The 144179-nt window shown below is 40.0% G+C and overlaps 3 protein-coding genes and 1 long non-coding RNA gene across 9 annotated transcripts in view; all 4 read left to right on the top strand.

Moving 5' to 3' along the window:
• Positions 1-1476, top strand: part of LOC112988113 (uncharacterized) — a 13858-nt gene extending 12382 nt beyond the window's left edge. For both annotated transcript variants that reach the window (XR_003260452.2, XR_003260453.2), the window contains one exon: positions 1-1476. This exon is cut by the window's left edge and continues 22 nt beyond it. This is a non-coding gene — a long non-coding RNA (uncharacterized LOC112988113).
• Positions 1477-7796: 6320 nt separating this feature from the next.
• LCP1 (lymphocyte cytosolic protein 1) lies at positions 7797-39888 on the top strand. The gene is made up of 16 exons (XM_026108487.2): positions 7797-8033; positions 18583-18672; positions 20782-20933; positions 22036-22165; positions 23723-23855; positions 24556-24637; positions 26557-26722; positions 29790-29932; positions 32300-32395; positions 32938-33133; positions 34395-34473; positions 34673-34787; positions 35651-35784; positions 36806-36929; positions 37257-37381; positions 38397-39888. The coding sequence occupies exons 2-16, from the start codon at positions 18606-18608 to the stop codon at positions 38527-38529; spliced, it is 1875 nt and encodes a 624-aa protein (XP_025964272.1). The 5' UTR covers positions 7797-8033; positions 18583-18605; the 3' UTR covers positions 38530-39888.
• Positions 39889-51076: 11188 nt separating this feature from the next.
• Positions 51077-70158, top strand: CPB2 (carboxypeptidase B2). 2 transcript variants are annotated; one of them, XM_026108495.2, is made up of 12 exons: positions 51077-51211; positions 55684-55759; positions 58323-58447; positions 58543-58651; positions 59199-59300; positions 59867-59971; positions 64676-64792; positions 65782-65872; positions 68329-68531; positions 69276-69360; positions 69491-69719; positions 69851-70157. In XM_026108495.2, exons 1-11 carry the CDS (start codon positions 51141-51143, stop codon positions 69673-69675), a joined length of 1269 nt encoding a protein of 422 aa, XP_025964280.1. In that variant the 5' UTR covers positions 51077-51140; the 3' UTR covers positions 69676-69719; positions 69851-70157. The 2 variants fall into 2 exon arrangements, with proteins under 2 accessions (XP_025964280.1, XP_064360915.1); XM_064504845.1 differs by having other exon boundaries at positions 69491-70158.
• Positions 70159-70405: 247 nt separating this feature from the next.
• On the top strand, positions 70406-119756 carry ZC3H13 (zinc finger CCCH-type containing 13). Of its 4 annotated transcripts, none has more exons than XM_064504842.1 (20): positions 70406-70682; positions 76742-76864; positions 77305-77414; positions 83093-83204; positions 89912-90020; positions 93046-93185; positions 94294-94454; positions 95819-96016; positions 97377-97550; positions 100955-101265; positions 102357-102821; positions 103944-104126; positions 107066-107603; positions 108566-108669; positions 109087-110112; positions 111210-111716; positions 113813-113968; positions 114926-115126; positions 118494-118657; positions 119259-119756. In XM_064504842.1, exons 2-20 carry the CDS (start codon positions 76748-76750, stop codon positions 119427-119429), a joined length of 4947 nt encoding a protein of 1648 aa, XP_064360912.1. In that variant the 5' UTR covers positions 70406-70682; positions 76742-76747; the 3' UTR covers positions 119430-119756. The 4 variants fall into 4 exon arrangements, with proteins under 4 accessions (XP_064360912.1, XP_064360913.1, XP_064360911.1 ...); XM_064504843.1 differs by having other exon boundaries at positions 76739-76864; positions 113813-113962; XM_064504841.1 differs by having other exon boundaries at positions 76739-76864.
• Positions 119757-144179: the final 24423 nt, after the last annotated feature.

Genomic DNA, 144179 nt, shown 5'->3' with positions numbered 1-144179 from the left:
TCCTTCTGAGCAAAGGGCTGTCAAACAGCACGGCACGCAGTCAGCCTAGTCTTGGTTTTCATCCTTCATCTGCAGAAGGATGATGAGTCCCCCTGACACAGAACTAGAAGCAGAACGTGCTCTGAAAACAACTGTGGCAAGCTTGGAAATGAAACTCTGCAGTCTGGGCATTTGCTATCCAGATTCTGTACTGAGATTTTTTTTTATGCACTGTAGAAAGACAGCAAGTTCCTCCTGGGGGAGGCAAACTTCCTCTCCTGACAGGGAACTAATAACTGCTCTTACAGGCTTCTGAGCTGCAATGTGTTGCAGTTTCTGCTTAGAATTTTGGGCCAGTAACCCTGGGCTTGGAAAATACAGGCGAGATGCAGCAAACAGCAGTGGAGCAAGAGCTGAATGAATACCTTTATAAATGTTACAACGAACACTGGCAAATGAACACTGAGTGAGTGACAACAAGCAAACAGAATCTGTTAGAATATGTCAGCAGGAGTGAGGAAATGGAAGTGGGCAGAGAGGGAGAATGGAAAAATATGGAGATATGTGAAGGGAAAACAAGAAAGAATACAGAAAAACATGCAAAAAAAAAGGAAGAGATACAGAAATGTATCTTTTAAAGAAGCTGAGTAAAGAAAATGAAAAAGCTAAGAGCAAACCAAACAGCCTATGAAGTTAAAATTTCCAACATTTAAAAACATTTAAAATCAAAATATAATAATAGTGTATACAGGAGGTATGTATAAGAGTGTGCCTGTGTGCACACAACATTTTGTTCAGTTATACAGGTCTTTTTTTGCAGATCTCCTTCTGGAAGCAAAGCAAATTAAATTGTCCTTTTCTAAGACACTTGGCAAAAAGCCATCTTGGGAGAACTTATTTTGAAGAGTAGCTTCATTTATAATTGCTTTTCCTTCCTGTTTGCAGCAGAAGACAGATACTTGAAATTCTGGTCGTGGAGTTGCGGGGCCTCTGTTCCCAGCACAAGTGCTTTATCTTTATTGTGACAGCTTCCCTGTGCACACTGCAGAGTCGTATCACCTATGTAATGAAAAGAGGGTGTTCAGGGAAGCCCATTTTGCTGCAGTGCCAAAGCCACCTACAGTTGAAGAATGAGATGGAGAGACTATAAATGTAACAAATTAATGACAAAGTCAGTTAACTATGAGACAGCTTTTGCCACATCCAGATTCTCAAAAATCATGACTTTATTCCCTCTCAGCTTTGCCCGAAGCAACCATCCTACAAATTTTAATTAAAAATAAACATTTTTCCCTCTGCTTCTCCACCCTTTTTACTCCTGTAAGCCTCTAATCAGCTGAGTCTCTGAAGTCATGTTTTTACACTTTTCCTTCAATCACAGAATAAAATACTTACTGGAAGAAAAAAAGAAAAGCTAGAAAACAGATGGTCAGTTGAGTCATTGTCTAACTGAAACTCCAGAGTTTGTAAGAGTGAAAATAAAATCATGAGAGCCGATATTATTATGAGTGTTTGAGAATCACCCCTCTTGCTCATACCCTTCTGGAAATGGGTCTGTCAGCTTGTAGAATCACTGTAAGTCTCTATTTGAGGCGTGAGAATCCAGTGTTTTTTCATGAGGGCCAGAGGAGCATTTCTTTCTCCCACTTAATTCAGATCTGCTGGCAAGCTGCATGTCATGACTGCTGTTTCAGTTAATAATGGCCAGAGACTTTTCTAACCTGTTCTTCCTTTCCCGCAGCCCAAAACCTAAGATTAGCTTAGGCATTGTTATTAATATTTCAGTAGTACTCCCTATTGCAACAAATGGAGAGTTCTGCTTAATAATTCATGGCTGGGCATGGATTATTAAATTTGTATTGGGGTATACACTTCCATATTATTTATTTATCATTGCTTTCATTTTACTGTTTTTTCTTTTTTACTATTTCATTTTTCACTTGCATAAATGCTTCTTCAAAGTTCAGACTGTTTGCAGGAAATTAATCCTCCTCCTTCTGCTTTTTAAGTAAGACTAAGCTCTTACCACAATTCCCTCGGACTTTGCTGTAAGTAAAACTTTCAGAAACACCCAGCGACTTCAGTGTAGAAGATCTCTTTGAAGCAAATGACTTTGGCACTTTGGTACCAAGTCTGACAACCCAGAGTTCATCCATGGAGTCAGAGCTGTCTGATTTTTGTTACGTAGAGGGATTTATCTATTTCTGCTAAGGGAACAACCTGTTCCAAGATCAGCGATTGATAACTGCCCAGTCTGTTCCTCTGTCAACGGGCAGTGTTCTCTTCTAGGCTCCCTTTCTTATGTTTTGGGGAATTTAAATCTTTCTGGGCTGTTTAGGAGTGACCTTTTGCTTTGCGGAGGCAATCTCCTCTTAGCTTATTTGATCTTTGTGGTTTATCTTGATTCCAAATAAGACAGCCTTTCAGTGCCAGCCTTCAGGCAGCCTTCAGAGATTAAGATTTCCCAGAAGATTCAAGATTAGAAACCAAAAGTTGCACAAGCATATAAAAGCGTAAAACTGTCTTCCATCCTTGATATAGCAGCACATTACCCTCTTCCTGGGCCCAGCTCCAGGGCAAAGGGTGAAATTTGGCAAACTGCTGCTTCTTGGAATGACCTCGCCAAAAACACTCTTTTCAATATGAGATAACTTCTTTTTACATGTCTCTGTGTCCACCTGGTCCAATATATATTCCTCTCTGCCAAAGTAAAAATATATTTTTGCTGCTTCGTATGTGAGGTTAACAACTCTGTTCTGTGGCAGATGTTTCTCTTCATTTTCTAGCACTGGTGTAGCTGGGAGCCATTGCCCTCCAGGCTGATCTCTCTCTTCTGCCCTAGCCCTGCATGTGCACAGCAGCCTTGCTCAGTGCACCCTCTCTGCACTCTCTTGACTTCTCTTTCCCTGCTGCAGCACTTCTCCCTTGCAGAGCCTCGGGGCAGCGCTGCCAGTAGAAGAGGTCCATGGGCTTGGTGGGTCCTGGCATGGATGGAGGTGGTTATGTGGGAGTATCCCACGGGGTGAGGAAGGGAGAGAGCATGGTGGCAGACCCCAGCTTGAGGTGAAGTCCTTCAGCAGTAGATCTGCCTCCATCCTTTCCTGCATGAACGGATTGAGACGAAGAGCGAGACTTCTTGTTGCACCTACAGATATTTGGTGGTATCGTGATATCCCCCTCCCCACTTTTTTTAGCATATCCAACGCATGGCAAATACAACACAAAAGATATCATTTTCACATGCATTCTGCAAAGCCCACAGTCTCTAGTATGATCTCTCTTGCAGGTATCACATATGGAACTTTAGGATAGGTTGCTAACATAGACAGCCCCAGTGGCAGGGTAGCCTGCTCAGAGAAGTTTTGCAGGTCGAATTAGCTCCCACCTGAGTGCTTGCCATCGGAGTAATGACTCCTGATTCTCAAAGTCTCTTTTACCTTTCAGTAGCACTTAGGTTCATAGGTTCCATTTTCAGAAATGAGGCAGGCATTTCAGTGCCTAAATCATCAGTGGCTACAGGAAGTGTTACTGACTATAATGTGAGCAAGAACAGGGTCACACTGAATAAAACTGTGATTCAGATTGCATCAAACTGTAGCAGGAATTAGATCAGGTCCTCTGTACTTATATAAGAGCAAGATAATATTTCTCTAAATGAGATTACTTGTTAAACAATTTCCATTAATTTAGATTTGCCCTAGTGTTTCATGGACAAAGAGGTTCCCCTCAAAGGGCTTATTTAAAATTGTACTGTCAGTAAAATGAAGATGCTTTGTGAGGTCCACAGGAAGCTTCCACTGTTGTTTTGGAAGATCTATGCTTCTATCCCTGCTCTGCTCCCCGCCACACCCTTCCTCTCTATCTTTAATGTATTTTGGGGGGCAAAGGACATGTACGCAACCCACAACTCTATCATCAGAGGCAAGGAAGGTGTTGCATTTTAAGAACATGTGATTTTTCAAAATATGGCTTTTGGAGAAACTCATTCCACGAAGCAGAAGCAGCCTGGAGAAGGGCAAAGGTCTTGGAAGACTACAGCAGGTCATTACAACAGCAGGATCCAAGAAGCAGTCCTTCCAGAAAAGGCCACCACTGAGATCTCCTTACTTAGTTCTCATGGGGAAACTTCACCTACAGCAGACCCATACTGATACTCCCTCCTTTGATGGGGAACCCTGCAGGTCCCCTCCATGCTACCAGAATGAAATGGTGCCAAGTAAGATTGAGCTGCTGTACCTCTCCTTAATCTCCTGCAGCTTTATTGGGCTGCTGCTTACTCACCTTGCTAAGAAATTTCCAACTTGATGCCATGACAATTCTGCTGATGGCAAACTGCCTCTGTCTGCCATATCACTGGTGCCATTGTTATGAGAGAAAGTGGGCAGTCACTGCCCTTCCTCAGGAGCCTCAAGACATTTGGGGGTGAAGGAGGAGAAGTTGACAGCATGTTCACAGGAGAGGAGGAGGGATTGAAGGCACCCTGATGTTCAGAGCTGCTTGGCTGATGCAGAGGTAGATGGATTGCTGAGGCTGCAGGAGCCTGTGAAGGGTGGAGGAGAAACCCAGTGGAAGGTTTTCCAGACTGTGGTGACATGGTCTGGTTGACCTGCAGTGAAGCATAACTTGGTTTTGCACAGGCAGCAGGATGATAGTGTGAGCATTACAAAAGGTGCGTGGAAAGAAAGGTCCTTTATCCATAGAGATGATAATGGGCAAGGCTTTTGAAGTGCTTTATCTGTGACAACAAAGAGGGAAGGATTGTTTTCAGCTTCTTCTGCAGTAGCTCAGTACCATGGTCTGTTTATAATTAGATGTCTTCTCTCTGAGTGAATAGAGACAATGCATATTAATTTATGCAGACACTTCTGTAGATAATCTTAGCTGTCTCCTAATGCCTGACTGGAACTGGAAGAATGTCCCTCTCTAACTCTTCTGCCTTTCATGCAAGCAAATTTCAAACTAGCTTCATCTGGAGTTTGGCCCTAACACTGTAGCTGCAGTTCAAGTATATTATTTTTTTATGGTTGGACAGTAATGGACATTATCTCAGTGTCACAATGCATCCTATTGTGATACCAGTTAGTCTGTTGCTAACTGTAAACATACCTTATTGCAAAGTACAAGCTCCCTTATTGAGCAGTTATGGTTCAAAGCAGTACTAGGAAATAGATACTATAGTGATTATCTGCAGCATTCTGACCCGTGTAAGAAATAATATTAAAAAGATCATTGTCATACATTGTCATACAATCATACATTGTCAGCAATACCACAAATGAACATCAGACAAGTAGGATATGGCACCAGTTGAATGTAACTCAATTCTGCCCAATAAATTAGTTGTGTGATGCTTCACATTTACACAGTGCAGAATTTAAATGGTGTACTATCATGAAAGGGCTATAGCTTGGCTTAAGTGTAAGGAATACTTTAGCTTAATAACTTTTGATGAGACAACATTTTAGGTATACCCAGAGAGATCTCCACGGGCCTTGAAATAAGGCAAAAAGACTGAAAGGGGTCCGTGATCCATATGGCAAATACATTAAAATGTTGTGTTCATGCTTGGCCTGTAAAGCCATCGTTCTTTAAATCCCACCCATATATTTGCACTTCTAAGCTAGTCAGAGCATTGTTTTAGCACAGCTGGTGCATAATGGTGTGTATTGGTATGAGTCAGTGCTGTGTACTGATCACACAGTATTGAGTTCAGTATAAATAGATGAATATAAAGTGATATATATTAGAGTGGAAAATCTGAGCCCCTCAGCCCTCTGATGTGCTGTGCAGATGGCATAAGTACACATGCACCCCTAGGTCTCCTCTACAACAAGATGTTAGATTTAAGGCATGCAGTATAATACAAAATAATAGCACAGAATAATCCATTTGGTGGATTATCATCCCTATTTTAGGAAAGAATATTGCATGGAGGGCAACAGAAATAATAAAAAAATACTTTAAGAAAAAAGTTGGAACAAACCTTTGTCAGGCTGGTGCTGTATCTCCTAGGAAGCAAAAAAGAGGAGCTTTGGTACAGTCAATAAAATAATGAAATACCATAGAGAAGGTAGAGTAGGACCATCTAGTCTCTTTGTCTAATAAGAAAAAACAAGGAGACTTTATATTAAATTCAAGGCCAGTTTAAAACGCTGTGTCTGCCCTGCATAGTTAGATCTTTGAAGTTCTTCCCATAGTGTTAAGAAGTCAACTGGATAAAAAAATGTTTCATCGCGTACTTCATCATACAAATTGTAATTCCAGTTCTAACAAAAATGTTTAAAGGGTTTCAATATTATGCCTGAGGGCTCCGACCGATCACTAGATACAAAAAAATAGAATAAAAGCTCACTGGGGTATTGTTCATTCAAGAGTTCATATGGCATATACATTTAACATTTAGCGTGGGAATGCTGTAGCTTTTGCTAAGCCCATTCCTTACCTTAGGTAACTATAGGTTGGAAATCAGGAGTTTTTAACCATCAGAGCAACAAAGTTTAGGAGGAGTCTTCAATAAGGAGTAGCAGGAACAAGACACCCAGCTGCTTTTTGGGTACGCAGGATACCAGGGGAATTATCCATCTTCTGTGTTTTTGTACATTTTGGCTATGGGTATCAGGAAGGGCATTCCAACCCTTTTAGCATTTTGTACCTTTCAGTTAATCTCAAACTCTTTGCCCCATTTTCCCTGGAACACGGTGCTCAGAGTGGTCAAATTCATGGGATCTTAACTGTGAGGTCTTATTTATGAAAAGGTTTTCCTTGAAGTTCTCTGTATCAGCATGTAGGTGATAGTTCAGCTGATTTGGTGAATGATGTGTCACAGGTTTTTCATGAAAGCTACTTTTTTCAGCTGTATATTTTCAGAGGTAAGAGTCATAAGAAAAGTTATTTAAAAAGCTAAAGGATGATTCCTCTCCCCATGGAAATTGGTGAAAATTTTGCTCTTAAGGCAGGACATTACTTAAAATCCCCACAGAGATGATGAATCACTTTCGTAAATTGATGCTGTGTTTTCAGTTCTGTTAAGTCTAATGTTTGCATCCATTTTAATGACTTTACACTTTAGCCTCAGTATTCCTGGGAAGGATATCCTTGACATTTTTGGCATGTGTGAGGCTGCATGAGTAGTTGTGTTCTGTTGGAGGCTCCCCAATGGAAGGAAGACATTGGCAAACTGTAGAGAGCCAGCAGGATGGTCAGAGGGCTGGAGCACACGATTTGAGAGGAGAGGTGGAGAGACCTGGGCTTGTTTAGCCTGGAGGAGAGAGAGCTGATGGGGATCTTATTGTCTAAAACTGCATAATGGGAGCTTGTAGAGAAGATGGAGCCAGACTTTCTTCAGAGGTGCACACTGAAAGGATGAGAATGAATGGTGACAAGTTGCAGCAAGGGAAATTCCAATTAGATATAAGGATAAAAGTTTTCACAGCGAGGACAGCCAAACATTGGCACAGGTTGCCCAGAGGTGCTGAGCAACTTCCATCCCTGGAGACACCACCCTGAGCAGCCTGACCTAACTTTGCAGCTGGCCCTGCTTTAAGCAGGGGGCTGGAATAAGACCTTGATTATTCTGTGATTCTAAAATGTAACTGGTTTTATTGTGAAAGATAAGCATAATACAGCATAAAAGTATGTGAGTGTGTGCACACATGTATTTAGTGAGAGAGAAAGGAACTAGAGGAGTAAAAGAAAGAAAGAGGAAGTGGTGCATGTCAGTGGACCTGTTCTATGAGTAACGAGGTGATGAGGGAGGGAGACCAGAGAATGCTAAATTTCCTTATAAAGACAAAACCTATTTCACTATGACGTTTTGTCACTAGTCACTTCCCTCACTGGGCTCAGTCTTGGGCTTACAGTCCTGGGCTTGACTAGCTGCTCTTCAGAAAAGGAACATTTTCCTACGCACGCAGCGACCTGTTTCAACATACTGCTTTTGTAGTTTCCCAACCTACAATAAGTTTTATTTTTTTTTAAGTTCCCTCCTTTCCATTGGAGTTGCAACTGACACACAGTTGCTTTGACCGTTTGGACCCACAGTTTGAGACCACAAGGTAAGTTCAGAGCACCTGCTGTTTTTCAGCAAACCACCTTCACTGAGCTTATGAGTAGTTTAACTGCACAGGAAATTGTGGTCGACATGAAAAAGAAGTGCAGGCTCTGTATTAGCATGAAATATTTTGCAATTGTTCTGTGCGTAGTATTTCTACAGACCTTCAGGAAAGCATTTGTCAGATTTAACTGGTTAAAGTGGTATTTGACTGAGTAGAGTGGTAGCCTTTAAATTTCAATTTGCTGGCATTTGGTTACCTTGGCAGGGTGTGAAAAAGTATTGAGCAGTTATTTGGATTGCAGAGTGGATGCTTGTGATAGGATAATTCTAATTCCAGTGATGAAAAGACTGATTTTTAAAGCTAATGTATTTCAGCCCATATTGTTTACAATATACTGTGCTGCCTGTTAGGACATTGCATATTAGACTTTTATAAATGTAATATCACTTTTCAGACAATCAAACTGATCCATAGGTTTGGAGCCAAATGTCACTGATTGTAATTTTTGACCACACTGATTGTAGTAGAGGCTTTTGCTTAAAAATCAGTGATATGAGGTGGTCCTAACACTGTATTTGTTTTTTAAGATCTTGACTGTTGAAGCTGGTCAGAGCTGTCCCTTGACTTCTTTGGGACTTTAATTCAAGCTGTAGATGAACTGTGACTTGCAAATGTCATGGTACTCCAGGAGACATTATGTTCTACAGAAATATAGGAGGTAGTATATGAACGTGGACCTTCAGGCTTATCTTTCTGCTCTCTAAGAGCGGTAGACTTTGCTGTTTTTTTAGGTAGTGGTTTCTTCAGTAAGCACATTCAAGTTAAACACTGGCTGTACAATTGACCCTTAAGTCTGTGAGCAACTTTGCTTTTCAAACAAATAGGACCTCAGGTCTTTGTTAGTGTAGCTGAAGCCACAGAAAGCATTAGCCGCTTGACCCGTCACTGTTGCAAATATCAAGTGAAGACAATCCTGTCACCGTTGCAAATACCAAGTAAAGACAATCTCCAAACAAATGGCAAATGAGATGGTTGTGGCATTAGCGTGCAGATGGGTGCTCATGAGATGACTGTTTGAATATCTTGATAAAAGCAGATCACACCCTTAAATCTGTCATGTGGAGACTCTAACATGTAAATGTCTTCCCTGTTTCTTGCTTCTCATGCAAGAGCGGTTCGCTCTCTGGAGCTGGAGAGGGCCTGGAGAGGGGATCGGAGATGGGCCTGAGCCCACAGGGCATGCAGAAACCCCTCTCCTTGCTGGGAAACTCCATCAAAGAGGGTTGTTAAGAATCAGGAGGGACTGGGAAATACCTGCTTGCATGCTGATAGCGGGAACGGGGATTTCTGCATCAGCTCTGCCCATGATACCCAGATTGATTTAGCACAGAAGCTGAAGAAAGTGCTCACACAATAGGTCAAAAAAGGAGCAAGGGTTGTACTGTTCATGTTTTTGAATATGCTTCCTCAGCTGAAATCTGTTAAGCATTTTGTCTGAAGACTGTTATGGTTATAACAAGTTTGAGATAATGTATAAAAATCATTGTTTTTCAACAAGTCTAGTGGTATTTCTTCTCTCTCCCTGCTCACAAAATCTACCATGCATTTCACAATGTTACGTTATGCTACCAATTTTTTTTAATACTGTTCCCTACTGATTTCAGTCATGAGCAGCCTAAAATTCAGCTGTTAAGCATGAAGCATAGTCATGAGACATTCTGATGGAAATCCTGCAGTAAAAGTTACCACTATATATTCTTTAAAGTATGAAAGAACTTTAGAGAGAAGCTGAGTAAAGGGGAAGGAAGGGGAGATGGATTAAGAAAGTACAGTACATTCAGAAATTTAGCTGATTTTGATCCTGTCATCTCTTTCCTGCAAAACAGTAGAATCCAGTGAAATGCTGACACAAAATGTAAAATTTCTGTCAAAATGAAAAATATTTATCAAAAAAAGCAGTCTGCATTTAGCATACTAAATCCAGTTGTGCTCTAAGATGGAGTATGTGGTTCTACATTAGCCATGGTGTGGTAAAACAGACATTTTTTTCATTTATCAGAGGAAGGCTGTAGGCTGGGAAATAAATTGTTCAAAGAGAAAAGAGGCTGCCAGGGGTTTGCTCTCTGTTAAATTGAGACCATTTTTAAGTTGCTAGCTGCAATGCATTCCCGGCAGTGACATCTTTCTCGTGGTGGTTGGCACGGCTGACCGCCTCCGAAGCTGCCGTTTCCTGTGGCGGGTGCTGGCAGCCTTCCTTGGGGCTGCGGGCCGCCAGCGTGGAGATGATGGCAAATGGCCCTGCAGGAGCCAAAACAGTGAGAACAAGAAGAGGATGTGCCGTGCGCCCCAAGACGAGGGCTTCGGGCATGGGTGGGCGCGCGCGATGGGCGCTGCAGAGGCAGAGTGCCCAGGGAAAGTAGGGCCACCACCTCACCCGCCCTCACTCGCATCCCCACGTGGGTGCGGGTGAGAGAAGATGCTGAATTTTCTGCTGTTTTCTCAGCACGATCTGGGCTGTAATGGCACAGTCTAGGCCAAGCTTTGTGACTGAGCATCTGGTCATCCCAAAGATACCCTCCTACTGCACAGTAGTATTTCAAAGGCTTCAACCTGTGCTGCTTTCTCAGTAAATTTGAACTGAGTCAGTACTTTGCGATCAGCTCTTTTGCTGCCGTGTTGCAGTATGGCGACTACTTGAATAGGAATGAGGAGTGAGGCTTTTATCTGTCTGCCTGAGGGTTTTCTGTCCCTGGTCATGATGTGGCAACTGTGGAGGAGCTCCTCGTACCAGTATCCAGCATGCCTCTGACGAGCGTCCTCTTCCTCGCCTGCCTTAGCCAACGGAGGTGGAACTGGGGGGGGGCTGACCGTTTCGTACCAAATAGGAAATTTGCTGAAGGACTGAAACTGTTTGGAAAACTGGCTTGATTTGAAAACTGGCTTTGGAAAAAAAAAAAAAAAAAAAAAAAAAAAAAAAAAAAAAGGAGAAAAACCATCACTGGAAAGCATTTGAGAATCCAACTGTTCAATTTCAGTTTTCATTCCAGAACATTTTCATTTAAAAGCTACCTGGTGTTTGAAAAGGGAGAGAAAAGGTAAGTGACTCAACAGAAAAAAAAAAAATCTAGAATGTACTGGATCAACAAAAATGCTTTTTTTAAAAAAAATTCAGTAGACCGACCTAGAAAACAATATGCACATATTACTACAGGAAGCATTTTGTAGGCTGTCTTCCTGGTATGGTATATTTGACAGATAAAAGACACATAAGGACTGCATTTAAGAGTTCACAGCTCTGCATCTTTAGTGGCTTAGTTTCCCTGAAGGGTTGGCAGTCCCTACTGCTGAGTATATTGGAAAGAAATCTCCATTCCTCTACAAATTCTGTGGATTTTCCCCTCCTAAGGCCTGTTGACTCATATTTGATTTAGGGCCCAGGCACTGCACTGAAAAATAAGGTCCTTCATAAAAGGGAACATTAAGAAAATAACTCATGGAGCATCACCATGTTGCTTTCTGAACAGTGATAAATGTCCTTTTTCTGTGTGTCTTCTGATTCTGTATGAAATATAATACATGAAGCACAGAAGCTTAACAATTCCAGTGCCTATAGACAAAGTGAGATTTTGCTAGTGCAGGAAGTTGTCTTTTAAAGTGTCTTTATGACAAAGATTGTCATTTATTGTGAGCTAAATTGTGGATCCCTAACATGTACCAGGGAGGAACTATTTGCTGTAACTTCAGAAAGATTCCTCTTTTTTTGTGTGTGCTGATTTAAACAACAAAATCCTAACCAGACTGAAGCCATTGTAATACCCAAGTTGTACATCAGTAGTAGAGCCAAGTACGGTTTTGTCTAGCTTAGGATTTTTTGAGGAAATTAGAAAAAAAGGTTTTCAATGTGTGTGTCTAGCTATTTAAATAGGCAAATATTCATGCCACTGAGTGCATAACTTGAAAAATGAACATTTTTATGCATCATCTCACCTGTTCAAAGATGTTGTAATTCTTTGTGCTTCTTCAGAGATTTTCAAAGTTGTTATATAAGAAGTGCATCTAAATGCATCTAAATTGACATGTGGTTCAAAACTCAATGATGCTTGCTAATGCCATCAGCCAAGGTAAGCAGCTGGCTAGTCGTGTAACTAACCAGCAAGGAAGGAGGAAGAGGAACCATGAGACATGGATTCAGGTTTTTATTTTATGTCATTAGTGGAAAAAAATCCTACTAGGCCCCACAACTAAATGTCCATGCAATCTGACTGTAAGCTCTGACATTGATGGAAATGTTTGTCTGTCTAAGATAACTGAATTCCCTGAAGCCATCACTACAAATTGTCACTACTTCCAAACTGGCAGAAACTCTGGGGAATTTTAAAGTGTTAACGCTACTCTCCTGCTTTGCTGTGAGTCCAGTATGGATTATTTTGCTAGTAGTGTGGTCACAAGCATGTTATCTTGATTAGAATTTAGCAATAACAACAGATAAATATATGTGAGAGATATAAATATGAGAGAGAGAAACCTTTCTCTCTCATAAATATACGAGAGAAAAATATAACAATGGCAAGTACACTAAGAATATGAAGTGTAATTGGGAAGCAGCCTATTTTGGATTACGTGAAAAAATACACTTTGCTGATTGTCTGCAAGATGACTTTGCCTCTGTCATTTACCCTTTTTTAGAATATGAAGTTTAAAGAAATTAAAGTTGTTTTTGCCAATGAGCACAAGATGAAACTTTAAAATTGAGGAACTTTTAGCCTGCAATGTTGTGTTTGTAACACAGATTCTTCTTTCAACACAAGATCCACGGAATAATTTGTCTTTTTCTCTCTCCTTAGCAAGAGCAGAACTGACATTTTTCTCCATAAGGAAAATGTTTGTAAGGGCTGAACCCATAAATTCTTCTCCTTTCTTATCTCCTTCTTAGCCCTTCCATAATATAGAAAATATGCTGTTAGAGATGCACCATTTGAACAGAAAATACAGACAGAAACGGTGGTGGCAGTTTTAGGGGGTATATGGACTTTTCTGTGAGGACATTTACAAGAGAGAGACAGACGGAAATATTTCTGGGAAGGAATATCCTCTCGGGGCATTCTGATGAGTGAGCAGGGATGAGCAGGGTCCCAAGGATGCAAGAAGAATTTATCAAATAAAACCAGAAAAAAGAATACGCAGGAGGTGCTGGCTACTCCCGTTTATTTTCTGATCTGCAAGAACACTTCAGCTTTATCACAAGGGTTTTTACTCAGTTCTGGTGGCATTTCTCTTATTTCTGCTCGCTGGCAGGGCGGTCTGTGTGCCGGGAGAGGACTTCTGGTGATCTCTTTTTGAAATCAGCTGGAAAAGACATACTCATTCAGGAAGGAGCTAGGGAAGCATTCCATAACCCTAACGGAAAGCCAGGCTTTTGGAAAACTGGATTTTGAGGATGAGATAAGAAAGAGAAAAGAAAAGGAACTGGAGCCATGAAGGAAAAGGCAGTTTTGTGCGTAGAGGTGGACACAAAGTCTTGTGTTTCACGATGCAATTCTAACTGCTCTGTTTTGCAAGAGTGAAATGCTGGTGTTTCATCACTTTCAGAAGGAATAAACAAGCTGGAAGGAAAGATGGCAGAAGAAATAGGGAAATGTATGTGACAGGAAACACACACACACAGTCCTTTATCTGATCACTCTGTGACAGCTCGGAGGGGTTACTGTAACATTAACAAAATACTAATGCATTAACAAAAGAAAGCCCTGAAAGCCATTTATTCAAATTTCTCAGCACCAAATTCACTGCTAGGTTGATCCTGACCACATAAATATATGTTTGTGAAGTGTAATGTTGCCTCATGAAATTTGCTTTTTTGCTTTGGAGAGAAGTACAACTTTATGTCTAGCTCTAAAGTGCAGTTTCACATCTTCAGGGTTTTCATTGTCTTGCCTGTAATAAAGCTTAAACACCAGAGAAGTGGAGGAAAATATGAAACAAGATAACCATTTAATACAAGTCATGGAAGCCTTTAGGTTTTTAATGACTTTGCCATTTATTATTTATATTGCATCCTGAGTGTACACTTTGCCAAGTAATACATAACAAGGCAGCTTCTCAGACTATGGCTTCAAAATCAAAAGAGATGAAAGAACATACATATTGCTGTGTTTCAATTTAGTATTAACATTCAGTTTTGAGATTGTTTTAGTGTTTCCATTATATTCCAGACAGAAAATAGTTTTTTATTAGATCTCTTAATACATATAATGTGTTATTTTGCGTATGAGATCAGGAAAGAGAATGCTTCACTTTTTAGCACAAATTTGTTACCATTTGCAGCACCTTGAGTGAGACCATTTTTTACATGAATGTATAAGTCAATATTTGCCTGTTGAGCAAGGAGTGTATTTGCACAACTTTTTTTGTGTGTGTGTGCAGTATCAGGCTTATGCTGTTTGGCAAACAAAACAAGTGTCACATCTATGCAATTTATAATCTGATGCCATTTGAAACTCAGCCTGTCTAAAAGAGTGTTTTATTTTCCTTCTAAATTTTTATTACCTCCCATTTCTTTCTTGTTGGCAGCTCCACTGTCTTTCTTGCTCTGACCCGTGCATCCTGCCTCTGTATCCAAGCACGTGCTGACTTTCATCTCTTTCTCTATAAGGCACTTCAGTTCTTTCACTGATCTTCTATCAAGCCAAGTTCAAGATCCTTCCTCCCAGCTGCTGATGACCTTGAAATCTCATTTGTGCTGATGTAGTTATTATTTGTTCACTCTCAAATTCACCTCCCTCATTCATGCTTCCCTCATTCATGCTTCCCTCTCTGCCCTGCTTCTCTCTCTGCTTCTTGTCCTTGTCCATTGCCTGGCCTTCATCAGCTATTTTTCCCTTTGCTGATAGTGCCTGTGATCTCCACATGCTCGCTTTCGCTGTTGTACTGTCCTCCACATTTGCTTCTCTGTATTTGTGTTGTCTAACTGATTTTGCAGATACTTTGGAGAACCGAATGGTAGTGTATATTTACAATGGCTTGTGGGTTATCAGTGACTGGATAATGCAGCTAGGGTTGTTGGGTGCTTGATGGGATATCCGAGGTATTTTCAGCTTGCATTGAGGATAATGAAGTGCTGGAAGTGTTTGACCTCTAGCAGCAGATGACTCCACTCTTGGCTGATAAAATCAGAAGGAAAATATTGGGCCTGATGTCCCACACTATTATCCAGATGCGTTTTACGTTGCTGTTTGCCTAGACGTCCTTTATTTTTAATAATCTAAGCAAAGCAGGCAGTTTATATACAGAACAGCAGCTTTTTTAAAAGTGGATTTGCTCGTTTTTGCTGTGTGTTGCTAAAGCCCCAGACTTTTACAACTCCTGCTCTCTCTTGATTTTCCTGTCTTTGTTCTACTGCTTAAACAATTTCAGAAGTGACAGTGATTTTTAATTGTGGATTACTCTGAAATCTTTACTCTGAAAATTCTGGGTTTGATTAGCCCAGTGTAAATTTGAGGGTTTTCATGTATACTTAACAGAAGGGATTCTGGCTGCAGGCGAGCCCAGAAGACCTGCAGGGAAGCCTTTCATTTCTTCCCTTGCCTTTATTGCAGTCCATTGCCAAAACTGGGATTAGACATAATCCTGAAACCATGTAGGGGTCATGGTTGTAAGGGGATTTTGTAGCTGATGCAGATTTTACGTGGCAGATGTACTCTGATGGGCAGCAGTGTCAAACCCCCAGGGAGAGGAGAGGCGATTTGACCTGCTGAAAGGGCTGTGATGGAGTTGTGCGGATGGCAGTTTGGGATTTACTGGTGGAACATGCCTGTCTGAATCTTTCCACTGCCTAAGTAGAGAGTAAGTTTTTTTGTCTGCAATACCACATGATGTTAGATGCTGGCACTGACTGGCTGAAATCAGAAGATACCAAGAGACTGAAAATACGGAAAAAAATCCAGCTCAGTAGTGTGGCAGAGCAGACAGTAAAAATGGCTTCATGGTCCAAGTACAACTACTTCTTGAGTGATCTAGGTCCAGTTCTTGCACTGAGATTGTAGTTTCATGTTTTCATGTAATTTCCCTACTGAGTGTGTCTTTACAAAAGAGTAGCTAATATTGACTCCTCAAAAGATGTCAGAAGAGCATGTTACAGCAAAACCTTAGGCCTGTCCATATATGCATTATGTGTATACACACACACACACATACACACTCATATGTAAATATATAATATTAATAGGATTCTCTGTATTTAAGAGATCAGTAAGTTACTGGAATAGAAGGCCACAACCTCTTAAGCAATTAAAAAAGTCCAATTTATGTTGGTGATAAATTTTTCCGGAGGTTATAAAACTCTTCACAAAAGTAGCATTACAGGCAACAATCTGTGGTGTTTCTTATCTGTTATTCTCTAGAAAAGCCTTAATAGTATTAAAGGTTGTGTTGCAAATTACATTGCTTGATAAAATGGGTAGACTGCAATGGAATATGGATTTTCTTGATGATAGCACTGCAATATTTTCATGCTTCCAGGTGCTTTTTGGGTAATCCACATGCTCCAAAAAAATGCACCCATACAACATTAAGAGATAAGTATTGAGGAATCAGAGACAGGAAACATATCAGGTTGAAGGAGGAAGACTATGGGTATCTGTTTGCCTAGACATCCTTTATTTTTAATAACCTAAGCAAAACAGGCAGTTTATATACAGAACAGCAGACTTGGGAAGAAAACAGACTATGGGGTAAACTCTCTCTCATTTTACCCCAAAATACATAACCCACATTGCTAGTGGATCACAGTGATTTTTACAGATAATACTTTAAAGTGTGGTGGTTAGAACCAGTTTTAATATTTGATTGGGATTTCAGTAGCAATCACAAGCTCCCTCATGCTGAAAACTGCACAGGGGCTCTCAGGCAAACGTATTATGTACTATGCTGTTATTCTCCACTTATGAAAGTGGGAATGAGCGAACAGATTTTTCTCTGGAAGCTGTTTTTAGTCCTTACCCCAAAATTGCAGTGATGCGGAGATAAGGCGTGATACTACAGGGAGACAGCAGGCGAAACCACCAACCATGTGACATTGCCTTTGGGCAATTTCAGCTCCATTTTCGTAATGGTTCTCTTTCTATACCAAAGCCCACTGATAGAAGGAATCAATGCGTAAGTTCAGGAGAGCATTACACCTGAAGCTCAGATAAGTTGTGCACAGCTCTGTGTGTTTGTAGAGGGCTATAGCAAATCTGTCATTTTTAAAATCCTCTCTGTATATCTTTATAGAAAGTTTGGAATCTGAGCCTCCATGATGCAATGATGTTTCTAGTCTGAGAATAACATATTTCTGGATTTTTTCTTTTTTTAATTTAAATATTGCAACTACAGCAACTGCATTCCAGGCCTAATTCAGGTTTCTATTCTATTCCATTTAGATAGCTGTGTGGTTAATTAATATGTAAAGAAACACAGGACACTAGAGTCATTCTCACAAATACAGACTAATAGAGTCTTGAAGAGTTTTCGGCATGAATAGATGTAAGGGACACAAGGTGGGGTAAAAAGCAGAGTGGTGTAATGTGCATCTTCTGGTACTGTATTACGTGATGGAAGTAAACCTTCCCTTTCTAGGCACCATTCTTAATAGTCAAAATGTGGGTACGTGTGAGCTAATCCTTTCTCCTGTCTTACGGCTTTGAAGAGAGGAAAGGCTGGAAAATTCTTTCCAGCCCTCCATTGCTGAAGAGCTACCTAGCTTTAGACACTAACTTTGGTACCTTGAGGGGGCTCCTCCCTAAACTCTGTTCACAGTCAGGAAAGTCGGCCTCTGGAGAGCCTAACTTGGTGCTGTGGAACGCTTTTGAAAGGAAGCTGTCCCCCTCCATCAGCTACCTAAGGGGCTCAGGTGACCAGCTCTTCACTTAAATATCCAAAGAAGGGCAGGACAAATATCCCTCAGAGGTTTAATTCCAATCCAGAGCTCAGGAAGCAGACAGAAGAAAGACCTGCCACTTTTCTGCCACTTTATCCTAAACTGAAGAAATATGTTTTGTGAATGGCAAGACAGAAATTGGTTCTGAGAGTATATGCTGCACATTGCGAATGGGGCACCTAAGCGTCTCTCCATGGCAGCAGGTTGTACCTTCACCCATGTTCCCTGAAGAACACCTTCAACTATGCTGGACTGTGTTTGCAATGTGGGAATTACAATGACTAGCACAATTTTGTCTGCCTTTTCCATGAGGAACAAAACTTAGAAGGTGCAGCATTGAACTCCAATTAAATTAGTATAAAAGCCTGTTGGAATTTTGAGTTGGGCCTGGCAAAACAGCAGGACTGACATGGATTTTATGTCTCATATACTCAAAAACTGAGCCCTTCACTAGATCTCTGGATGCAGGCAGGAGCTGGGTTGTCAGCTCTGAAGAACCATCCCAAGATTTTGAGTCTTGCTGTTAATTCCAAATGCCTCTTGAAATGATCGAGACAATGACATTGCCTCTTTTCCATTGTGACTGCAAAAAGCAAAAGGCATCAAATAAAAATGTGTGCTTTCTTTTTGCAGACCTGTCACTTGGAGAAGTAAAAATGGCATCAACAGCACACTTCTCAGAGGAAGAGATGGTAGAGCTGAGAGAGGCTTTCAGCAAAGTTGGTGAGTACAATAAACAGGAAAGATACTGCAGAGTGTGAAGTTTTTTCTATACTGACCAGCTGTGATGAAATGAAGCTTACTTCAGCACCAATCTGCTGTGTCACAGAAACCACTGAAAGTCATTTTCCTACAACTGCAGACCTTCTAAATGAAACCACATTAGCATGCTGTAGAGCAATGGCCTCTTCTCGCTGGAGAGAGATGGTGGAACAATGAGTAACAGCTTTTATGAAATAATTTGGAAACCCGTACAGAAAACCATGTCAGAAATAGAATAAGGTATTTTCCTAGTACTTTTTATTCCTGGCAAATAATTTAGAAGGCAAAAGGTTTTTATTTTAGTGCAACACATTGAATACTCCTTTTGCAGAAGAAGAGTCAGGAGTGGGCAAATGTGCAAATGACTACAAAATTTGCAATCTCTTTACTGTTACCCTTTAATACCTAGATATTTTTAAAATGTGTGTTTTCTTTCTGAGCCTTTAAGGTCTCATCTGATTTGTTTCCCTTAGAGTCATGCTGATCCATCACTGTCTTCCCAATTCTAAGAAAAAGTCCTTGTGTTTCTCACAGCTCACTTATTTTTATTAGCAGATCTGCCAGCCACACGGGATTATATGTTAATCAGCTGTCTGTACTGCTTCAGGTGATGATCTTTTGATTTCTGAGCACACAACAATCCCAGCTGGCAATCTTAAACATCTGGTCATTGTGCATGCCCAGTGTATCCAATGCATTGACAGGTCAAATGCTGGAAGGAAGCCCTCATTCATCTCCCAGGCTTTTCCCTCTCCAAGTCCAGATCCTGTAGCTATGTGATTTCAGAAATGGATAGGATGGTCTTTACAACATATATTCATCTATGCTACTGATGTTGACGAATTAGTATCTAGGTCTTTCTGTAGCATGCAGCAAATGAGTGACTCAGTCTGCAACTTACCACACAGGAAATCGGCACACAGTTCTTTGAGCTCCCCTCTGCCTCTGAGCTGGGGAAAAAAAGACTGCAGAACAAGAGGCAGGACAAGAAACACATTAATATAAATTTTTCATATATTTTTATAGATCAGCAGAAACTCTCCACACAATTCAAATACTCTACTTTTAAAACATAAAGGTTCTCTTTAAGAAAATCAAAACAAACCTAGATATAGTGAACATTTACTTTTAAAAAATCTAGAGTTCTACAGTTTGCTGGAACAAAAATACCAGTACTAAAGACTTACTGGCACAGTCTCTCTCCCCAGATCCGCAGATAAATGAAAGGCAATGAAATATGAGGCACTTCTTGGAAAAATCATGCCCTAGTGTATATTTAGCACCATTTGTTAAAATGCCGTGAAGGATTGCTACCATTGTAAGAGATCAGAGAAAATATGAGTATTCCACTCTAACCACTGTGAGTCTTTCAGTCTGTTTGCATACTTCGTACATTTGTTAGCATTTAGTGTATGTGTGGTTCTAGGGCTTTTCTTTTAGACAGTCCATTTCCTTTTTCATTTGTGGGGATTTTCACAAAGTAATAGAGAAGAAGGAACTATTTAAACCACAGTGGTGATCTTCACTTCAAATTAAAATCCCACCCTGGCACTAATGGATCTTGCAGTGGGCTCAGCAGGACTAGCCATGTTAGCACCATCCCAGAGAAACATACAGCTTTTGACTTCAAGCACAACCATATGCCAACTCAAAACAGCCAAGCACATATTTTCTGATGATATTAGATGCAGATAACAGGCCAAAAATGACAAGTTATATCTATGAATATATGCAGGTATAAGGTATAACTCGGTATCATATCAACTCAATTTTCTTTAGCTCTTCTATAGACAGTATAATCTCTCTATAAATCGCTTACATATTTGTGTATATCTAAACCCTGAAATTTCAGTTTGGCTTTGTTAAGGTAATACTATATGTCTAAAAACATGTAAATTCATTACTGAACTTTTTGTTTGTTTAATGTTGATTCCAATTTTTGGTGTAAATGGCGGTGAATCTTTATACAGAACGTACAATTCCTAAGTTAAAATAAAGACAACAGCTTTTGTGTGCAGAAAATTTCATTAGACTGATACAGAATCTAAATGTTTGTTTTAATCTTTACAGATATTACTGGAAATGGCTTCATCCACACTAATGATTTAACAGATGTGTTGAAAGCAGCCAATCTCCCTCTCCCAGGATACAAAGTCAGAGAACTTATTCAGAATTTGACAACCACAGGAGATGGCCAGATCAGTTTTGATGAATTTATTTCAGTAAGTAAAATGTTGTTTCAGAGAATAGCCTCTAAAAAGAAATACAGAAGGAAAAAAAAGCCTAACTTGTAAATACAGAATAAGTTGGTAATTTTCAATTCAAAACATTGCTTTGACTGAGAATATCATTTCCACAAAAATAACTTTTTCTTTGAGTAAATATTTGGTTTTCCCAACCCCCTTTTCATTATCCATTCAGAAAAGTGAAATCAGAGATTTAATTTTAATTCTGGTTTTGTGTAAATCAAAAGACTGTAGTTTGATGAACTAAGTCATTATCTTATTTTGAGTCAGTTCAGCATTAAAAAGTATCATCCTAAAAGTACTTCTGAGTGCAATTTTGCAGGTGTTCAGGTACTTCATGTGGCTATTCCTTCCTTTAGGCCAGGCTCACTGGCCAGGTGGCACATTGTGGGATATTCACAATGTCATAGGAGTGGCATGATTAGTGTCTCATGGGAACAGCTCAGCCAAGCAGCTCCACTCACTGGAGAAGATGAGAGCATGAGTTAACCAAATTAGAAATCCTGCAGTTAAATGGGACAAATTAGAGGAATGCAGCTGTATACCAAACAGACATAATATGTTTTGGTTTGATTGACACAATGGGATGAAATTTTTCAGTTATAAATTGACAAAATACAATGCTTTGGCTAGATGGTTACATACATATTTCAACAGATCGAAAATGAAAACTTCATGGGACATTCCTTCTATTAAAAAACTTCCTTTTTTGTTCAGAAGTGGGACAGAAGCAATTGATAAAATAGCGGAATTTCCCTTGGGATGGAGAAATAGATTTTTACATGCTTTTTTTTCCAAACTGAAACTTTCGGAGGCCCTCCTCCCACACACAAGGGCTTTGTGGTTTCACACCATGTACATTTCTGTTACTTAGCTGATCTTTTTTCACTGCTTTGAAAATATAAAAACCATGCATGATTCTGTTCTACTACAGCAGATAGATGTGTTGGTCCTTGATTTTGTGCAGAAAAATGTATATATAAAGCAGATAGGAGGGCATATCTCATGGCCAAAGAGCTCACAGTTTTAGCTTGGTTTAATTCTCTGAAATTTTAAAGTTGTCTCATGTGTTTGAAAGATTTTCCAAAGCCTGAAGAGCGATGATGTTGCTAAATCATTCCGAAAACAAATCAATAAAAAGGAGGGGATCTGTGCTATTGGTGGGACTTCGGAGCAGTCCAGTGCTGGCACACAACACTCTTATTCAGGTAGGTACAGCTGTCTTATACTGACATAACTAGGAACAAATATTCTCTTACAGATCATTTATACCTTATCTTGGTGCAAAGCTAGATGCTCGGGCCTTTATGAGCTTCAGTAGCAGTAGAAGTTGCCCAGGCGAGGCTGATTCAAGTCAAAGAGTTGTGAAGATGACAAAATATCAGAGCAGGATCTTTGCCAGAAATAGCGTGTGCCAGTGTATTGGGGTGGACAGAGCTGTGTCTGCAGGAGAAACCTTCAGGCAGCTTAGCTGCTGTCCCCAGAGAAAATTCTCCCAGCACGGCTGCAGAGCAAAGGCTCAGCAAGGCAGAGGCAGCCTCTGGCCCGCAGCTCTCCCTGCTTAAAGGGCAAGGCAAGGATCCTTCACTGTTTCCTACTACAGATTACCAGTTCTCTGGCAGTTTTCCTGTAAACTCCCCTGTAACCAAATGGTTCCTGACCTTTTTGCTAAAGAGAGCATGACACCCCAGAACGTTTCTGTCAGGGTGTGTCTCTGAGCCAAAGGTTTGGAGCAGCCACGGTTTTCCAGCCTCACCGAAGCAGCTCCGTAGTGAGGAGCTCCCAGCCTCCGCTGTCTTCTCCAGTGATGGAGGTGGAGAATTGCCTCTCTCCTGGAAAGGACAGAGCGGAGGACACTGCATCCTCACCTATCAGAAGCATAGAAGACATCTTCTCTGAGTTACTGGGGGTGGTGTGGGCTGCTGCTGGCACAGGATAGCTACATTACAGCCTTGTTGGACTACAGGGAATATCTGCCCTTTGCCCTCTGAATGTTCCTTGTCAGAGTCCAATACACTCTGACCAGGTTCTTTCAGATGTTCCACATGTGGAGGGTTTAATATATAATACAAAATTTACTTATTTGAAGTTACATGGGATTTTGATTTAGCAGACTGATACAGTGATGCATTTAAATAACATTGCAAGTACAAGTTACACTTAGCAGCAATTGCAAGGTACAGTTGAATCACAATGGAAACGTGAATTTCATTCCAGTCTTTATAACATGTTCACCAGCATGGTGCCAGGTGTCCTAAGCCACTGGGAAGGAATATGTGGGTTGAAACCAGCTCAAGCCCATTGCTCTCTTTAAAGTTTTTTTCTGTTTGTTGTTCAGTTTTTATGCTGTATATTGGGCTAAGCCACATATACACCCCCCATGCTGGTCTGGCTCACTCAAGAAGACATATATTTGCATTCTTTTGATTAACTTGGGGAGGAACAGTTACACAGCTGGTTGATCTACTCAGCTGATATAGCCATTTATCTAGAACAAAGGCTACCCTCTGGTTCCCTTTGTGTTGAGATGAAGTTTGGCTCCCTTTGCAACAGCTGAGGTCAGTCACTCCATACAGTCTTCCTTGGGCTTCCTGAGCACATACCCTTTGCCTGTCTCCTCACAGCCTCCTTCCACTGCAGGGGTTCATTGGCTGGTCACAATCCTATTCAGGAGAGTCTTTTCCCCCATGAGTTCTGCCTTTATAAGTAAAACAATGATTGAGATATTGCACAGCAAACTAACAGATGTGATGTTGTGTTCACAGAGGAAGAAAAGTATGCTTTCGTCAACTGGATTAATAAAGCCCTTGAAAAGGACCCTGACTGTAAACATGTGGTCCCAATGAATCCAGAAACAGATGATCTCTTCCAGGCAGTTGGTGATGGCATCGTACTTTGGTAAATAATACCCGTAGTTCTTATAAATGGAGACCATGAGTCTGCAGAAACTCACACCTCTGCCTAAATTGAAGCTGCTGCTTTACAGTTAAACTCATGATGAATCTTTGCAGATTCAGGCCCTTAATAATGCTAGTTTTGTTGCTCCTGTTCTCTGGAAAAATATAAAGCTGCTTTAATTTTAAGTGAGTGTTTTTCTTTGCCTGAGAGCCCTTGCAATGAGATGGAGCCAGTTACTTGTTTTTATTTTTTATATATTTTATATATATATTTATATTAATATTTATATTATATATATATTTATATTATATTTATATTTATATATGTATTTATATTATATATTTTTTTATTTTATATCAAAGCCTTCTTGAGGCTCACACAAAGCAGCACAAGATAGTGAGTGCTTTCATGGGAATTTCTGCAAAATGAACTTCTTATACCACTTCACCTTACTGTATTCTTGGCCTCATGCTTACAATACATTCAGTATATAACCCAAAAGAATTGTTAAAGTATTGCATGGGGGTCTGTGTATATGTAAAAGATAAGAGACTGACTATCTGTAGTTATCTTTGACTTTCTATCCACTGCAGAAACTCTCCAGTTCTTTGATTAACTTGTCCTACAGTGTGGTGACAAAAGCTCTAAGTGCAGGTATAGCAAGAAGTGCATTTCCTGTTGTATTTTCTTTTATTTCCAGTAAGATGATCAACTTTTCAGTGCCAGATACCATTGATGAGAGAACAATCAACAAAAAGAAACTCACCCCATTCACCATACAGGTATTAAAACATAACAAGATTGTTTGCTTTTTCACTTAGGATGCTTTGATGGAACTAGAGCAAGGGCTAGAGGCATCATGGTCCTCCCAACCACAACAAGGCAAAGCTGTCTATTGCAAAGATGTATATTTGTTTTTCTTTTTAAACATGAGTAATCTGCCAAAACAAAGTGTGTTTGTATGTGTGCTTAAAGCAATGTATAAAAGTTGCCAGTTCAAAGCTTCAGATACCTTTGTGATAGATGCCATATGAATGCAAGAACAACTAGAGGATACGGTGACAAATGCTAGTGTGAATAGCTCTGAGAAGATCGAACAATACCCCAGGATCATGCAGGTAATCAGTGGCATGGCCGTAGACTTGAACTCACACCTGCTGTGTTGCAGGAAATGCTGTGGTGGGCAGCTTGTCTGACATGGAACCACAGCTTTTGCCTGTCTTTTACAATTTGTGCTTTGAATACTGAATTCCTTCTTCATTTCTATTATGTGCACATGTATATGATTTAAAAATTGGACCAAAAAGCAAATTTTCACCTATTTAAAGTTTATTCTGTTTCTCATACAGCAATATGTAGAGAGGTTTTTATATGAGCAGTGTCTATGTATCTAGGTATAAAATATAAATAGATACATGGCATGGATGTGAACCTCACCCAGTTTAGCCCTCAGCTACTCTGATTAGATGGAACATTAGCCAGGCTCAAGTAAGCTCAGATGCCATTAAATTGGATTTTTGTGCTGTATACCACATTTTTCAGTTCTAATCCTTTTGGTCAGCAGCATAGTTTAGTGATGCAGCCCAGATCAATCCCTGTCAGATATAGACATGATTTGATCAATACAGCTTTCACTTTAACTTAACCCTTTTACAGCTGTCTGGTAGAGAAAAGGTAATTAATTTGAAATGCTCCAATTTTTCCAACTTATGAGAATTTACACTATGTCTCTCTGCAATTTGTATCTAATCGAATCTTTCTGTCGTGCCAGTGGTGGTGAAATTCACATGAAAAATTGCAGATCTGTGTGATAAATGGCATTTGCCAGGCTCCTTTGCTGGCTTTACTTGTCCTCTATTTACTAAGACGCCTTCTTGAATATTCCAAACATTTCGGCCAGATTTCTTTATACCCTTTGTTTTAAAAGGGAAGGAAGTGGTGAAGGAACATAGCGTTCCTGTAGCATTACTTTCTTTGTGCCCTTCACTATGAATTACAGAATCCCTTTACTTCCATTGAACACTCCAACCCAAGACTGCAAGCTCCAAAGTTGAAAACAGAAAATATCCAGGCCTGTCCAATTCTCACCTTGGCTAAACTGCAAGGTTAAAAATTCAATAGGTTTATTCATGCTGAGTCCTATGACCATGAGCTTTTCGTATACATTGCCAACTAGTAACCTATTTGTACATTAGGCTTTTGCATAGTGCTTAGGGAGAGCCAAGCTTCAAATATCCACTGGGTTGTAGCTCCTTCAGTCCTGCTTGCGTGCAAGCCTGAGTGGAGGAGAGTTTGCCCCATGCTGAAGCCAACGCTGCATTTGAATGTGTGCTTGTGTGTTGGCAATGTGGATATGGGGAAGGCCTGGCTTTGAGAGCACAACTGTGCCAGAGCATCGCTGTGGATATAAACATATGCTCTGAGCTCCAATGCCTTGTGATGTGGTGAGGCCAGGTACCCGAGCCTTTTATCTTACCTAGAGAGGTTGTTTCTGTCTTTGCATTGGGACCCAGAACTTACCTGTAGTCCCAGAAGATTCTGGGCTCCCTCACTCCGAATGCACAAAGCCAGGCAGACCTGTTTGCCATGACATTCACGGTGACGGTGCTCACTGATTTCACTAGCTTTATCTGTGTTCCCTTCCTGCATCCTCTTAGCTCTCTAGTTCTTGCATCATTAAGAAGTTCTCTTTCTTCTCTAGGAAAATCTGAACCTGGCCCTGAACTCTGCTTCAGCCATTGGGTGCCATGTTGTTAACATTGGAGCTGAAGACTTGAAAGAAGGGAAGCCTTACCTAGTTTTGGGTCTTTTATGGCAAGTCATCAAAATTGGACTCTTTGCTGACATAGAAATTAGCAGGAATGAAGGTACGTATGGCACTTGTTTTCAGGACTGTGATGTTATCACTGAACTGTCTTTATAAAGTTTTCTTTTTTTTTAATTCTTAATTCAGTTTTTTATTCAAGTCTTCCTTGCCTGTCTTCTTTACTGCTGTCATTTCACCTGCTTATATGTGCAGGGCCAATTTCATGCACATTAGGTCAAGAATGATGATCGACACCCAGGTATATTAGAGTTTTGGCACCTTGATCAACACCAAATGAATTTTCTCTAAATCTGGGGTCTATGCTGCATTCAGGAAGCTTTGCCCTTTTGCTGCTTTTTGCAAAACCAGTGCCAAGCATCTCCCTTTTCTTTGCGAAATTAAAATGATAAAATCACAGAAAAATTTAGGCAGGAATGGACCTCTGGAGGTCCTGCAGTCCAGGCATCCAACCATCTGCTTACAGCAGGACCAGCCTCAAAGTTAGATGAGGTTGCCGAGGGCCTTGTCCAATGCTCTCTAGACAACCTGTTCCAGTGCTCAACCACTCTCACTGCAAACTTTTTTTTTCTTATATCTAGTTAGAATTTCCCTTCCTGTAACTTGTAACTGTGGCTTCTCGTCCTTTCGCTGAGAAGACTGAGAAGAATATGACTCCATCCCTTCTCATAACTGTTGAAGAAAAAAGTTAGTTCCCTTTCTCAGACTCTTACCCAGGATGAACATGGCCAGTTTTCTCAGCCTCTTCTTATATGTCACATGCTCCAGGCCACCAGCCACGTTGGTGTCCCTCTGCTGAACTCGCTCCAGTTTGTTGATGTTCTTCTTGTACTGGAGAGCCCCAAACTGGACACAGTACTTCAGATGTGATCTCACAAGTGCCAAAATTCTCTATGAACTAGCTTCAGCATGAGGCTGTGGCTGTGTGCGTGCAGTCCACACTGCATCTCATCTTGTTGCTTGGCCTCCTCCTCTGGATAGTCTTCCTGGTCAGCAGTGACATCTCTTTGCCCCAGTTACCATGCAGGTATTACCTGGCTGCTTCATTGCTTCTCGCCTTGCACATTTCTATCCTACTGGTAGCCAGAAGTATCAGTTTCCAGAGTTCCCAGTTCCCATTCCTTCATGGACTTTTCTTCTTTATTTCTCATCTCAGACTTCAGTTTGTCAGGGTAGACAAGCCAAGGTCATTTTGATTTCTTTTAGGTGCCATCTTTCCCTCACAGTCTTAATAGCCCTCCTCTGCAGCTTTTCCAAGTGAAATTCCTCTTTCTTGAATATGGGACATTGCATTTCCAAAGAGCTCTCATGAGCAACTGATACCAAGGCGGTCATACATCCCAGCCTCCATGGGAAATGCCTGGATTGCCCTAATATCATGTTTGTTTTTCCCCTAGACATAGCATATGGTGATTCAGATTCACTCTGAAGTCATCTAATACACTCACATTTTTTTCATCCTCTATTGCTCACAATGAGCAATAGCAATGTGCTAATAGCACATATTCATATTAATTCCCCAGTGAGTGACTTTGTGCTTTGCACTATTCAATTCCACTCCATTTTTATCATTGAGTGTCATCCAGTTCTTCCTATCTGATTTCCTGATTGGCCTCTGTATTGACTGTACCACCTAGTCAATATCATCATCGAATTTCATTAGTATATTTGTAGTATTTGTCCTGAGATAATTAATACAAAAAAGAAATGAAGTTCATCTGAAAATCAAACCATGATCTACTTCACAAAAATCTCTCTTCCAGCCTACGTCTCTCAGTGTTAGCATTGTTCTCTTCATAAAATCTTTTGTCAACTTTAAAATGCTTCTGTTATCTCCTTCCGGTTCAATTTGACCCTATAGCATTGTATCAAATTATTTGCGAAAGTTCAGGTAGATTAGGTCTCTACTGTTTCCATTATGTACGAAATCATTTGTTTCAAGGAATGACAAAAATATCAGAAGAATATCAAGGTAGTGTGGCACAATCTCCTTTTGTGAACCAGTGGTACATTTTTTCTCTTAACTATCAGCTTCTATATCTTTAGTTGTTCTTTTCAGAACATATTCTAAAGCCTTTCATGCACTTTAGATCAGATTAACATCCTGTAGTATCAGTTCTTCCTTCCTGCCTCGTCCTCTTTTTTGAATGTAACTACTGCATTAATTTTTCTGCAGAATTATGGTGTTTTCTCCAATCTGATAGATGTGTTAACCTTACTTGCTAATGAACCTGTGAAATCATGTGTATGTTCTTCAGAATTCCAGTATGGATCCAGTTTCAGTGTGATGGGCATAGAGATTTGTTTCACCTGAGCTGCAGAAAGTCCATGTTCATTCTTTCATCCCCATCTTTGCTCCTGTGTTCAACATAATCATCTTTTCATTAAAATCTGAGGCAAGGAAGTCAGTCAGTTTTTAGACCACATCGACATTATCTTTCATTTCTATGTGATCTACTATTAGATCCACCATTAACGTCCTTGTCCTCTTTTTATTGATGAGAACCGTTTGATGTTTGCTCTCTGCCAGGCGAACTCAGCTTGAATTTTGACAATACTTTCACCATTCACTTATAAAAACTAGGCTAACAAAATGCATAAGAGAGAAAATAGTTGTAAAGCCTCCTTTACAGGTCTCCACAACATCAGTAACACAAGCATCAAATCAGATGGTACTTTTATTTTGCCTCAGCTTCTCTGGCACAGGAGGGCATTGCTGTGACCACCGGCTTCCACAAGGTCAAGCTCATGAGTTAGAACCATAGAATAACTTAGGCTGGAAGGTGCCTCTTGCCTCAGGACTTACCCCAAGTCCTAATCAAAGTAGGGCCAGCTCAGATCACATTGCTCATGGCTGTGTCCAGTTGAGCTTCGACTGTCTCCATGGAGGGAGATTCCACAGCCTCTCTGGGCACTTGTTCCAGTGTTGGCCAACCTTGCAGTAAACATTTTTTCCTAATATAGAATCAGAATTTCCCATGTTGCAACTTGTGCTTGTCACTTCTTGTCCTGTCATTTCTTGAGGAAGAATACAGTGAAAAAGGAAGTACTGCAGTGCATGACATTTATTTATTTATTAATTATTAATTTTTTCTTTTGTCCTTACCTAGCTTTGATTGCTCTCCTGAGAGAAGGAGAGAGTCTGGAGGATCTGATGAAGTTGTCCCCAGAGGAACTGCTGCTGAGGTGGGCAAACTATCATCTGGAAAATGCAGGATGCAACAAGGTCAACAACTTCAGCTCAGACATCAAGGTATGAGATCCACTGACTAGCAGCAGCAGTATAGTAGCTCCACACCTAAATCTCTGTCCTCCAAATGGGGAATATGCACTGAAACAATCCAAGTAACTGAGCTACTCATCCTGAAAACAGTAGCTGGGTACTCAAAAACATTCTGATGGGCTTTACATTTCTACTCAGTACTATTTCTCCTCCTCCAGACCTCCTAGACTTCATTGCCAGCCCAGCATGCCAAATGTTTGCGAAAGGAATGGCTGCTGGCTCTGGAGAGGGCATATGCACTCCACTTCTTTGTTTTCCATTCCCTGTCCCTGTTGCTGTCTTTTCTCCTAAATGTCCCACCTCTGTGCACTTATCCAACTTCTTCCTACTGCCTCTAGACCCAGGTTTAATTTGGAAAAAGCTCTGCTCTACCCAGATATGTAACCTAGGTGCAGGGCAAGCGTATGGGGTCTTCTAATTCCTCCACTTGGTGTTGCCTTCAGTGCAGCACCAGAGGTATGTGCTCCTGTGGCCCCACTTTTGCTATAACCCTGCTTGCATTTAACTGGAAGCTTTAAATCAGTGAGACTATTCATCAGAATATGCCTAGAAGGGCAGATGCTTGCAGGGCTAGGTCTGTGTGGTCCATGCATTTCGTTTCATGTACTTGGAATTCGTGGGCTTGCATATGCAAATTTCAGCACAGCTTTCTCTTTAGACCTTCATCCTTCTCAGATAGAAATATTTGAACCTCAATGGTACACGTTAATGAGTTTCAGACACTAAAGCTTCAGTCTAAGGCCCAGGACTTGACAGGGATCCTTCTCCTGAATTCAGCGAGCTTTGTATTAGAGTCTGTTAATGTAGGTTAGATGTGATCTGGGATGTGAAAGGCTCCATATGAGGCACTGGCAATGGCAGAATCCTTTCATGTCTCCTAGCAAAGATGTGCAGGCGACAGCCTGTATTGGCTGTTTGACCAGGGGATGAGGCAAAAGTGGGGGTCAGACAGCATCTCAGGGCTGTACAGGTTGCATCTGCAGAGAGTGTCCCAGCATGGGCTGCAAGGCAGCCCCTGGCTGGCCGGCATGCTGACCACAATGGCCAGGGCCCAACTTGCCAGCTCTTCTAGCACAGCACAGGAAAAAGATACCACTGCTGTGATGCCTGGATGTAGGCTTCATCAAGGACTGACGCACAGAGAGTCATTTACCATGACTTAACTGACATAGTGAAAAACTGTCAGGGGAAGACAACAGGAGGGTCTGAGAGTCATATTCAACAATACAATTTTTATTGAACTAAATAAAATCTATGCAGTTCACTGCATGAAGATGACTACAGAATATGCATGGAAAGGAAAGGCAATGGAGTCTTCCTCACGTTTGGTATCCATATGCAAGCTGGCTGAAAGGACTATAATGCAACTGATTAAATCCTAACTGTAGTCAAGACATAAGTGGCATTTAATATATTTAAAGCTGGAAAATAAGGTACATGTTTCTCTCCAAGACTTCCGCCTTTACAGTCATTCTCTAATTGGGTTTGTCTCTCCACCTTGCTTGTGTTATAAATACCCATCTTCTAGAATGCATGCAGATAGCTAAAGAATCATTTGGGTAGAAATACAGTGAATAGATGATATTTCTCTTACAAGAAAGGATAAAATTAAGAAATACACATCTGCAGGCTATTACAGTTTTGCAGAGTATTACCCAAGTTACTTAGTTAGGTTCCTAGAGACTAACCTGGAGCTTATCTTCCAGTTCTTCTTTGAGCTATTTCTAAAATGAGATTAGTATTTTTCACACATGGAAGTAACCTTATATTTCACAAAAGTTTAAAGACACAACATGTTAAATACTTGTCTTGCTCCTGCCCTTTTCCCTGAAAAATGCTGATACTATTGTCAGTTTTAACTTTTGTCCTTGAAAACTTTACTTTCTCTTCCATAACTGTTCCAGTGCTTCTTTTAAATCTACTTTCTCCTTCTGCTTTCTCCTTCTGCATTTTCTTTTATTAAATGCTCGGCAGCCTGACTTCTACAGCGTTATAAAGGTACCAGTTTTCTTATCTCTAATTTAATATTTGTATTAAATCAATTCTGCTCTCTCTTTGTGGTTGTTGTGATTCTTATCAATGCAACGCAGCATTGTGTCTTGTGCTTTGAGCGTCCTGTAGCATAAATGTATTGGCTTAGGGAAGAAATAGATCTGGCAAACACAGCATAAAGTAGAAATTGCTAAGTGCTCCAGTTTTATTAATTTAATTATGCTGTCAAACAGTTGATTTAATAAAAACGAAACATGCATGCACATTGTTCAGGGAGAGCACTGGGATGCAAAATCTGGGCTTTAGATGTAATATTTCTCCCCTTAATTTCTCTGTCTGTCACAGGACTCAAGAGCTTATTACCATTTGCTGAACCAAGTTGCCCCCAAGGGAGATGAAGAAGGCATTCCAGCTATTACTATTGACATGTCAGGATTAAGGGTAAGATGAGATAAGTTTAGAGTAAATGTCGATATTTTCTGTCTGTTATTTGCACTGCTGGCCAACACTGAGATGGACTGTGATACCAGTACAAGCAAACCCTGTTTACCATTGCAACTTGATCTTGTATTTCAGAAATTTCTGAAGAATTAAATGATGTGTCTTTCTGTAAGTTAGGTTAATTATTATCACTGAAACTTCAACAGCCAGTGAACCTCACAGATAAACTACTGCCATGTCGCAAGTACACCTAAATACATTTATTGCGAGTTTCTTCAACCTCTCCACTATTATGTGAGATTTAACTTAAAAATAATTGTGGTGAAATGGCTTGATTGCAGGCAAAGCCCATTTGAAAACACTGGCCTGTGGTTTGTAAAAGCAGGAAATAGTTATAAATTTAGCAGGGTCTGCTTTAGCAGGCCCACTCCTAGCACGCAGAGATCTGGTGTGGTCAGTGCGTGTGTGCTGCTGTGGGATGAGGCCAGCACATGTCCATGCTGAGGCTGAGGCAGCTTTTCCCCTCTCTTCTGCCCACCCAGGAGAAGGACGATGTCCAGAGAGCGGAGTGCATGCTGCAGCAGGCAGAGAGGCTGGGCTGCCGGCAGTTTGTCACGGCCACAGACGTAGTCCGCGGGAACCCAAAGCTGAACTTGGCCTTCATCGCCAACTTGTTTAACAAATACCCTGCCCTGCACAAACCAGAGAACCAGGACATTGACTGGAGCTCTATTGAAGGTAAGGAAAATACGAGTAAAGGATATTTCTGTCTGTCTGTCTCACAGCTATCCCCTGCTCTAAGTTCAGGACTTAATCTTACTTCCTTTAGTACTGTTAGCACAGACAGTTTTGATAAAGGGAGGCTGTTCTTTACTTGCATGTGGCTTCAGGTGTTTTGGGTATCCTCTCTGTGGATAGCACATGTTCAAAGATCAAAATGCTTTGTGTCCTGGGACACACTTTTGTGGGATTTCTGAACTAGTATTCACTATTGACTGTGCTTGTTAGTGGTAATTACAGGTTTTTTGACATTCCATTAATTTAAAATATAATTTAAAAATCTGATTTTACCTAAACCTTCTGCCTGCTAGCTCTTGGTTGGGGTCAGGACCGCTGTTGCATGGATCATTTGCTGAGCTTCAGGTCCTTCTTTCTGACTTGAGTGCTAGATCTGGAGTCACTGCAGCCTAGTCTCATGCACAACTTCAGTTCTTGTGCAGGTGGTAATTCCTGATGACTGGCATTCATTCTCACTCATAGAATAACCACTGGAAAATGCATCTCTTCTTTCTCTTGTTCTAAACTTCCTTAAACATCCTGTTGGATGAAAACATTTTACACTAGTAATTTTCAGAGACATGATTCTGTAGAGCTGATGCTGTTAAACAGGGCAACATGAAGAAAAATGTACTTTTCTTTTTTTGCTAACATATAAAGATTTTTTTTGGTGCAGAGCTAACTCACAAACACCTGAACTGAGAGCATTTATCTTGTTTCTTAGCCTGGCTCTCACTGAGCAATAGTTGTGGCATGATTTTAGAAGAAGTCTTCATTAGTGTCCATGAGATCAATGGGATTGGTTATGAGAGTAAAACTGAGCATGTACTTAAATGCTGACACGAATGGAAGTGCCATGTTCAGTCTAGCATTTAATCTGTAGGCTGTGCTTACAAAGAGACACCTGGAGTAAATCCATGTTTTCAATTATTTTTAAGTTTCTTGGAAGCCTCATAATGAAACTGTTCACACTAGGGCAAAGACTAATCTTGTATTCTTGAAGATATTTCAAGGCCAATCTACCTAAGTACTATAATATATAGGGTAGGAAGAAATATTATGTGCTGCACTGTGCTCTCTTATTTCACTTGTCAACCAGTGTCTCATTCTGCTTATGGTTCAGTGCACTGTAAATTCTGAATTATAGTTTCATCACAAGACACTTATTTTACTGGAGTGTTGTGTTTTGCAGGCCTATTGATTGATATATCTGTTGTTTTAGGTGAAACAAGGGAAGAAAGGACATTCAGAAACTGGATGAACTCCCTGGGTGTTAATCCACGTGTAAATCACTTATATAGGTAAGAGGAGGTATTACACTTCCTTCAGATAAAAAATACAGCCAGCACATTGTTCATGGAAAACACAGAAGAATTTCTGTTCCTTATCGGAATAGATGCTATGTTTTCTTTTTTTCAGGAAACTAAGTTTACTTCTACAAATGGTTTAGATTCCTTTCTTTGGTAATCTGGACAATGATACATCTTTTATTGTTTTCAGTGACCTATCAGATGCCTTAGTTATCTTCCAGCTCTATGAAAAGATCAAAGTGCCAGTAGACTGGAACAGAGTGAACAAACCACCATATGCTAAACTGGGTGGCAACATGAAGAAGGTACAGAAAGTTGGAATAGCTCCAATAATATCTTGCCTCAAAAGATGTCTGTATCATTTCAAATAGCAATGTGGGCATTCATGTGTCACTCTCAAGTCCCCAGTAGAGCAAATCAAATGATTTTTTTGTCTATTCAGTGAATAATTTTTCACCCTGTAAAAGAAAAATACATTTGACTTACTAGCTCTGTTGACAGGTGAACAATATTTGTAATGTAAAAAGACTTGACACCTTTCATATCAATATTTCAAAAAATTATTTGCAGACCACTTTTGCTACTGCTTTATTCACGAATTATAATGCATCTTCATCGTGAGTGTTATGGCATCAGATTAATTGCAGCTGTCTGGATCACCGTCTCCACATTGAATGAAGATAGTGATGTTAAACATTCTTGACTAGGTGCCTCATTAACTGGTCACAGAATTGCTGCTAAATACACAGCTTTCTCACAGCTATCTGGATGAATAATACTGTCCAGTTAGGGTAGGGTGAGTGACTGACCTAAAATATTGACTGAGATACTAATATCCTTTGTCTCAGTGCAATGCCATATTGCTGAAGGTAACTATGAGCTGTAGATTCGTGTTTTCCAGGATATTCTGTTTTTCAGATGATAATTATTAAATTTCTTTCTCGGTTGATTCTTATCATAGTATCTTTGGGATGGAACCTGTAGCTGGCTGCTGGTAGTCAAACAGTTGTATTATCATAGAGCCCAAAAGGATAGCTCTATTTGCCCAGGTCTATTTGGAGGATGTGGGCTAAGTGCTCCAAAGAATTTAAAGTCACAGTGGATGTCTTGAAAGGCACTTTTTTTTCCTATAGTTTTGAACTGTACTAACTGACCCTGTCATTAACAGTTGGAAAACTGCAACTATGCAGTGGAACTGGGAAAGAATGAAGCCAAGTTTTCCCTTGTTGGAATTGCTGGACAAGATCTGAATGAAGGAAACCGTACACTCACACTGGCCTTGATCTGGCAGTTGATGAGAAGGTATGGCAATCAAACACAAGCCTATGAGTGTTTTGGTATACTCAGTTTGCATAGTAATAGTTTTCTGATGCTAGTACAGAGAAGGTTCTACAGGCTATGGCTTTCACACTCATCTATTTGTATATATATGCAAAGACAGAGTAACCTTTTGCTCACTCCTAGTTAGAGATGTGATCATGAAGTACACTATCTTGTGGGCAAGGCGATTACATTCAGCTCATACAGAAGATTATTATTGTTGCTATCTGTATAGCATGAATAAATGTTCACTGTGTGGAACAGATAAAAAGAAGATGAAAGGTCTCTGTATCAGGAAATGGGGAGAATGTACTGGAAAAAAGGAACTGATGCAGACATGAGGGGGTTCTGTAATCTGCTCCCTGGAGTGGATGCAACTGAGTAGCTCTTCCTGCTTCAATGTAATTTTCTGTGTGTGTTTATGTGTGTGCACATGTTTTTAAGAGCTTCATAATGAGGTGTAAAGAGACCCAGTGATTAGGAGGTGAATGCAGACTAAATTCTATCTAAAAGCAAGGTATAGGTTTATCAGGGAGATAATTAACCTTAGGATGTGGTGATTAGTTGCCACAAGTATGGGATGTCTTTCCAAGATGTTTGCTGTTATATAAGCAAAATATTCTAGGCTTGTATTTATGCAGAAAGTCCATCTTAGATGAGCATAACAATTCCCTTCTGTCCTTCGAGTTAGTGATTATTTTTTTAAACACTGTGAGAATGAGTCAGTTATACAAAGATCCACTAACTGGGACCTTTTAGGGATTTTGAGTGTCAAAACCTTTTGACACTACCAAAACAATGATTAGAGAACTGGGAATGAATTAGACCTGTTAGATGAAATACCATGTTATAATATAATTTATATATAATGTGTATGTATGGCAGGGGGTATCAGGTAGCAGAGGGCTGTTGGGTTTGTGGAAGTCAAGCCGCACATGTCAGGGTGGTTCTGATGTTGTGGTAGAACTTGAGCAGACACAGATGTCTGGGCTTCCTTGTTAAGGTACACACTGAATATCCTTGAAGATATTGGTGGTGGAGAGAAGGTCAATGATGAAATCATTGTCAGCTGGGTAAATGAAACACTGACTGCAGCTGGGAAGAATTCAACCATCTCCAGTTTCAAGGTATGTTTTTTTATTAGGAGTCTCTGCTTAGGAATCTCGTAATCTATATTTTTGTATGTATGCTATATACAGCGTGTATATGTATATATATTCATACTTACACACTGTATTATATAATTAACTACATAGCAGGATTATTTTTCCTTCCCTTTTAAAAGCATGTCCAGATATATAGATTTTGTTGAAAGGTGCTTATTATGAAAAGATCTCTGTAAACATCTAAATGGTATTCAGCTGAGCTGCCCACTGCTCTTGAGCCTAGCCTTTCCCTTTCTGGGAGATCTGTTTTCCTGTTATTGCATCTAACTGTATTTTTCACCTATGTAGGATGGCAAAATCAGCACCAGCATGCCCGTCCTGGATCTCATTGATGCTATTCAGCCAGGTTCAATCAAATATGACCTCTTGAAAACAGAGGACCTGAATGATGAGGAGAAACTTAATAATGCTAAGTAAGTTCACACCAAGTGGCAATTAGCACAAGCTACCTGCTCAGGTTTGCCTAATTCTGTCTTTGAAAACTGCTCCATTATCGTTCTTGTCTGGCACAACCTCAACTGAGAAGTATCTCAGAAGTATATGTTAGAAGTATATAGGTTAGGAGTTAGGCAGTATAAAAAGCTATCAGTGGAAATGAAGTTTATAATGTTATATTTCCTGCTTTATAATTCTCTTGATGGGCTCAAAACCACTTGGCTTCACAAGCCTCTATTTTCTCTTATTAAATTTAAAATTCTTTCAGAGACAGGGAACAATGCCAACAATAGAAAGCTGCAGAAACCAGTGATTAGAGGTCATGAGCATACTGCTTTGGTCACATACAGGTGAAACAAGTATTTAAGGGAGAAGGGGGAGGAGAGGACTCAGGCCTGAAAAACTGTTTTGATGGATGGAGATACTGTTTTCTTTCTGAGTGCAAACCATTCTCTATCAGAGAGCCAATCCTGGGGGCATATCCCTTTCCTTTCACAGTTATACAGATCACCTCCCTATCTAATCATCAGTTTGCTGTGTGGCAACTGCAAAAGGGAGAAGGATGACAGTAATGCAGTTAGATCTGCCTTCTCCTTTTCATCCTTGTGAATTTGTATATTTATGAAGCTTGAGCAGCAGAGATGGAGAGGGAGCTAGACCAGAATGGCTGATTGTTAGGATAATCTTTCAGGGCATGGGAGACTAAATGTGTTTCGTACTAGACTTTGACTTGCAGTCTCACATACCCCATGTAATTCTCTAACCATCAGGAAACATTTATCATTTATCATGTATCATTTACTAGAAACATAGTTCTTGCTGACCCTGTTTTGTATATTCTCACAATCTTAATTTTGATGAACTGGTAGAAGTGTTCCCAACCTGCTCTGGTAGTGATCATGAAAACTTCTTAACAGAGGTGAAAACTACTTAACAGAGTGCTATTCATTAATTTATTTCTTTGTTCCCCCCGCTCTCCCCCCCGCAATGCAGATATGCCATCTCTATGGCGAGAAAAATTGGAGCAAGAGTCTACGCCCTTCCAGAAGACCTGGTTGAAGTAAAACCCAAAATGGTCATGACTGTGTTTGCTTGCCTTATGGGAAAAGGCATGAAGAAAGTCTAAAGCACAAAAGACTTGTACCAAGGGCTGGTATTCACCCTTTTGATTCCCTCAAACTGGATGCTCTTCTCTGTATCATGGAAATATGCAGGTTACTCATGCTTTTTAGCATGTTAGACAAGGTTCTAGGTCATGCAAAAGTTGACATGTGTATCCAGGAAATGTTTTGTTTTGAACAGTAATATGTGCTTGATTTTTTTGCCATATTTTCCACTTTGCTAGTTGTAACCATTTCATATACCTGAATAAGTTTTCAACAACAAGACCTATACATATCCTTTTATTAATGGACACCAAGGTTATCTGTCAAAGGTTACCTGGAAATCTTCATCTTGGAAGGTACAGGCAGCTTTTAGGATTATGAAATGTTATATACTGCTTCTGCCTGAAAGTGTGTTCATGCTTCTGGCAGTATTTCTGCCATACTTTCCTTCAGTTTTCACCTGGGATTACAAAAGGGGTTTCCCCAAGCCAATGCAAGTATTAGTGACTGTATTTTTGGACTGGTAGAATCCTCTTAGGAAACTCTTGTGGAAATAGAGAAGTGTTTGGGGCCTGCTTTCTGTTGCTGATATGTGACCTGAGCAGTACCTTTCCCTGCAAGTTATGCCTCTGCTGTCAATGGCATTATTCACAAAGTACGTTACTCCTCACTGAAAAAAATATATTGTAACCTGGTCCTCCAAGAACACCCTATCTCTAGAACCTTTGTAAGAAGTGGTCTCCAAAGCATAAATCATTTTTATGTCATTATACACTTAAGCAGACTGCAAAGCATGTTTGAAATGAAAACTATGTTATGGAAAGTAAGGGGATATACTCAGTTAGTAGCAATAATAAAACAGAGATAAGAAGTGAACCAAAGAGATACAGAGTGACATACTTATGTGATGAATAAAAATTACACTCTGTTAACTTTACAGACTTGCACTCAAAGCGCCATGGCCCTGATTCAGCAAAGCATTTAAACATGTGCTTCCTATAATGAAACACATACTTGAATGTTTCACTGAACCTGGGCCGGGATACTGAACAGAGATAAATCAACATAGCTTTACAAGTAATAAGGCTCTGTCAATTTACCTCAGTCAAGAATCTAGCCCCATTTGTGGATAGTTGGTAGGACATATTTGCACTGAATCTCTTCTTTGGCATGAGTCATTTACTGTTCTGGCCATTATGTGGAATCTACTGTGGTGAAATGCAGAAGGAGGGAATTTTGCCTTAATGCAATCCCGTTGACACAGTCTCCATGTCCCTCTTCCCTCCCTCCCCTCCATCTCCTTCAGAATTGCCTTAATGAAGAACCAATATCCAATGATGTGAAAAGCTTCTCCAAATAAAATGTTCTATAAAGCCAAACGTGCAGACTTTGCTTTCAGTAATGGACATGCTAATGGGGAAGCATGTATCATATAGCTGCGATAGGGATGGATTTCAGAACAAACACACTGGGCTTGCTAAGGACCTGTCGTACACATAGTTACTGAAACCATGGAGTGCAGGAAGTGGGAAGGTATTTCTGAGGTTGTTTCTGTACATGCCACTCTGAGCCACTGCTGAAGACGGGTCATCAGGCTGGGTTGACCCAGTACCATTTTCCTCACCTGGCACATTACCCATCATCCTCTTCCGCTGCTCCTCTACCTGCAAACTTTTCTTCTTTACATATTATATAATGAAAATGTGTCACCAGCTTTCTGTACTAGTGGTCAGATCCTATTCCTGATCAGATCAGGCTACCCTATTTCTCTTAGGGGCATGTATATTAAATATAAACTGGGATAGGAATAGGGACCTACAATCCACCCCATGTGGTCACAATACTTCCATAACTGGCAGAGAAGGGGAACATTTGTAAAGGGTGTTAAAAGAAGCAGACATCACCCCAACCTTTTTCTCTTTAAGGGGAAAACATCAGAGGGTTGGCCCCTACACTGCCCCTCCTCCTTCTGGATGTAGGACCTGCTGTTGCCATACAAAAGGGGTGGCACTGAAAATGAGGTATTTATGTTTCCTTATGTTGTCTGACTTGGGAGTCCAGCTGGTGGTAAGCAGGAGAGAAGAATCTGCAAGCAAAAACTATGACCTTAGCATGTCCCTTGGAATTGCTCATATATTTTATGTGTGTGTGCATATGTGCATGTTTGCAGACTGCCAGTGACATTTTAGGCTGAACAGACAAATGTGGATCTGAAGTGGGCAAAGTAATAAGTGGTGGAATGGGATCTGGCTATTCTTTTCTGCTCTTTCCACTTTGGTGTGTGCTTGTTTTTAAAAGATGCTGAGTACTGGTGAAGTAATCATCTTAGTCTTGGCTGTTCATTGGACTCCACTGAAAATCACTTGTAAGACTCACTTTCTTCCAGTGAAATCCAGTAATTAAGGACTTGCACACACTCTTAGCAAGCACAATGTTCAAGCAGAGATGTGTGTCAAGAGCTCTGCCTGAAGACAGCTCTCTTCCAGGAACCTCATCACAGGGAGATGACCTTGACCAAGACCTCAGGAGTAGATGTGAGGGATGAAGTAGGCAACAAACAGGAGGTGGTAGCAGTACAAGGGGGGATGGGGGGGGGCTCCCTTGATCCCAAATGAATGTTGGTGCTTGCGATCCCCAGAGTGAAGAGGGGGTTTCAGACACAGCATTTCCCATTCACAGGCTTTTAGCAACTTTTCTCTCCATGTTGCTTTTGCAGGGCAGCATTTTTAGAGAAGGCTGGGAAAGCAGCCTTTCACACATCATGCATTTCATGTAGGCAAGATTTAGGCCTTTGGGGGTCCTGGAGAGCAAAATCTGGCTCTAGTGAGGGGCTACATAATGTGTGCTGTTACTCAAAATGTGTTTTGCAGAAGGGGCTACTTTCTCCTCCTCCTCACTATTACAGCCCTGGGGCCAGGCACCTTGCCATATGGCCCTCCCCATTGCTACTGCTCTGTCCCCAGGCTGTGTTTTGGGGCACTATCCCTGAATCCCAGCCTGAAGCTCTGTACCATTCGTGACCATCCCCTCACCAGCCCTAGCACCAATGCAACAGGGAGAGCTAACCACAAGATGGCAGTGAAACTATCTTGAGCTTCAGAGGCTGGCATGGGTGAATATAGCCACACAGCTCTTAAAACACTCTCCTCCGGGAAACGGTGAAAAACCGGGATATTTAACCCTGAGCAAAATGCTAGCACCTGTCAGTGTGCAAAAGGGAATAAGCTCTGTTGGCAGGGATAATATAGTAAACATTTTACCATATCTTCATCTCTATCTCTATAATCTCCAGTGAGATATAAAGCTGTCCTGGACCTGAAGATGTGGGAATAGCTGCATTCTGGTAGAGGAATATAAACACTTTTTCTATGGGCTTGAGGTTTTGCTTTCATGGACTGTGGCTACAGGATCCATGACAAATTGATCACAAAAAACAGGGATCTGGAACTTTTTGCTGTCACTTTTCTCCAACATTTCCATCATCCTTAGAGGGGGCAGCTGTCTTTAGGATCACTCTCAAAACACGGGGGCTTTGTAAACACTTTCATTATTGATTTTCATTGCACAATTAATCATAAGTTTCAAAGCTTCAAAAAGGTTTAGATATTTGTACAAATAAGAATAAAGCATCATTGGTTAGACTAGCTAGGAGAAAAGCCATGAGGGCAATCAATCCACAGGCTTCAGGGTAAAATCTGATTGCCAGATGGAGTCAGAAGGAAATATCCCCCATGGTGTAGTAGAGTGTAATTAGGTGCATGATGAGGATTTTACACCTTGCTGTAAATCATCTAACCTGGCTACTCCTAGAAGGAGGACAGCAAATGGCACAGCTGACTGCTCTGCTCTAGTGCAGATACAGCCATGTTTTGACTTCCTCCAGAGATGGAGTTGAAAAAGAATCCCAGCCCCACACCACTACTCCTCCAAACTGCAACCTATTTCTGCTGTGAGCCAGATCAGAAGTTCAGGTCCTGGTTTCTAATGCTGCCTAACCGTGCAGTATCTCAGGTCTGGGCCCTGCTTAGAAAATGGGACCTTATCTCTGGCAGATTGCTGCAAAACCCATCAGAGCAACAGCTACAGCTACATCCAGCTTGGTGGAGCAAACAGCTTCCTCCGGCATCCTGGTGCCATTGATCTTTCAAACCCACATGCTGGGTCATTACTGTGACTTTCCAGGCTTCCTGCCTTCTGCTGCTTCTGGTAGCCTCCTCAGCCATCTGAAAAATGGACTCGTCAAGAATTTGGGAGCCTTTTCCTCCGAGCTGCTTGGTCTCTTTAAGTCAAGTATTTTCAGCCAAGCGGACAAGACCAGAAGCAGAGAGTAGCATCCCTGAATGCATGAGCCTTATTGCCTGCGGCTGAAAAGTCAGAGTTAAAATTTACATATAGTTGTAAATAGCTGCTCATTAAGCAAGCCAGTGAAGAGGGGAGCTCTGCATATTGGTAAGGTGATATCTGTTGAGTGTATGTGTGTGTAAATAGTTTAGTGCAGGCAAACTTAACTCTGAATTAGGACCAATAATTTGGTCAGTTGATCAATTATTTGACAACATTCTCATTTTGTTCTTTTTTTTTTTTTACATAGATCTGTGCTCAGTGGCAGTTCTGTCCTATCATTGGGACAATCATGCCATTCTCATGATGGTTCCTTTGCTGTTCAGTAAGTAACACATAGCTGTAAGTTTTAGTTTTCATTAAATAAAATAACTATTTTTAAAGTGTTGTTTTTAATTGCAGTTTATTCACTGTTCATGAGCTGATCACTTTTTAAAGACAACAATGTCCTCCAGAAAACTTTATTTGCTCCCAAAGTCCAAGCTACTATTGTTTGCAAAGTGTACTACAGATCCACAATAAATTGTCCAAAGCCTACAAAGCCTAGAATATCCATAGGTTACGCGTTCACCAGTGAAGAGATGTCTGAAATTTGTGAAAAAGGCAGAAAACTGCATAACTGATCATGCATATAGGCACTGAACTCCTTCAAGTCTAGGCATTCATTTAGTGCATGTGTTAAGAATTTAAAGGAGTACAGCAATGAATAATCTATAAACACACAAAGCATGGAGAGAAACCCTGCATGGATCCACCCAGGAAATCTCAAAGCAGGTGACTGACATGCGTGGTTTTGCTGTGATGTGCACAGGCAGAAAAGCAATAACCCACTGCCATCAACACCATTACAATGTCCTAGTTCTTCACTCCAGTTAAGCAAACCAGACATCCCAGACCACAGGCTGGTTTGTCACTGAGAGGGTAAACGTCTTCTGACCAGTCCTGTGAGTGTCTTTGCCCCTTGGTAAGATGCTTTTCCTTGCTTTTGCAGCTGTAGAGCAGCACACCCCACATGTGTGGGAGGTGGTGGATAGGTGTTAGCTGCATCAAGCTTTCCATGCCTTCTCCCCAAGAGCTGTGTCTGCTTGGGAGCTAGTGAAATAGTCCTGCATTTAAGTAATATGTCCAGTGAAAGGCTTGATCAGCCACATCAGCAAAAAGTAATCAAACCAAAATTTCTGAGGAGAGATGCGGGCCCTCACCACCAGCCATGGCTCCTTAGGTCGTTGCACTGTCAAATCATGTTTCACATTAGGAAAAATCCGGCCACAGTGCCTGGGCACACTGCAGTCATGATCTTTCCCAGGCTAACACAGGCCAGTGCTCTTGACGTGGTGACCAGACCTTGCAGAACACAGAAAGTGCCTCTTCCTAGGCACTCCCACTTCCTAGGAACTCCCATAATTTGCTGCTGGGGCCAAATATCCTGAACATAGGTTCTACTAATTGTAGAGTCTGTTAACTGACTTGACGAATTGTAGAGTCTGTTAACTGTGCTAACGGACCTTGTGCTATCAGAAACCTCCTGTGGCTTGCCAGGCCTTAACAATGTGTGGGAACAACCTACTAAAAATGAGTTGGGCCTCTGCTAATCCAGCTTTCAACTGTCCTTGCTGACCTAGTGGTATCTGCCCAGAAGCTTCCAGAGACCGTGAGTTTCAGATGGCAGTAGATAAACAAATTCTTGTCAGGTTATGTCCCTCTGCACTTCTTGGACAAGCTTTGGGCAGGGAGGCACCCGCTGTGATAGAAATTCCTGTTAGGCTATAGTGATCTTGTAAAGATTTGGGAATGATACCCCAGACATGGGGTATCTCATGGCTTTCAGAGTGTCGTCCTTGGATGCAGACTGCAGAAGCTTTCAGTATGGATCCCCCCAGCTGCCAGGAGACCAGTCCCACCATGCTGGGGTGGAGTAGCGATACCAAGGCATCGCAGCTTTGCTGTGGGTCCACAACTGCAACACCGAGAGTGCATTGCAGGGAAGTTCTCCTCTCCCCTTCCCCATCTCTGGATGAGTAGGGAAAAAGGTGAGTGCCCATGTGGATGCATTTGTACAAGAGCTACTCCGCTGCGACACTGATGAGTCTCTCTGCAGTGTGGATCTGCTTCTCCTGACAGATGCTCAGCATGTGCCACACAGGAGATGTGCCTTCCAAGGTGGGGACCCTACCAGCCTGGAGGGGTGAATGAAAGGGGGCAGGAACTTTGCTCCGTGGAGCGTCTCTTCGCCATGACTCCAAACAGGTCCCAGCATCCTCCAAAAGCCCAAAGAGAAGGGCCCACGCTTCCAACCTCTGCCAGATGCCAGTCCAAGCAAGGTGGGCATGTATAGTCAGTGCAGAAAAGAGCAGCAAACACTGCCGATGTGCTGTCACAGGCAGCTAGCGGCACTACCCCAGGGATCTTCTATTGATGTATATCTATATGTATATGCATAGAAAGAGGGGGAGAGGTGCATGAATCCCCTCTCTTGCACACTAGCTGAAGTGTGCTCCTTTTGCGTGGTACATGGAGCACCTCTCTGAAGAGCTCAGAAGCTCTGCCTGGAGTGCTCCCGTAGCTCCCCTTTGATATACCTGTTTGTTTAATAAACTTTATTTTGCTTTACAAGTGCTGCTTGTTAAGATACTGGCAAATAAATCAATATCTCCAGGCAATGAGAAAACATAAGTCACTTGGAGAACATATTGTTCAGTGAAAGTTGATAACAGGCCTACAGAAAACAGAACTAAAGAGGAAAGTGTTCAGCCACTACAGACACCACTTCACGTCCTTGAACAAACAAATACCATTTGACCCTGAAACATCGTAAGTCTTCCTCTGTGTCGAGGTGATACCCTATTGAAAAAGCTAATAGTAAAGAAAGTAGATTATAAAATGAATAAATTAGATTTGGGATAACTGATTACTCAAGAACGCAAACTGATCGCGTATTTTCAGCCACTGCTCTCACGCATCAGCCAAGATTTAAGCATACTGCTTGCACAGCACTCACCCCATGATGAGAGATTCATTTTCTGCCAGGTTAACCCATCATTTCCTAGTATAGGCAGAAATTTGATTTTCATCTTAGGGAATGATGCAAGAGAGAAATGCCAGAACCACAGAAATTTAGAGATAGTCTAGAATTTCCTACTCCAATGGTTTCATAGGCTGCAAAATTGCTTCCACAATGAAATGACAGCGGTTGATGACATTGGCCACATATGTAAATGATCACAGTGTCCTACAGAGATTAATTGGTTCATGAATAAAGATGAGGAGCTGAGGTGTGGAGGGAGAAATCATTTATCAATTATATGCCTTGGAAAACTGAAAGATGATGCAGCCGTAACGGCTGAATGGGTTTGAAAGGGAGACTTCTAAATTGAGTTCTAATTCTGTTCTGCTGCATTCATAATAAAAAGCTGTTAAACTAATTGCATCCTTGTGTGGTTCACCAGCGAGGACACTGAGCTGCATTGCATAGCAAGCAACAGAGATCAGAGTTCAGTTAGATTTTAGTAGTCCTTTGCATCATTTAAGAAGGATGCTAGCAGCTTACCTTTGTCCTCATCAATAGTGATAATGCACAAAAGAAGGCAAAAATCTGTAAATATCACTTAGGGGATTCATGTTGCATTTGAATCTGAATTTAAAGAGCCAAGAAGAACAATGCAGACTCATTTGGCCTCCGAATGCCGTTTCAGTCACATGGATCCACTGGTGTGATTGCCAGTCCCTGGAGGGACTCACTGCTGATTAACTGGAAACAACTGGAGGATCAAAACAACAGGAGAACATGCTAATCCCCAACAGGGAGAAGGATCTGAGGGGTGCGGGTGCGTTTGCGATAACAGCTGACCTTTCCTCCCTCCTGCCCTGTCTATGTGCTTGTTAACAGGTTTATTATTATCAACAGACAGCACAGACTTTGCATGGGCCCTGGCACGTGCTGAAATACACAACTCAGATCTGAGAATCAATATAATAATGGCACCAGGAAGCTTTATATATACTGCCAATCCATAGTTCCTGCATCAGTAGTTCTCAGGAAAGAAAGCAAGAGATTATTTTGCTAAAAACTAGGACTTGAGCATCCCCTTTGAAACAAAAGCCAGTGCAGACCCCAAAGCTACTGTAAAAGTTAACAGAAATCAGTGCAGATCAGACTGTCCCCTACTACTGCACAGGGCCTGCCACATCTGTTATGTGAGTAACACTTGCAGGCACCAGTTCAGCACAGTGCATGGTCTATCCTGTGTAGAAATAATAGTTAATCCAGGTGCAGCAAAAACTCTGAGCTGAGCAGGAATTCTTTGACCAAACAGTTCTTCGTCAGGCAATGCTGATTCATCAGAAGCAAAAAGGATTGCTGAAAAGGATTAGCTTTGATGAATTTCCCAATTAGAGAAATATGTATATATGTTCAAAAAAGGAAGCTTTCAAACTGCTGAAGGTCCCCTTGCAACACTTCTGAAATATACAATTAATCTCATTTCCTCTTTTTCTGAAAAAAAAGAAATTGTCTAGAAATGTGATTTAATTTTCAATAAAATGATGAAATGGCTTTGAAATCGAATCAAAATCAAACAACAGTTGGAATGTTTTGATTAATCCAATTGTTTTTACTGTTGCCCCTCACAGTATTTTTTAAAACTGCATTTTCATTTCTAGCTTAACTTAGAAAAACTTTCCAGGTTCTCAGAAATTTTTGAATGGTAAGAAACAATTTACAGTTGCAGGTAGTGCAAGCGTATCTTAATTTATGACTTCTGTAGCCCAGAACACAGCAAATTGCTTCTGACCATAACAAGCATCTCAAAGTGTCTGGGCTGTGGTAGGAAGACAGAAAACGGGCAGATTCAATGGCATTCACTGGAATAAATGCAGGCTCCTACCTCCGAGCAAGTCACCCCGGCTCTGGTTCCTGTGAGTGAATAGCACCAGGCATTCCATTTCCCTCTAATTGAGATGTCTACAGGAGGTCAGATGAATTGCTCCCTAAAAGTGCCTATTTCTCTCCAGCGACGATGAAGGCAGTGCTGGATGACTCACTCAGGTGTAGCGGTCTACACTGGAAACAGCTAACATCGGAGGAAATGAATCTTTCTTCCTTAGTGGATGAGACGAGCGGATAGTGGGAATGTCAACATAAGCCAAAGGACAAGTGATAACCCCTAACAGCTTGGGGAAAGCGGGGGAGTTAATGCTTAAGTTTGGTGTCTAAATACACTCCCATCCCTCTCCATTATGTCAGGGGTTTTTTTTCCACTTATGTCCTGTCTATGCACAGCTAGGGTGCTCCTCAGCAACGCACAAGGGTTTGGCAGTAATCAGTGTATACTTGGTTGCCTGTTACAGCAAACCTCAGCAATATAGTATAAATAGACCATATGAGGCAAGGAAATCTGAGCCACTCTGAGATTGAACTGTCACAGAAATTGTCTTTGTGTGTGAAATGTGTGTCACACAGCATAAATATCCTTGGGAAAGGAGCCTCCATGCTTTTGAAAATCAGCCTGCTGCAGAGATGCCGATTGTCCAGGAACCTCAGTTCAGGCACCCAGATCTGAACAGTTTGGCTGCTGCTATTGGGAGAGGATGGGACAGAGAAAGGGAGTGCAGCAGACATGGAGCTGACATGTAATAACCCTAGGACAGTGATCAGTGATCCTGGTTTTGAAAGCTGTGTTTGACCTTGCTGCTGAGACAGGCTGCATATGTGGAGAAGGGTATTGCCTATCTGTGTTGTTTAAATTCTACAGGAAGGAAAAAGGCAGAAAGACAGATCATCCAGATAAGCAACGTTCAGCCCACACTTGAAAGGCAACAGGTTTCTGTGTTGAGCCTTGAGACCTGTGATGCTTTCAGGCAAGCAGAAGGCATGAGGATATGCCTCTGCCTCCTGGTCAGTCACATCTCCCATTAGCTATTTCTTGGTCTTTCATCCTACATTTACCTTTCTGTTTACCGTGGTTTAACCTGTGTGATGCTTTAACCACCCACACCAAGGCCATTCTGTGCAGGCTCTGGTTTGTCCTTCTCTTGGAATTTCACCCAGTGCTTTCAGTTTCCTCAAACGTCCATTGTGTCTTTCTTGTGAAATACTTCCAGTGCACATCAGAAACCAAGAAGCAAGTAGGCAAACAGTACCTTTCAAACAGGGCGTGAACCTCCTCTGTGCAGATGAGCCAAAGAACACACAGGAAGAGCAATCAAATTATAAAAATGTCTCACACCTGCCATTTGTCCAAAAGTTTCTTTTTATGTAGGTAGGAAGGCGTTCCCTTTTCTCACTTAATTAGCACCTTAAGATCTAGACGTAGATAACCCTTTTCTTTCCTTTATTAGCAGCAACCCCACTTCACACATTTTTCAATTTGCTCTGTTATACCTAACTTACTAGATCGAGTTTTTCTTTAAATTTGGATCTGTGCATCAAACATTTCCAAATGAAAGTATAGCTGGATGAGCAAGTTTTATTTCCTGTATTTTATCATCTGTTAGCAGAATGTTTTTGCCTATGTGAGAGAAGAACATCTGAACCTTCAGTTTAAAAATCAACCACTGTATCAGGACACTGCCTACTTCCCTTACCGGAAATGGCTTGTGTCACTTACTAGAACTTTGTATTTGTTTGAATAAGGTTTAGAAAAGATAAAAAAGGAACTGCAAAAGTCAGGCAGTTTATCAATGGTTTAGCTTCCTGTGAGCCGTTTATTTTCTTTCCTTTTGGTGTCAGTTTGTGCTCAACCCAGTGTTTCTGATTTGAGGATTTTCAGTGTATTTTCACAGAGACTTAACATCAAGCTACTCACTGGGGAGTGTGATTCATCTCTTCTGACTTTAGCCATCTGAAACTTAGCTGTCTGGCTTCTTAGGGCATGTCTGCACTGCTAAATAAAGGAGAGCCAGGACTGAGCTTGAGCTCTGAGGCCCACTTGCTGCCTCAATGGGGCATTGCCTCTGATCTGGACCACTCCAGAGCTGTTCTAGAGGGGATCAGTGGATGCAATCTAGTCCCTGCTACTTAACCTCCACTCCGGGGTTTTTCCCAGGTCCAAGGGAGTTTTCATTCAATTGTATAGCTATAACCTTAAGCTATACCTACACTGTAAAATAATTTATCCCCCTCTCTTCAAGTTCTTGGCTCCCTGATGTCCACATTGCATGTGTGTAAATTCCCTTGTAGGTCCCCTGCTGGAGTGAATTCCCTCTGGAACAAAACCACATTGTGGTTCTGCGGACCATTTGCACTAAGAACCTTTTATATTAGACATTATGGGTGAAGCTGTTTCTTACCCTACACCTATTTGATATGTTTAGCCAGATGCCCAAGGGCTAATACTAGGGTGAATATATTGCCACCCTGGAGATGTAAATAACAGTTCTCTTCCGCATAAGGCTACCACAGTGAGGTTCTCTAACTAGGTCAGGATGGTGGATACTGGTGGGTGGGCTTTGGATTTGGGGGAATTTGACCATTTACCTGTGATTTACAGGCATGTAGCAGATGTAACTGATTGTGCTGTTGGACTTCCACATATTCCTGACAAGCCTTTGCCACAAACAGACCAACTCCACTTAATATTTCCAGTAATTGCTGCATGTTGTTTGCACTCATATGGATGACACTTTCAATGCACATGACAATTACACTGTAAGAAGCCTGCCATGTCCTAGCGAAGCTGGATATACTGTTCAGGCACAGAGCATACATGGAGATCATCTATGCTGGACATGTCAGGTTCTTTCAGCTCTCTGCTATGTCCTGTCTGGACAATCGTGGATAGAAATATGGGAGGAAAATCACTGGAGCATGCAAAAATTAGTAATAATGTTCATGATTTTTCCAGTTGGACTTAATAACCTCATACCCACTTCTCTAACCCAGCTTCACACTTGGCTGTGACTTGTTGTTAGAGTGCTCAATGCAAAGATGTTGTTGCACCTTCGTAAATATTACAAGCTCACACTACCAAAAACTTTGGTGTTGGCATTCTTTCTTATCTCTGTGCTTCCTAGCCACAATGAAACAAAATAAAAGCACAGATGACAAAGTGATCAGTCAGTATGCAAATGTCAAGAATGTACCATACCCTCTCTGGGCCCAGCTACATTAATGCGAACAGAGTCTCCCCCGGGAATTGTCTCATATTGACTCAGCCACCAGGAGCATGGGATCGAGGTGAGAGACAGCATTAAATTTTAACCACTCTTTAAATAACATTTTTGAAATCCACAATGTGGGTCCTGAACCTTTGGCTTTCCAATTGCATTGGGTTTCACTGTGGATGTTGTTAGGATGAAGTTTTTCCTGCTCCTTTTTACTCTATTTATCTGGATTCAGGAGAAGCATGGCTTCACTCTTCCAAGGTAAATATCTGTTGGTGCTACCAGGCTCTCAGTGTGTGGTGAATAGGAAAGGAAAATACTGAGGTAAAATATCTCCAAATTGCATAAGCAAACATTTGGCAAAGGTTGACATTTATTTATTGCTCTTGTAATTGGATATGTTGTTCAATTTAATATATAGATGGTGGAGGAAATGAAATTATTATAAGTCTTCTTTGCATTCATAAATCCTATGTTTTTAATCATATTAAAACTATTCTTTTCAGTCTAAGTGCAAATCAATGCTTTCATTCAGTGCTTTTGAGTGCCAGTAAAGGGCATTTTGAAACTTAATGGGAAAAATAATTTGCTTCATTTGCCTTAAAACAAGACTTTAAATGAATTACTTCTTCAGGTAGAAGGATAAACCATTTCTGAAAGTACTAACAATCTGTTTTCTTTCTAAAGCAGCTTTTATGATTGTTTTTCCAGTCATAAATCATTTTGGAATAACCATTTCATATTTGTACAATGTTTCAGAAGCAGTTTTATTGTTTCCTATCGATAAACTTCAGAAATGCCCTGAAACCAAACACTTTGTTAAAACATGAAAACATATGTCAGAGATGAAGACAGCCAAAGAGCTTTACTTTCTATGTGTGCAGCTGGTTTTAAAAGCTGAAATGTTGTAATAGGTGGAACTAAAAAGATAACCCCCTCATGTGGCGATATTAAGCAAGCTGAACAACCTACAGGAACCACGATTAAACAGTGCCTGCTCTCAGAACTCAAATAGCTACACAAATAATAATGAATTATGTCTCACAACCCTTCTGTGACTTCGCACCACAAGTCAGTGGCAGAACTATGACAGGTGAACACCTCTTGAATTTGTGCCTTAAAAACAGGATCATTCATCTCACCTTGTGCTGCAATCATATTTTGTTGTGGATTACCATGGAATTGTGGGGGGTTAAAGCAAAGGAACAGATAAATAAGCTTTTAGGTGAATTCAGTGGAGCAACATTGCTCTGTTACTTGAAAGTTCATTTATTTAATGTTTAAATAAAACACTGAATATCTGACCCTTACAGAAGAATATGGCACTTCCCACTGAAAGGCATGAGTCTAGCCCTCCCAGGCCAGTTATCAAAATGGCTAAAAATAATGAGATTTTAAAGGTAATATATTTTATTTGACTTTTTACTTTTATTTGATGCTAGTGTTCAAGAATTTAATGGTCTTGTATTAAAGCTTCTCTTTGCAAGGTTATTGCATGATTACTGCATTTGGACCACTAAGAAAAATACCAAATAATGCAAGACTGGTGAAAGAGTGGATAACACTGAAAACACATGTAGCTCACTGAACCGTTACAGAGAAAAGAGAAAGCTGGAGGTTGTCTGAGGGCCAACAGGGCAGGAGAAAAGAGCACCCATAGAGGGACATCTGTTCTCCAGGAAGACTAACAGCTTAAATGGCGTTACAAACTTTGACTGGCATCACAGCACAGATTTTTAGCAAAGAATCTGAAGGAATTCTGTATAGGAAGTTTATAGCTGTATAAGGGGAGAGATGCCCAAACATCAGCAACCGGAAGAGATGCAAGACAAAGACACTTGTTTGAAAATGTCGCACGAAAATGTCCACATGAGTGGAGGCTGACATGGCAGAGTCACCAGAGTTGGGAGCAAATCTTTCATCAGTGAGGGCGAGAAGACAGGGAGAGTGGGATAGGTTCTTGAAAGAGAAAACAAGTAGTATGTGCCTCAAGCTAATTAGATGAGAGACACAGGCAGCAGGCTCCAAGGTCTGAGGGGACAGGAGGTGATCTTTGCAGTATTCCTCTAGTGACATAACCTGCTGAGAGCCTGGGTAGACTTCGAGCTGTAGACAAGTGAGAAGGCCTCTCTCTTGGAGACATTAGTCAGAAAGAACATGCAGAGTTTAAATGAAGGTTCTGGGGACACATACATGTTGATGCTTTGTTTTCATCGGCTGGTGTGATAAGCAATGGTGATGGCCTTCCTAGTGATCGAGAAATGCAATGGAGGGGAGGGGTGAAGAGGCTAAGATGACTATGGAGAACTGGCACTGATTTATATCTATTTGTGAGATGGTGGCCAGGGCCCTTGGATGGGATTCATCTGACTATAGGGGTTTTCTATATAATTCTGCATAAGGACAAGTCCCCTTCACCTCCTGTACAGCCAATGGAGAGAAACATATGTATGTACTAATGTATCGCAATTAATTCCGTTCAGCACACACATCTAAAGCAGGTCAGATTAACGGAACCGTCAAAGTGCCTATTTCTTTATAAAGACAGTAAGTAGCTCAGATGAAGATACCAAAACCATTGAAAATGAACAGTGAGGGAGCCCACTCACTGTGTCACAGGTACAGGATAAGACCTGAGCATTGTAGTGTGGCAATGTCAGCTGAACTTCAATTTACTCAGAAGTAAGAGGCAAAGGAAAAAGAGGAGAGGGCAAGCAATAGAGCCTGGAGGACCCTGACAGAAGGTTAGAGGAGGGGAATGAGAAGGACAAATTCAAAGAACAACTAGGGCAGCAGGGCAAGGGGACAGAATCTGAAAGAGAAGAGGTGAGTTCAAGGTGAACATGTTCACTGTACCCAAGGTAGCACACAAGGCAAGGAAGGTGGGGATGGAGGGTTGGTTCTGAGATTGGTATAGGAGGCAATAATTAGAGCTTTTGACTGGAACAGTTTTTAACAGGAGTAGGGAAGAAGACAGGTGGGAGAGGGCATAATGCTGAATCAAAGCAGAGGAATTGAGAAGCTCAACAACTACAACTTCAGTTGTTAATACTACAGGAGGGGCAGAACTCAGATCAACTTGTTCACTATGTTCAGGTCCTACCAGCATGAGCTATAAAGGACTCACTGCTGGCCACCGGCTAGCTGGCACTCACTACACTCAACTGAAACACATGTTCAACAGATTAGGGGTATAAATATATGCCAGCTTCCTCATTTTTTAGTCTATGCTGCAGCAGGCAATGGCAAGTGTAGGACACAACCACATGCAGCAGCCCTCTTCTGGCCTCCCTTCTGAAAAGATTCCCTGCGGCAAACATCACCATGAGAAGACAAGCTCACTTTTGAAGCAGTCCCAAACGCAAGCTTTGGAGTTCACTCCTCTAAAGAAATAGGCAAACTGCCAGGTCTGCCTAGGCCTGATTGCTATTTGATGCTCTGTCAAATGATGGTGGAAGCAAAAATAAGGCTGGCATATTGTTGGTTCTGCATGAGAAACAACAGTGATTGCTTGGAGCCTGGCTAAAAGTAGAAAAGATAAATCACCTGGTTGCTGGATGCTGTCAAGTCTCTGCTTGATATCAGTCACAACAATGAGTTGTGACAATCATGTTCTGCAGCTTGAAAATACTTGTTTTAAGAGCCCTGCCTGTTTTCTTTTCAGAACAGTCTTTTCAGAAAGGGCTCTTAGGGACTTCTACAGCACGTGTTTTATGCACTGCCATCAGCTTCGCATGATTAGAGGGCTGAGAAGCACCCCACTCCAGAAAGTGGAAATAAGGGTCAGATATTTCCCCCGAGTCTCCTCTCTCTACAACCATGAATTATTTTCAAGCCTATCTAACATGATTGTGAGCTATATGGCTTGGAGGGCTCTGAAGATCAGGACTGGATTTACAATAAAAAGTGATATTTTTCTTAAGGCAGCATTTAGACAATAAAGATCTCTTCAGACAGCTGAATTACTTCTCCCCCTCACTTGCTAAGTATGTCCTCCAGCTACTACTATTCTGTATTTTCACAGGGGTTGAATATTGTCCTTTCATTCTTGCTGAACTGTGTGTGAATTTTACTTCTGTCCTTGATGGTGGGGTCAAGCACAGGAGTAGCTTGGAAGGGCCCTCTCTCTGTACAGCATGTTTGGGCCATGGGTTTCAAGTAGAAGGGGGAATATCAGTTACTGCACAGGGAGGGAGGACAATGGTACAAAGCACTGGAAACCCTGCATAACTTGCAGAGGGAGAGAAATGAGGAGAGCAGTAAAAATGGTTTGGAGTAGGAAGGATGATGGTAGTGCCCTCTGCACAGCCACAAAATGCTATGTTTGCCTTCTGCAGCAGGCTGGGAGGGCTTATGTCACTGCTGAAGGATGAATGAGCTCTAGAAACTTGGGGGACAACAGAAGAGACGTTTTCCCAATCTAGTCTGGTTTTATACCTGCTGCACTCTAGATTAGCCAGGGCTGTGTTGTGTTGGTGCCAGCTCCCAGGAGCTATCTGGGATACAGTAGTGGATAATGGTTACCAAAGCCCTCCACCAGCCTCCTGGCTGTTCCGTATTTTGACAGATTGGCAGAAGTTGAGGCTAGAACTGGGCCCAACATTCTCACTACTGAATCCCCTTTGAGTCCATGGTAGCCAAGCCAGGGAAGACAAGTAAGGCCAAGCCTGTTTTGCATGACCTACAATGGTTTCAGGTACCTGTGGTTTATCTAAATACCTTTGTCTTTCCAGGGATGAAGTTCTATGGGCTCTCCCACAAACAGACAAACAGGTTGAAGCCCTTCAGAATTTACTGAACATCACTGAGGTAAATAGTTCCCTATTTCTCTCTGGCCCTAGGGCAAATTCTTCTACAAAACTCACCAGTACTATTTCCCCCCAGAGGAAGATTTAGCCCTCTGCCTTTCATTCTTTTCTCCTAATACAGCAGCCCAAAAAACACTTTGTTTTCATTGCTCTGGTATCTTTTGATTTACATAAGGAGACCTTTGCAATGTTTTAGTGAATTATATCAGAGCTCAGAATTCTGCAATTGGTTTTGTGCAGTAACACACTACAAAGTTGGTAAAGTGCCAACACACAGTAAGTAATAAACACATTTGTTACGGAATCCCAGCACTTTAGACCAATGCAATTTTGAATCACATGACTTGTAGGGCTTTCAAGATCAGGACTTACCAAAGTGGTAGTTTTCTTAAAGCAGCATTTAGACAATAAAAATCTCTTCCACTATTGCTAAGAAGTCTAGTGGGACTTTTTCACTTCTGCCTGTCATTAGAGAAGAGAGAATTTAATTAAAATAGGAAGGCATCTCTTCCTCTTCGAAAGCATTTTCCCAAACATGACCTCACAGTTAGTCTGAAGCCAACATTCTGCAACAGAAAACATAACCATTCCCTCAACTATCATAATTTTTGACATGACTGAAGATGCGTCTCAGATGACTGAGAGCTTTTAACACTGTCTTTGCCCATACTCCTTTCCTGTCTTTCTTGGCTCCTATTCTATGCCCATCTCAATTCCTATTACACTAACCCTCCTAGCATCATCTTACCCTCCTCTTCAGTTCCCACAAAAACTTTGATACCTTTATTTGCTCTTTTCCACCTCCACATGTCAAGGAAAAGGAAAAGGAAAAGGAAAAGGAGAAAAAGGAGATAAAGATACATACGGTTCCTCAACAAATTTTAAACTCTCCAACATGGCAGCAAGAGTGTTTAGATCATTACACGAAATTCTTGCCTGCAAAATCAACATACTTTTCCCTAAATGGATGAGCTGTTTAAGCTGAAACTTATAAAAAAACCCAAAAACGACAACAACAGCTTGTGGCAAATACTTGACATATAAAAGTTCAGCCCAGTTGGTTACAATCTAGCAAAAAAGAAACAACTGAAAATCAGCATCTTATAAGAAGAATTAGCAGGCTAATTACAGGTGCTACTCTTGCAAAAGACAGAGAAGAAAAATCTAATAAAAGGACACACTTTATCCTTACATTAGCAGTCATTACAAGACCCAGACCCAGAAACACCTCTATCAGTCTTTCCTAGCTGTCCCTGAGGCAATATTGACCATTGCTGATGATGGGCTGATGACCAGTAATCCTGCGCGTTATGAAAGTTTCTCTTTTACCAGCATTCATTGCTCCTCTGCCAACTCAGCTATGTCAATCTAGAGTTCTTTAGATCTCCTTACTCTCAACTTGAAGAATGCCTTCATCAGTGAGAAACCAAATCTGAATGCGTGTGCCTTAGTGCACACAGCAGGCTAGCCAGGGCAACAGGGAAATCAGCGCTGGTGAACTCAGCATCCAGCTTGCTTCTTGGATGGGTTTTCCCAGCAACACTGAGGCATGTGATGCTGCAGCTACCCTGCCAATAATAATGTCTGAGATATCTACACTGAGACTAGTTCAGCTACACGGACAGCACGTCACAGTAATGCACCTAGGGCCCTAATGTTTTACCATTTATCGTTCCAAGGTCTTGATTAAAAGCATGGAAGAGTTCTCTGTATGATGTTGCAAATATGTTGTTGTCTAAGAAATGAGTCAGGTAAATAGCTGACAGCTGGTATGTTCCTTGAAACATGGTGTCCTAAGTTGAATATAATATTCCTGATGTGATTGCACCAGAAAAGAGTAAAAAAACTCCTATTTTTTAGGGACTCCATGCTGTACCTCTTTAAATACGCAGCCAAGAATTATGCTGACCTTTTTCACACTGTAAATTCCTGTCTAATTTTCTGCTCACTGTCACCCTTAGCTCTTTTGGTATTATTGCTTCTAAAGTTTCAGTCTCTTATTGAGAATGTTGGTTTCTGATTATATTATTGTATAAGATTTAATTTTACCAAGAAGAATATCATTTTCTTATTTTCCTCCCACTTCTAATTTCTATATTGCCGCTTCATCTTGACTCAAACTCCTTGTGGCATTTATTTTGTCCCTGATCAAAGTAATCACCGAATACAATAACTACAAAGACTGGTCTGATCTTCATTAATTTCCCAAATACCCTGAGGGAAAATAACTCTCAGCAGACTTGAAAACATGTAACATAATAACCAGCTAAACATATCTATTATACCAGAAATATTGTCTCAGAAAAGGTTGCGTTCCTGTCTTTGTTCTTGATTTATGAATTTATGTGCAGAAGTCATTATAAACATTTCTTAACTACACACTTTTCATTTCCAGCAGTAGCAGGATGCTCTAACAAAGCACACGGAACATTAAACTCTTTGTTATGCATGGTCTCTTAAATTGAAAACATATGCTTTGATTATTTTCAAAATACTTATTAAATGTTAATGCTATATCTTTTCTTTCCCTGATAAAAAATAAAATGTTCTTGGAAACTTTGCAGGTCATTCTCTGGCAGCCTGTTATGGTTGAAAACATAAAGAAGGACAAAGAAGTCCATTTCTACGTCAGTATGTCCATTATAAATAATATAAAGGCTGAGTTAAGGAGACTGACCATCCCACACAAGTATGAATTCTTTATTTCTTGTCATGAATGCTTCAGGAAAAGTTGTTTGGCAACACTCATTTACTAGGAGTTTGTGCTCCTTCTTTCTTATTCAGAGTTTTGATGGGAGATGTTCAAGGACTTATTGAAAAACAGACTATCAATGACACAGTCAATCCACGCAGTTCTTCATCATATTATGAAAACTACCATTCTCTGAGAGAAGTAAGATATTTTTGTTGTAATCCTCTGTAGATTTATTTAAGAGGTTAAATTTGTCTGGTGGTTGAGAATGGAGACCAGGAAAGAAATCACCAACAGGTAAACAATTACCATTGTATTGCCCAGCTAGTGAGAGTTCTAATTACTACAATGCCCTTATAGAGAAGGAATGCAGAAAAAGAAAAAATCTTTTACACATATATTACTTCAAACCACCACTCCAATACAGCCAACTCAGAAGGGAAATGCAGCAGCAAAACACCACATAAATCTTTAAGGTATAAAAAGAATACTATTTTAACCAAATGAAACTAGCAAGGAATTTCAGGGTAATACTTAGACAGTGCTGTGACTATATCTCATCGTTTCTTTTAAAAGAAATCAGTCTGGCAAGGGGTAAGTGGTGTGAATTGCTAGTTTCTCTTTCCAGTCAGCTAAGGAAGCAGCACTTTGGGAAGCAGAATGCATCCAGGTCCAGACCACTTTCAGGGATGAGGAGAAACAACATAGAAAAGATTCATACACTAATTGATCCACTTCATCTTTGTAGATATATTTTTGGATGGAAGAAATGGTGAAAATCCATTCTGACCTCCTCCAGAAAATATATATTGGATCCTCATATGAGAAACGACCACTTTATGTTTTGAAGGTAGCGCTTGACTTACTGTGAAATATTTCCAGGTAGTAATGTAAGCAAGTGAAGGGTTTTGGCCAAAACACTTTCTTAAATCTATATTTATATGTATATTTTAGCAATCTGTAGTTATTTGCCTTTTTAGAAGTTTCCTACATTCTTCCAATAAGGTGCCATTATCTTTGACCAGTTCAGCTTCCTTGTTGGGTCACTGCAAGCCAGAGAAGTGACCACATGTGGGCCACCAGCCAAATGCATGAAATATTGGCATGGTGGATACCCTCCTCTCTTGACTATAAAGGCATTGTAGCTCCATCCCCTGAATACTTGGTGATCTGCTCTCCTGACCTCAGTTACTGCTGTGGTCTTGATGCCCGTGTTAGGAGCCTGCTGCAGGCACTCAGAATATGGCCCTCTTACCATATGCTAATGTAAACGAAAGCAGTAACCAGCCCAGGATCAGTCTAAGCACTCCCTATAAGAAAGATGCTCCTTCTTCCATCTTGGTTACCCTTTTCACTTCCACTTTTATGTAGAATACTTTAAAGAGTGGCATTTTAATAAAATTTCTCTTTTGTCAGCTTTCTAGAAGGCAGGAAAAAGTCAAAAGTGCCATATGGATTGACTGTGGTATCCACGCTAGAGAATGGATTTCTCCTGCTTTTTGCCTGTGGTTCATAGGTCATGTGAGTAGATATCACATTTGATTATTGTTTTTAAAACAAAGTAACATATCTTGATGCCATTTACCTTCTCTTGCAAATTGCATCCTAACTTCTACTATGTCTTAAGCCATGTACCTGCAGAGCACCAAAACATGAGATCTGTGTTTAATGTTTATATGTAGCAGTGTGTGTGAGTGTGTTTGTAGGTGTGTATGTGTGTGTCAGTGGGGATGAGAGAGAAAGAGAGAGAGAGAGGAAAAATGTCATATGGAAAAGAGCTCAAGTGTATTTTCAGGTATGAAAGAAAATTTTCAAAGTATGTGCAGCAAATTCAACAGACATTTCTACAATTATGGAACAGCCAGGGATGGAGAGAGTATGCCAGGAAAAGGATGTATTTGGAAACGCATCAGGGCTCTGCCTATATTGCCACTTGGATCCTTGCCAAGAAATGATCCTGGCTCTGGGTCAAATAGTGCATGGTGTTTCATGTCCATATCACTCTAGCTGGCACTGCCTGGAGTAGATCAGAGGGCACCTAGAGTGAATGCAGGATATCCCACAACCATTGTTTTTTCCCTCCATACCTCTCCAGTGTGACGGGCACCCACACCCTGTATTTGCTTGCTCCAGGCATGACACAGCTCCCTATCAAGACTCTCCAAAGAGGCTAAATTGCAGGCACACCAGCAACCTCTGTTTAGCTCTTTCTGTGAGATGTCACCTGCTGTTCTGTCTGCTGCCACTGCTCTTGCTGCCTCTTCTATTTCTACTCATGCTTTTTGCTGGATTTACCTCATTCAGAGAATGAGGCCACACAAGCCACCTTCTTCTGATGGTGCTAGCCCCACCGGAGAAACTGTCATTTCAGACCTCCAGGATATCAATGGCAACAACTGCCATCCAAACGTATAATATCAGTTCATGGAAACCAGTGATCACTGATGGGATGAGACTGTATTATGCACTCAGCATGAGCAACAGTAAATTCAGCACTTCTGAATTTGAAGGGCCAAATCAGAAGGTCTCTGTAAGGGTTTGATATCAAGCATCAATTAACTCCATTCCAGGTACAAATACAAGTGGAGAAGAGGTTCATGGTTGCCCTCTGAAGTCTCATCATTTCTGCCTCTTACTGGTAGGAAAGCACTATGGGTTTGGCCAGTTTACTGCAGTCCACATTAACAGTGTCATCAAAATTGTGAGGCTTTTGCCCTACAGGGATTCTGCTCTGATTCAGCCATTTCTCTAACTGGTGTTTTCCACGAAATTCTGGTGGGAACCTCACCCACAGGGGCTGCTATGCTCCCATTCTGCCAACCTAGTGGACCATGGAAGAATCACAGATGGGATGAGCAGGTACTCAGGATGCATGCCCACATCTGAGATTCTGCCTCTCTGTCAGGGCACCATGCTGAGCCCTCTTTCCTGCAGCACAGGCCTATCAGATATCTGCAAAACCTGCTTGCCTACTGCTACCATGAGTCACACAGTCTGACTGAGACAAACACAGCCCTTTGCCACACTCCAGTGGGGCTTTAAATACCTGCAGGATCTCAGGCTAATGTGAGCTTGGCCTACCAGTCATGGATGGAGAGCTTTGATGGACAGGGTGGATGTTACTGTGCAGATTGTCACTGTCTGCTGTTTCTTTCACAGCCCGTGGGAGGCCACTGGTAAGCAGTTCCTCTCAGAGCTGCTGGCATGGGACCAGAGACACACGTTGCATACATGTGTCTCAAGGGCAATACCATGAAAGACCAAAACAAACTCAGAGTTGCATTTCAGCAAGGCCTCTGCTCCTAGCTCTACCCAAAGTGAAAAAAATCTGGTTTATGTCTCCTTCATTTACTTTTTGCAGCACAAACTCTGAAGAGACTGCTGTCTTTTTTCTTCTCTTTTGCTAAACAACCTCTAGACAGGCACTGTCCTCTCACTGGTAACTCCACAAGACATCAGATATAAACCCACATCAGTTATAAACAGATCCCTTCCCACCTCCCAGCCCACATGAGTTTAGCCTTCTCTCATGTCATGTTGGCTGCTTCCAGACATCAGCAGATACCCCAATAACTCCCAGAGACAAGATCTCTGCTATTTATCCCTTCTCTAGACTTGAGACCCCATGCCATTTGCTCTCTTGCTATCGTTAGGCAGAATGATTGGTCTGGAGAACGCAGAGGGAAACAAGCCATACAGTAGGCCCTACAATAGAGCAGGACACCACTTACAATCAAATAATCAAAATATAAATGTGTTGTTATCAAGAAGGGAGTGAATGAAAATAGGTAAATGAAAATTTTAAATGAAAATATGGGCATAGGTACCCAAATAGTAGCATTTACACAGAAATGCCTTCATTACCTAGATGCAAATTAAAGAAAAATGTTGCATAGTCCATGGCCTAAACACAAGCCAGAATAAAATAAAAACTCAGACCACGTTTCAAAATATATATGGTCTAACTGGTTATCAGAATAAAGGTAGAGAGTTATCACCAAAATATACAATAAAAAAGGGTCTCATAGGCCAGGGATAAAAATGCAAAATGGCCTATACAACATGGCCATGGTGTCTTGATTAGACAATCACAATGTGCACCATAATACAAGAACTGTCAGTTCAGGAATAGGGTTTGGACACAGAAAAGGTCTTGCTGCCCCAAAGGCTTGTGGTTTTGAGAAGGAAAGAGGGATACAAAGGCTGTGTAAGCAGAAAGGCCAGGAGCAGGAGGGGTATGAACAACCCTAGAAGAGGCTGGTACCACTCCTGCTTTATTTGTTTTCTGCTCTTGGAACAGCCTGTTCTTCTCTGGAGAACAGAGAAGACAAATTGCTGCCCTTTCATGCCATTTTCTCCCTGGAGCTAGACCAGAACTTCAACCTGCCTGTGCAGATGCCTTCCAGAATTTCCTTCAGAATCCACTGCCACAATATGGAGATGCTTGGGATCAAGGATTTCCCTCTGAATAACTCTAGAAGGAAAAAAAAGTTTGGGAAGATGTACCCATTCCCCCTGTCCTGTTCTTTGCCATTACAAGCAGGTGCTGAGAGATGGAGATTGGCATCTTGAACCTCTCCAGCTTTGTTATGCAGCCGCAGACCAATGGCCATGCCTGGTCTCTAATGATCTCATACAGTTCAGGACAGTGAACAAAGGTATGCCAAGAGACAGATAAGGGTTTTGCACCCTAAAAGACCTCTTTGGTCTTTTTGAATTTAAGACATTTCTGCTCAGCACTGCAGGCAAAACTCATCAGGGTGAGCTGTTTTTTAGTTCTTAGTATGGGCCAGGAAAAAGGCTCCCAGGTAAAAGCTCATTCTGGCCTAGCCAAGGTTGCCCAGGTTGCTCAAGTAATGTCCTGAGACATTATTAATTCAATTATTTATTCACAAAAACAAAGTTCACAATAAAAACAAACCAGATGAGGTTGTGACTTCACAGTTACCAGCACTGCAGCCAGAGCAACAGCATAGATGAGTCCTTGAAAGATGAATTATGGTTTGTCCATGATGAAACTAAATAATAATAATAAATTCTAAAACAAAGTAAATGTGCTTATATCCTCAGTCATAACTATAAAACATCAAAGACTATAACATTTTTAAAGGAGATTGCGGGAGTTAGGTGCAGATACAGCTGAATGTACCTTATGCCCCACTGATAATCCCAGCCTTCAAGGCTCCCTTGGAGAGAAATGCATTTGCCCTTTTCATGCTGCTCCAAATAATGACCAGCAGTGCTGTTGCTGTGCCAGTGAAATGTCCCCACATTATTTTTCAGCAGTAACAAGCTGAACACTTAGTCTCTCCATCCCCTTGATCTAATTAACGTGTTTTAAATTCAAATTTTACTTCTGCATCACTTCACAAAGTAACATTTTAAAATGTGACATTAATAGACATCTGTACAAACACATTAACATCAGTAGCACTGTTTTGCAAACATGAGGCATTTCTATAATGTTTTCACTTTTTATCATTTAATTTTGTTGTTAGATGGTAGAAAGATTGACACTTTTCACTTAATCCAGAGAAAGTCCATTGCCTCAGGAAAAGTTGAAAGAATTTGAAGTAAGAGAAGGTGCTTCAAGTAAAGCATAAAGAAAAAGAAGATATGATTAAAGACCTAATCTATTCTATTAGACACACAGGCACTTATCCAGGGTAAAATTTATCCCTTTTTGGTGGACCTACAAGCAGGTTAGGTATCACTTAAGCTTTCAAAATAAGCTATAAGTGAGGCAAAATTAGCAGTGTAGCTCTTATTGGCTCTTTGCATACAGGTGCATTGAACCCATAATGAAACCAAGAACAACACTGTTAGGTACAGCAGCTACTTGAAATGTTATTTGTTATTTTTTGTGCTTGTGTTATTTTATGCTCTTTTGTGCTATTTTTTCCCCTATTTATTTATACAAGCAGCAAAAGCTCAAGCTTTCTTCCTGATAGGTTTCAACTCTACCTCATGACCAACTTGCTAACATTAGACGATTGTAGTGTATCTGACTGACTGTACCAGTTCGATTCCCAGTCTCTCCCCTGGGAGTGCTAACCAAAGTGCTATTTGGAGTAGCAATTTCTCTGATGTGATACCCATCTATCAGGAGGTAGTCTGGTGTGATAACTGCATGATTATTTTACATAGGCCATCAGGTGCCTTTTTAGGAAGGTAAGAAAAACACTATTATAAATGCTTTTAATAAGTTTTCCTGGTGTTTTACAGACAACCTATTTACGTGAAAGAGATCAGACCATGTCAACACTTCTGGAGCACTTTGATTTCTACATCATGCCAGTGGTGAATGTGGATGGCTATGAGTACACGTGGAGCCATCCCTCCGTACGTAGAGGCTTTTTAGACAGACTGTGGAACATATTGACATGCCATTTATGGGAACTGTCAATGTGTATGCTTAGGGCATAATTTCCACTCTGAAACTGCATGCCCAAACTTGTTAATTTGTGCTTGAAATTTCTGCACTTCTGCCTCATTTAAAGTACAGCAAATACTGTGACTGATATTTGACCCATAGAACCTTTGTGTCTTTCAAATTGCTGGAAATGCATTTGGAAGTGACAGCATCTCATCCTGGGATTTTAACACTTTCAGACATCAGGGAATACCTATGTCAGCCTTCAGCTGCAAGGTTACAAATACTGGCACAATCCAATGCAAGATGAATAGTGTACTGCATCACATCGGCCACGGCCAGTAACTCACTTCTTCATCCTGCAAGATAGCCCAGTTCTTTGAGCATTTTTTGTGTCAGGTAAATGAAGGTACAACAGGTGAAAGCCTTCTGTCCAGGATTTTATTTACTCATTAGTTTGAAAATCTGAGAAGCTGAAATGGTTCTTTGATTTTTAGACTCTTCAGTTTTTTTAAAAATCTCTTCCATTCTTTTACTCCTTGGATTTTCATCCCAGCTCTGCTTGTATTTGGATAGCCACACTTAACATAGCCCAACAGCTGCACACCAGATTCCTAACTTTCCACATGCTGTCAGCAGTCCCTACAGAAAGGCTGGACTTGTACTTGTAAACTTCTATACCTGGCTAAACAGTATGTCTTCTCCCCTCCTTCCACAGTGCAGGTCTGTTGAAATCAGACCAAATATGTCCACATCTTTTCCTGTCCAACATTTAGTCTCATCACTCAGGCTTACTGGCAATCAGACTATGGTTTTATAATCTTTTTTTTTCCCCCTTCATTGGCACATGACCTGCAGAGATACAAATGGGAAGGTACAATTAACTAAGTAGTGAAATGATGACATAATTTTTCTTCGCTTTTTCTGTGAGCCCCAGTTTTTGTGTCTCTTTTCACAGAAACGGCTGTGGAGAAAGAGCCGCTCATCACATGGTAACAGCAAGTGTATCGGTACTGACATGAACAGAAATTTCGATGCACAGTGGTGTGGTATGACCTCACTTCCTTTCCATTTTATCTCTGCCTCAGTTTTAATCTCCAAAGTTCTTAATTTTAAAATATTTTCCTTTACCCTTTCTGATATAAAGATGAATGCACCTGATTAACATTTATGAGCAGAAGAACAGTTCCTCAACTTGAGATACTTTTTGTAGGGACCCAGGATTTTCCCCTTAAAGACTCCACACTGAGGACTAACCTTTTCCCACTGCCAGGACAAGAGAGAAGGGGCCTGAGATGCTGTACCCTGTCTCTTCCATCACATTAAGACACATGGTGCAGGTTGTGGGGGGAAAGGAAGGAAGAGGTGGCACTTGCCATGTCACCCAATGCCTGTCTCAACACTCACTTGAGCAAATGCTCTACTATTTTGTACCAGCTGGTCACCTTCAAAAATGCATTTAACTTGCCAAACACTTTTGGTGGTTAACAACTTATGAGCCAGGTAAGTGATTATCTTTACAAAAAGGAGAATAATACAAGGAGATTACAGAGTGGATCTTCTCTGAAAAAGTGCTTAAGCAAAATGTACATCTTCTTACAGGGCAAAACTGCAGCATCTGATTTTAGTGACTAGGGATATATTCATACTGTTTTCAGCTATGCTACGGTCTTCACCTAGACAGGGTTGAAAAGATAAAACAGAGCACCTTGCAGGGTCATCAGACAGAAACAGCTGCTTGTATAGATCAGTCTAAGCACCAAAGTTAGGTGCTTAAAATAACTTACATGGTTGCAAGGATCTCCCTAGGTTTCTACTCCTTTTAGTTCCACAGTCAGTAAAATGCTGAGAAAAAAAAAATCCCATTTGTCCTAGTTACCATAAAAAACATTGCTTGTATTGAATCAGATAAATCTTTGAATCATAACTGATAGCAATGGTTGAACAGATTTTATTCAGAACATATTCTGAACTGCAGAATCACTATTATTGATGTATCTGTGCAAAAGATAATGATTTCAACAAGATCCTCTAATGAACGAAGTTGGAATTCTATAATTTTATAACAATGCTGTAATTATTAGTTGTGTTAACTGCTTAAATTGACACAGTTGTGTTAAGTGACACAAAGTCATGGTGAAACATTCATGGGACCTTGCATATTAATCTTTACTCATATACGTTTCAATAGCTAAGAGTTCTTGTCAGAGGTGTTAAATGCTCAGACTTCTATTGGTTTCAAATTTGCTTGTGAATACACTTCACGTCACTGCAAAATTCCAGGGTTTAAATCTATGCATTTAATTAGAACTGTATTGCCGTGTTTATCTCTTCTTCCTCTTCAGCTGTTCAGATAAGAACTTTCTGAACAGGAACGAAGCCCACATGGTTTTTGAAGACTAAAATACACTACTTGATGTGCTGATATAGTATGCTTTTCTTTTATAATTATAAAAGGCAAATTTACTCCACTAAAAGCAATGCACTTATTTTGAACTTGCTCTGTGGAACTAAATTTGACTGGACCATGGACCTAGAATTCCTCCATGTTTTTCACATTATTTTCTCAGCTGAGTGTTCTCTCCATGACCGAGAATTTAGGAAAGCAGAATCCAGGATTGCCACGAAATAGATTCTTCATTGTCTTTTGTCTTGGGCAGTTACTCACTTCTGCGCAAAAGAGAACAATATAAAACGTAACATTCTGATTTTCCCACTTTTGCAAGATTTTGCACAGATTCCAGGAATTGTTTGTATTTTCATGTGCATGCATTTTCATGGACTCCCTGTGAAATCCTCCCATCCCCGTCAATTCAGCAACATTAAGGATTGCACATATATATACTGGAACATGAAAAAAAGAAATTGTACCACAGCCCTCACTGTCCCAATAACTGTTTCTGATTTCCCACAGTCTGCATGTCCCAGACACAGTCTCTGTTAGCACTTCTCCCCCATAGTCTGCTCTTCACTATATTTCTGCTTCTTCCACTGTGTAACAGGAGGATGTAGGTATCAAAAATGGAGAATCAACTAACTCTTTTAATAACTTGTTCCAGTGCCTAGTTTTCCTCATTCTTAAAAACTTGGTACATTACTTAAAATTTGATTTGAGCAACAGCAGTTGACTTTCCCCATGAGATTAAATAACCTCTCAGAACCTGTCTTTTCCTTGCAGAATTACTTCTAGATTTTCAGAAGGAATCTCACTATTGTGTTCTTGATGAATTTAAAGAAATGGAGCACGCTCTCCTGTAGGACTTTTTACCTAGCCTTTGAACCATTTTGATTTTTCTTCACCGTTTTCAATTTTTCAGAGTATAGTAGGTGAGAAATCTGAGTTAGCTTGGACTGATTTCTGCAAGAACTCAAGTTCTTTCCATAGCATGAAAGAGCCTATGCTTTCTTGTATATTAGCATCATAATCTGTTCTTTCATTAGCTAAACAGATAACACAGAAGGGAAGAACTTAAGGAATAACATTGTGTGCTCTCTTTTGTTACAGGTGAAGGAGCATCTTCTTATGAATGTCATGAGATATACTGTGGACCCTACCCAGAGTCTGAACCAGAAGTGAAAGCAGTGGCTCGCTTTCTCAGAAACCATAAAGACATCATTAAAGCATACATAACAATGCACTCTTACTCCCAGATGGTATTGTTTCCATATTCTTACACTACCAACAAAAGTAAAGACCACGATGAGCTGGTAAGTCTTCCCACTTCCTAAGTTTCACATTTATTCCAGAACTTCTCACCATGCTTGGTTAGGCTTGTAATGAGGGAGTCACAACACTCTGGAGATAAGGATTCAGAAAGGAGATTTCTCCTGATATTCTTAAGAACTTTAAAGAAATTTGGGCTGGCCTAGCAGTGTATAAAGTAGCAAGCTTTTGAAGGACATGTAAAATGGAAAATATTTGTTCCAGACTGATAGGGCATCATAAATTTCTGATATTTTCCAGATGCTGCTAAACAAGCAGAGTCAAAGTTTTTTGGACAACTTGATAAGACAGCTGGATAAATTTGTGATTATGATGTATGCTTTACACGAACTTTGAAATTACTTGGGTTGGTAACTAAAAAAACAAAACATACTCCATATACCTAAGCAATGAGGTATTCTGGTGGATGCTTGCTGTTCTTACTAAGGTGTTTTGCTAGAGATATTTATTTCAGATGGTCCTAATGGTATGATGAAAACATGCCCGATAATGTAGATTTTGAGAGTCCTGAGCCAACAAATCACATGAATGGAAAAAAATATATCCTCTGCTGGGCATAATGTACCATGCTAACCCCATTCCTGAAGTTTTAAATCTTTCTGGACTGGCAGAGTGGTGCTATGGCTAACTAATACGAGATCTGTAGCACAATAAAAATAAATCTTAACTGAATACAAATGAACTATTATCACAAGGTCATAAAGCTAGTAATGTTTTGTTCATTTCAGGAGAGTCTAGCAAACAAAGCAGCTAAAGCGATTAAGAGGATAACAAAAAAAACATACAAACTTGGTGCAGGTGCACATACAATTTGTAAGTATGATTTTTACTACAGCAGTAAGCACAATAGCATATCCCCTGTAGCATCAAAGGACAACTTTTGAACAGAAAACCACAGTTCTGGTTTCAGCTAACTGTTATCTTTTTTCCCTTCCTTATATAGATTTAGCTCCTGGAGGTTCAGATGACTGGGCTTATGATCTTGGCATTAAATATTCTTTTACTTTTGAGCTTCGGGACACAGGAACTTATGGATTTTTGCTTCCTCCTCAACAAATTAAACCAACTTGCTTAGAAGCACTTGCTGCTGTCAAAGAGATAGCTAAACATGTTCTTCAGAATTTGTGATGATTTGGCATTTCATAACCTTAGCCTGTACTTTACACAAACAGGTATTGAATATCATTTATTCCAGTATGACTATCTAGTTAGCTCAGTAATAACATGAAAGCTTGCTGCTATACTACAATTATATATACACAGCCAAAAATAATGACTGCATCCCTTTTACTTTTCATTTTAGAATACATCAACTTTTTTCAGCTATATTCTTAAACCTACAACACTAGGTTAGTGCTACAAGGACAGCAACACAGAAGGCAATGCTGCAAGTACAACTTCTTAACACTTAAATATATATTAAATAAATATAGAGTCTGGAGTCTTATTTGCTCCTGTAAGCCTCTGATCAACCCAATCCACTTACCCTTTCATAAAACAGGGCTTTTGAAACAAATTTTAGCATTTGTATCCACCTTGCTTTTGTAAAGTACTTGCTAACATATTACTTCGTGTATCAAACAGTAGGACCGTTTCAAGCCCTAAGAGGAGGACCACTGCATAGCTTGTGCCTGTATTTAAAAGTCTTAAAGCAGCTTGTGCTTTTTAACTGTTAAAGTTCGGCTCTTGCTGCCCTGGCCAGGAAAGCTGCGACCGCACCGGCACGCTCATTAACTCTGGGCCTCGGCGGCCGCCGCCCCTCCTCCCCTAAGGCCAACGGCCGGCGCAACCACCTCCCTGTCCCGTCATGGCGGCCCGGCCACCTCCCTCCCCTCCCTGACGTCATCACCAGCGGCGCTGTCCCGGCGGGAAGCGCAGGGGCTGCTGGGAAGGGCGGCGCGGCAGCGGCGGCGGCGGCGGCGGCGCTTTCCCGGCGGCCCTCGCGCGCAGAGGGAGGGCGGGAGCGGCGGGCGCCGTCGGGCTGCGGGAGCGGGTGGCGCTCCTCGTCTTCCTCTCCGTGTCGCTCGGCGCCCAGGCCCGGGAGGACGGACTCCCCCCTCGCCCCCTCCCACCCTCTCCGCCCCGGGCGGCGGCGGAGGAGGCGGCGGGGAGCAGCGCGGCAGCGGAAGGAGCAGGTGAGTGCGGCGGCGCGGCCGGGGCGCGGAGCGGGCCGGGCTGGGGGGGAGGGAGGCGGGGCGGCGGGGCCGGGCACGGCGGGGCCGGGCACGGCGCAGCGCTCGGCCTGCGGAGCTGGGCCGCGGGTGGCGCCGCCCCGCCGCGGGGCGCCCTCGAGGCTGCGGAGAGGCGGGGGAGCCCCGCCGGCTGCGCCCGTTGCGGCGTCATCAGTGAGAGGCCGCGTTTAAGGCCGCCTCCCCGATAACTTGGTTTTTGCTGTTTCTGTCCCCCCCCCCCCCCTTCAGTGGGGCTCTTCTCCCACTTGCTGGCAGTAAATTGGTTTCTGCTTTATGCGCTGAGAAGACTTACTGGTTTCGCTAGGATAAACTCACTTGTCGCCATTCCTTTAGGTAGCGGCTGCCGCTAACTCCCGTCCCTCCCAGGGCTTGTAGGCTGGGCAGGTTTGGTTAGCGTTAGGGACGTTCTGCTTAGGTCCTCGCCTTTGGCTTCTCTGCTGGAGTCCCGCTCCACCACTGATTCCTTACTGACCTTCTGCAAGACTGTTTGAAGACCAGGTTGTCACAGATGTTGGGTTACCGCTTCATGGGATCTTGCCGTAGTGTTTTGATGCCGTGGCTCTCTGCAGGCAGGAGTGGACAGGCTCATGCTGTGAATTGACTGTATCTGGAAATTACAGAGGTATATTAGCATGTGGCCGTGCCCAGGATAGTAAGTGCTGCTTCTCGGCATGTTTGCTCAAGTATGACAAGGTGCTAATGTGGCTCTCCAGTTTACAGATTGGAGATTATGTGTATCTGACAAATTTGATATGTAGGCAGAGTGAGCTTGGATCTGTCTGCATCAGTCTGTGTAGACTGTCTCTTAGTCTGGGAAAATGTCTTCCTTGAGCATGAGGACTTTGGTAGACAAGATAGGAAACGCTGTCTGATCCCTTCTTTTGTGATGCTAGGGCCTGTTTTTTTTTTTTTTTTTTTTTTTTTTCTGTATATCTATAGAACGCCAGCCATAATTTATATTTGTAAAAATACAATTTGCAGTTGCTTATCATTACTAATAGGGAATTACCTTATGTTAAATTGGAGGAATAATTTCAAGTTAATAAGATGCATGAACAGCATGAGACTGTAAAAGTAAACTTGGAATAACTTCCAATTTTCTGTCAAACAGACTTCTTTGTGTGAGTTGAAGAGTGCTAGACTGACATCACATAAAAGTACAACCAGTTTTTGAGTATTTTTTGAGAGTTGGTTAGCAGTACATTTTGCTGTTTTTTAGCATTATTAGGTAGTGAAACTGCAGAATTTCAAGTATCATTGTTATTTTATTAGTACCATAACATGGAAATGTTAAAATAGCAATCAGAAAAAAAATACCTTTCAGCTGAAAGCTCTTCATTTAGAAAAATGAAAGGGGAACATTGATGTTTTTCTCTTTCCAAGCTATTATTTAGTTGTCAACATTTGTCAATGATTTAGTTTATCCTAGAATGTTATAGCATAATAAGCTTGTATCTGAACTTCTATAACATTTTCAGTTTAAAATTTTGCTTGTTATTTTTAATGGAATCTTATTTATCACTTTACAGGTAGGATCTTCTTAAGTGACATAATGTTTAGTTTGTGGTGTGTGCACAGATTTACACACTTATTAGTGATGTCTTAGACTGTTAAAGGGTTTTTTTCTTCTTACAGATTTTATGAAACTTTGCTTTTGTTGAGTTTTTGTTACCTTTCAGTTACTAGTTTTTCTCTACAAGCAGAGTTAGTTTTTGCGAAGGACTGGGTTAGGTTTTTCTAATAGAAAAAGCAGGTGTTTCATGTGTATTTGTCTTGATTGTGGAATATGTATTATCATACTTCTATGGAAGAAAAATATTAAAGTATACTTGACCCCAAATGTAGGAATATGGATAATAACAATACATAAGTGCACTAAATATTATGCGAATCATACCATGCTTCGTTGATTTCAGTTATTGGCCCACTAGGAATACTCACTTCCCTCTAGCCTAAGTATTTTTTAGTAAGTAACCTCTTAATCTATATTGTACTTCAGATGGTAGTATACTAATGGAATTAACAGATTTGTCATTTACCCTGGAAACGTAAACTACTTTTGTGAAATGATGTAAATATATCTGTAAGTGAATGAGTTATCATAGTGTTAAAATATTTCTGATTTTTTATTAAAGATTGCCATGGAAATTATTTATGGATGGAAGAGTGGTACTTTGTAGTTGTCACAATTAAAACTTCAGCTATAGAACTTAATTTAGAAGGATAAAATTGATTTCCCTATCGTTTCACCCTTCTTATTAATGATTTGGTTGTATTCGTTAGTTGTAGTAAGCTCTCAGAAGTTGCAGGCTCTTAGATGCCCCTGAGTCTATTTAGTAATGTTGTTTTGTATCTAAAGTAGAGAAGTACATTGTAGCTTTCTAATTAGAAACTTTTTAAAAAAGCATGTAATAGTAATTATTTAAAATCTTGAATTGGAAATCTGAATGTTTAAGGCTCAGTCCATGTTGGTATTCAGTGTTGTCTGATCCACCTGAAGCCTTGATAAGGAGATGACAGGTCATAGAGGCAGGAGCTTGATGGAAAGAAAAAGAATTGCACTGGTGATGAGTGTGGGATTGATAGCAAGGCTGTGATCAACAGTGGTAAAGCAATGTAAGATGAAAATGTGCAAGAACTGAGCAAGTTATTTGAATTTTTATGGGATATTGCATTTCAGTTGATTACTTGTTAATTTGCTGGATAAAAAATTCAGAAATTAAACATTTAATTTAAATTTTCTGGTCATTCCCCCTCACACTACTTCTTTAGAAGCAAGGGGGGGCATTTCCGTAATTTCTGTACTTGTCAATGTTACACAGGTGCCATTTTGCATCTAAAATTTCAACTGCAGTGTTGTTTTAATAGACTCTTTGTTTATTGAGCTTGCTTGGTCTTTGAAGAATGAAAATGGGAGTGACTGTGTATTCAGCTACAGTTGCTCAAATTTAATACATGTGTATGTTTCACTGTGTGAATATTCCTCAGTTCGTCTCTGAATACTGTGTCCGGACTCTAATCCTGCAGCCTGTGTTACAGGCAACAAGTGAAATCTCATCATGCAGATCTGATTGCAGAAGTGAGACCCTTACGGGATATTCTGTGCATACAGAAAGTAATATGCTGTGTGGTCACAGCATGCTGTTTTCATTTGCTTGAAACAGTTTTTTATGAACTGTCTCTTCCGTTGATAAAGTATCTCTTTTTCTGTTGCAAACTGGTGGGTACGGGCCGGAATGTAAGAACAGAACTGCCAGAATGCTACCTGAAAGAGTGTATTTTTTTATTTTCACATTTCAAATTTTTATTTTATCTAAAAGTAGGTTTGCCTATAAAACTTAGAAGATTCAGGGTTGGATGGTGTTCTCTTAATTTCCTTCTAAGAAATTATCAGCCAAAATATAGGGAACTAGGGACTTGGAATGAAATTATCTGTTCAGTTATGTTGATGTTACCCCCTTTATCCTCTCTGTGTTTATACTATCCTTTTAAGCCTGGTCATTATCATAATTTCTTATGCAAGTGAGTTCCAGCAGGGTATTAGTTGCTGGATAAACAGTAACATTTGGGGGTGGGGGGAGATTATTTGCCTCTGTTTCTTTGAAAATAAAAGGATATACATATTAGGAGGCAAACTGAATGAAATTTTTTTTTACTCATATATTGTATACTGCTATCATGTCACTGTGTACTGTACTTACGTATTAGATGCACTCATTTTACTCGTCCTTCATGTGTTGAACCCTCTCCCTATGCCATTGCCAGTGCCGTTCTTCTAACCTTTTCTGTTTCAGATGTGGTTCTTTTTTACTGTAACCATTTAAACCAAATTCAGTATTTGGTATGTGATTGTCATATTAAAAATGGTTTTGCATATGTCAGTATATTTTTTTGTATCCTCAATTAAAGGATGTAACTGCATGAAACCTTACAAATCCGGTGTTTTGTTTACTAAAATGCAGTGGGGAACAATCCTGAAATAGATGGGTGCTCAGCTAGATTAGATGTGGTATTGTTTTGCTTTCTAACTTTAATGGTTTATCCTGTCAGACTTTATAACTACTGTTGCACATTGAGCTGTCCACAATGACTCCTAATTGTTTTTCTCAGAAGACTGGACTAATTTGAACTCATCAAGTATTTAGATAAATCATTTCTCCTTGTGTGCATTACATTATATTTATTTGCATTTCATCTGCTGTTGTATTACTCAGTTTTCTAACTCAATTAGATCTTTCTGGAAGCCTTCTTTATTCTCCACAGTTTTTACTAACCCAAATAATTTCTTACTACTCGCAAATTCTGTTTACTGTCTGCTTCCATCCTGCAGAGCACTAATTAATGTTAACCATTGTTCTTAATGTCTAGTATATACCACATGGTTAACGTCTTCCCTCTCTGAGCGATCATCTTGGTTTTCTGAACCTTACTTACGAGATAAAATTCTTCAAATAATCAAAGGATTGGAGAAGTAGTCACTAGGGCTGAGCTGAGAAATCTTCTCAAGCATATACCTTAAGCTTTCTTTAGCCAGTTGTTTGTAAAGGAGCTAAAGTGCTTAGCAGGAGCGTTAGCACAGTTTTCTCTGTAGGAAGTGTGCAGACATCAGACCACTGGGGAAGTCTGGTCATTAAAGTAACCGTGGGATTCAGATAATGAAGTTTCACTAAAGTACAAGGAAAAAAAGGGACACTATCCAAATGTCAGGTGTAAAATCTGGGTTACACCAGTGTTACATTTTATATGTATGTATACATTTTATATGTATACATTTATACATTGTATATAATGTGTTTTGCTGTAGAGTGGAACCTTATAATCTGAATGCTATGGAAACATATCACTGTTCAAATCATTAAAATTTTGTATTAATCCAGTCTGGTGGTGGTTAGTTTAAATGTGTATTCTTCTGACAGTATGGATGAGCTTTTTTTCATTGATAATTTTTGTTTGAGCATAAGACAAAAGAAAATAAATTAACTTTTTAAGTGTGCATGTTCTAAACACAACAATCGGTTGATGGCAGGAGCAGAAGAGACAGCAGAAGGGTAGAAGATTGGTGTTTGGCTAATCATGTTACTCTAACTAAAGAGCTCCAGAATGATGACATTTTGCAATGTAGCAGAGGTCCAGCAACAGGCAGGTTTTCCCAAGCTGATTGAATGTTACTGATCTGCATGGAAATACAAAGAACGGACAATAGTTTTGGAAACCATTTTGCCCTCTCTCTGTAACCTGTCTCTAGTGCCCCGTATTTTCCTCTTTTTTTATCGTTTCTTTCTGTATTCAATAACTCCTTCCTTACGCAGGTAAGATTAATTGTGACTTGCTTATTTGTCGAACTTAAGCTGTATCCATTTCAAAAGCTGTCCTTTAATAAAAGGAGGTATTTCTGAAGGAGTGTATCATCACTTTTTTTTTCCTTGAACTCGAGCAGTTCCAAATAATTGTACAATAACAAATCAATGAGAATACAGAGTGTGGATGATGGCAAGTTGGTTTTCAATAGGTTGTCTCACACAGCAAAGGGGAAAAAATGGGAGGTCTGATTTGGGACATTTGCTTCTGAAACTGGGAGTTGTTTTTACTAGTCAGAACCTGTTTCTGAGAGGTTGGTGAAGTAACATTAAATATTCTTTACACCTGAAGTCACTTGAGTTGTTGCACAAAAATACCTGATCAAGGAAAGCAGCTGTTCTTTGTCATTTGCTGCCTGAAGGAATAGAATATCATCTGATCTTTCCCAAAGGGAAGCTGAAGAATCCAAAGCAGGTCATGAAATAAAATGAAAAACAATCATTACTGGTGTTCAGCTGAGCAGCTCAAAGCAGAGGCATTCCTTGTAATTAGTTACATTCCATTCATTTATGACTCTTTCTTTTCTTCATCACCTCTGCAGCAACTCTTACAAAGTATTTCATAATATTTTATTCTGAGTTCAGTGTCAATAGCTCAAAAACTGAAGGATTTTACAGTTTTGCTTTTTTTTTTGGTTGAAGTAGTACAAAATGTCAAAAATTAGAAGGAAGGTCACAGTGGAAAATACCAAGACCATATCCGATAGCACATCCCGAAGACCCAGTGTGTTTGAAAGGCTTGGACCCAGCACAGGAAATACTGCAGAGGTGAGTTGTAAAAGTATTCTTCTTTTCCTCCCCACCCCAGCATCTTCTTTTCCAGGACCTAGATGGTGGGAAAGAGTAGTTCGCAAGTGCCAAATACTCAGATGTCACTGATGTTAGTTATGGTGAAAAGAACTCCTTAACGCATGGATGTTCAAAGTACTAATACTAGAATTTTCAAATAATGTATGTTGTCCCAGGTTTGGAGAGGAGCAGTAATACTGTACATTGAAATAGTATTGTCACCAACCTAAATTTTCTCTGCCAGACCTGATGTTCATTGTTGGGTTTTTTTTTTTTTTTTAATGAATTAAATTACTGGTGGACAGAACTTACAGATAAATGGGAGTTAATGTGGAGTCATTTGTTTGTTCTGCCACACTCACACCAATGGTATTTCCAGAAATGAGTGTGAAATTCACCCAGTGATGTCTGTCTCTTAGACACAGTGCCGTAACTGGCTGAAGACTGGCAACTGCCTCTATGGGAACACATGTAGATTCGTACATGGCCCTTCACCACGAGGTAAAGGCTATAGCAGCAGTTATAGAAGGTAAATCAAGAACTCGCTTTGAATTCTTCACATGCTGTAGGAAAATAGCTTTTGCAACTATGTCTTCTATTTAAAAAAAAAAATGAAATGCTGTGGTATGCCTAATGGTATGTTTTAGCAATAAGCAATTGCATTGTGAAGCTGCTCAGAACAATTGATTTCGTAACTTGCAATGGGTTTTCCCAGAATTTTTATGTGTACATAGCTTACAAAAGTTAATAGAGTCTGCTGGATGCAGATTAACTTCTTACATTACTTGAAATGGGAAATTCAAGTACCTTAATAAATGAATTATTTAGATACTGTCACTGCAGCTTCTGATATGCCTTTCTGTCCTGTACTAAAATGCTGTTTTGCAACTACTTATGGCAGTACTCACATACTCACAGCTCTTCTGCCTTCACGATATTGTTTGATGAGTAAAATGTCTATCCTTTCTCTCTAGCTGTGGAAAAAAGACTTCTCCTCAAAAAGTAGCTTCTTGACTATATCTGTCAGGTATATGACAAATATCCTATATCACAAGAGGCAATTCAAAAAGTTACTTGATTTTTGAGACGATAATACTTTTTTATATGCCTCTTCGTACATTAGTATCTTTATAAAATGTTGTTTTTCTCAGTGTCCTTTATGTTGCATAACACCATGCTTGTTAGCAAAAACTAAGCATAGCAGTCAGTCTATACTGTTCTTGCTATAAAGGGCAAAGAAGATTGCGTAGTTTAAATGTGGTACCTTTTTGTACGAAGACTTCACATTTTACAAACAATTATGTTTCATAATGCTACATTAAGGTCAGTGTTACCTTTTTTTGTGGATGGGTACACTGAAGCATCAAAGTTAAGAAACTTTGTGAAGGTCAAACAGGAAGGCCAGACAGCTTGGCGTGAGGTTCTCGTTCTTTCTTCTATTGCTGTGCCGTACTCTCAGGATGATCTTGATTTTGCTCATTTGATCTTTTATTGCTTCTAAAGGGGTAGCAGCTGGGATGCAAAATATATTACTGAATTTAATGTTTCTTTCAGTGTGTAAGGGATCTTACTCTATTCTGTACTAAATGTTCCAAATAGGAAAAAGAAAATGGGTGATTTACTTACAAAGATTAAATTTAAAAACTATTATATATTGAATGTCATTTTCACCTTGCTTTCAGTATTTGGAACATTCAGTGTATCATTCTGCTTGGTAATTTGAAGAAAAGTCACATTTCTTTGCTAGACTAAGGCTTTGTTTTTGCATTGCTGTTACCACTGACATTTAAGACTAGTGTTGGTTTACTTCTTTTTATTACTAACTTTTCCCTCCTGTTAGGATTATATGAAAAAGTTGAATAACAGATCATGTTGCTTGCTTGCCTGATATGTTAAAAAAAAAAAGGAGGAAAACCCCCCACCCACCTACCCCCACACCAAAACTGATAGACAAAGGCCAGGCACAGAAAAAGCTGGTTTATGTACATTACAGAATTTGGCATTTTTCATGCCATTTAACATAACAGACATGTTTACAAATGTTTTCCAGGTATTTTAAATACAATATTATGGGCTTTGTGCAAGTCAAGCTAACGCTGCTTCTGCATCAGTTCAATTTACGCATTATTCCTGTTAGAGTATCTGGGATATCCTGGTGGTGTGGCTACATGCATTCAGCTGGGCTTACTAGTGAAGTCCCTGGTCTGCTTTGCCGGCAGCTTGGTAGGACAAAGGATCTCACATTGCCTGTCTGTCTTACCCCTCCAATTTCATACCCGTCTGAAACTAGTCTCATTGTTAATGGTTTTATCTGACCATAATGCTCTCCTGTAGTTCAGAACCCTATCGGACAGTAGGAGAACTTGACTCCAAAGTGTGAAAAGGCCTCTTACAGGTAGTTTACATGTAACTACATTTCACCATTAACACTCCATCTTACACCACAAATTTTAATCTTACCATTAAAAAAAAAAAAGGAAGTAGCATGTTTTTACATACAAAGCTATATTTTAGCAGACAAATGCACAGTTAAATGTATGTTACCAAGAGCCATTTTTGTCCCTCAGTAGATAAAAATCAAGCCGTCTTCCAGGCATCTGAAATAGGAGATGCTAACAAGGAAAGAGCTGTGTCAAAACGTGCTATCCCAGAAAGAGTTTTGCTCTTTTGCTCCCCTCAGATTGCTGGCTAGTTGCTTGGCAGCCCTCCTACTGTTTCTCTTACACTGTTGTTGGGACCTATGCAATCACAGGGTCAGACGGGCTAAGAGAGGGATGCTCTTCATCCTGGATTGTTAGCGTGGTGTTTACAAATTGCTTTGCGAATCATGAAGAAAAAGCTGTGGGATCCAGTGTCGACTGGATTCTGTGCATGGGAGCTAGACATGTTTAGCTAGGTCATGTGAAGAAATGCTCTGACAGATCTTGCAGTTGGGGCACATGCAACGCTTTGAACGCAGACTATAGTTACAGGTCTGCAAGTATGGAATAGTTCAAATATAGGAAAAACCATACACTTGCAGTGAGTATGTCTAGCCAGAGCTCAGCTTGTGTCAATCTCACATTATTCCAGCAGAATTAAGCCACTGGGTTTAAAAACCAAACCAAACCAGCAGTAATAGTAGGTAAACTTGTTGGATTTTGAAGGGTACAAATATTATTGTACATGAAACTGAAAAACAGGGCAATATCTCATGGGCATTCAATTATAATATGTACATTATACACTAATAATTGTATCATCTTCCTATATAAATGCACACTTGTGCACACACACACAAATATACTCTAATATATTTAAATAAATAAATTGTAATGCGTTCCCTTTGCTAGGGAGCTGTTCCTGACGTTTTGAGATAGGTAAAGAAATGAGGAGTGAGGAGGTGCTGTTGTGAATGGACATACTCCAAACAGGCTGTTTAATATGGAGAACTGAACTATTGCAGGAAGTAATGCAGTTTAAAATCGCTTAACTGCACTATTTAAAGCTTGAAATGGTAAAATTCTGCGTTGTAGGTTTTTTAATATATGGGCTCTGCACCAAATATTAATTGATTGAAGAGAAATTTTTAATTAGTAGCTTTTCTCTTTCAATGTATAGTGATAATATATGGAGCCCTTTGAAAGATTCTACCATTTGAACTCTAGTCTTATCATCTCAAACTGTGAAATTAAAATTTCATTTATCTTTTGAAATTCAGCAGGTTCCCCACCCCTGTGTTTATTACCTGCAATATCCAAAGGCTACTTAAAAAAATATATATATATAGAGAGAGAAGAGCCATTATTACAAAAATATTGTGGTACACCTAAAGGAAAAAAAAAATCTGTTAATAAGCCAGCTTATTTTCTGTGCATTAAGCCAAAGTATCTGAAAGCAGTCATGGCTTCCTGAGTAATGATGTCTTAAATATTTGACAAATTTTCAGTCTAATAGCCCAAACACTCTTTTATGATGCTTTTTTTGTTTGGGTAGGATGGTTACCTTGATTTTGCTCCAGTGTTATCTCACAAAGCTATAAAAAAATGTTAACTTCAGTTTGTTTTTCATTACTGTGATTGTTTGGTGACTTTGATGACCTAAAAGTAGGCTTGAATAATGCTATAATAAACTAAGCATTTTCTTCCCTCCCTTCCACACTGGAAAGGGTGTTAAGGGAGAGTGAAATTGTTTGGATGTGTTTTTTCCACTCTACCCTATAATTTGGGGGTGGGGGTGGGGAGGAGAGAGACATGAATAGTATCACAATATCTTATGTCTCTTTAGAAAGTGCATAACCTGCATTCTGTGTAAGTTCTCTTGCTTTTCTCCTTCTGCTACAGTCTTTTTTTCCCCCTGAGAATTACTGCTTTTGAGGAAGAATGTTACTAGTACATTGTCTACAGTTTCTTTGCTTTTTGAATTAATTTTCTGTTTCATAAATCCAGATCCCGTGTGCCATAGCTGGAATATTAATAATAATAAAATGAACAGAAGGCATTGAATTGCCACTTTAACTTTGACAGACATTTTGTTGAGGTAGCTAATGGTTTGGAATGCTTCAGAGAGTTAGTTTTGATAATGCAGAGGAATTATGTTTCTAGGCTTAAAAATACTTTGAATCATAACCTTTGCTAAGGCTAGATACTTTAAAGATGGAAGGAATATATCTTGCTTATATTTGTATGCTGGATATTATTTGATCAGTGTTAGTGACGAAAGAAACAGCATGATACTGTGTTATACCTTTTCCTCTGATCAGAGTGACCTGTATTTACAACTTTGTGAAGAATTAAATGTATTTAAAAATGACAGCAGTCACTGGTCTTTTTCTTCTTGGATCTTAAGACATTTAATATTGTGATGCAACTTAAACTGTTAAATGTAGAAAACATTCCAAAAAAAGGAAGTGGAAACAAATTACTGTGCTTCAAATGTGCACAGTTTGAAAATGAAATTATATTATTAATTCAGAATTTTTTTTATGCAGAAATTGTGAAAGAGAGTTAGCCCATTGTGTATTTTGTGACTGAGGAATGGGTGGGAAAGACAGCAGTTTTTAAATGGAAATGTTAATTCAGTTTGGAAAACAAAGCAAATGCAGATTTCATTATTCATTCACTAAGGTAGCATCAATATCTCTTTATGATTCTTTAGTGGAAATTAATCTGTACAGATCCTGTACCTTCACAGAACCATCTCACATAAGAATCTGTAATTATGGCTAACAGCCATTACAGAAGCATCAAACTCAGTATCAAGCTAGATTTGTATGAAGAGTAAATTGCTTGCTTGAACCAAAAGGTCATTTACAGCAGCTTCCACATCCCCTTTGGTTATGAACTTGTCTAAATGCAAGAGTTGTTCTCTTTTAACCCATAAGGCGTAGATGAATTTGTTGATCCATAGTAGGGGGGAGTGAAATCATATAGATGTCTTGCAGCAGTGTATCTTCCCTCTCCCTTCACACCTCACAGCAATACCTTTTACAGAAGTAAACTATAAAGTTGTGTGACTAGTAGAGTTATTCCATTATTGTTTGTTTAAAAAATAATGGAATAATTATGCTATTGCAAGATGGAAAATAAACAAGGTCTCTAGAAGTGAATTTCTGATGCATGGTCACAACAGTTTCTCTGTGTTGTTGTCTGATCAAGGTCACAGAAGAATAGCAGCTAGGTCAGGTGATCTCAACTCATAGACTTCATCCATATTTGGAGCTGTGCTTCTGTGTGACTGCTATTGTCAGTCTACAGTGGTTTGTCTCTGCTTTAATTTTTATATATGTAATAAGTGTATGTGCTTATATGTGTGTGCACACACACACAGACACACTTGTACACTCGTACATGCACAAAATCGATGCAGCTTAAAATATGAAAAAGGCTAAGTGTACCTGGAAAGACTGATTGTGACATGGATTTGCATGATAGTCAGAAAAAGCAGGTTTGCTATGGCTAGGATCAACCTGAACTGATCAGGAATGGTAACTGAGCCATACCAAATTTTCCTTCCTAAAGTCAAGTCTTTCTTGATGGTCTGAAAGAGGTTTTTTTTAGAATGCTTCAACCTGTTAGAATTCAACATTTTTCTTCATCCTCATCACTTTTGGGTGGGAGGTTTATATCTTTCTGTATATACTGGTAACAAAAATAGTTAAAAGAGAGAAAGTATTGCTTTAAAAATAATCCCATAGAACTGGTTATATTATGTTTCTGTATTATACAGGTCACCAGAAAGGCCAACTGGGGATCTTCGGGAAAGAATGAAGAACAAACGTCAGGACGTTGAGGCTGAACCACAGAAACGAAATACAGAGGAATCATCCTCTCCTGTTAGGGTAAGAATGGAGTGTGCAAAACTCCGGAATCACTCAGTAGCAGTTGGGCAGTGTGTCCTAGAAACCTGGTCATGGTGACTTGTAATACTTAAAATGTTTTAAAATTTGGTCATTTTGTACATAGTATTTGACATATTTTGTTATAAAGCGTCTTAACAGATGTGTTATTTTAATTATTTTGCAATTTTATAGCACTTTCTGATCTTCTGGTTTCAAAGATTTTATAAATTCCGCAGACTGAAATATGTTATAAATATTGATACACAGGTGTTTAATAACAGTGCAAACTTTTTGATACTATCAAAAAAAATGTATTAATTATTGTTCCAATCATTCACTTTTTTTTCCTCCCATGTTCCTTCATATCCATCGTTTACATGCATCCTGACTCCGGTTGCGTTTTGTTTATCGCAAATGCCCTTTTGATGAGACCAAACAGTTACAGTTGTGCCAGTTCATTTCATCTTTCTCCTCATATACTCATTGGCCACCCCAAATGCTCGCTTTTGGATTTTTGCAACCAATTCATCCATTATCATTCTCACTTTCTAAGCATTTTTCTGCAGCCCTACCCCACTCAGATATCAGAAGTTACTTATTTTAAAACCTGTGTTATGTGTTCCTGCACTGATCTTACAAAGAGAGGCAGAGCTGGTAGCATGACACTGCACCTTTGTAACAATAGCATCAGTGTGTCCCTGATGTTCCATCATGTTTTTTAGGACTATCTTCATAAAAACAACAGTTAAAAGTTCTTTGTGAAAGTTTGGTTTGCTTCTGCAGATATTTATGGCATTCTCTTTTTCTCTGGGTCTGTTTCTACTTACTGTGTAAAATCCATTTTATGTCAGGTGTACAGAAATCAACAGCAGCTGCTGTCACTAAATTAACAGAATGGCTTACCTTCCAATCATGCTTTCAGTTGCTGTTAATTTGCGTAAAATTTCAGTCTTTTTATTCTTAAATATGCTTCTTTTATTTTCTAATAGTTTGAACAAACTAGTTATTGAGAACATGGATGGTGAGAAAAGTGTTTTTTCCAACCATTTTTAACAATTTACTATAATTTTTTTTTCCTGGTACAACTCTAATTTGGGTGTAATTTTTACTCTTAATTAGTTAACCCTGCTTTTTATAGTGGTCTATTAAAGTAATAATAAAATACTCTTAAAAAATGAAACCCCAAATGAAGTGAATTGGAAAGATCAAAAGGAATCAGAGAATTAGTGGGTCTGTTAAAGTACTAGAGAGTTATTTACAGGATAAGTGTATTGCAGAGAGAAAATTCCTCTGCATCAATCTGATAAAATAAAAGGTTCAGGAAATCACTGAGCTTTCATATTAATTGCATGGAGGCAACCGTCAGAAGCTGGGATATCCAAAGCAAAAATTCTGGAACAAGTAGAGGAAGAGGGACAGCCATCAACAGTGGTATTGCAAAGGACCAGGAGCTCTAAAAGAACAGAAGACTGAAGTGGCTGAACTGCTAACAAAAATCTTGCTCCATCGTTAAAGCTGTTACCGTGATGGAGATTGACAGTTTCTTCTCTTATTAAAACTTCTAGGATAACTGAGGAACTGCATAAGAAATCTTAACTTTGTTTTGAAATAATGACAAGTAGCTTGTGCCATAAAAAGCTTTGTAACTATGGCTTTAAAGAAGGAAAAAAAAAAAAAAAGCAAGAAAGCACTGCTCCCCCACACAAAACTGGTGCTTCACCACCTGCTAGAATTGAAACTGTAACAGAGTACTGGCTGAAAGAGAACTGTTTGATACAGATAAAATCCTAAATAGCTTCTTTGGAAACAGAGCTTTTTGGGACCTCTAAGCAGTCAAAGAACAGTAGGTATAATCTTATCAGGTTTAGAGGCCAGCTGAAGGGAAAATGTTAGATTAGTTTCAAAATGATGAAGTTATAGAAGGATGCTGTGGTGCTTCATCTGAATAGCTTATTTTTTAAGAATGTGGAAAAAAGTATTGAACACCCCAAATGTCAGACTTTGCGGAAGATATGAAAATATTTGAGATTAATAAAGTCTGAGGAATGCCATAGGGCTTGGGGAAAAGATAGTTTGGGGCAGTATAATGGCAAATGAAGCTTGGTGTTGGCAAACGCAAGGTAATGCACAGTGAAAGAATTAATTAAAACCAAAAACGATGAGTGAAAATTTTAAAAGTAAGCGAAACAGCTTGGGAGAAAAAGAAGTTATTGTGGACAGCTCAATGAAAACTTCTGCTCGAAGTGCAGTCACAGGATCAAATGCTCAGGTATATAAAAATGGAATAGAAAAATGATCAATATTATGCTATAAAAATTCACCGTCCACTTTTATTTGAAATGCTGTTTGGTTATCATCACCCTTATGCAAGGAAATGTAGTCAAAGAAGATCCTTCTGAAGTGGGCAAGGAGGAGAGAATGAGACTGGAGAGGAGAAGAAAGGAGATGTGGTGAATGCATATAATGTATGGTTGAGAGAATGCAAGTTAGATGCGTCTTATTCATACTTTATCCCAGTAGAAACAATGGCAAACTTGAAAATGACAAAGGGAAATGATATTTACCTTTTATATAATAATTCTACTGATTGCCACAAGATACAGTCAAAGACATGAGCAGCTTCCACAAAAAGTTGAGACAGTTTAACTAGTATAAGATGTTTTTAGAAGAGAGAGAGAGTTCTTGTTACTTGGAGGCATAAGCTAACCAGTAAAATCTGTCTGTCTTTAGGAAGAAACTTCCTATATGGACAGCTTGTAGAGGATCCCTTATTATTTCTTCATGTCTTGTACTGTTATTTCCGGAGACAATATGCTGCATTGCATGGACAGCTACATTGAACTCAGTTGCTTCAATGTTTTTAGATTTATGTTTGGAATTATTTCAGCACTGTACATTAGTGTATCAAACACATTACAAGTAATTAGATAAGGTCTTGCCTTTATTATATTTAGTTGGAAATTGTCATGTTGAATTTTCTCTGTGTTTTGAGAAGACAGTTACATTGGAGGTATTCAAAGTATTATCTGAAACAATTTCTGTGAGGTTTGTGTGATTTGGGAGAAACAGGGGGAAGAGCTTAATTATCTTTAGGTGAAAGATGATTGTAAGAAAAAAATTGCTTGTGTGTTTGTGTCCTGTCTTTGTGCTTTTTGTCATGGTGGCTTTTGAATATCTGCACTGGAAATGAAAGTCAGCATTGTCTTCCATCTCTGAAAAGGAATCAATGTCTGTTCATTTCAGGGAAACTTCAGATTCATTTTCTTGAGCGTTTGTATTGTATGGCAGTAGTTTACACTATAAAGGTAATATATAGAGAGCAAAATAATACTGTGCTTATTCAAAAGATTCTAGCTGTAATACGTAGTAGCTTGTTCTAGATTTAAAACAATTTGTGCTTTTAAATTAGTTTATATCGCTGCTGCATGTACATGTGCTGACAAGGCTGAAGCTGAAGCTTCTGCCTTGTAAGAATTGTACATTGTAAGATTGTTATGAATATTTTGTCTTTCAGTATTGGCAAGATAATGCTTGACTAGAAGGATGTTTTGCAGACTGCATGAATCCTTTGGTACTTGGCCAAACTCTTCTGGCTTTAGTGGGAAACTTATTCAAGTAGGCATTAAACATTGTGCTGTGGGTGGTGATCACATCTTATGAGGTGTGGATCTTCAACTTAAGTAGACATTAGACATAATAAAATCTCACAGAATTCAATAATAATGTCTATTTTTTTCCTTTCTTAAGTAGTATTTCGCCTGAAATTGAGCATTAAACTGCAATAATTATGCAACACATGCAAATAGTGTAACTTTGAGCATATACCTGAAAACGGCATAGACAAAGTCTGCCAAATTATTGTCTACACTTAGGGCAGTGTACTTTTTTTTTTTTTTTTAAGTAAATGATTAATTATTATGAAAGTTTATCGTTTGTCTTCTAGTAAATGGTGTTTTCCAGAGTCTGCAGATAGTTTACAGGTGTATCTGAAGTGCATACTGCACCTTCAAATACAGATAAAAGACATGCTCTTGGCCTTTAGGAGTTTCACCTTTTTTGGTTTTGGCTCAGTAAGGGTGAGAGACAGACAACCTGTGTAATGTACAAGATGATCTGTAAGAATACAAATGAAATATTTGTTCATTAACCAGTATAGCACATAGTATGAGGGAACATACTGTAAGTGAAACAAATGCAACAAAAGGAATATGCTGAAGACTTTTCTGTGGGAAACCTTGAATATATATTGTAAGATATCATTGCTTAAATTCCTGAATTGTGTGCCCCAGGAGAATACACTCAAGAATGTCTAAATTGAGATTTTTATTTTTTTTAAGATGGTATGTTACCAGAATCTTTTCTCATGACAACTAAACTGAAGTTTTTTAGTTTATAATGGGCTTAGATCAAGTTGTTGTGACTTGTAAAATAGCATGCTGATGTAAAAATTGTCTATTCACTTCACCTATATTCAATAATTACAATAAAATTCCTTTCATAGGCATTTTGTTCTCAGTTCTTCTGTAGAAGTATGATTGTCCCACTACTGCCACTACCGAATCTCTCCACTGAAAGGAGAAAATACAGGCCAGCGTTTCAAGATGCTTATGTTTGGTTGTAAGTTTGGAGATGTAGGCAAGATATATTCAGTTTGTGTATGATTTTTAACGTGGAGTACTTACTAAATTGCATTGGACTTGAAGCATTCTGACTAAACTGTACTTGCTTTGTTGACAAGTTATTTTATAAATTGGCTTTGAGTTTTTTCTTAAGGGCAGTACATAAAGGATGTCTTAACCTGCATATTTCAGTTTGCTAGTAACAATGTTGCATTAATAGAAACTAGTATTTGTACTTAAGAAATAAAGTTTATTTGTTTATATAGTAGCAATTAGCTGGAGTATATAGTAGAAGTAAACAGTTCAACAGAGCAGTTGCTGTCAGCAAGGAGGGTAGTCTAGAAAAATGAAAATACTATAAAAAATGGCTGCAAACAAGGCTTGTTGATGAAGTCAGAAATTTTCAAATCTCATCAGTGTCATTTTTCTCTTCAAGTAACTTTGGAGCTTAGTACAGTTCTTGTTCTTAGACCTCAGTGCCTTTTTTACGTGTTATGATTATGGCTTACCTGACGTAACTTGTCTAGTAGTTGATGTCAGAGAAAGTAATGTGACTTGCCAGGTTAGAATCTTGTGTATCATTTAAGAGATCCTGTCATGAAAAAGAAGAAAAACTAACTTTCTTTTCTTTTTTTTACTCTACAAGCTGCTTTTAATTAAACTTGACCTGAATTAGTTCTTTCATATGAAGTTCCTTTGTGTTTTTTTTCTTTTTAGTGGCCTATTAGTCTTTTCCAAACCTTCTAAGACTTTGAACATGATGTGCTTAATGCATCAAGATAAGAGGCTTCAAGATAATTGTGCATTGTAGTATTTGTATCATTTCACTAGTAAAATAAAAGCAATACTTGTTATGTCATCATGTATATAATTAAACTAGAGATAAGATATTATTAATGAATAAAAAGGAAAAGTTGAATTTTGCTTACTTGTGAGTGACTGTCCAAAGTGTTATATTATTTCCTTACTATATTTCTAAGATGATGTTTAGGATTGAAATCAAGCAAAGATCTAATTCCCAATAAGGAATAGCTAGTGAAATTCTCTGGAATATCCTTTTTTTGGCATAAAAACAATGGGTCCCACACATCAAAACTGAAGAATCCCCAAAAGACAGAATAAGGGGAGGTGAGGACACAAAGGAGACATGGCAGACTTTCATTATGCTCTTTCTGGTTTCCTACTTATTAAATTAGTCTGAGGTACTTCTAAACTTGGATGTACTTTTTTTTGCGAGTAGAGGAAAAACTTTGTCCTTTATTTCACTCAAGTCCAAGTAGATTATCTAGAGAATATTGATTCAGCAGAGGCAATGATACAAACTGTGCAGCTTTGCTACTGGCATTTAGTAGGAGGAGAAAAAGAGAACACAGGTCCAGTTGTCTTTTGAAACAGTCTTATTTCCTGTAAGAGTAGTCTCTGGCTTCCTTAAGTATCTGTAGGACCATCTGCTGAATGCAAAGCGGGTGCTACTGCAATAGTTAGACTTGACTGATAACTCTGGGCCAATGAAAGTTCAAAGATAAAGCTATCATCAAAACTTGATCCCTGTGTGTTACTTTTTATTTTTTTTCACTCCTCCTTCTGCCAGCCAAGGTTCTCTATTTTTTTTTCTTCCCTCTTTCCCACATCCTTATCCTCTGTAGAGTTAAGCAGGCTCATCTGCCTTGAATACGGATGTTCTTACAGCTGAGACCTCTTACTCAAGCTGTTAAAAACATACTGTTTAAATGCTTATTAAACTTCTGGTCTTATGAAAGTGATTTGTTCTTTCGGTTCCTATTTTAAACCTGATTCTCTGATATATGCTTGATTCTTGCCCTGCCTTTAAACCTTCCTATTTTATGGATCCCTTCTTCTTTCTTCTCCCCATCTGCTGTTTGCATACTGATTGTATGAAATTACATTAGAATATTTTGCCTGTGGAGTCCCTGCACATTTAAGAAGGAATTTGTTCAACAGACTAAAGGGGAAAAGACTTTTTTACTACTAAAAAAACAACCCCAAAATACCATGTAAAATGTACCTGCTTCTTCAGGCTTCTTTTTTTAAAAAAACTTGTTTAATTCAGCATTTTTCCCTTTATAGAAAGAGTCTTCACGAGGAAGACATAGAGAAAAGGAGGATATCAAAATTACAAAGGAGAGGACACCAGAAAGCGAAGAGGAAAATGGGGACTGGGAAACAAATAGAGAAGGTAAGTGAAATTAAACCAGTGGTCCCCTACAGTTCAAGTATTACAAGATTATCAGACTGTAAGTAAAGCAGAATGGTTAAAAATTCAGCCTCTAAGCAACATACTTTTAATGCGGTGGCCATTAACATCTATTTTTGGAGACGAGCAAAGAAGCAGTCTGAGTTGGACTGCTACAGTAGTGAAACCAGCTTATTTAGAAAATGGACACTTTTTTCCACTCCTCAGACAACAAGTAACTTGGCCGTTGGGTGCTCTGTGGCTGAGCTTTTCACATCTAGGTCAGTAGTTGAATCCAGATGACATCCAAAGTTTTTTTTTTTTTTTTGAAACTGATCAAATTGAGAAGAGAACATATAACTTATTTGAAGCCCAAAGCCAGCGGGATTTTTTTTTTTAACTATGTGTGTTGGTGTGGACTGTCCCATTAACGAGGGCTTAACTAGAATGAGTGTATCAGCTGAAGTTTGGTGAACTTTCGAAACAACTGAAAGAGTTGTAAGAAGTTTGCATTACTGCTGTAATGGTTAAAAGATGATGTTTATGGTTAAAATATGATTTCATTGTCCATGGTGTTGATGATACTCATCCATTTACTATGCAGACAGTTGAGGAAAAAACTGCCTTGTTTTCTCCTCTCTCTCCTGAGTCTTTCCATTTCCCTTTCGTTAGAGACCAAGTTAACCTGACAGTGAAATTACGACAGCTTCTAATGAAGTTTGGTGTTTACCTAGTTTTGTAAGTATCAGTGTTTCAGCAGTAGTTACAATATTACAAGAGAACATGGGGGTCCTGATCCACCTTTGAGGATTCTTTCTACCAAAAATTGTAGCCAAACAAAAAAACAGTCCTTTTTCCAGAGTTTACAACTCTTGTGTAAGACAAGAGACTAGATATAAGTAATTGTATAAAGCACGTATCTAAATTGTATTTAAGCTTCTTATGATGCAAATTCTTTTGAAATGTGCAAATGATTCTGTATGCTTAGCACTTTTGCTTTAAGTTTATGTTAAATTGGAAGCTCTTCAGGGTGGAAACAAAATGTGGACAGCCACAGTGCCTTCTTAAACAAACGGTTTTGTATTAAGCATTTGCGGGGAGGAAGCAACTGTTGTATTTTGGAAGATAAGATATGTGACTTTAAATTAGTGTGCCTAAAAATTTACACAGAACTGTGGTAAAAATTTCTCTCAAATTATAGAGATCTTCAGCATTATGTTGCAGTTTACCTTTTATGATAGCTTGAAGTCAATTTTGGCTAAACACATAAATGTAATTGTTGTTTGCTTGTTGATTGGTTGTTTGTCTAGTAGTTGGTTATAATGTAAGAAATAAAGATTTATTAAATGTAGAAAATTTTCAATAGCCCTTGTGGCAAACTTTGTTTTTGAAAAAAAGGAAAGCCACTGAAATTCTTGAGTGAATTTAGATATAATGGATCTATTTGTGGAATGAGGCTCCACGGTAAATTTCATTGAATAGGTAGCTTTTCTATAATGTGTTATAAGCGTTGCAAATATTGTTCTGCTGTGTCTTAAGCACAGTGTATAAATAGAGAATGTGAAGGCAAATATCAACAGAAATTTGTAGAAGCGATTAAAAGAATAGTAACCGCATTCCTTAATGTACTACTGAGAAGTATTTTTGATATTTTCTTCTACTGCCACCTCTGTCACTCTATAAAATTCAATAGAAGTGTTCTGTTCTTTGAGGTTTTCTAACTTTTAGAAAAGCAGCCATAATATATTTTCAGCTCTTTCTAAACTTGAACTTTCTGGGTGACTTAATAACCTCTGTTCTGTGGCATGTATGTATGCAGATAGAATCTAATTCAAAAAGGCTTGCAATGTAAAAACTTTCATTACATAAATACATACTTTGAATATCTTAAGACTTAGACATTAAGCATTTCAGCTTAAGAATCACAATTTTTTCAAATCGGTGTTCATAATAGTTATAACCTCTGACTTGCAGGAAGTAGATTTACTGTCTATTAAGTTGCAGTGAGTGTTAGGTAGGCAGACAGATGGATTGGGAAAGAATCTATGCTGTTAGGAACTGCACCTATGTACAAGCAGCTCCCATGCATTCATGACATATAAAGGGAATTTATGTACTGAGCATAGTCATTGCAAAAGCTTTTATAAGTTTCTGTGTGTATGAAGAGAGATGAAAACTAAAGAAAGTTTAGTGAGGCCATCTTTTCTTTGAAGGTGGTTTTCTCCAACTTCTTTCTGAACATCAGATTTACGTAACCGTAAACAAAATAAATGTAAACAGAATGGGTAAAATGGCTTTCTTTTTCAAGAAGTTTTCAGTTGCATGAATGGAAGAGTGTGATATTAACTAGCCATGACTTAAAGAAAAAGTGGGAGAAATAACACCTATATTGATGTGAAAATCAAGCAGTAATAATGCTTTAAAACAGAAATAAGCCATCAAAATGTGATTTTTATCCAGTGAAAGAGCTCATGCAGGTATCTTTTTTTTTTTTTTTTTTTTTAATTACTTCAAAATCAATTTGTAGGTTTAATTAAAAAAAAGTACTTATTGCTTTGTGGGATACTTAAACAAAAATCTTTCATATCATGCATCACTATAGAAATGTGTTTCATGTGAGATTTCCCAATTAAGTGTTGTGCATATTTTTAGACTTTGTGAAAAAAGTCTTTTTTTGAATTTGTTGTTACATAAATGTAAAATAGTAGTTTACTGGGGAGTAAGCTAGGAATATTCATTTTATTTTCCCTTTCTACATCAGTTTAATAATTGGTGCAAATCTCTAAAATAAATTGAAGGATTTTTTATGCAGTTTAAGTATTTTAATTTTAGGTTGCCTGGATCTAACTGGAGTTATTCTAAGTTTACACGGTATAATTGGAGAAGAGATTTGGCTTAGCTTTGGTGATCCACGTGTGCAGTGCTTAAAAGTTGCAGAAATATTCATGCTGTGCATCCAGTATGCTAAGTAATATTATTAATTTCATATGTAATTTGCTTACTAATTTATCTACTTTCTTTAATAAAGACTCTGATAATGGAGATGTTAATTATGACTATGACCATGAGCTGTCTTTGGAAATGAAGCGCCAAAAGATTCAGAGAGAACTCATGAAGTTGGAACAGGAAAACATGGAGAAACGAGAGGAAATAGTAATTAAAAAAGAGGTTTGTATTATGCAAATGTGAAATTAAAAAAAAAAAAAACCCCACCTATCCCTTCATAGCCTTCTAATTGTTTCCTGGGCAATCTGAGCTTTCTGGATTACAAATGTGCTATTGTGTTACACAGTAGTAAATAAGTAGCATGTGTATAACTTGATATGTGACTTGGATATTAGTTGCTGGTATCTGGTCAGTCTTCTGGCACCATAACTAAATTCTCGCCATTGTGAAGTCAGTTATTAAATGAGCACAAAACTCTTCCAGTAACTCAGGTGTGCTTTTTAATAGTACAGAACTGATAAGACCTTTAACAGAGACAAGGTGTATAGGAAAATACAAGACATAACTTTTAATAAGCTCTTTGTCCAACATTTTGTGTAGTAACAAAGTAAAGTAGAGGAACAGGCAGAGCTGTTCCCGAAGTAAGCATTAGAAGACCTAAAATTTAGAGGAAGAGTTTAAAAAAAAAAAAAAAAAAAAAGTCTGAAAGGAGGTCTCTTTCAGAGGATTAACTCTTGTCTTTGGCTACCCAATATGGCTGGTGCCTTCATGTTTTCATGTGTTTTAATCAAAAGGTTTCTGGGTTTGTGAAGAAGTGTGACTTAACTATAAAAAATAAACACAGTATATGAGTATGAGTATACAGAAGCTAAACTCACAACACTTGTGTTTTGTGGTCTATCCCACTAAATTTTAGCAGGGTCATATTCTAACTAGTATGTATTTCCTTTGGGAAACCTTTATTGCAGGAAGCAATAGAAGAGGAATTATAGGGTACATATGATTATAGATTCCAACTGGTTGTCACAAAATTTTTGCAGAGTAAATGTGCAACTTGTTTTCCATATATCCTACAACACAGAGAGTGAGCTGTAAGGGTCTCGCTAAATGTCCATGACTTTGTTCCCTTTGCTACTTGCATTGCTGATGTGTTCTAGCTGGGAATATGAGTGAGAACAGAAGAAATGTTAAGGGCTAGTGCTGGGCTGGGGATAAATTTTTCAGACAAACTGGAGTGCTAACTGAGATCTTATTAATTTTGAATGTAATGTCTTTAAGCTTTTCTTAGTTATAGTTATATATTATCAGTTAATACATTCCTTTCCTCAAGATTTCTCCAGAGGTGGTTAGATCTAAATTATCACCATCTCCATCACCAAGAAAGTCTAGCAAGTCTCCAAAACGAAGATCCAGTCCCAAATCTTCCTCTTCAGCTAGTAAGAAAGAGAAGAAAGCATCTACTGTATCTTCACCACTTTTGGATCAGCAGAGGTCAGTATGTAGATGCACCTTGGAAAAGAGTGGGAAGAGAGAACCACATTGATATATTATTGCAGTGGATTTCATAATTAATTGACATAGTTTTTCATTTTCCTTGCTCCCAGAACTATTGATTTTTATAACTTCAGAGGAAGGTCTCTAAATTGTGCACTGTTGCAAGACTGTGAATCGTCTACTGTGGAAAATTGTTATATGCATGTAGTTGTCATTTGGCTAATTTCAAGGTTTACAGCAGGCTTTTTCTCTTTGAGTGTACTGGAGTCTCTGAAGATGACGAGGAAATAAAAACAGTGTTCCTGGAGGGGATAGTTTTATTTGAGATACTAGAGCCTGTGAAATAGCTCATCTAGAATGAAATGAATTTTTTTTTAATTTGACTAATTGCAAACTGTTGATAATATTGCTGTTCAGGAAATAATGTTTGACTTTCAAGGTAGGGAGTGACTTGGAGTTTGGAGGGGCGGGCAGAAGGGCGAGAGAAAAAAGGTAGGGAAAATCCCTAGGAAAGTCAAACTGGGTGCCTTGCCACACAAAGTCAGTCTCTTAAAACTGATTTTAAGTTCTCTCCTAAAACTGGCTTCAAGTTCTTGCTAGCTGCAGAACCTTCTGAATCAGTGCTTGCTTCTGTTAGGTAGGAAAGAAATTACTGTACCGGCACAAGCATAGACATCTATGTTTGCTAAGTGAAAAAACCCAACCAAACAAAACCAACAATAACTCTTTTAAAATAGAGACAAAACAATGGTGTTTCCACTACAAGAGTATAGAGCATGGAATAGTATGCCACTGATACTTAGTATGTGATGGCATCTAGTTTATAGGCTTTGGGGCTGTGATAATTTGTGTGGAAAAAATACATAATGGTGTAAATATTTATTTTCATAAGTGAGATGCATACTGAAAAATACTTAGATGCATTTATTGTGCATCAGGTAGTTAACTTTAAGACATGAGTTGTTGAAATCATTGGGTGTACATGATTGGTGTATTGATTTGCAGAACTGGGAGTCTAAATGGGCAAGATATACTCTAGATTTTTTGGATGTGTGTGGTTCTTGCAAGGGCATTGTAACTTTGGAAACTAGTGCTATCTGAATGGGAGCAGTTCTTCTTTGTGTTCACCTGCTTCAGAAGTAAAGGTTACAAATTGAAGAGCTCGATATGAATTTTTACCATCTGCATTCACCCTATAGTCAAGTGTAGTTATTGAGCACTTTGCTAATGGAGTGGTGAATCCTGTCCTAAAAGCTTTAAGGCACTTTTACATTATAACTTATCCTGCTAACATCAGAGAAATCATTATTTGAAGTAGCTGGCAGTCCTTCAATTTCTTTTTCCTGTTAATTTATTTCTAGGAGTTCTAAAAGTAACCAGAGTAAAAAGAAAGGTCCTCGTACCCCTAGTCCTCCTCCTCCAATACAAGAGGAAACTCCCCTAGGAAAAAAACACAAAGAGAAACATAAAGCAAAAGAACGTTCAGAAGAAAAAACAAGGGAGATGAAAGAGAGAGGGCGTGACTTTGAAAGACACAAGGAGAAAAAAGAGAAGCAGAGGTAAGTACTGGTGCATTATTAGATTTTTAACATTAATCTAACCTTGCTTTTAAAGCTGTCACTTATACATCACTAACTAATAAGGAATTTATACCTGCTTTGGCAGCACTCTTTTCAGTATTCATCGAATATTATAAATGCATTATTTAGATGGACTGATAAACTGTAAGTATATACTACATAATACTACCAATATGTACTACATAATAGAAGTATATACTACGTAAGTTTGTCAGCCTCCCTTCTGAAAGATTCATTTTATTTTTCAGGAAGTTCACAAGTCATTCACTTGTCCACTTGCCTTCTTTTATGAAGTCTGAGAGGACTGTTATCTTTCTACATTGGTGTGGCGTATTTATCTTTTCCCTAATCTTAAACAGATTAAAAAAAACTTCTGAAATAGTCAAAGACTACTGTGATTTTAGAATTTCTTCACTTCTGCATTTATGCATCAAATATGGCTATTCCCATTATATTCCCATTATATTTTAAAGCATAGGTGTCCATTTAAATTGAAAAATTACAACTGCATTTCTAGGTCCTATGTTCCTTTGATGAAAATAGGGTGTATATGTAAGTGCTTACTTTGTATCTAGCATAGCAAAGACTGAAGAGCTGAAGGCCAGTAAATTGTGTATTTTTAACTGATAAACTGAAAAAGTTTGTTTATTTAAATATATATTATTTGTTATTTCTCTCATTATTTCCCTCATACTTGCTGTGATTGAGTTGAATTTGAGGTCTCCAAATTAGTGGAAGGAGAAGCAGTAAAGAACATTGTAGGTAGCAGTGAAAGGAGCAAGAGAGTAGTTGGGGTTTTGTCAGGTTTTTTCTTAAATAAAAATTAAGAAGAAATACTGTCAAGTCTTCATGATGCATAGCAAGTGAAATAATTGAGAATTCAGATCTCTTTCATTCTTTTGAAACTGACTAGTGTTTGAAAATATGTCTGTGAACTTTTAAGGCTTCCTGAAGTTTTGACGTTACAGAACATAAATGGGTAGCAAGATAACTCTCCATTGATGAGAATTCTGTTTCATAGACTTGAAAATATTAGGTAATATCAGAACATGAAATATTAGGTAAAAATCAAAGACTGTTTTGTTTTTCAACATCTTCAAGCTCTGTATTTTACAATCAACTCGTTAGGAAGAAATTTAGTATATGTATGTTTTGCTTTCCTTAGTTCTGCTAACTTAAGGTCACTTCTTATGTGACATTACAGATGGAACAAATTATTCTGTAAGAGTAGTTCATGATCTTGTAAGCACAAGTTATGTCTTGGAGTTGTTTGTAATTTCTTAGAGATGTACAAATGCCATATTATGCCTGTAAAACAAGCTGCTGTTTGTGTTTCCAGGGATCCTTCTGAAGGCTCCCATAGACAGAAGCGTTCTCCTAGCCCCGCAGACCATTCTGGCAGTAATTCCTCCCCTTCCAGAGAATATTCGCCACCTGCTGCGAGGCGAAGGCAAGCCTCCCGAGCTCCAGCCAAGTCAACCGCTCACAAGCATAACTTCTCACCCTCTCGCAGGTGGGTTATCAAATGCATAGATTTTATTTCCATTAATAGTTGTAATTTAGAAACTTTTTCTATTGCTTTGAGTGCTTGTTTGTTTGGGTCTATTGCTGGTATGTGCGTGCCTCCAACACTTGAGCTCTGAGATGGTATTTTTGCCTGGGTACTACACTGAGAGTACCTGTCATGTCACAAACACGAGTCATGGTGCGTGCTTCCATTTGTCAGTTCCTCTCAAATGTTTTGTCATCAGGTGGAGCTTTAGGGGTCCGATGTGGGATGTGCTCGGTCTGTGATTTTTGGGCACCTTTTTATTTTTAATCCTCCCCCCACCTTCTTAAAAAGTACAAAATATAATAGGAGAAATCTCCTATCTCGGACATGGGGAAGGAACAGAGTTTTTCCATTTTAAAACTGATAAGTTGATGCACAGGTCTTGCCCCTACACATCTTTCTGGAAGAAGAAGCACAACTAGCTGGCTAAACAGTATAATACGAGGCCGATTTCAGAGACCATTCTTGCAGTGTGTTTTCAATAGGTTGTTTGTGCTGGTTCTAGGGTCTGTAGAGGAAAACCTTTTGCCACCCATGAAAAAATTGCTACTTAGTTTTGAAGAAGAAAGGAAGGAGGCTTCTTACCCTGGGCTGAAAGAATCTGCAAAGTTACATTCAGAATGGCAATGTTAAGTACTGTTACCCAACTTTGTAATAGGAAAGGGAGGCCTACTTACTTTTCACGCTTCTGTTGAGAAGGGGAGAAGAAAAAAGGGCAACTGATGCCATATATATTTGCATGGTGATAGAACAAGCAAAATGGAAACCCATCCATTCAGCCATCCTGAGAATTGTAAGCAAACTCTTATACTGCTGTGGTGACCCAGTATAGAAGGAATGTTGTACTCCATTAACCTAGATATCATTGATGAACGTTTTCTCCAATGGGAGGTTTTTTAGGGAATGGGATAGAGCAGCCAGTTCCCCTTGAAGCTGGCAGTAGCAAGGAGACTGAAGATCTTTGCAGTGCCTCCTCCCCATTTTTTCTGGCCAACTCCAAGTTTTGCTTGTCACTACTTGCTTGGTGGTTCCATGCAGAACTACAGTGTTGTGGAAGGGAACGTTAAGCAGGTAAGATAAGTGGGGGTTCTGCCAGAGGCAAGGAGGCATGCTTAAAATGTTTTGTTTGCCTCAAAACAGTTCTTGATAACCTTCCATGCAAGCAAATCTCTAGGTCAAAACCCTACGTCAGTTTCATACACATGGTTTAGTGGTGAAAAGTAAATGTGGTTATAGTTGAAAGACTATAATTCATGAAATAACTAGATTGTATCAGGCAGTTCTGACCCTGACTCAGTTTTACTACCTGAGTACTTTGGAAGTTCTACTTCTATATCCAGGCCATCTTTTCCAATGTATGTGACAATATGTACAGATCATCTTGGAGGGATGCAGACTGTTTGCTCCCTCAGAAAGAGTCAGTCCTCTGCCCTCAGTGGTTAGACCTTCCCTCTTGTGATTGAAAGGCGCAGCCAGCAAGAGTGTGTATCTGGAGAAACTATTGAGTTTCCTCCTTCCTGCCATCAGTGAGGAAGGTACTATGTAGTATATGTAAAAGACACTTTCAGATTTTTAATTTTCCAGGCAAGAGAAGTCACACAGAAGCATTCTGGAGCTCAGACTGTAAGTGGAACTTACAGGGATTCCTAAGCCACCTAAGAGGCAGATCAGCTGGACCCTATGCGCTTCTGCATCTTCAGACAAGGAGATTCAGAATCCTAGTCTGTTGCTGAGGCGTCCAGATAAGTCTCTGGCATTGACCATCACAGATGCATCTCAACGGGATAGTTTCTAGGCCTTACAACACCTAAGCATACAGGATCACAGACAATATACCACTGACACTGGAAAATGGATGCAACCTGTTCTTTAGAGTGTCTTAGTAAAGCATGTTCTAAAGATTTATTTATTTATTTATTCTGGCCCACTCCTTTTTCTGCCACTTCCCTGTGTAGTTTTTCAAGTAGAGCCGAAGTGGCTCAAATCAAATGCTGTTTCAGCCTGTTCTGTAGAAATTGTTTGACTTCTCCCTCTTGACTTACCCTGAAGCTCCTCAAGGATCAAGTCAAGGTGCTTCCTTCAATGAATATATCTGGCTTTATAATGGAGTCAGGCTATGGAATGACATCCTTTGTGAGATTGGAGTAGTATGCTGAGTACCATAGGACCACAGAGCTATGAAAGCAGTTTTCTTGAGTCAGTGGTAGGGACTAGAGGGAAAGAAGAAATGCTGACATTAATATAAGATTCTCTCCCTGTAGTCCTTTACCCCAAAATGATTTCCTTGCAGACCTGAGTTGCTGGTCAGGTTGCCGGTGATTTCACTTAGCATTCTGTACCCAAAACTTTGCTTCTTGGAAGCAGAATCTCTGTGTCCTTGACATGAGGAGAATCTTTTTATCTGCACAGAGTCTGAGTCTTTCAGAAAGTTATCTTAGCTGCAAGATCCACTGCTCAGCAGTATTTGCTGAGAGACTATCTGTTTGGCTCTTGGATAGTGTCATGGCATGCTGTAAGCCTGCTAACCGAAATTATTCCAGAGCTCATTTTGTTCAGAGCCCAAGGGATATCAGCTATCTCACAGAGAAGAATTTCTTGCATGGTATTCACCAAAAGCTGTGTTGAATATATACCTGTCACAGGCCTGCAGGCAAGGGTGGGCCTCATGTATGCCCTTTTTTCTCATTATGTTAAATGAAGTTTTTCCCTGATCTTGTAAACATTCTTGTCTGCTAAATTTTTAGGCAAATAAGCGCAGGACCTAGGCTTAACTTGTTTAAAGATCAGTGCCTTTACTAACAGAAATAATTAAAAAATGCAAAAGAAGGAACCACTGTTGCTTACTAAAAAGCAGGATGCTGTATAGGTCTTTATTTGAAAAGAAGAAAAAAATGTTCCCTTTACATAACACTGTGTAGAAGTTGTCTGCCTAATTTTACCATGAATTCCAAAAGGAAGCTTATAGTGAAGCAAATGACTCTTCTTGGATTGGGGGTTGGAGAGAAGATCATGTTTTTGTGAATCTTACCTCCCTTTCCCCAGCAAAGAGTTCTAGTGGCTGTATAAAATATTTTCAGTTTTATTGCTCTGGAGTCTGTAAATTTTTCTTGGACAACCGGTTCTTAAATATTATCTTAGATAAACTGTTGTCATTTATATACTAAATATACTTTAGAAAATAGTTAAATATGCTTTGGAAATACATGAGGAAAGACTAGTTTGATATGTTGTAGAAATAGCACTTACTTTCAGTAGACACGGGGCAAAAAAGGCACAAGTTATTTTAATTCGTCTTTTTCATGGGTCATAGTAAAGTAATCTTGTTAAAGTTATTAAACATGTGGCTATTTAACTCTTTCTTGTAGGTCTGCTTCACCATCAGGTCAGCATCATTCTCCCATATCCTCTAGACATCACTCCTCTTCATCACAGTCGGGCTCTTCTGTTCAAAGACATTCTCCTTCCCCACACCGCAAAAGAACTCCCTCTCCTTCCTATCAAAGGACAGCTTCCCCGCCTGCGAGGCGATCATCTTCTCCCTATCCCCCACGCTCTTCCTCTTCTCCTCAGAGGAAGCGAAGCCCTTCAAGACATCGATCTCCTGGGAGAGAGAAGGGAAGGCATGATCGTGATCGGACTTCACAGTCTCATGATAGGCGCCATGAAAGGCGGGATGGTATGAACAAGAATAGCACTTGATAATAAGTTTATATTGTTTGCAAATTGTATTTTGAAACTTGATTATTCAAATTGTGGTATTGTCTGCACCTGTCCCAGTGGCTACATGGTGAAGAAAATACTAGCAGACATCAATATTGCCATTCTTGTGCTGGTGGTGCTGTTTCAGGGACCATGCAATGGAGTGCTCCCAATAGGACTGGCTATGTAGGCTCAACTGGTTCTAGAGATCCTATAGTCTAGGAGTTTCTTTTGTAATGCAGCGATGGTGTCAGTAGGTAAGTAATATTCTTACGGTACGGGCATGAACTAGTGGATCAGCTGAGTGATGGCACGACACTTGTAAGTAACCATTGCTCTCCCCTTTTCTGCAAAGGGCCCAAATGCTAATCCATTCCTCACTGACGGTGGTCAATGCAGTCTGTTGTCTTTTTCATTGAGATTAAATGAGCTGTGTGCAAAGAAAGTGTGTCGCTCCCTCTGGTAGAAGTCTGTCAAGTTTGTAGAGCAATTTGTGAAGGACAAACATGCTATTTCTCCCAACAGAAGCTTTATGAAGGGTGTCTCTGTTGACTTTTTTAGACTGGCTGTAAAATTATGTTCTTGTAGCAGCAACACTTGTGAATAAATAATTTAAAAAAATAAGATTTTAGTGGGGCAGTGAGGTCTTAAAAGCAAGTGGTGCAGATACATGCACTTTAAGAAAATCTGTTGTGTAAGAACAAAGAACGAACCTGTTTCTATCACAGAGCATTTGGATTCAGTAGCCTTTAAAGCAGCATAATCTTACCATTAAATTATTGAAATGTGCTTGCTTTCTAATATGCCTGAGATTTTATTACACATATTCACTTTTGAACAAGTGAATATTTGTAAAGCATAGATTCAAATTCACAAAAAAGATCTTTTAAGCTGGCTGAAAATATAGATGGATACCCAACATGATTTTAACCTTCCATACTGATTTTAAGTTTCTATGTGTGTGTTAGAAGTATATTTTGACTGCATCATTTTAGTGTTATTTGTCTTTTAAAATTTCACTTTCTTTGATTGAGCCAGGTATGTAACATTCTTTTAAACATTTTTCAGAAACTAGAGGGAAACGGGAAAAAGAGAGAGAAACAAGAGATGATCGTGATTATGACCAGGAGCAGAGTACCTCCAGGGATCACAGAGATGACAGAGAATCTCGTGATGGAAGAGATCGGAGGGAGACAAGAGATAACAGAGATCGGAGGGAGCCAAGGGAATCCAGAGACACTCGAGACTCCAGAGATACGAGGGATTATAGCAGAGATAACAAAGACAGTCGTGATCAGAGAGACTCGCGTTCAACACGAGATTCACATGACTACAGGGACAGGGAGAGTCGGGATGCCCATAAAAAGGATGACCAGTATCAGGAGGACTCACGCAGCTATGGAAGATCCCATGGCAGAGAAGAGAGCTCTCGTGCTGAAACAAGGAATGACTCCAGAAGTGACTCTAGAAATGAGAGCAGAAGTGATCGAACTGGCAGAAGTCGAGGCAGAGGTCCAGAGTTATCTGAAAAGGGTATTACATGATTTAAAAAATGAATAAATGTCCTCATTGATGGAGACTGAATACCAGTATTCATAATATCGTTTGATGTTTGATATTTGATACTGAATTGCTGCCAAATAGTTCATGCTTTTAAAGCTTCGTTCAATTTTAAAGCTACGTTCAATTCTATTTTCATTAATCAGAACAGTTGCTAAAATTTATAGCATTTCTCTGTTCTCCATTCATTAAAGTGGCATGGCATTGGTATTCTGCCATACCATAAAAAAAAAAAAAGAAAAAAAAAAACCCAACCATTACGATTCTGTGTAATGTTTCTGCCACCCTGGGTTTTCCCAGGGGCCATGAAACACGAATAAAAGGCTGAAGTGCTAATCTTCAATTACAGGGGGCAGCGTTTCTTAGTGTACTGGGCAGCCGTTAATTATCTTCTCTCAAAAGCAACTGCATGTCCAGACAGGTACCTGAAAATCATCCCCCCCTCCTTTTTTTTCTTTTTTTCTCTTTCCCTCTCCTTGATTGACCAAAAAAAGGAATTTCAATCTGCGGCAGCATTTCTGATGATGCACTTTATAAATAAACAGCTTCATTTATCACATTTTAATCACCTATAATAAATATATTATGGTGCTCTCAGGCTTATTGTGGTATTTTCATTAGGAAAATGCCATATAATTTTACTGGAAAATGGTCTTTGTTTATTTTCCTGCTGCACAGTCTGTGAGCTGACATCCTACTCAGAACAAATTTGTTCTGACTTCTTGACTGCATTATTCCTAGTCAGGAAACCTCTGTGTCTTGATGAGGTGGTGCCAATTTAGAAATTCTTGAATTTGTTGTTTGAAACTAATGTATAAATTGTAGCAGTTCAGAATAGCGGTGTATTGGTTCTGTTTATGGAAGATAACCTTCTTACTTTTCAAATTTTTTGTTAACAGAATTTTCTTCTATAATAACTTTACAGTTCAAAGGTGTGAAATTTAAGAGTTCTTGGTTGAGTTTGAGACTGTGACTTTTATTTCCATGAACAGTTGCTGCAAGTTTTTGAAAAATTACTTCTTCAATTGGCATAAAACATCAGTGGATTTTCTTATGTGTGGAAACCCATCTTCTATATTGATGTATCTCCATTAGGAAGTCGTGGGACTAGAGGATCCCAGGTTGATGGTCACAGCAGTAGTGGAAACTACCACGACAGCTGGGAATCACGGAGTAGCTACCCTGACCGGGATCGCTATGATAGTCGAGAGCAAGCAAGGGATTCCTCCTTTGAAAGAAGGCATAGTGAACGGGACAGGCGTGACAACAGAGAAAGAGGTATTTTAATGTATATTATTACACGTATGTATGTATGTGGATGTGTGTGATATGAATGTGTGTATATATTATGTATTGTGTATATGTATATACATATATATTTATATGTATGCATATGAATGTGTGTGTGTATCTCCCCCCTCCACTGGTTTAGAAATAACTCATTTGATACTGCACTTTTGACACAAGTCCTATCCTGGATGTAAACCAACTTCTTTACTAAGTTCTCTTATTGGCAGTTTATGCTCAAGTGTTACGTCTGTTTTTCTCTCCTGTGGCTGAATTTTGGCAACCTGCTGTTTTTATTCATCCAAGTATTCTTTAAATAAACTAAACTTAAAAAGATTTCACTGTACAACTTCAAGGTAAAACATTTTCCCCTCTTTTTCCCCCTCCTCCACCATATGTACACACATACATGAGCTTAGGATCATTATTGCATTTTATTATTGGTTCTGTTTGTCTCTATGGAATCATTGTATTTTTGCACCTTAAGTTGTTTGAATGTATTTTTAGGAAGGCCTGGCTACTAAAGGAACTGATAGTTTGTCTGTAGTTGGTTCAAAATTTTACTGACTTGGGGAATTTAATGTTGATGAATGCTTTTCCGTCGTCAACAATAAATAGCTAATAAATACTGCTACAGATACTGGTGATCGTGGGAAGAGTAAGCAAGACTGCCCTGCTAGACATAGTATACAAGACGTCACAGTTCTGCACCTGAAAGAATACTGTCTTGTCTCTAAGGAACTCGGTACCCACTTCCACTCTGGAGAAGATTTGTGTTGCTTATTAATTAGGAGAACTGGAGAGGCAGGCAAATGGGAATAGCGTGGGAAAAGAAAGGAGGAGCTGTGAAAAATAAATATAAAATTAGATTTTTTTTTTCTGTCTTTAGAAGAGTTCTGATTTGGATGTGACAACTGTGTTCTAGCTGCTGCTTATGTTCAGTTTTTCAAAGGAATATTTTATATGCTACTTTGGAAGATGCTTTTTGGTCCACTGAAACACTTATGCGATGTTGCTCGTTATTGTGAAAGTTTCTGCTTTAGCTTCTCTCTTGTCTTCAAGGCAGGATTTCAGAAACCCAACCTGCAGCTTCCTTTTTCTTGTTAGCCCCAAAACCCTGCAATCTGAATGTGTCCTGGTAGATGGCTTTTGCATACTAGCCTTCATCTCTTCCACCTCCCCATCCCAAATAATCGCCTAATACATTATAATGTAATTTGGCTTTTTTGTCTCTTACTGAGTTCTTCATTGACAAAAAGAAGAAAAAGCTTAGAAGTAAACATATGTCATCACTACAAAGAAATTTCTGGAAGGGAGGTCACTGAATGGATTGCATCTCACTTGCAGGATAAAAATATGTAAAGAGCTTGAATGGAGATAGCATTTGGTCTTTTCTTTCTTAAAAATCTAGATCTCTCTATAGTACTAAATCCTTCTCAGAGTTACAATTTAAGACATAAATTTCCGTGGTTAGACTACTGTCATTTGTCATTCAGAAAAAATCAAGATAGATTTTGGTTGGTACATACTTCTATCATATATATGGAATCTTTTTAGTGATTTTAAAATACAAACTTGCAAATTTGAGTTCTCTGTGTTCAGCTAAAGCAACTATTTGGGTGTTCCCAAGCACCACAGCAAAAATGCTTCAAATACTTAAATCATGAATGTGATTATGTAAGTGCTGAATATCCATGTTTACTTGTTTGACGTACCTCCAAGTATTTTGCTTCACATAAGAATTTTGCCACCAAAACTAGCATAATAAACAAGAGTTACAGAACCTTATATAAAATCTAATATTGAGTAGTCATAATAAGTGCTAGTTCAAAGTTATAGGCACCATTAAAAGAATGTGAAACCTGTTCATGGAACCACTTGCATGGACTGATGGCTTATATTTAAAAAAAAAAAAAAAAAAAAAAAAAAAAAAAGTTACATCCATGGCAGAAATGTCACTCAAGTTTGCTTTTAATTTTACCTGGTAGCAGGGGAGTATCAAGTTATTGTTAATTCACTCAGAGTTGAAAATTGATTAAACTGATGGAAATACGTGTTTTATTGACTCGGTACTGTTCAAGCTCTGCCTGCCTGCCCCGGTGGACATTGTCTCAGTTTACAGAGAAGTGCACTCTGTCAGCCTTAAAGCACTGGACCAAAAAGAGTCAACCTCTATCCATATCTTTTTTGCTCTTTGGTATAATGTTTTTAATATATATTGTAGGAGAATTGTTCTGTTGATTGTTGCTGTTCAAGTACTATTAACACCAGCATAGAAATTGTTCTAAAATAGTCAGAATTTATAGAAATAATCAAGAAATCTAGAATATAACTAACAAAATGCACCCAAGCTTTAGCTTTAGGTCTGTTGAGAATAGTCTCAGTTAAATCAATTTCCCTGTCTTTCTGGATCACAGCATGCAGTTTTCTCCATGTCTCTTCCACTTTTCAAACATTTGAAAATTCAGCGACTAAAACTGTTGGAATCTGCAATGAATGTGAAAACTTCTTGCAGTTATGCTTCCATATTTCATATTTAAATGAGTGTAATTCTGAGCTTTTCAAGTTCTTATACCAAATTTGGAATCATTCAGTAATGCAATATAATAGCTAGGGTGCGAAGCATCTAATTATGTTTCGAAGCCATTCAGAAAAATCTGGTAGAAAGTAAAATTTTTGTACTGACTTTCGGCTAAGATAAGGAAAGCCCACTCCTTAAATACTAAAAAATTTCAAATTAGTACTGCTTTCTGTCTTTCCCTTCCTTCTCAAGAGAGTTTTCAAGGTTCTGAAGGGAGTTCCTTTTTATTTAATGCAAATTAATATCTAGATTGTCAAAACAAGTTTTTTTGTTTTTTAATTAGTGTAGTAGAAGTAGTGTATATTAACAGTTTTTAACAGTTGGCAACCAAACCTGATTCTCTTCACAGATCAGAGAGCAAGTTCACCAGTACGACATCAAGGAAGAAATGATGACCTTGAGCGTGATGAAAGAAGAGAAGACCGAAGGGTAGATCGAACTGATGATAGAAGAGATGAAAGGGCTAGGGAGAGAGAGCGAGAAAGAGAGAGGGATCGAGAGAGGGAAAGAGAAAGAGATCGGGAAAGGGAAAGGGAGAAGGAAAGAGAATTAGAACGAGATCGTGCTCGGGAAAGAGAGAGAGAGCGAGAGCGGGATAAAGATAGGGAACGTGATCGTGACAGAGACAGGGACCATGACAGGGAAAGGGAACGAGAAAGAGAGAGAGAAAAAGAACGAGAGCGAGAGAGGGAGGAACGAGAAAGGGAGCGAGAGCGAGAAAGAGATCGAGAACGAGAAAGGGAGAGAGGTCGGGACAGAGATAAAGAAAGAGACCGTCAGAGAGACTGGGATGACAAAGAAAAAGGAAGGGAAGACCGCAGGGATAAGAGGGAAGATCTTCGAGAAGAAAGAAGTACAAGGGATGTCCATGAGGAAAGAAAATCCAAGTGAGTGGATATAAATGCTACTTCAAAATATTTTTTTTAAATCTCTTTAATGTCAATTTTAGTGAGTTAGTAAGTTTGGAGAGAGGAGAAGATAGGGCAGAAAACCTGCTGCCGTGCTTTTGCAGATGCACAGTCTGAAGCCACCTCTCCCTCGCATGTGTGTGGCTGGTGCTGGTGGCCCCAAAACTGGGGTCTGGCTCCTGCCATCACTGAAGTTGAACCATGCCGGTAAAGTTAGCTGATGCTTTGTTAGTGCAAAACTGTGGAACTGCTCAGAAGCTAACAGGTGGGTGAGACCATGCCGTTTTCCCTTCTAAATATATTTGTGGCCCTGTGTTCATCAACGCAGGCATTCTTTGCAGTAGCATAGCAGACTGCTGATGGTTTTGAAGTATGGCAAGTCAGCTAGCAGTTGGCTAGGTCAGCGTTCATGACTTTATTCAAGCCTGCACTGGTAGCCTCCCAGTACTGAAAATTTAGTAATGCAAAAGGTAATGTATGTTCCACAGAAATTTAATGAACTATGTCCCAAGTAAATGTGTGGTGTTTGTTTGTTCCCTGCCCCCCCCTGCTTTTGGCTGCTTTGCCTGGAAATATTTAGTGTCTTTTGTGTGAGAGACTTGTGTAATCTTATGAATCATCTAATACAGGATTATTGCCACAGGAAAAAAAAAGACTTCAATAGTCTTTCATACCCTTTGTTAAAAAAGATAACTATCTTAACTTTGTGAGTTTTAGTTTAAGATATCTCACATAATTATGACAGAGAAAACTGATTGTACTTAAGTTTTGGAATAACAAGGTAGAAAATTACAAAACTTCCTGGCATCCTTAGACATTTTGTCGTCTGTATGAGGTGCTTATATTTCAGGGAGTTTATTGATGATGATACTCAATTTTTTCTTTTCTTTTTTCCCCCAACGAATCCTCAAGAAATTTGACTGAATATGTTTGTTCCACAGAAAGCGTCACAGAAACGAAAGTAGTCCAAGTCCTCGTCAGTCACCCAAACGTCGCCGTGAGCACTCTCCCGATAGTGATGGTTACAACAGTGGAGATGATAAAAGTAGGTAGGACTGGGCTATCTTTACTGCAGGGTCTAGCTTACCCTCTAACTGTGGAAAATACCTTGCAACCTTAAATAGAAAAAACACAGGTGAAACTTTTAAAGTGTCATCTTCCCCTTATTTTTCTGTGCAATACTATTTTTATTTATGTTGTTATATTTATTTTGTATCTTCATCTTGTCACTGTATGTTAGTATTGTCAGGTGATAGTGGCTTTCATATCTGTCTTTTAAGATGTATTTTTACCAAAATGGAAATTATCTGTTGCTTCTGCAGCAGTATAAAAGCTTGGAAAATGTAACTGAAATAATGGATCATTTGTTTTGATTGACACTTTTTGGCATGCACAAGACACCACATGTTCACCTGTTCTCCTTCCTAAACAATACAAGTACATCCTCTTTCCCATTTTGTAGATGAAAAGCACAGACTTCTGAGCCAAGTTGTGCGACCGCAGGAATCCCGGTCACTGAGCCCCTCTCATGTTACAGAAGATAGACAGAGTCGCTGGAAAGAAGAAGAGCGGAAATCAGACAGAAAGGAAAGCTCCCGGCGTTACGAAGAACCAGAATTTAAGGAAAGGGTTTCTTCAGCAGATAAGCAAAGAGAACAACCAGATGCTGCAGAAGGCTCCAGGTCCAGGGTCCTGGAAAACCTTGGACACCATCCTTCTGAAGAAAGAGATGCATCTGACAGACTGCATGATGACAGCAAGAAGAAGTCTAAAGTACAGAAAAAGGCAACAAAGAAAAAGAAAGATGATGATAGTGGGGTGGAAAGGTACACTAACGAGTCAACAGCTGAGGAAAACCAGGTCTTTTCACCCAAGAAAGGTCAAAAAAAGAAAAATGTAGAGAAAAAGCGGAAGAGGTCCAAGGGTGATTCTGAAGTTTCTGATGAAGAAATTGTTCCACATCATAAAAAGAAAAAAGGCCCAAGAACTCCCCCTGTAACAAAAGAAGAGTTGGTTGAAGCACCACCTGAGAAAGCTGTGGCAGAAGTCCCCCCAAAAAGAGAGGATACAACGTTTAGTGACTGGTCAGATGAAGATGTTCCTGAACGTGGTGACATAGTTGTTCCAGAAAGAAACACTGAGGACTCCCAAAGAAAAAGTCACAGGACAAGGGGAGAAAAGGTGGAAACCCCTCATGTTACTATAGAAGATGGATCACATCGTAAGCCTGTGGATCAGAAGCGCAGCAGTAGTCTTGGTAGCAATCGGAGCCATACCTCAAGCAGACTTCGGTCCCCTTCCAATGAGTCTGCTCATCGCAGTGGAGATGACCAGACCGGACGGAAAAGGATCCTGCACAGTAGCTCTAGAGACAGGGATAGGGACAGGGACAGAGACAGAGAGAAGAAAAGCTTAGAAGTCACTGGGGAACGAAAGTCCAGAATTGATCAGTTGAAACGAGGGGAACCCAGTCGCAGCACATCTTCAGGTAATAAGATATGTCTCAGCGAGGCTGACCTATCGTTCTGTATGAAAATGAAAAAGTGCAAATCCCAAATTGTTCTTTTATGGCTGTATACTCTTTTCTTTTGTAATTAGTGTGATGGGAGAAGGAGAGGCTCTCTGCCATTCATAGTAAAACTAGAGTGAATTAAGATTTCTGCAAGTATTACCATACTTGAAAAGCTGATCCTCAGTGGACATGGATTACCACTTTGTTTTCACAAAAACCTTCAGTCAGATTTGGCAGTTCATGCTGTCTGGAGGGTAAAGTAATTTGTAGGGCAAATGAAATTCATAAAAAGAAAAAAGCCTGGTTCTAACAGAACATATGAGATAGTTTTATCATATGAATTATGTTTTTAAATTCATTATTAACATTTCATTTTCATATGGAAATTCTGAAATGTATGCAAAATTAAAATGCCCTTCTGTCTGGGAGAGAGATCCATTATGATCCCAGGAGATATTTTCACTGAGGTAAATCTGGTCCTTGTTAGGCATGCTTTTAATGCATATGAAAACCATCTTTTTGGATCAAAATAATCACAATTGAATTATTTTTAGTTCTGTAGTTCTTGTAAAGAAAATGGCTAAAGCATTTTTCTTAAAGTACAAACAGTACCAAAAGAAAAAAAAAAAGAAATTCTTCTAAAGCAATTTGGCTCTGGTAGTACATGAAGGAAGAGAAATGCAGGTGGTCTTATCATGGTTATATGCCTGAAATCATCTTTCTGAAGTTATCACTTGCTTAGCCAAGGCATTAATGTGCTTTAAAAATAATTTTGAAAATAATTCAATTTTTTTTTTTTTTTGCTTAAATTTTGTACCTTCATTGTAAATGATGTACCATCAGTTTGGCTTCTGTAACTGTAGGAAGCAGCCAATGAAAAATGTTTGCTGGGAGTAGGAGAAATACCATATGTAAAGTTAAATCTATAGCTAATCTGAAGGCATTATTAATATAAAGATAATGCTTTTCCGAAGTCCACTTGGATATCAGAATCTTTAAAATGCTTTGATCTAGTAAAATGGTATGATGTTCACTTGCTGTAGTCATGCATATATTTAAAATATTTTATTCAGATCGTCAAGATTCAAGAAGCCACAGTTCAAGAAGAAGTTCTCCTGAATCAGATCGTCAGGTCCATTCCAGATCTGGGTCCTTTGATAGCAGGGAAAGGCTTCAGGAGCGTGATCGACATGAACACGATCGAGAACGAGAGAGAGACAGGAGAGAGGGAAGACAGAGAGATTGGGACCGAGATGTTGACAAAGATTGGCCAAGGAGCAGGGAACGAGAGAGACTCAGAGAACGAGAGAGAGAGAGGGAAAAAAGAAGGGAGCTGGACAGAGAAAGAGACAGGCAACTACCTGATACTACTGAAAGAGATAGAGACAGAACTCTTGACATTTCCTCTCAAAAGGAATCAGCAAAACACAGTGAAACAAAACTGGACAGAGATCATGAAAAGGAGTTTGGTGTTTGTCGGGATGCTGCAGCTTCAGAGAAGGAAAGAACAGACAAGGATTTAGGACCTTTACAAGGGTTTGAAGATGGAAATGAGGCTGAAAAAGTAGAGAGTTTAGAAGGTGAGATATTCTGGGAAGGACCTGGGGCAATCGCATATTTTATTCTTTCCCTTTTAGCACAATGCTGAACTGTATTAGAATAACTTTCTACTGAAGAGTTACTCTCTGAAATGCATATTTGCTCTGACCTTTCTACCGTGGAAGCAGATACGATGTGAGAGAATTCTGATGAGCATCTTAGTTGGGTTAATATTAATTAATTGTTAATTTCTAAAGAAATCTTGAGACAAATAAGCATAAATGATATTAGGTAAAATTTGAGCAGAAAAATTGCTGCCAAAGATGTGTTTTAAATAAGAAAAATTAATCATCATTCCTTAAGCAGCTTCTGCCTGTTTTTCTCAGTACTAAAAAGTAGGAAACTTGTTGACTTGAAACTGTTGTGGTGAGAGGGAGGGAGAGGAGGGTGTGCAGAGCCAATTTTCATAGAAATGATTATCTGATATTTAGGTGAAATGTATGTATGACGTTTAATGTAGCTTCAGTTTGCTGGCCCTAATGATACTGGAAAAAGCATGCTTAGGATTAATAAATAAAGTAAGTATAGAAAGAGGCAAACACTGAAAATCAAACTCAGTGAGGTACACTTAGATTAAACAGCTTGAGTTTTGCATGGAGAGTGAGGTTGGGAAGTAGCTCTAACCAATATAAAAAATGCAAAAGCTACGTGACTCTTGGATCCAGAATAACTGGTGCATGTCACAGTTATATTCAGTAATTTTTTTTTTGATGGTGATCTGAGGAGTTGTCTTTTCAAAAATTTATTGAGGGAGGAAAAAGACTTTGAAGAATTTGGAATTTTTGCTGACTGGGATTGTAAGGCCTGAAGTCTTCAGGAGCAGGAAGAACAACAAATGAGTTGTTAGGCTTTTGCAGTTTTATACAAGATTACAAATACGATCAAAACACTGCTTTCTTCTCAATAAGAACTGTATCATGGCTAAATGTGCGAGGATTTAATTAGTTAATTATGATAATGTGTTGAACCTTAGTGTGTTTGCTGCAGGAATAGGTTTAAATGATGCCAATGATGCCCAAGATATGTATGCTTCTTCCAATGTACTGCCATTTGTTTGACTTGCACTCTGCTAGCATGTCTTTTACGTGATTGTTTTTTGTTTGTTTTTGGTTTTGTTTTTTTTCCCATGCTGATTTTTAGGTTAGTTGAGGGGATTAGGTGTTTTCTTTCTTTCTTTTTTCTTTCTTTCTTCCTCCCCTGTAGCTTTTACAAAGGCAGACAAACTGAGCTGTTGGGGCAGCTTAACACAGAAGTTGTGTTACTTCTGGGTAAGGGAGACAGAAGATACTAGAATAGTCACCTACAGGAGGAAGACTCCTGTGAATTGTGTTTTGTTTGTTGTGTGCAACTGATTTTGAGTGCCTTGGTCTGGAAACTCATACCATAAGAAAGCCTGGGTTTGGAGCAGTAGGGTTTCTGAATGCTTGAATCAGATCTTGTGATCTTGGAGGTGAGAGCATACCTTCAGACATTACTTTCATGAACTGCAAAATTAAACTTTTAAATTGAATGTCTTGTGCTTACTGGTTTTAAGGAACATATTTATGCATGCAGTATAGATATATATGTATGCATAAAATATGTGGATGGATAGGAGTGAGGAAATTTGGCATAGCTTCCTTTAAGTTCTTCTTGTGCTTCCACAAAGAGTCTAAAATTGTATGATGAATTGCTTCATTCCAAGTGTCTTGCACCTTCTATTATTTGGGAGTTTTGCTACTTCTTTCTCTAGCAGAACCTTTGAACCGAATCCTGAATCCAGATTCCTGTGCAAAAGCATGAAAGGCTTTGTGATGTTAGCTTAGAATTACACTATTAACTATGTGCCAGACTATCAACATATGTTTCTTCTGAATAAGGCCTTCTGTCATGATAAACTGTCACATGGTACATGGGAAAAATTACTCTTCTGTCTCCATGAGTGAGCACCTGTTTTCATGTTGAATATACATGTCCCCAAAAGCTAACAAGCTAATTTGCTGCACCTCTCTCTTTTTCTTTTTTTAAGCCTACTTACAGAATGTTTAGAAAACAAGAGTAATTGCTTTAAAGGTAAAGTATGTATCTGTCTCTGTAGGAGGAGAAGATGAAGCAAAGATTGATGATGTACAGTCACTGGGGTCAGGTGCTGGAGAATACGAGCCGATCAGTGATGATGAACTGGATGAAATTCTGGCGGGTGATGCTGAAAAGCGGGAAGATCAGCAGGAGGATGAGAAGATGCCTGGTAAAAGTATAGCAAAACCTCTTTTTATGATTATTTGAATATAAAGATTAGATCAGTTTGTGTGTAATGCTGCTTCATCCTTTTCAAGTTGTAATGCTGTGTAGACAGTATTTCTGAATTCAGATTGACGTTTGTGTGCTTTTCAGTGTTTCTTATTTGTTCTGGTAAATGGCCAGGTAAGCCTGAAGTACAGAGGTGACTAAAATAGAGTACTGGGAACTGTGTTTTGAAGCAATATTTGTCTTTTTGCTTATAGCTAGAATGATAAGCTTTGTTTTTATAAACACTTTTTCATTTTTCCCATTTGCTATTGATAGTTATTTGGAACTAATTTTTTAAGAACAGATTTTAGCTGTGCTGAAATTCTTCCCAAATACACTGGGAAGCATGGAATTTTCTAATTGCTGTAAGTTCAGTTAGGTCATCTGGGATATATGATCAGTGTTCATATTTTTTATCATAAATGTACTAGACAAACGTTGTTATGTGGTTATTCAATTAAGTCTTCCACGCCTTTGAAAAGAGCAGTTACAGCAGAGAACAACAGCCAAACCTGACTACTAGCTTTTTAAGCATTTAACTTGGACCTATCATACTACATTCTGTTGTACTGTGACTTTTGTGAATGCATTGTGGTACATCCAAATCTGCTGACTAAGCAGGGTAAAGCAGCTTTTCACAAAATAGGTTGCTATAAAAATGAAACAACGTTAGGTTTTTCTTTTGAAATCCAAGAAGCTTTAATTCTTGTAAGAAATCCTATGCTTCTTTTCCCCACAAATCTAAATGAGTTTTAACACTTACCTGAAGTGTGCAAGGATCAGTCTTTGCTGAGAACCGCAGAACAATGTTAATCTAATTTATGTTGCTTTTAGGAGACAGGAATGTATAGTGTATGTGAAATTAATCAGTTGTGGTAGGGGATGATGATATGATAACTAATTTTCTGTCAACATTTTGCAGATCCTGTAGATGTAATAGACGTGGATTGGTCCAGTCTTATGCCAAAGCAGCCAAAAGAACCAAGGGAGCCTGGGGCTGCACTCCTAAAATTCACACCAGGTGCTGTTATGTTGAGAGTTGGCATTTCCAAACGATTGGCAGGACCAGAACTCTTCACCAAAATTAGAGAGACTTGCCAGAGAGCATTAGAAAAGCCTAAAGGTAATTGCTTCCCAGGGATTAAACTGTCTTTTTGTGCTTAGTAAAGATGCTTGTGAAATTTGTGATCGCTCATTATTTTCAGTTTCAAGGTGGACATTGATTTGTGTTATGATTGTATGGCCATAGAAAGCATATACTGAGCATTGAGGAAGAATTATATGAATGTAACACAGCTGCATGTCAATCAAATTTAGTGTTTTAATTATAGCAGTGGGTGAGGAGGTCTAGAATAGTTACCTGAAAAAAATGTTTCATCCTGGCTGAATATTCTTTTCATGAGGCCATCCTGAATTAATGCCTTCCTGGCCTAAAGTGTATTGGTGGCATCTTGGAGAGCTAATGATCTTCTGCACTGAATCAATAGTGATAGTATGAAAAAGAAGTAAGATGTTCTTATTTTCTATGAAGGCTCTCTGCATGTTCTCTTGTTTCCCTTCTGAAGATCCTTTGCAAAATGTGTGGATAGGAGTTACTGGATCAGAAGGAGGAGCTTAGTGAAATTTATATAGTATGCCTCTGCTAGAAGTGGGGAATTGGATGAAATAATACACAAGTTTAGCATTTGGAGGGAGGATTGGGGCAGAAGACATTACTTATGCAAGGTAGATGATACAGGCATGACCTATATCAGTGCTGTTTATTATAGTTCTATAGTGTAAGCAGGACTTTTGCACGAGAGAGAATACACGTTTTTCTTTGGCGTGCTGGGATCCAGTTGAGCTGCTTGCAACAACTTACGTGGCAGAATTGTTTGTTAGGACTATGAAACGTTTGCACTCTGTAAGATCTGTATATGAATTATTCCAGGTTACAAATATGAGAAAATTATAATACTACCTGTAGAACCCCTGTTCTTATGGAATACCAGATTTTTCTGATTTTTGATGCTGTAAGTTCTAGTTCTTTATTTGAAACAGGACTTTTTAATTCTTTGCAACATTAATTGCTATGCTGCTGTCTTGTTAACCTAGCAGTTCAGATAAGTTTGCTTTCAAACAGTGGAGAAGAAAAGAAGTGAATTTGCTTCTCTCGGCCCTGTTGATCTCCATGCATGATGCTGCTTGCATGAGCCATTTAAGTTGTAAAACTATTAATCATGGGCTACTGCTTCTGCTTTTTTTTAAGCCAAATTAAATGCAAAAATTTTTAATGCCGCATAAAGAGCATAATTTGACATGTGTACCTGGCATTAGTATTGCAGGTGTCCCACTGCATATGTTGCTGGGGGCACTTAAAGCTTTTTCTGTACAACATTAGCTTTGTTTTAGTTTAAAAATATTCCAGCTTTTATGCTTGGAAATTTACATAAGGGATGTAATTGATACAATATTGTATCTTCTTGAGTCTGCAGAGCTGTCTGACACAGTAAAGGTATGAACTGAAAAAGAAGTAAGTTCTCTCTTTGTATGCTATAATTTTGCTGTATACTTGGATGCTTCATATATGGGATTCCTTTCAACAGAAACTGGAGTGCAGAATCACTCCACTGGCTATTTAAAATGATACCTGAAATAACCCGTGGTCCTTTCATGCTTCCCTAGAAATAAAAAGAAAGACCAGAGGAATGGTGATGATAAGAGACTCTCCAGCATTGCCTCTGGGTTGTCTTAAGTGTAGGCAGGTTCAGCAGAACTTTGGAGAGGAGAGAGGATTTAAGTGCCGCCACTAATTTCCCTTTAGTATGTGCACAGTGTCTCATGCAAAGTTACTACATGAGGAACTGCCGGCAGACAGTATATTCAGACAGTATAGTCTCCAGGCACAAATTTTGGTGCCCTAAAAAGTGAATGAAGTTAAGCTAGATGTTCACATTGTGTTACAGTGAAAATGTGGTATTTTCACTTTGGACTTCTTTGCGGTGGTATAATTTCTGTGTGCCTCTATTTTACTGCTGAGTTTGGTTTTCTCTTTTTTTGTTCATATTTGTGGATGAACAGTGTCTGGTGGTACATTGAAATGCACAAAAAGGAAACGATAGCTTGTTTGTGGGATTTTTGTTTGAATTTGTTTTCTTCAAAAACAAAAATCTGTAGTATGTGATGGAAGTGAGATTTGTAGCTGATTTACCCTCATCTATTAAATGCAGTTGTTTTCTCTAAGGATCCAGATGCTCAGCTGCCAAATATGATCAGCATCTGGCACCCAGGCAGACCCTACGAGCGGATAGTGTTAGCTTTGAAGTGGCCTTTTGATGTCTTGTCACTTGAGTTGTTGATTGTCCATTCGGGTTGTTTTGATGACTTTAGTGCAGTTCTCCTTCACCTGCCCTTGATTTTTTGTAACTTTTCTGTTTCTTTTCACCTTGTTTCAAAACTGGTTCTATTCAGCTTCATCAGAAGAGCAGAGTGAATTAAAAATACATCCTTGTTCTATTCTGTGTGCGTTCTGCCAAACTGCTGTAGCATTCTTTGCTTTTAGAGGTTAAACTTTCCCCAGGTTTGCTGATATCTGCAGTTGTGGATTAGAGTCTTTGCTAAACACCAGATGTTTTACTAGATAAAGATGACTAGATTGGACTTTGCTACATACCTTACTTAAAATAATTTTTTCAGTTATTTCATTATGTTCCTATTTCATGTGAAAGTGTGATTAAATCAGTACGCTGCTGGCCAGGCATATACAGTCGTCTTGTTTATATCTGTATTTCATAGAAAAAAGATGTCACAGAATGAGTTGCCCCCCAGGAGCCATCTGGAAAGGCAACACGATTGAAGTGTTAACAGCTACACACTGATTCTTCTGATAGATGTGTTAAAAGAATAGTGCTGCCACTTTGCGTACTATTAAAAAATGCTTTTGAAGGGCCTGTAGGAGGAGGTCATTCATTAGCATCTATTGACTTATGCTCCAGGTTCATTCACTATGGATAACAGAATTATTTTGCATAGTCATATTTCACATTCATTTAGCCATATAAGCCCTATTTTGACACTGGTACGGTTCTTTTACATCTTGCAGAGAAGTGAAACATAAATCATTGTCTGATTAACACTAGTAGTAAACACCTTTCTTCACACATATCCAGTCATGAATGATACCCTCTCCTTTGTTCTGGAGCTGTCATCTGATTTTTAGCTCTCTCTTCAGTTGCTGTCCCAATATTTCTTTGTAGTGCCGAAGTTACGTACAAACGACCTGTACTTCCCTTAAGATGGTGAAGGAATTACTCATTTTTTTCCCACAGATTGCAACATCCTCTTTTTCCCAACCTTGTTTAAAAGGCAGAAATACAAATAGGCAGACTTTGAGGGGGTTGTTAAATCTCTTGTAAGATTGTTTTTAACTTTAATAAATTCATAGTTCTGTATATTTTCATTTCCAAAATACCACGTACATGCTGATCTTTGCAAATACCAACTCTTTGTAGATGCAGAAAACCTTTTTGAACATGAACTGGGGGCCTTGAATATGGCTGCACTTCTACGAAAAGAAGAGAGAGCAGGTCTTCTCAGTAACCTGGGTCCTTGCTGTAAAGCGCTGTGCTTTAGAAGGGATTCTGCAATTCGTAAACAACTAATGAAGAACGAAAAGGCAAGTTCTTCATTTACAGAGCTTGGTTAAAATGTGGAAATGCACATTCTACTGTGAGAGGTTATTTTTGTATTAGCCATTTGTTGTTCTGGAAGCGACCTAGTCCTTCAAATAATGGAGAAGAGACTTTTATTGAAAGAGATCATAGGGCTTTTATTTTTTGTTTAGTCTGAGAGATTAATTTAAGATTGTGACTAGAGATAACTGCTGTTTCTTGTCTTGGAGTTAAGTTCTGGAGCTATACTGTCTGCATTTAGAGAATATATTATTAAAGTAATGGGTTAAAATACAACTCCAAAGATAACTGTTGAATAAATCTCCTGCTAAAGATTTTGTGGACTTTTGTAAGGCTTATAAGATTGTGTTCTTCCAAGTTAAGAGTTCTAAGATAAAATTATTTTTAAAAAATATATATTTTAGCTGTTTCTCCCACTGCAGCAGGTTTTGTGATCTTGTATGCTAGCAGAAAAATGATTAATTCTCAAAGTTATTGTAGTGAATATGTAGAGCTGTACCTCTGATTATTGAGACTACTTGAGGTTAATGTCTCAGCTTGCCTATTAAAAGCCACTCATTTTAGTTTTTTCTTTAATTTCAACAGGGTGCAACAAAACAAACTTACACAAATCCTGCAGCAATGGACAGTGACTTGTTACGGCTGAGTCTACGGTTATTCAAAAGAAAGACTGTGTGCCAAGTTTCTGGGCAGGAAAAGACAGAAGATGGTAAAATTCCACAGCCAGCTGTCCAGCAAGAAGTGTGTGTGTCTTAAGCAAATGGCTGCAGTAGCACTTTCTAGTTGATTAGTTGATTTCCCACTACCAATGTTGCTATTGATGTTTAGAACTCGTTGGTTGGAAAGCAGCTGTAGAAGATGGAGGAAAAGACTCTGTTTTACACAGAAGAGAACTATGTTTTTTGGATGTGAATAAAAGTGGTAAAAAGTAAAGACTTTTGTTTGCATTTCTGTGCAAGTTTTATAATATTGAATCTTACACCGTAACATAAACTTGTTCTATGGTGCATTGAGTGTAATAATGTGAAGATGCCTGGTTTTAGCAGTTTATAACACCACCTGATATTAAACTGAAGAAAACTGTTTGTGTGTCTTCTCCTCATTTTGAATGGGTTTCCCCACCGCCACTCTGATCCCTCAATGCATGGAACTTTTAAAATGGCTTGCTTCCCAGGAGTCTGTCTACCTCCACTTCTCAAATCACTTTCTTATCAAAGCAGTCTCTGGTGTGGTTCTGGATTTGGACAAACCTCTAACTCCTTTCCATCCTTCGCATAGGTTACCTCTTGTTATTTCTAGACACCAAAATCTAATCTAGTCACTTAAGGCTCCCCATGTTGGAAAGAAGTAAGAATTTCCAGAAAATGATTTGTGACCAGTCTTAGAGGCCTATATGAAGCTAATCGCATTTTGGAAATAGCTGATTCCTACAAAGGAAGCGGAGGGTGACTCATATGTTTTACATTCTCTAAGTATCAGGGCAGATCAATCCCATGCAGCAACCTGAGCGTATTTCGCACTGTATTTTTCAGGAGCCTTCAGATGTTAGCAGTAAAGGCAGTGAGCAGTAATGTTTTACCAGGTGTTACAGATTCAGAGATCTGATTAGAGACTTGTCAAGCCTGGGCTCAATTTTGTAAGAGTTAGATTCATGTCTCAACCTGAAATCATCATTTGGGATCTAGAATTATGCTGTCCTTTTGACACCAGCCAGTACCAGTCAAGTATTTTTACGTAGTGGGTGGAAGCCTTCTTGCGAAACTGAGGCTTTTGAAACTAGACCAAGTCTCTGTACACATGTCTGTACTTTTCCTGGGTTTAAATGTGAACTCTTGCTTTGAAGTCCACTCACAGGAGGTGGGAAGGAAATCTGTAGTTTAACCTTGTAATTGCGTTGTTGCAGAGCCCCTTACATTCATTGTTCTGATTTAAGTTAAAAAATGAGTTACAAGACACTGGAATTTTTGCAAGTTGGTTGAAACTAATTTCTTATCCTTTTCTGCTCTTGGAACCATCATACTAAGGTGGGATATTGACTGTGCAGTTTAACACAACAGGCCTGGTCTCACATCTGTTCTGTGATTACTGACAGTTGCATTGGTTTCAAGCAAAGGCTTTGGCCTTATGAATTAAAATTCAGTTCTAATTCACTTCCCAAAATGTTAATGCAAACCTTTCTTACTATAATGCTTTCCTATAATGCCTAGCACATAAGCATTCAGCAAAATGCTGTTATTTTAATTTTAAATAACTGTTACTAAAGAAAATGTGAGGGTTTATTATTTATATTTTTTTAAGTACCCACACACTAGTGTATATGTACTTGTATCAAATACAAATGACATGAGAAATATCTATCATTTGTTTGATTCTTATTAAACTATGTGACCCATGCAAAACTTAATCTTTCTAATTTTTTCACTTCTCGAACATTTTTTTAGGGGACTTGGTGGCTCTTACTTTTAATTTTATTGGTAACTTTATATATGCTTATAAAAAATAGTGTCTTTTAAACACTCCAGTAGTTTAAACTGAGCAAGAGTTAACAAACCCGTTCTATTCAGCCTTTAAATGTGTTCTCGCTATTTTATAGCTACAATAATGCTGCCTTTAAGCTGAAAGTATTAGATCATTGCTTCCAATTACGTTAAAGTCTATTTTAATCTCTGTCTCTAAAAGACATAAAAATGTTTGATAGCTAGAAACAGCCTTGACTTAGACTGCAGTACACAAAATAGATTCACTGTTTGGTATTTAATTACATTGAGCTTACTTTTAAACACTTTACTTATAAAACAGTCAAGGTGTATATATGTACTTAGTTTGCAGAAGAGTATTTCACCTTACCTTAAAAATGCAAAATAAAGTAAGCTTGATGGGCTGCTGTGAGTATCTTGTGCAGTGACACAGTCCCATTGAAGGTCAAATCCAATGCTGACTTGTATCGTTGTTTAGTGGAACTGTATGAAAATGGTGGTGAAATTGCCTCATATGCACCTTTGTTTTGATTTGATTTGAAGTGGTTGTGAGTGCAGAACTACATTATGGTACTGGCAGGAAAAGTGCCTATTTCTGTGGGTGGCACAAGACTTGGAAGCAATTCCTCTTTCACGTGGCAGGACAGTGGCTGCAATAGTGGAGCCCCAGAAGTGTGAAGTTCCTGTATGTGACATCTTTTGGTCTCTGTCATTTGAACATAAACTATTATTTTGTTTGACGGTATTCTCTCTGTCAGGGAATGTACGTTATAAAGCTGTCCTCAGCTAATTTTAGAAGAATTTTAAGAAAATAAAACTTCTGTAATTCCTACTTACAAAAAGAAGGTGAAGCTTGTTTGAATTTGAGAACTTGTTTTAGGATCTTCCATCCCCTTTCCTCTGTTAAAGTCATTACTTTTCTGATATGATCTGCCCCTCCTTTTCTCCTTTTCTGTGTCTTCCTTTCTCCCCACCTCTCTCTCAGTGCAATTTTGGGAGGAGAGGGGGCAGTACCTGGAAGAATATTAGTCCACTTCAATTTTCATATTTCACAGGTCCAGCAATGGTACATGGGAGTCTGTAATGTTTCAGGCAGCCAGATGATGCCAGGCAGCAATTGTAAAGTGGCCCCTATACCTATGTATAGAGATGTCAGCCCTTTCTTGTGCTAAGTGCATGCTCTGCCTAGCTGGATGGTAAATTAGTTTTAAGCATTCCTGAGGTGCAGTCTGCAATGTGGACCTGCAGAAGAACAAGCTGCCATGTGACCTTGGAAGACAAGGCAGGCTTTCACCCAGGTGAAACTGTGCCCATCACCTGCAGACTCACCAGCAGAGCAGATTTTTAAAGCCTGGAGACAAAATATGGACATGACCTGTATCTTGGGGTATTGTCACATTGATTAACTTGGATAGATAGTACTTATCTTCAGTGTGTGGAGTGAGATAGAGGTTTTGCAAGTGGGCCATCTGTACAGCATACTCAAAGACAGCATTAGAGTTTATAAAATTTTACTAAATTAAGACTTGTTTGAACTGGCTTTACACAGTTATGTTCTCCCCTTTCTACTGTAGGGATGTCCTTTAGAGGAAAACAAGTTGGTTGGAGCTGCTCTGCTCTTAAGAAGCAGGACATATGTGCAGTTCTAATAGTTGCTATGGGCTTAAAGATTTCAGGAACATCCTTTCTTTTGCAGTGGCAGCCGAAGTCTGCTTTTCAATGGGTTTTTGTACAAAAAGTTGTTTTTCCTGTAAAGGCCTCCTTAATGCTAAGGAGGAGCCCAAGGAAATGGTGTCAAGTGCTTAGTCTTGGCACACTGATGAGGTAGAGGTAAGTTTTTGTGGGCAGTGTGACTGAGGAAGTTTTCTGGATATGGTGTCAGAAGACAGCTTAAGAATGGCAAATGTGTACTGTTATAAAGAAAAAATATATATATATCCCATACTGAGTAGCTGAAGAGTAAAGCAATGTGACTAAGTATCAAGATGCAAGGGGGTTCTTGAACTAAAACTGACCTCCTGCAGAATCTGGAAATTTGCCCCACCAAAATCAATAATGGAGCCCAAAGTAGAACACGCAGAAGAAAAAAAGTGTTAAAATGGCATTCAAAGAGTAAATAGCTGACATACGTGGTGGAGGAAGAAAGTCTTTTATAAAGAACAGGCAGCTGCATTGCATCTGCCCTATCAGTAAGGGATCAACAGATCAAAGATCGAAGATAAGTGCATTCTGGGCAAGTTTAATTTCTTTCTATCAGCTTTCACTGTCAGGGATTCACCTACCATAGACTTGCTTTTTCCTTAGTAATGAAGCTTTAACAACAGAAGCATCAGAAGATGTGCCAGAACAAACTGCTGAGTTACAAAGCAGTGTGTTGCCAGATTTAAGTATACGTTCACGTGTGAAATGGCTGTGTTGGTTGCAAACATGCAATTCCAAAACTGTGAGGCGGGAGGAATTGTTGAACTAATAGATAATGTATATGGATTTGAAGAAACCTTACAGTTTTGGGGGAAATAATGGAAAAAATCTCTTGTTCATCTATACCATGAATAAATTTGCTGTTTGAACACATTATGTGTATGAAGGGTGGTTGGGACATTACATGAAAAGTATTTGAGGGAAGTAATAGTAGAAATTGGATAAGATTGAGCAGTACAGGCTGTAATTGTAGTAGTGCAGCCTGCAAGAGTGACTTCACGCTTCTGCTGCAAGCCGGGAGCTCATTCATCAGAATGACTGAGGCAGAAAGGTCTGAGTGTATTAACTGAGCCCAAATGCATTGGTGCTAGAGCTCTGAAAGCAGGCAGTGCTGACCTGTTGTGATTCCAGACAGGTATTTCCAGCAGGAAGAGAAGTTGGTTTGCTACTCTACGTAGTACCTGTAAGTTGTCACCTAGTTTGTCCTGCTGTGCTCACCTGTGTTTGTCAAAGGTGGATTCAAGCTATAGCAGGTGCAGGGAAGGGCTTCTAGAAGTGAAGACAAGGATAGAGTCTGATTGCTCTCCCCTAATACACCAGGAAAGTGAGAAACGTGGGGGGAAAAAATAAAACAATGTCAGCAAGTGAGCCTATACTGCCCATATGAACCTTTAAGACAGATCCTGGAAAACCCTTATGGACCTGAACAGGTGCATGTCAGATTAACCCACTATCCGAGCTGCAAAGCTGCTTTCTGCCACCATGAAACCTGCAGTTGTCTCTACCGTAGATGATCCAGTCCTGTGTCTGTTCTTTGCAGGCTCACAGAAACTATGTTAACAAGAGGTTTCAGAGGACTTTTGAAATGTCTTGCACAAGGTTACTAGAAAAATTAAGCTGTAGTGAGTGAAGGATAGAGAAATGACATGAATTAAAAATTAACTCAGAACCAGAAGGTAAAACAGAGTATTAAATGATCAAGACTCATCACTGTACAAACAGTTCACAGTGGGTGACCTCCCTGTACATTTGTGATCTGTGAAGGAGCTGACTGAGAAGGAAGATGGGAAAATTTGCAAATCACAGTTAAAACAGGAGAAAAAACACACAAAGCTTCATTTGCTGCCACGTGGCCTGTTCTCTTAGCTCATTTCAGGTCCTTCTGCTAGTCAGCATCAAGATGTGCAAATTGAAACACTGCTGAAGGGGAAAATATAAACAATTTCTGTACCTCACAGTGTTGCAAGTTAGCAGTATTAGTGCCAGAAGGAAAACTACAGTTCACAGAAAATTTCACTCTGATATAGTGACATGTGTAAAGCCCAAAGTAGAATAATACGTAGAAAAGATGATGGATGCAAAGGTAGAAACCACTATATGAATAAGCCCCTGTTTTAAGAAAGCTTATTGCAAAACAGGTGAGAAATCATTCAAGGCATGGAATATCTCATATCAAAATTAATTAAAATTATTGGGACCGTGTCCTTGGAAAGGAGAGGAGTAATAGCAGATATGATAAGAATATGTGAAATGGTGGTCCAGAAAAAGTGTTAAAAGTTTCTTCTGCTCCTTATAACACAGAGGTGTATTCAATGAAATTAAAGGGTGGCAGATTTGAATAATAAAAAAAAAATCTTTTTTTCCTTGCAGTGGCTAATCAGGCTTAGACTTCAGGTCTGTAGGATGTTGTAGAACCCAAAATTTAGCAAGATTTCTGAATGGATTGAGCTTGCTGCAAATATAGAGAGTTATTCCTTGTAAGCAGGCTGAGACCATGTCTATACCAACGTATAGCACGTATACATATATGATCAGGAAGGTCCTCAGGCACTGAGAGCAGCTGGTGCACCACAGGCTGCTTCTGCTCTCGCAGGCTGTCCTAGCTCTGGGCACGGGATGGCTGCATGCAGATTGCATGTTGGGATAGTCCCTGACCCTGCAGCTGAATCACTTGTGGGATTTGCGTGGGGAGAAATCAGGTTGGAAGGGGCCAGATTCAGATAACCATTCAGATTCAGACAAGCGTGTTCCTGGGCATGTTTGAATCCAGCAGGGTGTCATGTGCGGGGGTTTCAGCTGGTCATCTCTTGCAGGCTGTAAGACCTTCTGAGAAGGTTATGTCATCCTGTATCTAACTCTTCTGGAAATTAGCATACCCATTTTAATAGCTCTTGAATATTCCTTTGAAGTGTTCGGTTGGGACCACTGTCAGAAGCACATAAATTGGCAGACAAGAGGCCTGACTGCAGCGTTTTTCCTGCATGATTTGATTTTCTTTGCTTTATGCAATGGGCTTTCTTGCCAGCTTATCAGAAAGCAAGTTGCCCAAATAAGAATAAATGCACTGTTAAATTCATACTTAGCAGCAGCTCTTCTCTTCTTTGCTTTCCCTAAAGAGCAGTACCCTGCGCTGCAAATTTCCTCTGATCCATGGACTGTCGACACTCTGATGGGCAGCTGTGACTTCTCCACTGTCTGCTCTGCTCAGGAACGGTAGCACAATCTATTTGCAGTATTCAGCCCTTTAATTTCCATTTTTATTGCTATAATCTTACCCCCCCCCCTTTTTTTTTCCTTGGTGCATACATTATAAAGATGGGCTGGTCTATTCATCAGCCTACTTTAAAGTGTGTTTGGTGCGTGATGCATGAATCTGTCTTGTTGTTTGATCTAGTTAACGCCACATTCATAACTATACATAAAAAATGGGAAGTGCTATCTGATGACATCTTAACATAAATCATGGTTTCCTCTTAGCCAGGTGGAAGTGAGGAATCATATTAGATTTGAAGCTTAAAAAGGACCGATAAACACTGCTTTTAAAGCATTTTCCAAAGCTGTGAAAAATAAAAATGTGCTGTTATGTTCAGTGTATGTGTTTGGATGTGTTTGGATGGGCACATGAGCATTTTACTGGAAACAGCACCAAAGGCATCACCACATACATATAAATGTGATGATAAGAATATTGAATAGCCACAGTGTTTGTTCACAAGGAAACACTCAAATCATGGTCCCACTTCAGTACCTTTTCAGGAAAAGCAATTTAATATTGCTCATATACCATAGTAGCATAAAATGGCCCGATTTCACATTAAATTGCTGGAGCCCATAATAAAATGTCCTGGATAGTTAATGAATAAGGCAGCTGGACATTGAATTTCAGAATCAGGCTTTTCTTTTCCTTCTGGCAACAGGCATATGTCGGTTCCAGCCTCAGCTGAGCCGTGCACATTTGGAAGGAAAGAGACGATCGCGTTTATGTATGGGAGATCCAACTCTAATTTTCACCTGTATAAACCGATGTGAGCTGTAAAGAGAATGACATGATTAAATTGATATACTCCCAAAGTGATAAATCCAATATCTGGAAAGATGTTTTCCTTCTGCACTTGCTTTTGAACTGTAGAAATTGGTTTTCAGCTCTTCTTCCAACAGCAACAGAGGAGGATTTATTAGATGTTTTTTCTTTTTTTTCCTCAGAAATACTTTGTGTTGCTCTAAAAATACCTAATCACTGTCGTATTGATTTGTGTATCAAAATGGAATAGCAGGTAAGCGGCAGCAGTTTCCTTTGCTGTTGTCCTTGATTTTTGCTGAAATATATGCATATATATGTTTGCGTTACGATTCTGCGCCCGGCGTCTTCCCCAGGATTGACTTGCTACCTCCATTTTTACCCAGCGTAACAGCGCAAGGTCTGCAGCTGCAAAAGTATTTTGTCTAGCAGCTTTGCTGTGTTCTTTAGCCTGATGAATTTTGGCAAAGTCCTATAAAGAGAAGGAGGAGAAATCAGTGTAACCCTAAACTAAATTGAATTGTTTTTTCTCACTCCCTTCTCCAAGGCCCTAGCAGCTTTGCAATGCATCACACGCTGCTGATCAGGAGCTGGGGAAGGCTTTTCCCAGCCTTACAAAAATTAAATTTTACACACCTTTTGACCTGGCTAAGTGACGGGTGCTGCAGTACGCAGCCAGCTCCTAATTATTTCTTAGCTGTGGCTCGCTGGCCTGCCCGGCGCCTCTGAGCGGCGAACGCTGCGGTCTGCTCGCTGCCAGACCCATGTGCGCGCTGAGGAGCGCAGGTCGAAAGGCGTCGTGGAAGTGTTATTACATGGCAATAAAAAACGGTTGTAAATGAAAGCATTAAAAAAAGCCAACAGAAGTCTTAGAAATGTTTAGAAATATATCACGAGGAATATTATGAAGACCGTTATAGAGATAAAGTCATCTTATGTGTGGCCTGCTTTCTAATCGAGGCCTAGGCCCCCTCCGGTGAAATGACTGGCTTTCTATCTAAGTGGTTAAATCTGCATTTTGTGGCTAATTCCTTATGAACACTGCTCTTGTTGCAAATCGCGAAGCACAATTTATGTCACCAATAAAACCTTTAACAATTGTTAAAAGAGTTAACCAGCTCCCCAGAAGGTTCCCCATCACGGGCCTAGCCTTAGGAAGTTAACTAACAAACATGTTATTAACCATTGATGAGGAGCCGTTCTGAAGAGGTTATTGCTTAATTAATCTCTGTATTGAGCTAATAAGAGTGTTAAATGGGTCTCTCAGTTGAATCGGGTTGTTAATACAGAACGCAAGCTCCCTCGGGGGAAATCCGAGACCACAGTGACATTAAAGTTAGCCATCCAACAAAGAAGATATTTTAGTCATTAAAATTACAAAGCCAAAAATCTTCATTAATAATGTCATAAGATTCAGTGGCTGTGAGTGTACGTGTGTATGAGTTACTGCACTCTTTCCTCTTCTGGTAAGAAAGCTGTATTGAAATTTTTATTTAGATTCAGCATTTCTCATCACTGTTCTATCGCAGCGTAAATTAAACTTGTCACACACATTTGTAGGAAGCAGGTTACACTGATGGGGAAGACAGAATTTGAAGCCAGTCCTAATGTAATATGTTTATCCTGAAAAGACAAACACAATCAAAAATCTCTTCATATTAATAAGCTGACTAAACCTTCTACTTAATACTGTCGGATGCAAAAGCAAAAGGCAGTGATCAGGTTGCCCTTGTGTTTCATGGTATTTTTAGTAGTGAGAGCTCAGGTCTTAGCCGTGAAGATGTCAGTATTTAATATTAAACCTTTGTTTCCAAAGGCAATACAATTCCTCGTATAAGAAGGTATTTACTATCTTCAACTTCCTTTCAACGTACATTTTCTATCTTTTGGGAGAAGGGAAGGATTTCCTAAAAACAAAGGCTGGAAAGGGATAATTTGCCCTTGAATGTCTGTTATTCATAATTCAGAAGGGATATTGCTTCGGTCTGTCACTACAGTCCCTTCCACTCCGGGCCTTGTCTTCTTACCTCATGAAATCTGCTTCTCTCTCTATACATTACTTGCAGGTGTCTACCCCATCTGTGTCTCCAGTCCATGATCTGGACACATGTATTTGATGTATGATTAAATTTATTTTGTATAAAATGATGGCAAAAGGACTGGGAAAATATTTACAGCATAGAACTAGAAATATGACAAAAATGCATTCATGCATACCCATATTTTTGACGTTAGGGTATTATCTTGCATAAATTCTTGTCAGCTTGAGGCTTAATATACCATACCTCTCCCCTCACCGAAAGGCTGGATGTGTCTAGATGAGGTTAAATCCTTATTTGGCTGCCTCCTGTGTAACTAGCCTTTGATATTTTACAGGTTTATAGTCTCTTCTTGATACACTCGCTTATCTAATATTGATGGGATTTTTGCACTTACGGGATGTGGTCATAGTACAGATCACTGTTCAGCGGTCTGTTGACTGTCTTCTCTACGTTGTCTATATTGTCTCTAATGCGTCACGCCAAAGCACCAAGGCAAAATCTTCTTAATTAGCATACCCTTGGAGACCTCTAAATATTGCCTCACTTCATTGCTACTGCAAAATGATCAATATGCCTCACCAAAATTAACTGTACTTTGGACATCTCCCTTGCATGATTACCATGCATTTTTTGTTCCTCAGGGATAAAGAAGTTTTGTTCCCAGCCAAGATTTTGCCATTGTTGTAGGCCAGGCTGCAAAGTCACCCATGCCTGTGTCCTTTTTCAGGAACGGGTCTTAGCTGCTAAGCAAAAATAGTCTTTGTACATGTGCATGGGATTTGTGTTTGGTGAGTATGAGTTGGAATTCATAAATGGGAAGAGATTCATTAAAATAACACACTCCTGTGCTTTTATAAACATCAGGATGAGAGCTTGAATACTTTGCAGATTATTCCTAACGACTGTCTACATCGTACGCCCACAAATCAGAGATGTTGTTTTCCCATCCTTCATTTCCTGCTGACCTTTTAATGCACTAACCGAAGCTAATCTTACATGTACAGCAGCATATTGACTTGATGTATTTGTTACAGATAATTAATATTGCTCTAGTTGTCCATGATGTTCTCAATTATTATTTCCAGGTTCTTTATAGTTATTAAACTGTCACATTTCCAGTGCAGACAGGTGTCCATGATGATATATGGAGGCTTGTTAAGTGGAAAACTTTTAGGTGCTTTTTTATTACTCAGATCCCCAAGGAATACCACTGTGGTCATGCTGTCTTCAAATATATATTTGACCTATACTTCATAAGCACAGTTAAAGGTTAGAATAAATATGCATGCTTTCTCTGCTTATTAAGCGAAACTCTAGACATTAAGAGAACATGAGAGGAGGCTCCACTGATCTCTCAACTAACAGAATAAATTGCTTACCCTGGATGCACCTGCCTGTCTTAGCTCCTCTCCACTCATCCATGCCACTGTTTTGCAAAACATACATAGAAATCTATTTGCATAGAAATATGACTCACTACTTAAACGTTTGCATTGTAAATCCAGCTTTAATACTGTCAGCAGTGCTTCCTGCTGCACGTCAAGTTGTGGTGAACTGCTACTCCCTGCTGGGGGTCGGAGACCCATTGCACACCCTATTTCTTCTAGGCTCTTGCTTTCAATTACGCCTTCTTGCATGAGTGATGCCAAGTCCCTCTTGCTCCTGTGGAGGCCAACTGAGCTGCTGCGGTAAGTGTAGGAGCCTTCTAGTCTCCCCACTGCTTTTCCATGTGTTATCCTCAGTAAAATCTCCTCATGCATCCTCTTGTTGCAGCATCCTTTCTGTACAGCTGGAGTTTTTCCCCAAGCAAATTTGAGCTTCGGTGCAGAGATCTAAGTGACAAGGTCAAAGACTGCAAAACCCTGTCCCTCCCTAGCTCACCTCACTTTCTTGGGGGTATCTGTGATCCTGAGCATGGTCGTCTGGACCTGGGCAGTGACAGTGCATGGGAAGAGGGGAACAGAAAGCCAAACTGGAAAAGCAGAGGGAAAGAGTTGGAATAAATGCCTGAAATGGGAAGCAAGAGAGTGAGGACACGGCAGAATGGATACCACAAAATCTCTGCTCATCAGGTAGTAAAAATATCCCCAACTGCCCACAGAAAAATCCCAGGACAGACACAACCTCTAACAAAGTCACATTGGATTCATGCAATTGTCTTTTACATGCCTTGTCCTAAGCAAAAGAGCTCCTGGCTTCTCACCGAGAAAAGTCTGGTTGCCAAAAGCGGTCAGGAGTCCAGCTAAAGATAATCTTCAAATCCAATAGAGCTGTTAAGGATATAACTTCTGCTTCCCCTCTCCACTATCCAACCCTGTTACCTAATTTTCTTCTGTAGTCACTCAAGAGAGCTTTTTGTTCCCAACCGCAGCTGACCTGCTGGAACAGCAGCCCCCACCCCTCCTTCCCCCTCCCGTTTAGGTAAGTTTCCACCGTTGTCGTGACCTTCAGAGCTGATGTATGGCGCATCCCTGCAGGATTGTCCTTTCTGACATTGAGCACGAGGCTGTGCAATAAAACGAGGAATTAGCAGGCATTTACATTCTGAAGTTAATGAGGAGAAGTGTGAGCCGTCTGAACATCTGTTTCCAGTGTTTTCAAGGGGGCCTTCAATTTACTCCTGGTTCTCATCCATGTGGCTATTACCATTAACCATCAGCTAACAGTGTCCTGGGCCTGGGAATAGAAGGTGGGTTGTGAAACAGAAGCCTCTAAATCACGGTAGGTTTCAATTTCTGAGGGACAGTTGTAACAGCCATGGGGCTAGGAAGCCAGTGGAGAATTTGTGTGTGGGTGGCACACAAATTGGACATGGGGAAAGCTGTGCTGTCCTCAGGCCTGGAGCTGGGATCAGGGCAATATAAGGAGGAAAGTACTTTGCAAGTGACTGTGTTCTCTCTCCCTGGCTCCTGCCAGTCTCCCTCTTCTGCCAGCCTGCTAAGTCCTACACTGGTGACTACCACTCCCCAAAAGAACAAAGCTCTGCCCCTAAGACAAGAGAAGGGCCAGAGGAACCCCCAAACCAGCAATTGCCAAGGGAAAAAGAATGAGAAAAAAGTGAAAAAAGAAACAGGCTGGAATGTATTGGGAAAAAGAAGGCAGAAGGGGTGGATCAAGAGAAACTCTGGGTAATGACCACTGTTTTGCGATGGCCTCCACAGACACAGGGACAGAAGGCCATTCCTCAGTAAAGCACAAGGACGGAAGTTGACTGATCTTGGGGAACAAAGGGAGGCAGCTGGGCACTCTGGCACCGGGTGAGGGTCAGAGCAAAACACAAAAGGGACCCCTGAGGAGAAACTGCCAGACGATGCTTGCAGCTTCAGGATAAATGGTGGTCACTGCCCTGAGGATGTCTGTTCAGACAGGAGATCTGAAGAGGGAAACAGGTCCCACATGGAGCAAACATGCCATAGATGACCATGTTAGCTTCAGAAAGAAGTCAGTCCTTTGCATCTCAGCCCATTAGAATAGACCTCTCTCTTCAGCAGAAAGAGGGTCTGCAATCTCAAGAATTAAATGAAAATATTGAAGAAAATAACCAGGCCAGTAGTCAAAGGACCTCCCTTGAAGCTCTGTAGGGACTAAGCAGGGGATCTGTCCTTTACTCATTGCTCTGTAGCAGTGTCCAGGGAATCAGCAGATCCAAATTCTGCCTGGAGATGTGTTAGTGTCCTCACACTTTCCCTTCCATCCAGTTTGGCCAAAGGGATCCAAATGGCCTTCCTGGAGTCTAAACTCCTCAGTCCCAGGAGGAGCTATGAAGAGGGACCATAGGCCTTTTCTTTCAATGTGCCACTGTGAACTCCAGGCATAACCAGAAATAGTAGGTTTTGGAGGTAAAAAGATGACTCTGTTCCTTCTGACCCTTGATAAGACAACCCATGAGGATCAACCAGATTAAAATGATCAAACTGATCCCACACAAAACTCTGTCTGAAAAATTTCTCTTGTTGCTTCACAAAGCTTATACTGCCATCAACACTGTGGACAGTAGCTGATCTTTGTTATTGTTGCTCCTATTCTGGTGCATGTCCAGTGTCTCTCAGTGTTAGTGGGATTACGAACAAGCAAAAAAGAGAGCATGTGGGAGCTGAAAAGCCTCACTGGCACACAATGAACAAGGAGCTGCATTGAACCTTATCTGTAAATTCCCGTTGTTTTTGGAGGGTTTGGCTGGCATCGCCTCTAAAAGTTAGTTGTACCTAGTTGCCCATATTACAGAATCACACAATGGTTGAGGTCAGAAGGGACCTCAGTGATCATCTAGTCCAACCCCCCTGATTGAAGCAGCGTCTGCTGGAGCAGGTTGCCCAGGACCATGTCCAGCTGGGTTTTGAATACCTGCAAGGATGGAGACTCCACAACCCCCCTGGGCAACCTGTTCCAATGCTCAACCACCTTCACAGTGAAGAAGTTTTTTTTAATGCTCAAATGGAATTTTCTGTATTTCATCTTGTACCTGTTGCCTTTCGCTTGGCACCGCTGAGAAGAGCCTGGCTCTGTCTTCTTTACTCTCCCCCATCAGGTATTTATACACATTGATCAATCTCCCCTGAACCTTTTCTTCTCCAGGCTGAACAGTCCCAGCTCCTTCAGTGTCTCCTTGTATGATAGATACTCCAGTCCCTTAAACTCACCTTCATAGCCCTTTTCTGGACTCACTCCGGTATGTCCTTCTGATACTGGGGTGCCCAGAACTGGGCACAGCACTAGTAAAGACCAGGGCGAAGAAGGTATTAAAGTGCCTCGGCCTTTTCTGTGTCCTTCATCACCAGATCCCCCACCCCATTCAGCAGTGGACCCCCCTTTTCCCTGGTTCCTGTTGTTGCTGATGCCTGCAGAAACCCTTTGTGTTGCTCTTTACATCCCTTGGCACCTTCAGCTCCAGGGGGGCTTTGGCTTTCCTAACCCATCCCTGCATACTTGGACAGTGTCTCCATATTCCTCCTGGGTGACCAGATCCTGCTTGCAACTTCTGTATGCTTCCTTGCTATGTTTGTGTGAAATATTGACCCCCTCTAATTCTAACCCCCCCCCCCCAAACAGGGCAGGTGCTGAAAGACTCTAATGCAGAGCAACACAGCCAGTGCCCTAGAGCTGTGTTCAGTTGGTAGAAGAAAAGGCCTTTTAAGGGGTAAAATGACCACAGAGAGGGAAAAAGATGTAAGAAAATGTTTGAGTGAATTATGAAGGCCAATATAATGATAAACCTTCCTGATGCTTCTGCCTTTGACTTTCAAAGCTTTGTAAGAGGGCATGTTATTCAGATGTTAAACCCCTCCCTGATTTAGTGATGCTGGAAGTAGCCGTCATCTCTGCGAGTCCCCCACTTCATTGCCTTTAATAATCTCGTGAAGGGTAATGAAGCGTTTTAGGTTTTCTGTTGAGCTGGCTTAGGTGTTGGGGGTGGGACACAAGGGCTTTGGGATGCCCGAGCCACCGACTTTCCCTGTGTTCACCACCTCTGCTGAGTTTCAACTTTGAGCCTGGGGAGCTGCCCACATACTCAGTGCCGGCTCTGCGTCCTTTCCCAAGTTCTCCTGAGTCCCTCTGTGACTTCCACCCACTCTGCAGTGGATTTGTAGAAATTTGGGGCTGAGCTCACCAAGGGCTGAGTGGGAAGGAAGGGAGTGCCTGAGCCTCACATCTGCTCCCTGCTGACAGGCAGTGTTGGATGTGGTCTTCAGCTTGCTCCCTTGTCAAAATCTAAATATAATAATAGCCTCAGGGGACTTTAAAAGCCTGATGCCAAAAGCAGCTTTCATTATGCATCACTCTGCTCACAGTCATCAAAAAACTGTGATTCCAGTTTATACCTTAAATTACAGATCTGTGACAGCTGGATTCAGCATAAAGATGCTGGAAGTGCTGGAAGCCTTCTATGGTTTACCAAATAACAGGGAGAGACAGGAAAATCAACATGTCACAAGAGTGTCTATTGGTAGCCCGACTGATTTAACTGGCTCTGTGCTTTTTAGTGTATGTGTTGGATTATCTTGCCTTCTGAAAACAGATGGGTTTTTCAGGCTGCAGCCATTTTCAAATCAAACATCCGCACATCGCTCTTGTCCCGCTGTTCTGCTGAAATGCTTTCTCACTGGCCTAGTTTGTTTAATGAGGATTTGGTGCTAAAAATGATGTATCCAAGCTTGTGATAAAGATCTTTTTTTTTTTTTTTTTTTTTTTTTTTTGTCATTTCCTTTTTAAACAAGCTAACCAAGAAAGCATAATTTGCACGCAGGAACCTTGATTGCTCTAAGTAGTTAAGTCCATCAAGTTCCCAGTGACACTACTGTCTGGGAGTTTCAGATAAAGACAGGGAGCTAAAGTAGCTTAATGGATTAAAGCATTTGCCTTCGCCATCTAGACACCTAGGCTGGAATCCGATTTCAGCTCACCAGTGAAATTGCTCATTTGCTTTGGGCGAGGGAGGCAGGGAGAAATTGCCTGAATTACCCTGGGCAGCCTCAGCAGCAGGGGAGGACGGTAGCAGGAAAATGCGGGGTGTCATCGTATCAGTGCGGGAGGGGACCGGCCAGCAACGCACAGGCTTGGGGTGAGGAGCAAAAACAAGGGGCTGCTTCCTCTATTGCACAAAGGGAAAAGCTACTATGCTCCTGCCTCATCCCCCAAATCGCCAAGGTCACCATTACGAATTAGCCATCCAACCCCGCTGCCTGTGTTGTCACTTGGAAATCCTGCATGGGATTTTCCCCCGCAAATAAAACTTTGGACCCCCTGGCATGGAGTAACCACCTCTTGCAGCAAATAGCCACATTGCCCAAATGTGGAAAGAGGGAGCAGGCACAGAAGTGCACTGAAATTGCAAGTGCGAGCAGACCTAGACACTGGCAAAGGACAGGTAGCTGCTGAGAGGCTGGACTGAGTCCACATCCAAAGCAATGCATGAAGTTATACGGATGCATATAGAAACCATCAAACAGCAGCACATGAGACACGAAAATGAGGTTGGCTTCAGCCCAAGCTCTCCTAGACAGCCCAGCTGTGGTGATGTGGAGAAGCTCATCCTGCTAGCGGATATGCTGCAACAAATTCTGCCAAATTCTCATTCACTTGGAAAATGGTGTTCAACTTGAGTAGGTGCTAAATGGTTAACCTTTCCACCAGGCCACAGAGAGGCTCTGGCTGTGAAAGCACCAGTAATTTACCTTCCATTAAGATGCTGAAGCTTTTCATCTGTTCAAAGGCTGACAGAAACTGTTTTCTAAGTAATAAGGCTTTCTCTGTAAAAAATACCATAGGTAATGGAAAGATTAAAACAAAAGTTGAGACATCACCAATCTATATATTCAATCAATGCTGCAGTCATTCTCTGCTTCTGGATACATGTTACTGGGACCAGAAAGCTCAGGAGACTTTCCAGGAATTCAGGCTATTATAATTTTTTTTTTTTTTTAGTTCAGCTTTGAGGGCAAGAAGAGAATAATTGAAGGTTGCACAAAGGACCTGAGAGATCAGTGGACAATCTTGCAGAGACCCCACAGCTTTTCATTTGCGGTCTTAGAGCCATGTCCAAAGAAGTGGTGCAGTGCTCAGGGCTCTTCCTTTCAGCCCTCAGGTTGGCTATAATGAAAGCTGACTTTCTTAAAGGTTATCATGGTTTCTGGGTGTAGCTCAGGCCCATCACTCCCCATTTCCCAAACCATCCCAGAGACAAAATGTGTCCCAGATGGTCACCGCTTCATTGTTGTCATTCCCATGGTGGAGCATCACAGCTGTGTGTAGGCTGGTGCCAGTAGACTGCAATTTTCACATAGACATAATTTCTCCAACATCACCAGATTTTGTTTAGGAAGAGTAGAATAATCAAGCTAAGTTTGGCCAGGTAATGCCCCGGTTTTTCAAACTTTTTTTTTTCCATTAACTATTTAGAAATGCCAGCTACGAGAGCAGGAGGGATGAGGAATCCCTTTCTCACCTCTGCAGACGGAGGCTGATCCCACACTGCTGGCTGAAATTTGCATGAGATGTATCAAGGCTGATGCTTCACAGCAGCTATGGATCTGTGTGACAGAGGAGAGAGACAGAAATACCAGTTAATGCCAGATTAATCCAACATGATTTAATAATAAAGAGCAAAGGAACATAGATGTCATTTACCATCAGCTTTAAAATGCTTTGTATCAATCGCATTTACTCCACCATCCTATGTAAGCTGGCCATTTAAACCCCCTTGACGTCTGCTCTGTTGTCATTTCCCACCGATCCCTGTTTTATTGCTCCTTTCTTCTGGGTTTTTCCTGCCCCAGTTTTGACTGAGGCTGCTTGTGATTGTAGAAGAGAAATAGCCTGAAAGTTGCTCCAGCAGCAGTTCAATTTCCTCATGTTGTTTTCTGTAAAGGATCTAGAACAAAACAGAGTCTGGCGTAAGACACAGAGTCATGTCAGTGCCCCATGCTATGGAGAATAACCTCTACTCTCTCGCATGGCACTGTGGGAGGAAGATGATTCTGCAGACCTAACCAAAAGGGAAGTTTTCTTTTCCAGTAAAGTGAGCAAAGAGAATGCGAAAATGTTCCTGGGTCCTGTCTGCAGAGCTGATTTTAGATTGCAGCCACGGCTGATGGGGAAACACCTTTTCCCCACAAAAATAGGGACTTTTGTTGTCTGTGCTGACATTTTCCATGCTGGGAGGTCAGGAAGCAGCCTGGCCTCAGCCACTATGAGCCCATGTGATGAGCATGAAAGGGAGCGACAGGTGCTGCTCCTGTGCCCTCTCCCAGTGCTCCCAGGACACAGGGACATTCATATGACCCACGTGAGCTCCTGGTGATGAGTTTGGGTTCCCTCATCTCTGCAGGCAAGTGGGATTTCATGCTATTCTGAGGTCAGGGTGAAACCACCTAAACGCATTCCCATGGACTTCTTCATCCTTCCCATTGCAGCTCTTCAACTCTGCTAAAGCCATAGCCTCTGCGGTGATCTGGTAAGCAGCATGGCAGAAATGATGCGGGATGAAAAATAGTTTTCCCGTCCTCCATTTATTTGGGGGGTTATTCTTAACCCCCGGTGTTTCAGGGATCTGGCAGACAGCACTGGTCCCCAAGGCAGCCACAAGGTGCAGCAGGGAGGAGGGAGCACTGACTGGTGGCTCCACTCACCGTGCTTGCCCAACCCTTGCAAGCACCTAAGGGACTTTCATGGGGGGAAAAAAATAAGCAGATCCTGGCTAGTTATGACTTGCTGCAAACTACTTGGTGTGTGAAAGCAGAGGAAATTGCAATATCTGGGAGGATGGCTACCAAATGGTCCGAGATGGGGACTGACTCAGGTGATCATGGGAAGTAGCAGGAGGCTGGACCTGGAGCAGGGAGACAAGCTCTGCAATTTCAGGACGTGAGGGCTTTCTTCCAGGCTTTCTTCCAGGCTTCCTGGATTTTTCTGCAGGCACTGATGGATTGCTTAACCCTGTGCCCATCTGCAGAGGGACATTCTTGTGCTTACAACCAACCCATCCGCGTGCCCTTTTCTGTCCCCTGACTGTCCATATAAAGCACATTGGGATCTTTAACTACAGCCTGTCTAGGCAGTGACAGTATTGTTAGAATACAGGTGGATGTCTTATTTCCATCTCACTATTTAGGATCCACTAGCTAAGGGAATTGCTATTTTCCAGTCTGCCATGGCCAACCATGGCTAGAAGTCATCTGTTTATTTAGTTTACAAAATGTAAACGCACTGGCAATCAAAGGGTTAATGGAAAGCAGTGACTAAGTACTTGTAAATTGATGTAGTGCCCTGAGGGTACCTCTGCTGGTAATAAAGTGCAGCTCATAAACAGATCTGACTCTGTGCTACAGTCCAGCAAAGTGGAGTGGATCTGTCCCAGATTAACTGTAAATGAGACTGACACTCTAACACAAATCAAACACCCCTCAGGGCTCTGCTTACATTAATTATAAAGCCTTGGAAAATGATCTAGAAGGGTTTTCTCTTCTAGAGAAGAATGGAGCGTAGCAGAGGAGAAGTAATGGAACGGATCTGCAAACAGTGGAAAACTTGGCTATGCAGAAGCAAAAGCCATTTACGTCCTCTGTGTTCTTGCGCTTGCTTTCTCATGATAAGAAACAGTAATATTAAAAATAACTGCTACTTGTGTATTCTTCTGGGCACTGTTTTCCTCCTCCACCGCTCTCCTTGGCCTAAGTTTTGTTGCAGAGAAGTCCATCTCTCCCATGGCTGTGGCCACTTCCAGCCTCACCACTGGAGGCAAGAAACCGCTTTGAGGCTGGCAGCAGGAGGGGAAGAAGGGCTGCAAGAGAGAGGACCACGTCAGGAAAGCACACAGGGTAGCAAAAGCTGGATTCTCAGAAGGCCTTAAGATAGCCACGTGTGTTGTGAAATGCCCCTAAATTTACAATTCAGATGATGCTGGCGCTCACCAGCCAGCCTGGCCATGGAGCGCCTGGCCCCTCTCGGTACTTGGTCTCTGCAGTGGGGATGTCCCTGACCTCCTCACTGTGGCAGGCCCTGACCAGCGTCTCTGCCTCTAGCTTTGTAAAGGCTCAGGCCAGTGTGCTAACGGTGAAGAGACAGGGCAGTGGTGACGCCTACTCCTGCTGTGTTTTGGAAGAACTAAAATGTGTTTTTTTAAGAAAAAAAAAGAAAAGAAAAGAAAAGAAAATAGGCTTTGTATCCAAGACCAAAGGAGGCCCCTTGGCTGTGAAGCCTGAGCACAGGTCGATGCTGCCTAAGAGACAACCAGGCACCACTGAGCGCCTGAGGAACGGGACCAAGTAACTCCTTTCTGTTCATTTTGGTGGCCTCTGGCCAGCAAGAGGGCCCTCTGGAGACCCATCCGAACCAGCGGTTACCAGCTGATTACACCCCTTTCCAGTCCACTGACTTGCAGCTCCTCCACAAGCCATGAGCAAGCAGCAGAGCCACCTGAAATAAATGTAAATGCCACTTTCAATAGCAACTGGCCCAGCCCAGCCCAGCATCTAGCATGGCTAATTCTCTGCTATCCCTGTCTGCCTTCGCCTCTGCTCCTGTTCTGGGGCCACACGTGTTCCCATGCGAAACACAGAGGAAACCGTGTGAGAAATGCTCCACTTTGTTGCAGAGAGCAACGAAGGACAGCCATTAGCTTAAACAGATGGGAGGAGCTCATCAAAAGCCTTTTTCATGAGCCCAGGGACCGTCACAGCGTCTGAATGTGGCTCCAGTGGCTGAAAACGAAGGGCACAAGTGTGGGCCCTGACACCTTTCATTATTTCAGGCTTGGGAGGAGCCAAGCTGGGTCAGACCAGAGGCCCATCCAGCCCTGGGTCTTGCCTGGCCAAAAGCAGTTGCTTCGAAGAGCGTACGAAAATACTCCCCTGGCATCACAACAAGATAAAAAGCCTGGGTAGGCTTAAAGAACACAACAGCAACCCGAGCAGTCTGCACTCAGCAGTTTGGATACAGCTGATTTTTTTAGATTAATTCTGCTCCCGCGAAGTGCTATGATGGATCTCCTCGAGGGCGGCTCTTAACCTGCTGGCCCCGGCAGCGCACGAGGGATAAACCAGCGGGGCGCTCCTGGATTATGGAGCAGGCGGCGAGCGCGCGGCTGAGGGACTGCGCCTGGACCTGCTCTTCTGCCAATGTGCGTGCTTGAGTGTATTTTCTCCTACAGGACCGTGCTCGGTGCCACAAATCACCAGAGAAACAACTGCTCGGTGCTTTGATTTATACACAGCTGTGCTGACTTGCCAGATTTCTCCAAGTTGGTTTGATGACCGCAGTTAATGCTTTACATGCTTAAAGCCTTGTGCAAATATTAACTCATCTCTGGAGCACCTCAGCTGAGCAGTAATTTTTATCTGGAGCAGGCATGGCAGTAGCACAGACACCACGGACTGACCTGATGGATCGGGTGCTGAAAGAGGTTTGGAACCAAAAACTCCAGAAATTCCTGATGTGAATTTTGGGACCGTAATTCGCCACAGGGGCTGCTTTCTCCTGGCAGGCTCCGGAGCCAGCGCGGGCGGTAGGTGCTCTTCGCAGCAGAGCAACCCCTCTTGTGCTTTGATTCACAGAAATATCTGCACCGGCAGTTGGAGGGGTGAAAACGCTGTTTTGTACCTTTTCCTCCAGCTCTACTGCTTTCCTTTTCAGATGCACAGGCATGGTTTACAATCTAATTCCAAAACAGTGGTTAACATCTATTTTTTATGTTTTAAGCAGCCTTTAGGATTTTTATTATTTGACTGACATTTGTACTTTTTTTATTTTGAACAGCAAACCAACAGCACCATTAAATAAAAAGTAGAATCTCTTTATTGATTTGCTCTTAAAGACAAACATCTCATATATAATCGAGATGTACGCTGTTTGTAGACCATAAAGAGCACATTTATAAAACCATCAGAAGAAATAATTAAACAGAATATATCACAGCCACCTTTCCAAATCATTCGAACAGGGATGTTATACACATAAAATGCTGATAGTCCTTCTGGCAAACTTTAAATACAATCATTTGCTTTGCACTTTAAATGCCTGGCATATTTTAACCCTGGAGATAAATTAATCTCAGTGGGATTGCTGAGTAATTAAGAAAAGTGTCTCTGATGGGCTTGCTTCATACAGAGAGGTGAAATAACACCAGGTTATTTGGTTGATGATTTGATATCTTTACATTAAAAAAAATAAAAAAGGCAAACCCTGAGGCACGCCATTGTCACATTGCATGGCAGGGACTGCATTTCAAACAAGTTGCATCTTCAGTGTTAGCTCTATCATGGTTTTATAAATTGCCATTTAAAATGTAAAATACTACGCGCTCTGGAATGAAATCTCTGGAGACTTCCCCAGAGCCTGAGCGCGATGGCCCCGAGGCCGCGGGTCAGAGCTCATCTGTTTAATCTGGCTTTTGTTGATTGAGGGCGATAGCTTGGCGGGGAGATGTCAGTGGTGGCAGGGTTTGGGACGGAGTAGGTTGTTGCCCAGCAGCTAATTGCTGGCAAAAGATATGGAGGAGCTGTTTGGTTTTTGAGTAATGGGTCATGATACGGTCATGATGGTCATGATGATAACCAACTTTTACATCTTCTGTTGAGCTATCTATGTGCTTGGTTTTACTGGATGCTGAGGGCTTACATTTTATATAAGGGATGCCAGATAGAAATTGAAACACAGAGCCAGAGAAAAGAAATCAAACTTTGAATTACTGCCCGACTTTGTGATGTACCACAGTTAGCAATGTATGCAGTTTTAGTCCCAGTGATATTGCTTATAAAACACACTGGAAACTCTTCTTAAGCTATTACTGCTAACAGAGGTATGCTTTTATATCAAGACAGTTAACTCAAAATAGTAATTTTTCTGGAAAATCTTCTTGCAGAGCAGGCTCTGCTAGTTTTCACTTCAGCGTAAAGCACCAGAGCTAAATCCCAGGTCGGGTGTTGTAATGTTGATCTCTGCTGGCTCTGTTGAGGTCAGGCTCTACTTGCCTCTTGAGGGTTAGCTGTATCACAGTAAAAAATGTGTAGCATCAGCTGGGATTTTCACTGACAGTATTGCTCTCGGTTTCAACTCGCATCCCCTGGCATGAAAGGCATTCCAGGAAGAAGGTGATTGTGTCCCCCGAGATGAGACTGATCTCGTTATGAAAAGCTTTAGTTATTCTGGAAAACAGATCTGGAATTAAGACAGGAGACAATTAGGACAGTTTTCCCTTTAAATGATTATTTTCAACTAAAAAAATTTTGTTATTATTGGCTGAGAGGTGACTGCAGGAACAGCCCATTTGACAATTGTATTTGAGAGCAGGGGACAGAAGCTCCCATTTATTGGCTCTATAAATCAAATTAATTTAGTTAAATTTACAAAGGGAGGAAGAAAAGCAATAAGGTCTGTCCTGTGGCTGTGCCCCAAAACACAGGCAACCCTATACAGGAAGTATTAAAACAGTTCTCTCCAGGGAAACCTACAGTACTATATGGCTGCAAGTAATTATTTGTTTGTTGTCGTTTCCAGTGCTACATATTTTACATTTATTTCAAGCCCTCCTGATAACCTACACTGTGCGCAATTACCTGCCTAGGCAGACCCAATGGGGTGAGATGCCCACCAGCATGAAGGAGAGTTGCACCATCTTGCTCCAAGGAAATGGTGAATTAAGGGCTTATAACCAAGGTTAATAATTCCAGATATATTTTTTCCACCACACAGGGAAGATTGGTTATGTATAGGCACAGGAGGAAGGGGTCTAACTCAGCACAACACTGCTTGGGAGCTTCCTGCAGACTGCATGGGCCAGGTGACACACCTGGCCCATGCAGATGTCACATCCATGCATTCCAAAATCTGGAATCTGTCTTCTCCATAACATTTCTGAAAGACATCTTTCTACTTAGGTGAACTCTATGTTAGGTGTAGACCATCTCCTGTCCTGACAGCGGCATCTCCCTCTGTTCTGCCCCACCAGCTCTCACCTCCTGCCCCTCTGTGTTGCTCTGCCAATATCCTCTGTCTTGCCTGTCACTCTGGAGCATGGCACAGCATCCTTTTTCCAACCTCATTGCAAAGGGGAGGCAAAAAGAGATCATATATTGATAATCCTCTACAGTGTTTCTTGCCTTGGCATTCACTACGTCAGTCCAGGCAAGGCCAATATCTAGAGGTGCATCCTGGACTTCACAGCTGTCCCAAGATGCTAGTTCTGATGTGAAAGAAGAAAGCGGTTGCTGCAGGACAAAACCCTGGGAAAGCTGGGCAGCTTTCGCTGCACTGGCTGGCTGGCAATGGCAAGCATTAGTCTGCTTTATATCTGCTAACATCAGGGTAAGTGAAAGGGTGTATTGAGCTGAAGCACAGCCCAAAAATCCATTTCAGGGAGGACTAACCTCTCTTTTACTTCTCTGACCACGAGGAGGTGAAATAAATGGGCTAAGAGTCAAATTTTGCCATCAGATACTTGTCTACAAATGCAGCCGGCATCATGGGAGTGTTGCACATTAATGTGGGAAGAGGCTTTGGTGCTCCAAGTGACACCTCCTTGATCTATATCCTTTCTTGTTCATGCTTTCTGGGAAAACAGGAGTTCCTGTGTTGTCTCTGACCTAGCTGGGCTCTACCTTAGCTAGCTCTTGTGCTAACGGTCTGAAAAAATGCCACCCACTGCCAGGGTGCCTTGGATGCATGCAGATATGAAGGAACACAGTCCAGGCAAGCCATCACCTGGTGCAGCCCATGCTGGATCGATGCCTCTGGTAATACACTGAGATGTGGTAATCATGATCACAGCGCTTGGCAC

The sequence above is a fragment of the Dromaius novaehollandiae genome, chromosome 1 (genome assembly GCF_036370855.1).
Source record: "Dromaius novaehollandiae isolate bDroNov1 chromosome 1, bDroNov1.hap1, whole genome shotgun sequence".
Lineage (NCBI taxonomy): Eukaryota > Metazoa > Chordata > Aves > Casuariiformes > Dromaiidae > Dromaius > Dromaius novaehollandiae.
This window is presented reverse-complemented; position numbering and strand designations above follow the sequence as displayed.

Coding starts and splice junctions, on each gene's coding strand:
- LCP1 (XM_026108487.2), top strand. CDS start 18,606: ATGGCATCAACAGCACACTTCTCAGAGGAAGAGATGGTAGAGCTGAGA. Junction 26,723..29,789: donor AGAAATTAGCAGGAATGAAG/GTACGTATGGCA, acceptor GTCCTTACCTAG/CTTTGATTGCTCTCCTGAGA. Junction 34,788..35,650: donor TGGGTGGCAACATGAAGAAG/GTACAGAAAGTT, acceptor TGTCATTAACAG/TTGGAAAACTGCAACTATGC.
- CPB2 (XM_064504845.1), top strand. CDS start 51,141: ATGAAGTTTTTCCTGCTCCTTTTTACTCTATTTATCTGGATTCAGGAG. Junction 65,873..68,328: donor TTTCGATGCACAGTGGTGTG/GTATGACCTCAC, acceptor CTTTTGTTACAG/GTGAAGGAGCATCTTCTTAT. Junction 68,532..69,275: donor GTAAAGACCACGATGAGCTG/GTAAGTCTTCCC, acceptor TGTTCATTTCAG/GAGAGTCTAGCAAACAAAGC.
- ZC3H13 (XM_064504842.1), top strand. CDS start 76,748: ATGTCAAAAATTAGAAGGAAGGTCACAGTGGAAAATACCAAGACCATA. Junction 94,455..95,818: donor CCACTTTTGGATCAGCAGAG/GTCAGTATGTAG, acceptor ATTTATTTCTAG/GAGTTCTAAAAGTAACCAGA. Junction 108,670..109,086: donor CAACAGTGGAGATGATAAAA/GTAGGTAGGACT, acceptor CCCATTTTGTAG/ATGAAAAGCACAGACTTCTG.